The sequence below is a fragment of the Opisthorchis viverrini genome, assembly GCF_000715545.1.
Source record: "Opisthorchis viverrini unplaced genomic scaffold opera_v5_13, whole genome shotgun sequence".
Taxonomy (NCBI): Eukaryota; Metazoa; Platyhelminthes; class Trematoda; order Opisthorchiida; family Opisthorchiidae; genus Opisthorchis; species Opisthorchis viverrini.
In genome coordinates this window covers 3,170,484-3,311,228 of record NW_008751669.1, presented here as the reverse complement: position 1 = coordinate 3,311,228, position 140,745 = coordinate 3,170,484, and the positions used below count along the sequence as shown (strand labels likewise).

The following is a 140,745-nucleotide window of genomic DNA, read 5'->3' as shown; positions in this document are numbered from 1 at the left end:
TAGACAAAACTTTTTTTCATTTCGGTTAGTAGCTGCGTGGAATGACCTTCCTCCGACGGTTGTACACGCTCCTTCTCGAACCCAATTTAAAGCACTATTAGACATTTATTTATGCGAATCCTCGCGCTGGCGAGCATACTGCCCCTCGCTGAGAACATAAAGAGCAGTGCTACACCCTTTTTTCACTTGTGCCTTTCAGGTGAACGACAGCCACTGACCGACAAGAACAAAACCGACCCGGGAAACTTGGGCGAAGGCCTCGATCCTGTGTATCAACCCGTTAATCCGTGAATCCATGCAAGCAATGACGGACGGGTAACAAAACATTGACACCAGTTGCTGAAGAATTAGTAGACCTTGAGTAGGAACGAAGCAGTGTTAGACAAAACAAATCGGGCTGTTCCCCATTGAGTCCCAGGGGGAATCAAAATCCATCACCTCTTGACTCATGCCATAGAGTGCCATACCGATACGGGCCACATCGCCATCTAGCGTCCGCTTACCTAATTCTAAACTCCTTAGTCAGACCTACCAACCTTTTCACTGCGCCGGTGCGCGCTACCCACTTCTCAAACTTTGGTGCACTCGGACTCCCTTGGATACAAACTTCTTCCTCCAACTTAAGCAGCTTAACGATCCTTACATTCTTTCATATCTGTCATCCCTGTATATTCATTGAATTTTACGGGTTGAAGGACGTGTGGGAACATAACCTCCCCAAGATGACCCAGTCAATGGCAGCATGAATGACCTCGCGCTTTGACCACTCCTGAGGTCCCGCATTTCTTTCTCCTTTTGCAGAGTGCACTCTGATGCTTCCTAACCTAACCCCTCATTACTTAGTTCGAGCCTAAGATTTGGTGATGACATATGGTTTATCATAAACAACAGATGATAAGGAAACTTGCTCATTAGCCTCATCTACTGCTTTGTATTTCCGCTAGACGAGTATGACGTATTATTCCATCCTTCACAATCAGTACTGATTCTTGGGCTATCCCACATTTTGAATCTGGGGACTTAAACTGACTGTCGAGTAACTTGGTTACTGGTGGCTCCCGATATGGGCTTAGTCCCAGCATTTCTTGAGACATCTATATCACACGAACAGCTAAAAATCCTCCAAGACCCATCAGGTTCACCGAGAGGCCAGGGAGCAAGGAGTCGACCAAATTCTACAAATCCATGGACAAATACGGAATATATGTATCAGCTGTACAGCGCACAAAGCACGGTCCTCCGTTAGGACTTTCGTCCAGGAACTCTCACGGGTTATTCACAAACGATAAGTCATCTTTGACTTATTCCATTGTTCGCATTGTATTCATTCTATACATGGTGCAACTCACCACTGTAAACTACTGTCAATCATAGTAAAAACTATTATTAGTGCTTCTACCTTTTTAAGTATATTATGGCTATCGTAAACCGTGCACTAATAGTTGTCAAAGTATACGGTGAAGAGAATCGTTGCTTCTTGTATATCCACACAGTTCAGGAAAATAATGGTAATAAAACCTTTTACAGGGAGGCAAACGAAACACCAATCAAATCACAGAACAGATGACGGTACAACCTACATCGCTATTGGAACAGTTCGAACAAAAGTAGAGTGAACAACAGTATGGAGACTACCGGACCAGCCAAACACGAGAACGACAAACACTACGCAACACCAATCATGAATAAATCACGAATAAATACGATTGGTTAAAGAAGGGAGTGGTAAATAATCGGTAATTTTCTATTGGGCACATTTCAGTTTTGACACGAAGGCTTCATCAGGTCAAGTGAGTATATCACCAAGTTGGCCAGACTTTAAGGCAGACAGAGAACCAATCACTAAGACGTTTTCATATTAGCGCACTAGATCAGCGTCGAGTGTCTATTAGCGTCTTTTGTTGGTTTGTGTGGTTGTCACAATCTCGCATTGATTGGTTAGTAGAGTTTCAGTTTGGTTCCAATCGGGTTCGGTTCCCTAATCTTCCACTTAATGGTGCATCAACCGGTAATTCACCGCTGCTGCCACTGGCAGATTTTGTTGGTCTTTGTGGGCTTGTGAGTGTTGAGACAGTTTAATTGGAGGGAGGTTCACCCAGTAAGCACACGTCCGCTCCTTGGTGCAGAACCACGAGTTTCTTATCCACCTAGACCCCAATCCCAGTGAGCTTCCAATCACTCCTAAATTTTTCCTTCTATATAAGATGTCATGACCTAGTCCTTCAAGAGGAACTCCTTTTTATATTGTACCCACCAGCACTATTTTGTCTGGTCGAATTAAATCCCTTGATGATTGGCTACTCAGACAGAATTTGGAACAACTTTAACCGTGTAATTTTAAGCAACATGACGATAACCCATCAGTCTGATCGCAGCAACAACGGTTCATTTGCTCCTCATCCCCGTTGATCTACCTTACTGACATAAACAAGCCCTATCAAATCTGCCAGCTGTAAACCCCAAGCAATCCAATACCTTGAGGACGGTTACAGCTGCTAATATCCTATTTTATGCAAATCGTCCAAAAAACGCAATTTCATTGTTTTAGGTATGTGAGGGAAATCTACGGGAATTCGCTTCAGTGAAAAGGTGCACGATTTCCTCCACATATGTCCAATGTCAAACGCACAAGTCACTTTTATAGGCGGTTTGCGTGGGCAGTGTTTATCACAGTGCACAGGAAGCGTCCATAGGGACAGTTAATGGATTACATGCTACTTGAGAGACTGAATACGTATGGAACGTAGACTATGATCCATTTATGGGACTTTCTATGGATGTGTTCTAGAATACACCCATTTTGCCGGAAAGCAGTTGTGAAACTGAAAAATCAATAAAACATGGCGTCCTTGTGAAAATCCATAAATATCTGGCAACATACAGCTCATATTTCACGATTAGCCTTTTAGAATAATTTTCATCTTTCTGCCTTGGCTAAATCCTCCACTTGATCGAACCAGCCATGGCCACTGGTTCACATAAGTTGTTTTGGTATGCCTACCGATTTTCAACCCGCCAAGTGCACGTAATTACACCTCTCTGGCCTCTTATGACACATCGATAAACAATGCTGGCAGAAACTAATAAATGCATAAAGTAACCTATGAGGTTATCCGCGCTGATGGGTAGAACGGATAGGTCCGGTGCAATTCCATTTAGGGCCCGGTGAGGGAAACATTCTCTATCAACCGAAAAGAGCTAAATATATAGCATCGATGGCTGGAATAGAAAATTCTTGAACAAATTAAAAAAAACCCTGGTCGTCGATTTTCTAAGCGGGTAAACCGAGAATACTACCTTCTTAAGGTGACGATAGGACCCCAGAATGGATAATTTTTTCAAAGATGAGTGTTTTCTGATTCGTTCTATTCTTTGGTAGGTTTTTTGTGTAGTGAAGAAACCCTTCACTTTCATTTTAACACAAGATGAGAGTTTCGAGAATAAACGGTAGAATTTTCCTTGCCTCAGAACTACTCATTTTGATATTCCCTATAAAAATACTGCCATGCCACGAGGGATATCTGGTTTCATGGGCCCCGCGAAGTTGATGCACGGACTATCGACCTGAATTACCGACAAGGTGAGCCACTCAACGTGCAAGGTGATCGTAGAGGTTAATCCCAACCTCAGGATACCATCATTTTTAAACACACGTACACCCCTGTGACATTTTAGTGGGAGCTAGAGACGTCTGCTACAATCTAGATCCAACAGTCATTGAACATGTTCTGTCTAAGGAGACTTTTACACCGGTATTGAATACAACTGAATATGAAGCAAGGAAAGTTTGTTTAAATGCTGGTGAAGCGTAATTTCGAGGCTCTTCCAACGGTATCTAACAATTACTTGGGTGAATTATATACTACTTTGGACTTCTAGGTAGCATAATGAATGAATCGAATAAATCGGGAACGCCAGGCGTGACAGTGGTTAAACATTGTTCTAATTTTCAGATCCACGCCAATCTTTCCATAGCAACGTTAGTTATTCACGTCAAAGGTTTCAGTCAGATGATATCCGCCTGTTTTGGACAATTTTCCAACTGCATCGTCCAGAAATTGCATCTCCCGTAGATGACCTCCAGCTCTCTCCAGCGTTAGGAAACTGCTTTCGAATTTGGCTTGTTGGATGGGGTGAAGAACTGTTCACGTGTTCGCATGTCAAATATTATTCTTCTGATACCGTTACTGCGATCGCATTGTCACCTTTGGTGAACTGAATAGGTATGGTTGGTTGGTGAGTGCTAATCGGTACAAGACGAGTTTTCACCCTGAAACGAATTAATAAATGACGAACAGAAGATAAATCAGCACACGAGTAATGCGGTATCCAATGTTCCATACAGATCAGGTATTGCCTCAAACCATGGCATGACTCGTTCAGACATTGTAACGACGTTTTATCTGACATATCAGTAAGTAGATCACTGTCAGTGTCATGGTATTCATGTCTACATTTTGTAATAGGTAACTACATTACGCGACATGTGTACACCTTGTTCTACAAAAGCGACCAAGGAACGCACAATTAATGGGCACCTGAAGTATATTTGGTTCACCTAGACAACACTAATTTAATCAACATGTGCATATGAGATTTCCGCCTATGTTCTTAGTTCAGTTCACTGTATCCAGGGCAGTTTTTCCTGCTTGAAGTTGCCTTCCCAGGGTATTGTTGTGGCATAGGTTCTGGTAACCTGTGCAGGTCTGGGATATTTCACACCCATATTTCATGCTTCACTTCTGCATCAGCTGCAAAACCGGTGGGCAGACCACTGAAGAAAAAGTAACAATTATGGTCTAAGTTAAGCGCAATGCACAGGACTTTATAATGACAAAAAGCTTTTACAGTGAAGGCCATACTCAATCATAATAAATTATGGTAGACTCTATAGTATCGTGGATGATCCTGGAATGGCTAGTCGCCTGATCCACCTACCCGAATGGGAAATTTATTGTCCGATACGGACTTGCTAGTAAACACCTGTGGTGTTTTTGTATGTAATAGTAACAAAGATTTAGAGTTTATACCGCCCTACTAAGCATAAATAATAAAATATGAATTCTCTGTGTTGTTGATATGTGCCTTGTTTTTCTGAAGGGATGTCACACAAAACTCCGAAAAGTGTTTCCGACGTGAATATATTCCATCCCAAAATAAACACAATTAGATGAAATACATGGATGTGCAGAATAGATATATGGATTTCATGCTGGTTCATAAATGCTAGGCTGACAACACCGAGAAAACAAGTGCCATAGTCGATTACACCTATAGTTCGGAGACATGGGTGGTCAAAGATCTGAGGACGCTCAGACCCGCCGATCGAAGTAGCCATGCAACAGTACAGACAGCATTGTAGTCAGATACATGCGTCATTTGGAATTTACTGATATATATCGTTCGGCAAGTAAGTGGGTCATTCTTGAACCGGTCTGACTGAAGTCAAGCTTTCTGCAAACTCACTCTTTAACAACCATCCTGGACTCAAACAAGTAACGATGCAACACACTGCTTACCCGAATTGCGGTTAATTTGATTAGTGTTGTTTAGTGGTTCCGGTGAAGATTTCATCATCCCAGGCTTGATAACAAGTGTGAAGATCATTTTGGTAGTCCTGTGAAACCAAAAACTTTCTACCATTCAAGCTGCTGCTTGAAGTTTATCTTAATGGCTTCTATGCTTCTAGAGGGAAAAACGATACAGTTTCAGCCTTAATTGTTTAGTCTTGATGCAGTACGAAGTTGACTCGCGGACAGTAATTTCAACAAATATCTTAGAATAATAGTTATAGTCGGAAGCATTGTCTGGAGAGAACACTGACGGCTTACTAGAGAATAGGTACACTTACGGTTGCCTACAGCAAACACCCGAAGTGCCTATACCTCCAAGAATCAGTCAGACAATCTGGATGTAATCTGACAGCATGAAAGCTACTCATTTCGTCTAGCCAACACATTGCTTAGTGTCTACACACAAACACAAACAGACTTACACAAACCCCATCCTGAGAGACAAACGTCATATGCCGTGACCCATGGGGTTCAAGCTAGACATTACACACTGCTCATAAGTTTGCTGGAAACTATCCGGCAACGCACGAACGGTTAACCCTTCTTGGGGCTTATCAGGTAGATGCAGTCCTGGAGTTTTCGTTAGCCTTATGTCCTACTTGAACGCGAGTTGGACGGATTTCGACAACTAAACTCATTTGCATATAAATTTGTTTTTTGACGGGAGACTCACCAAAAACCCATCCGAATCTCTCGTTTATCTTGTTCTTAAGTATTTGAAGGGTGAAACCGGTCGTGGGCTGCCGAAGAGCTCTCAGCAACCTTATGAATAGTAAATTACGTCTGTGCAGTTTATCATGATATTTTGAATATCGTATAAATTGAAACATGCGGCGGCCTGTTGCAGCACATTCAGTTGCTTCAAAACATGATAAACGGGAGATTCAGCCAGGTCCCAGGTGAGTCATTCGTCAGAAACCAAATTGATATGCAAATGACTCTATTTGTCCTATTCAAAACTGGTTTGTTCCACTGACACAAACGAAGTTTATTTTGACGTCTTGCTGACACAGCAAGAAAAGCCGAAGTTCAATCGCCAGCTGGCATGCTTCATGAAGATGACTGTCCGGGCAAGTCCATCCCAAAACTTGACTGCTAAAACTAGGAAAATCAAACCGGTCACAGCCACACAGAAATCTATCTTCATCAGTCTTCCTTTCAAAGGGGATCTGACAGCTGACCATATAACTTCGTATCTACATCACACAATTCTGCAAACCTTTCCAGTCGCTTCACCCAAAATGTGACTCACAGCTACTCATCTAATACCCTAAATCTCAAAGATAAGCTGTCGGTCCAAGCTCAAAGCCACTGTTGTACAGCAGAATACCTAAGGTGCACAACACGGCAGTTGTACAACAGAATCCAAGAGTATAATCTTATGGCTGGTAACCGGAATGAGAAGTCTACTACTGGCACATTGGTCGACCATTTGACTGATACGATTCATGTGATTAATTCCAACACTGCTTTTTTGAATATCGTTAAATTGAAACATGCGGCGGCCTGTTGCAGCACATTCAGTTGCTTCAAAACATGATAAACGGGAGATTCAGCCAGGTCCCAGGTGAGTCATTCGTCAGAAACCAAATTGATATGCAAATGACTCTATTTGTCCTATTCAAAACTGGTTTGTTCCACTGACACAAACGAAGTTTATTTTGACGTCTTGCTGACACAGCAAGAAAAGCCGAAGTTCAATCGCCAGCTGGCATGCTTCATGAAGATGACTGTCCGGGCAAGTCCATCCCAAAACTTGACTGCTAAAACTAGGAAAATCAAACCGGTCACAGCCACACAGAAATCTATCTTCATCAGTCTTCCTTTCAAAGGGGATCTGACAGCTGACCATATAACTTCGTATCTACATCACACAATTCTGCAAACCTTTCCAGTCGCTTCACCCAAAATGTGACTCACAGCTACTCATCTAATACCCTAAATCTCAAAGATAAGCTGTCGGTCCAAGCTCAAAGCCACTGTTGTACAGCAGAATACCTAAGGTGCACAACACGGCAGTTGTACAACAGAATCCAAGAGTATAATCTTATGGCTGGTAACCGGAATGAGAAGTCTACTACTGGCACATTGGTCGACCATTTGACTGATACGATTCATGTGATTAATTCCAACACTGCTTTTTGACTACTTTTCGATGAGCCTATCTACCTACTAAGATCTGTTCAATATCACTGTCTGGCAACAGCTGAAGTAATCGTGATTCACTCACGCAAACAAAATCTGTCCACTCAAAATATGTGTGTACGCGCATCGGGTCTTCCATGATCTACTCGGATGACCACTGGCCGCTCAGGCCTATCGACAGTGACCTAAATAGTTTTTACACTTACCCATAGACTCCGTTTTATTGGCCACTGCCCGCTGAGTTTACTTGACTTCAGAGTTCACCATTCTGCTCGGCCATCTGAAATCATATGTTCGCAAATTCGTTGAGTGAGCTGCAATCATTGTGTGCCTAAAAGTAGCTCAATATAACACTTACATTAACTTGAACCGAACATGCGTGTCCTCTCTTTTCACTAACTGATCATTTTGCTAACCACACGACTACCCCGAACGTCGTAGAGACTATTAGGTTTTGTTTTTTTGCTGTTAGTAATCTGGTACTTACGGGCCAATATAGAGTTCATTCGGCCATCCTTCATCTTCTATGTTATGTGAATTACCAAACGTATGTTGCGAAACATAGTTGCGAAATTCTGCAGGAATATCCAAAGCCTATTGACGGTTGGGATTGTTTACTTGGTCATTATAAAGGAAGACGCTTGCAAAGCAAACCGACAAGCTGAATATCTGTCACAATATCGGTAAATGCGACTACTCATTTTTGCGAGACGTTGAGTGTAAGTAGTAATGACAATGCAATTCCGACGAACTAACTTGATCCGTCGGTAAGTTTAACGGTGCTGAGTTCTCCGTGAATTCATTCGACCACCTGGAATGATGCCCATAACCAGCATGAGCTTGCTATTTTAGCTCATCATCCTTAATCAATATGGCTACTAGAAGACGCGAACATATGAGCTTGGATCACACGTTGTGTGCAGTCGATGGCAATCTTATCCGGTGTGGGTTAGCTTAAAGTCATGACTTGATTAAGTGATTACGTAACCGAGATCGATGAAAAGAAACAGGAGATGAAGGCAGTCATGTCATTTGTCGTCTATTCATGTTTTTAGGAGTAGGTGCTTTTGTGAATGCTAGCCACAGGGTTAACACCCTTCGTCATGAACTCAGTGGCAGTTGTAGTTCGATCACAACCAAAATGTATTCAAATATAAAATCTCCTTTCTTCAGAGTTTCAGAATATTCGAACAGAATAGAATAACGAATGGCGATTTCTTTAGCCATAAAGCATAAGGACAAAAGAATTGGGTTTTCATGTGACCAAAAAACATTTGATTTTCAACTGCCTTTGAACTGTTGATGGTCAGACTACTTAATATCTTTATTGCTTTCAGTGACAGGTCCATATCACATGGCCACATTCCTTTCAAAAATCTGGTAGATTCTTTTCGTGTTCAGATGCTATTTCAAGAACTTTCGTTGCTCTTGGGGAACACTTTTTCTTAGGGTCGTTCGAGAAGCATATTGATTCCAGTTGCGCAAATTACCAGGTAAAAGATCCAGTTCGATTAATTGTAGTCGTTCTTTCCAAAACCACACTACGTCGGTGGATGCTCTATTTGAATAACTGTAAATAAGTTAACCACAGATATCTTGAGGGATGTGAAATTAACTAGCTGACTACTGAAGGATTTAAACTAGATATATTCTCACTTTCTCTCTCAGAAGTGTGCCGAAGTTTGCAGTCTTTCTGGTAGACTACAGGAAAACGCTTGTAGGTCTTCGTCTTCTCCGTCCTAGCATCCTTCAGAGCTTCATGTTTTCGATTGTGTGAATTCATTCCTTCGGCATATTTGAGATGCGACATTTATTGACTAGCAGCTGCCTTGCGTGGTTTTATTTTGGACGGCTTGCCATCTTGAAAGAGGATTTCAGTCATCGGTCCATTCGAATATTCGTGCTTGGGCACGCTAAAATTGATGCCACACTCCAGCCGAACTGCTGAGTGATCGCAGCCACAATTTCTGACGGCCCGACAACACTGAACTGAGACAAGGTGGATTGGTTTGCACTATGACCATATCTTCTTCACTTTAAGGCCTCCCAGACTCACATAAGGCGTTTCTTGGATTATTTTGAGGATGTCAGAGGACTTTAAGTCTTACTGAAACCATTAGTAGTGTCCGGATGGCAATTTCGTAGTCTTTCGAGTGGAAACTACCTTCTGAGAGGTGAAAACCTTGTGCATGCGCAAGCCGCTATCATTGTTCACAGAATCCGAGACATTGGCTCATCTACAAGCACACCCAATGGATGCGTTGCGTTTCAGTGCATACGTGACTCCAGGGTTTACTTTCCAATTAGTTGGTTCGTATGTGCACAGATGCTTGTGTGTGTGTGTGTGTGTGTGTGTGTGTGTGTGTGTGTGTGTGTGTGTGTGTGTGTGTGTGTGTGTGTGTGTGTGTGTGTGTGTGTGTGTGTGTGTGTGTGTGTGTGTGTGTGTGTGTGTGTGTGTGTGTGTGTGTGTGTGTCAGGTCGGCTGAAATTACGGTGCGATCAGTGTCCTGGTGCAAGCGAGGTGGATGACCGGAAAACGCGTGTGCATCTTGACGCAATGGTAAAGGGGTAACACTAAACTGCGTGCGACTTCCATAAGCGAGCTGTTTCGACGCTCAATTCTATTAGTAGGTATCTACGTGATCGACTAGCTGTGGCGAGGCCGAAGCGGAAGACCCATTCTATCTGGCAGCAATAAACAAGTGCGAATGATTCCATCCGTGTGGCTTATCACAACTGGACTTTGCGTTCGATCCTTATTGAAGAATTTGATTAGCAGAATATCCCATCTTACCATATACATTTGAAGCGTCCGCATGGTCCTAATTTTATGCTCTCTTGAGCAAGCAATTCATGACACATACTCATTTGCAAATCAAGCCAGTAAAAGGACTGATCAAAAAGTCTAACTGATAACCTTCTAGACTGACAAATCCGGTTATGGGCTATCGGAGCGTCACAGCAATCTTATAAGAGGTGTCGTATGAGAAGACTGTGCACGTTGATTTTGCGTTTTTTTTTGTGTGTGTGAAACATGCGCAATTTCGCCGATTCTAATTTCGAATGCAACTGATGAAATAGCTAGATAAAGAGTTTATTGATTGTCTGGTACAGCGAGACTCCTTGGTAATATCAGTTGATTAAACCACTCGGGACGAAATGATACTAGTTTCCTGTGATATTGTCGAAGCTCGGTTTTCGCTTGACTCTCGTCACAAGAAGTTCATGTGATTTCAACACCAATACTAACATAAACCCCACACCTAATGAATCGGAGCTTGAAGCGACGGCTTATCTCTTAACTGATCGTAAGCTCCTATCGTCCTTGCCACTTTATCGTTCCGTCCATGTAATTGCACCCTATCTCCCATTGATGATAAAGGCGAAGTAACGCTTGCCTTGTTGATAAAACTGAAGTCGTGTTCATTAATCCGGAAGCCAGACGCGGTAAGTGGTTAATTGAAGTTCACTTGGGAATGCAACATAGATAAGGAGCGTGGATGTGGGGGGGGGGGGGGGGGGGGACGACATCCGCATGGATCATGGTGCGCGGGTGCGTGTCCGCAGTTGTGTGCAATAAGAACAGTGAAGGCGAGGCCAATGACCAGCAGCACATTGTCGACGGAGGAAAAAGCCTGAGCCCGACATCCGCATGGATCATGGTGCGCGGGTGCGTGTCCGCAGTTGTGTGCAATAAGAACAGTGAAGGCGAGGCCAATGACCAGCAGCACATTGTCGACGGAGGAAAAAGCCTGATACAAACGGATCCATGCGGCAAATCACTCGGGTCGATGGAACCAGCAGGAAACCAGCCCACGCTGACAGCTGGTGAATTCGAAGTGCTCTGTCTGTTGCAGCGAGCTAATCTGTCGCAGTACTTCAAGGCCTTTATCGATCATGGTATGTTTGCGAAACCATTGACTATACTATGGAATTTTGCAGGAGGTGATGACCTTCGTCAGCTAGTTGATTCCTTGCGCGATCCTGAAGAATTCGCCGAACTCGTGAAAATCGTTGGTATGGACAAAAAGCCCCTTCATATTCGACGGCTAAAAAAAGCTCTTGAAGAGATGTCTGCCTTGCTAGGACTTAAGTCCATCAGCTGGTCGGGAAATTCTGTGGACTGTACTTCAGCTGCCGTACAGCAGCTTCTGTTGAAAAGTTCAGCCCATTACGGATGTTCCCTCTCACAACATGAAAGCAAAATATTGGGATCTTGCCATAAACCAACCCATGGTCAATTCGCAGGTGTTTGCGTCGCACCTACTAGTTCACATACGAACGGTTCTGTGATCTCCCCCACAATCCAGCATGCGAACCCCTTATCTCTGATTCAACTACTTAACCCATCAAACAGTCCGTCAGCATCCCTGAATGATAACAGTTCGGATATAAATCATGATGTGCAATCTAATAATGGTAAGTCGCGTCACTTGTTTGGTGGGCAACGGCTGTGTATTCTCTATAAATTCATCCAGCGATTTCATGTGGTATATTTTGGCGTTGTAGTAGATATCACGTTGACCTGCATTATGTCTAATATTGAATGCCCACATTCTATAAGGCTACATAGATCACTGTGAAGGTTTATCAATCTGAGCTCCACTCATTTCAACAAAATGGTTGACCACAATGTTTATGTCTGTATCCAGTTGGCAATTTCAGTTACATATATCTCCATGGAGGAAAATGTTGGTAGCTCAGGTAAGGCAGATGGCCGTTGGCTTGTTCGCTGAGCTGGGCAATTTGACTGCAAAACAAACCACAGCAATCGAGGTGACATCATCAGTGCGTTATTGGGGAGCTAACAAGCCAACGACCATTTTCTCCCTTCATGTTGTCCTTTCCATGGGAGGTTGCATATTCATCACACTGAATCATATTGACAAATTTTTTTAGGCGAGGTGATGGTTCTGTTTTATGCGATTTTTGTTGTGGAAAATCTTCTAGTCCTGTGACAAACCCCATCTTAACTGGTCTTCGAATCGGTTAGATTCATTTCAGAGTTTCGCATAGATGGAGTTTAATATAATACGTTGTGTGTGAAACGTGATAATAACCGTAAAAACAGGTATGCTAACTAAAAAATTAAAATCAAGAAGACAAACTAAGGTTCGATGTGTTCAAATTTTTTTACGCAATTTGTCCAAACTGACATCAGAAATCAGAGACGATACGGAGGGTTACATGTGAGGATAAGTTCAAGTTACATGATCTTCTGATGCACCATCGCGTACTCGAGTATATTTGCATCTTCACTCTACGAACATCGCTGCCAGACAATGCAGAGTATGGATCATAGTCAAGTAAGATTCTATTTGTCGGGTGGCTCTATGTGACTACGATGTGTATGTCACAAACTTAATCAGGCTTTGAGAAGTTTGTTCCTGGTTCCACTAGGCTGGTTAGTGTTTTCATGCATTGGCGGTCAAGAAAAGTTTTCAGCAAAATATAGGAAGAGTATCTGAGTCTTTGAACTCTGGGAAAAACGACATGGTCCGTTCTGATGCCTTACACACTTTTCTAGATTTATCATATCTGAAGTGCAATAAAAGAAAAAAATGCACGTGGTTACGTCAGCAAGGCACTCGGCCCGGATGACCGAGTAGATATGGTGGTCGATTAACAGTTCAACATCGCCCGTTCGTGTCCCAAAGTGATGCTTTCACATTAACCGCCGGTACGTACCATCCTAAGCTGTACACATTGTTTCAGAAACAAGGCTGCCTGGAACGCCGATCGAATGAACCGTAAGCTGGTACACAGAAGCGATGAGTAAGAAACGTAACAGTTTGCTTTGTCAGGACAGTACACATATCTGCCGTTTGTGAGTCAAGGATGTTGGTATGAGTATTTGGAGTCTCCTGGCCAGATAGAGTAGGACGTTGTACATCTTATTTATTACCCGTACAAACTACCATTCCACCGAGTTTGCTGGAATCCGTGAAATAGTTAGAAGAACGAAGATCAAAGCTTGTTCTCTGTGACAGGTGCTCATGGCTAATACACCATTAATTTATATGACACCAGAAATTACGTGAAAAAGGTTAAAATTGGGGGTATACACACCTTAGTGAAATAGAAGTGGATAGAAAGGGGGTTGAACGAAAAGCAGTTCAATGGGTCACAAAATCAAGTATGCGACCTCAATGCCAGACAGTCTTGTGGGGCCAGCTGAAGCACAATTTTGTGGACGCAACTTTGTGGGTCCAGCTGTCGAATTCCAATTGCCTCTGCGATCAATAATAGTCTGGATCGTACCCATCGTGATCGGTTTAGATGTGCCCCGTATATGGTGATATGATATCTGTATGACACCTGCGTAATTCCCATTCACATCACTCGTTTGAACACTCCTCATCATTCACTCCTGGCGCACATCTTCTGATGAGTCTACATCAAAGAGAAAGCATTTAACTCGAGCTCCATTCCCGTTATAGCTCAACAGTGAAGGAGCCATAGAGCTGAACTAGAGTCTACTTCTCCTCCTCTTCGGTGTGGACAGTTGAGGTAGAACGGTCGGAGGACTGTTCAAGCAAGGGTGATGTGCATATGAAGCCAAATGATTTTATTGAGTCAGAAGGTGGAGCTCGGTTGAATGCGCTAGGAACAATGTAATACTAATAATGGCATCATATTGTAAGAGACAAAATGCTACTAACAAAAAGGTGCACCAAGCTTCACAATATGAGTTACTTTTATATGGCATGTGCGAACAATTCCAACTGGTTGGGCGCTATGTATTTGCATTTCGGACTGAATGAAGTCAGTGCTAGGTAAGATTGTATGTGACTGTCAATACTAAGATAGATATTAATCACAAAAATTTATTAGTATGTTGTTCGCCAAAAAAGCCTTTCTTCCGCGCGTTTTTAGCCCAAACAGACTTAAGATCGTCGTTTCCGGTACAAAACCCCTTAATTTAAGTTTTCGGTTTTAAAAACCCTTAGACAAGGTCAAATCAAATCACGTGAGGTGTTGCAGCCCACCTCGACCGACCACAGGGCCGATCAAATGATTGACAGTTGGACACACGCGGTGGTGGTGCGTAAGAAGAACAAATATCTCACAGCCAATCCATGCATGAAAACTGTAGCCGATGTTGTGAGAACGATTGGTAGAATTTGGAAGCAGCGACCAACAAGGCGATTGAATAAACCGAGAAATACTGTATAACCTTGAATTTAAGGCGAACTTGCAGCTGGAACAGGAAGAAATAAGAAATAAGAAATAAGTATTGTAAAGACCATAGCACTCGGCCATCTGGAACTACTTCAACTTTCTTACCAGCCTTAGTATTTTTCCTGCATCCAAAATGACCTTCCTACGAGAAGGTCACATATCGCTGAAAGTCTAAAGCCAGTGTGACCCAGAATGCTACTCCCAACTTCAAAATTTCATACGAATTTTTGTGTCCAGACGTGAGATCACTGCTTCGTTTTGCCCAACTCTCATTCCATCTGTCCTGACTCCAGATAGCATCGATTATGTTGCCGTCTCACTATTCTTTTTTGAACTTATGACCCAGTCTACTGGGGCCAAAGTTGATGGGATCCATATTATCCCGGGATGGACGGACTGCTAGAGTTTCATACTGCTCCACCAAGCTAATGTGGGAGACAGACAATGTACTGGCCCACCTCCCGCCATCGTTACCATGCTCCTTTTTTCTCAAATGCAATTAACCCAGGAAGATTAAGCAGGCCGCGTACGCTCGAATGACCTACTTCTGCTGGAGGGATGCGCAGAAACTCATCCATTGTCCGTCCAACCTTATTTGCATAACTGATTTCCCAAATGCAGCAGATTATTAGTATAAGGCACATGGGAGACACTGAAACACATACTTGCTGCACTGGAAAATATCTGTCTCATTATGGGTTCAGAAGGGATATATTAGGGGTCACTTTGGCAGTAGCCTTAATCTGGCCAGGATTTGGAAATTAAATGACCCCCCCCGAGAATGAATCGAACAGACATTTGCCACAGTTATTCATGTTTTCTTTAGAGTCAAAAGGGTTACTGTTTTTACCAGCTGCCTTTATGAATTATAATGTTTCACAGTCTATCGCACTGGCTCCCTTTTGTGGCACTTTCTTGTGTCCACTTCTTCTGGATGCAGATTAAAAATCAACTGAACTTGTTCGTTACTAGTCCAGTCACAATAAAGACTGGAACCGACTTTTTTCAACAAATTGGGATGGAAAACCATGCTTTCTCCGGTCGATACACCACTGAGTCTCATTTTGTGAGACAGGCATATTAGCTGTGGAGATTTCGTTCTGTAGGTGAAGTCGATCTATGCCCAAAGGGCTTTGAACCAGTGTACAGTTATTCCATTCTTATTGGGGGGTCACCAGCAGTAAGTATTTAACAAAATATAAGGGAGACTCAAAACCATGATCTTACACTATTAAACAAAGCCTAAAAGTTGCTTGAGCAAAGTTTACCACATGTTCAACCACAGTGAAAACCGAGGCCGCTGTCCTCCAGTAAAATGAGGTGGAAGGCCAGGCATGCTTTGATCGGCACACTTTCCTGTTCCTTTTTACTTGACATTTAGGTGCTCAGATGACTTTATTTGAAATTCGCATCATCCAACAGTTTCAAGGTATGTGGTATGTGAACGGGGTAGGAACAGTATACAGGGAAATCACAACATGGCTGAATATTTCCCACTAACTCTCTGCTTTCTCCAGAGCTACATCATCGGACATGAGTAGCCATACTGTTTTATTCTGAATATTATTCTGAGGACTGGGCTCTGTCGGATAAATAACAGACAGGAGAGTTGCACGGAGAATGTTTCGGATTTTCCTCAAGAAATCTCACGTCGATTGGGTGAATAGGATAAGTGATTAAGTAGTTTTGTAGGCAGTATACGGATGCGAGCACAATATTTTGGAACAGAAACAAGAAGAAGCACGTTATTATGAGGTCTTACATTGGAAGAGACCTTACCCCAGAAGAGAAATGTTGAGTGTCCTGACCCACGCAGATGAAGCTGAGTGGAGTGAAAGCTAGAGATAAGTGGCTTTTACTCACACTGTACCATCATTATGGTCAGGTATGGATAAAAATCACACTTTGAAAGGCTATGACATGTTGTCTTTTCAGGCCAGATGGGTAAGGTAATCAGCTTCAACCATGTATAAATGTCAGCAGTGAAGGTGACAAAGCAGGCAAACGGGTACATGAGTCGCCCAAGTATGCAGCGTGATCTGGAATTGTACCTATACTACTGACCGCACAGTGCTCTCCTTGTGCATTCCATTTCACGTATAGGATGCCTTTGAAATCACCGTGACAGCCTACAAAAAGCTGCCCTCCGCGACCTTTATTCAATGAAGGAACGCAACTTAATAAGTTGAACAATATAGGAGCTATTCATTTCCTTGTTTGGTGATAAGAATTAGTCAACTTTCATGTTATTTCTTGGTAGATGAATCTTTTTTCCGCTTTGGGTAATGTATTGGTGCTTTCTTCAGACAAGTTTGACAAACAAGAAGACATTTGCTAGAATCGTTTTTTGAAAATAGTCCATCTTAACGTAAAAACCCTTTACACTTAAAATGAAATTCATGTATGGAGATTGATCCTGATATTACCAAATAGGATGAGTGCTATGTGAATCACTACATGGGAAATTATTTCACCAAAACTCGCATATGCTTGGATTACAGTGAACAGATTCTGTACTTTCGTCCACCGCAACGTGTCAACCGCAGGTTCTCAGCATTAACAATTTGAAAAACAAGCTATAATGCAGATCTCTGCCGCCAAAGAACTGACTCTGATGCAATTTGAATTCAACCACCCCAGCACCGCCTGTCGTGACTCCGGTCATTGAGCCAGAACATTCCAAACTCCCATCTGAAAAAAACTGATGCGGCCAGCTTGTAGATAAGCGACAGTGTAAGGAATCGGAGGCTTACTAGATTCACCCTCTCTAGGGGGGAGTTGGTGGCACTGAGATTTTGGAAAAAATCTATTTGTATTCAAACGGTAGACAAAGGTAAATTTACAGTATTATTATAAATATTATTACTATTTAACAAGATGACTGTACTGAAAGTATGAAGAGCAGAAAGAACTTCATATGTTCAACAAAGACGGGCTAAGTGTAGATAAATAGTTCCATAACCTGAAGCTAAAAGTAGACCAATTATTACAGTTCACCTGTGAGCCAAAGACAAATAGATCCAATCCGTTCTGTGGATTATCTAAAAGTAAAAAAGCGGGCACCCATATTTAGCGAATTGATGACCATTCCATCTGTGTCGTCAGCAACGTTTCGAAATACCTCGAGGATTTTATCATAGCTTACCGACGGATCGTGGAAGTTCAGTAAAATAGCTCTCTTGCGTTTGTCAGAATTTTACAATCTGCTTCGCTCACTGGAAATGAAGCGGTCATACAGTGCACCAGCATACAAATGGTCCCGGTTCCTATGTTCTTATAGCACATGAAAACAAGAGCATTGCAAGAATCTGCTTCCTTTCCCCCCATTCATATGGCTCAGTTACTTACGTGACACGGTTTTGGCCACACTAGGTCTCGGAATTTTCAAAGCTGATCGAACTAACGGTCCAGCAGCATCAATTTCGCCCTATACCTTAAAGGTGATCATAGTACCACCAATTTGTTGGACCATTACTTGCAACTAGGGCCTTCGCTCATCAGTACTTTGAATGAGAGTTTGTCGCAGCACCCATTGTAGATCGGATCAGTATAATGTGTTCAAGTGGTACTAAACGTAAAAGCGAATCTTTTTTGAATGGTACTGGACATCAGAAACTATTCACCGAAACATATCAGTGCATTTCACTGGAACAAAGCCACAAACAGATATCGAAGGGTATATCCCACAGCAGAGAAGAGGCTATCTGGAAATTAAAAAAAAACGAGAACCAACCCGTTCGAAAGGTTGCCCACTCTGACACTCAATTTTTCAACAAGGGATCAAAAACTGAACTTTTTTACGTGAATTTAGGGGCAATGAATGCCCGCACAGTACATCGGGTAAAACGTTTAGATAACTCCAGGTGAGGATCGCTGAATATAAACGCTATACACGATCCCCACTGCATATTGCATCCGAGACGAATAACTAAATGAAGACTCACATTTTGACGAAGAATCTCACAAATGACTTTAAGTACGCCCATCTCCTTCGTTCAGGTTTGAAGTCACACGTCAAACAGCTATGCGCTGCGATAATCGAGATCTATACTATTCCAACCTGTGTTAGCTGCAGAGGTTGAATTTGCCTTTCGTCCGTCAGGGTAGGACTGACCACATTTGTTACCGGGCCTACAGACCACACGTAAAGACCTAATCCTGACCGCCTTCGTTCACACTCACTCACTCTTACAGACAACGTCAGTCCGAAAAAAAATTGGCAAATCCCACACACTTACACACTAACATATCAAATCAGACACACAGGCACATGCTAGCACCATAATGACCGCCACTGTTCGAGGGATTTATTCGCCACTCAGGCTTTACGGTGATTCATTCCCATGTAATCCTTGTGAATGCACAAAGAAAAGTTTCCCGTAGTAAAGGGGTCGTTACGAATTTTTACACCATATCATGGCATTTTGACAAGAAACTTTGCCACATCAACATCGAAATTCTGGGATGGAAAAACTGACGTGCGTGATCGCATAATCGATATCTAAATGGACGTGGACAGTTGGACTTAGCCCAGCGTCATCGCTCTGCAGGAAACGGAACCTATTAACAATGGTGAACGTGTTATCTTGTCACAATAACGGTTGTTGATGCTGTAACTGCTCAGGGGCTGTTGCGCTATGTGACTGGTTCGAAAAGGTATAGACAACTGACTGCGAGACCGGTGCAAGCAACACCCAAGACTAAGCGCAACATGAACCAACAGTACGTAGTTGGTAAGGTCAAGCAGGAACAGGTGGACAAGTGGCCGGAGTTAACATAAACCAGACTCAGAGAGACAAAGGCATACAAAGATGGGAGCGCGTGAGAGCGTGCAATTTGCTGTCTGCTGCACTTGGGATAGACCTCTAGACAGCTCAGTGAGCTCGAGCTTACTGACTGGGAGGTTCCTGTTTCGAACCAAACATCTGCATCTTGACAGCCTCTGTCTAGGCTTCGGCAACCTGGCAGCATCACGGCCCTTGTGCTTTCTTCAGGTGGCATGATAGTCAAGCATCGAAAGGGTCGTTTTGTTTCATTATCGGATGTTTATGGTAAACTGAAAAATGGCAGGTGAGACAGCCCGTAGAGCCACCGTCGTACCCCCCTGAGTAGGTGCTGTTATCGTCAAAATATGAAGCAATTTGGGTTCATAACTGCTCTGCTGATAGGCCGTTTGGTTCTGGCGATTGGTTCAAAACTTACATAAACCGAGGAGTACTTAAACTGTGTAAGCTCCTGTCAATGCAGCACAAGTGTGCTTCGCTTCCGGTTTTGTTCCACGAAAGAACACTGATTTGTACTCTAGATAAACTCTCTGAGGAAGCTGAATCGATAACAAGTATGCTGCATCGGGCAAATGCCCTGACCCTGACATTGAAGAGTCCATCCGAAGGAGTGATAAAGGGGCGCAGATCACAGCAGCGTAAAGGTCTGTGCTCATAGAGGTCTGCTAAACTAGTAAACATGCGTTGGTCAGTTTAAACGGACCTTAAAGATGGCCGTGCACCGAAGCCACACCACATTACAACTGACCTTTAGGGCAGATACAAGACCTATGCCAATGGCGCCAATCACAACTCTAACGTCAGTCTTGTCGGTTAGCAGTTGTACTTATAAAGACATCTGCATTTGCTGGGATGCGTGCTTCGGTAGAACTGACCGAAAGCTAGAAATGTGAGCTTTAGGTTGATCTGGGAATGAGTCGAAAATCAAGTCATTGAATACCGAGACAGAAGACAGATTTGAACTGCACTCTTCTATGTAGGTGATGGCACGATGCAGGCAATATTGATTAGACAATTCGGGCCTTAAGATGCCTTCAAAAATACCTTAAGGTCACTCTGAGACTACCTTGGTTTTATTCGTCAGTCACCTTACAGTTTAGTCCCGTGTAAAGATGTATCTAGTCTTATATTATGTTTCATTATATACCGTTTTCCTTGCTTGTGGCAGACGACATTATATGAAATGATTTCAGTCCGTATGCACGTTACCGTCACTACCTTTGTGAGATTGATCTCGGTACCAGAGTGGTTTTAAAACTATCCTCAGAAGCCGAAATCCACCGAAGTCCTCCTTTCTTCCGTTGGCAGCCCACGAATCTCTGTGGGCTGTTTGATACCGGGACTCTGAGACTAGTAAGTGGACCTCATTGCGTTGAGCTACGAGTGATGTTTCGGCAAAGTGACTAGCTCTCACTCGGGCAGGATATGTTTCCACTCTTCTTTCGAGCGCGTTGCTCACATGTCATGGGTCACGTGTCCACATATCGATTGCCTACTTGAGTGACGGCTTCTCAGGAAGAAGGATTTATTCCACTAGTGGGACGTCATACTAGGTGAGGTCATACCTTGCCCAGTTACAAGCTGGTCACAATACTGATCAACCATTTTTGACGTGATTGCCGTTAACCTGACGGTCCCTTTGCAGTGTCGTTCAGAGGTTCGAATTTACCACCTTTCGGTTTCTGGCCCCCTGTTGATTTCGGCGTGCATTTTTTTCATTTTCATTTTCATTTCATTTTTTCCCCAAGTCATAGTTATACCTGCTTGGTTAAAGAGATAAGCGGAGCTAACCAACCTTAAGCAGAGTAATCTTCTAGTTGAGGACAGTGTGAAGCATACTTCTGCTATGGTTCCGTTAACACGTTATTCACCCACGAGCAAGTTCTGACATAAACGCTAACCCATGCTTATGATATCGATTTCTCCTGACATGATTAAGGGTGACCTATCACTACAGTAACGGTTTTCTCGGGAAAATAGAGTTATCAGGTTGGCTTAGTTGAAGGTCAAATCGAGACTGGTTTCTAAATGGCTGACCGCATATATTATTGAACGGACCAACTGATGGCACCAGTTTTCGTTCATTCGACTGTTCACCTTTTCTATATTGGATTTGGTTTCACCCAGTAATAAATGTGCAATTAGCGTCTTCTTACAGACATCAAGAAGCCTACTTTAACCTGTTTAAACCTGGCGTTACCATCATCAAAGCAGACACATTAACTCCACTGTAGCAGCACCTTTGAATAAGTAGGTGATGAGCTGGCTGTCAAACTACGATTTTGCACTATGAAAAAAAACCTGAGTTGTCACCGTGAGTAGGCATTCATGAAAAATACGGTATAATTCGTTTCGAGAGGCCTAGTTCAGCTCGCTGTTTGCTGTCTACAAATAATAGTTCTACATAGAATACCGCCTAAAATACCATAGAGGTTTCTTTCCCTATGCAGAATATATTGTGTTCATGTTAAATCGAATGGCTTCTCATACCGAATATACGATAACAGGCAGAAACTGCGTGCGAACACCTGTGACATACGCAACCGAGTGTGATGGGATAAATTGTCAGTATGTCACGCGGATTGGTATAGGCTTCGCCGTCGTTGATATCTGTGTTGAGCACTTCTATTCCCTTGAGGCTGGTTTATGTCACATTTGAGCAGTATCGAAAGTGTCACCAGGGTGTGATACCGCTCTTATTTAGTATCAGTGTTTTGAATGTGAGTATTCCATATGAGGTTGATTGTCTGTTTTTCTTGTCAAGAGGATAACTTTACATGAAATACCGTTTGACGCTTCGGCTACCCATCTCAATAAGGAAATATAGGTAACTGAGCCTTTACCAAGTATACTGTCATAATAATAGATATGTCAACCTGTTGCTAGGCCAGTTAATTCGTCCAGCTCAGTCTAGAAAATCGCGTGGCCAAAGACTAATATGTGTTTAAGAATTGTTTCAGTACCGGTGCTCCAGCTACACTATCACAGTGCAAGTATTCATTATCAAAGTTATAAAAAAGCACACATTTGACGTTTATTTGTGTACGTTCATGACACCCTACGAGCTCATCGTATCACGAAATTCAATGCAGTTTTTTAGACGGAGTAATGTGCGCGTAACGCGTTCCATTATTATGAATGTTGACAGCTACAACTCAGTGGCCAATGAGATTTAGTTAGAAAACTCGAAAACACTGCTTGGACCGTGAGATGTACTTCGGATAACCCTTGATTACGTGAAGTAAACAATTTGTGGCCAAAAATAACTTCTATTCATCAGGTAAGGCGCTGGTAGTGTGTTCGAATCCAGTCCAAGGACATCTTTTCGTCTATATTGTTCACTTAGGGTTCTTCTCCAGGTCCTGATTCTTATCAGTACTCATTTAATCTGACTGATTTTCATCTTTTAATGCAGTCGATATCGTCTTGGTTAAGCTTGATAACCCAGTTTATCAGGAAACTGATACGCATATCATTCAAACATCATCTAACCACATTAGCCAGGGGCTCCAGTACTCTGTTTCTAAAAGAGATATGAAACAATATATCGTGTGTCTCATGTTTCTAAACATTTGACATGCAGATGCCATACGCATTCAATTATGTGGACACCGTTTTTGATGATGACTTTGCGTGTGGAACATTTGTCGCCCCGCTCCAAAAAGTGCATCCTTCACTCTTGTTTGTTGAGCTGTTCTGTTCGACCTCCTAGAGCATCTCTTGATAGACTTGTTGCACATAATTCTTGATTTGTGACTTCACCATAATCCACATGCATACTCTAAACATTCATTTATGAACTTCTCAAAGCTTCTCACCTTTGTTATTATCGAGAGCCGATGAACAGCGTCCTGGGCGCATAACCATAGCAGATCTAATGCCCTCTCCTCCAGAAAATTCGTCCTGGCGAGCATGGCGTGCTGCATCATCACAAACAATGGCCGGTCCACTGATAGTCAGTGAATTCAACCCAGTCGGCAGGTCACACAGTCACGGATTGCAGAACTGACACCAATAGGATTCTCTTTTCACTGTGATCCCGATGTACTAATGGTTTGAGCACGTACGTACTGCTGACCACAGCGGTATGCGTTTGTGTTTCTTTGATTTATCGACTTCTTGTTCATCGGCCAAACGATCAGTGTGTCCTCGGCATCCAACTGTAAAATTCTCATAGCGTACCTATTTCTGAATTGTTTGGTGTCCTTGGGCCAATCGTATCACATGTGAAAAGTAAATTCCTCAATATGAGTGCTCTGCTATCGCATTAGATCGCTAGTGTTATCAAAAGTCAATGTCGAATTTAGCAGTGAGTCAGATTAACCAACACGTCTACTTCTGTGTGGTTCAAAGGACAATTTTGAAAACGGCTGCTCTGTGAGGTCAAATTTAGTATCTCAAACCCTCATTAATCTGTCGTCTGTTGTTTTGTACCAAGTGGAGCGTACTGTTAGCTCCCTTTATTTCATTTCCACATACCAGAAAAACCAGCCGTCGTGTTTCAACGGAACGTCGGCTATAGGGGCCGTATCGAATCACCTCAGGGCTTTTGTGTTACAGGCAGCGGAGTTGAGTTTGCGTGAGCCAACCGAGCGGGTGTTGCGTCTGGAATGTTGTGGTTCATTTGATGACATGATCGCGACTAAAAAACAAAGCTCCGTGTTTTGTCTGTCATTGGCCTTTCGAAAGTCACAATTAGTTCCAGGTCCTGATCTGTGCCACACCCAGATTATCGGCTAACTGAAATTCTTTAACAGGGGCCAGATTGCAATGAAACCTCCCAGTTGTCCAGCGGGAGCCCAGTTATGACTCCAGAAGAGGACTCTTTAGAAATAGCTAAGCGACTGCTACTAGCAGACGCCCAACTTTTAGAACGGACACAGCTTACGGTAGATGAAATATTGAAAGCATGCCTCAATCCCAACTACTTCGTTTTCGAATGCACTGGTTTGCATTCAGTAGCAAGGTCTAGCAATAGGATCTCTAATAATCCCGGTTTTGGAAAATATATTTGTGGAAGAACAGAAAGCTATAGCCAGATTCTCCTACCCACTCAAGATAGTGTGGCGTTAAGTAGATGACACTTTCGTGGTGGTGAATCGAGATTAGGTCAGTGAGTTTTAGAACTAGCTGAATGAACTGAGTCCATAGATCAAATTTATTATACAGTTAGTCAAACTCCGGTACACTGACGTTCTTAGATTGCATGGCACAAGGTCGAGGGGAAAACAAAAACTACAGTATACGATAATCAAACAGACACGAGTAATTTCGAACTACTCGTCTGCCCATCCGAAGTCTGTATTCACTAGTATTTCCTCATCAAACTTTTAGCCTGTAAGGGCCCTGTACACAAAGAAATTTGGTCGGACAGTAGCCCGAATCGAAGTGAAGTACACACTTCGGGTTAGTGGATGTACAACTAGTTTGATTAGGCGTCAATTACGAAGGGTGCTGGTACCGGTGTCGAGACCCAAAAGAGATTGGCTTGGGGCGGCTGTTATTCCCTATAAACTAGGGACATCGGAGATCACTCGAAGGATTCTAAATAGGGTCAACATAAAATTAGCTTTCCAGAGGGGAAACCCTCTGCGCTCTGTACTGGTGCAGTTGAAGGATCGTCTCCCGGCAAGCAAAACCAGGGACTGTGTCTACCAAATAAAGTGTAACGACTGCACTAAGATCTATATGGGACAGACGGCCAGAGGACTTCGCACCAGAATCGGAGAGCATAGGAGTGAATAAACAGGCCGCCAAGGAACCCGGATGAAAGACTCGGCAATTACAGAACATGCACTGGACACGGGACACAAAACATTTAGAAAATGTTGATGTTTTGAGACGAGGACTACGGTCCACATCACTGAGACTGATGAGCGAGGCGGTCGAAATCGCCAAGCATTTCAGTGTTAACAGAACGGAAGGCGTGAACTTCCACTCGTGTGGAGACTGGTCGTGGATCAGTCGACCTGACACGTGTTGGTGTGGGCTTATCAGAAGGATGAGTAATCGTCATCTGAATTCCACTTAACCTCGCCCAACTAACCCTTACTCCAACTAAACTCTCGCAACACTCACAAGCCCACAAAGACCAACAAAATCTACCAGTGGCAACCTCGGTGAACCATCAACTGAAGCACCTTGAAGTGGAAGATTAAGAAACCAACCCCCCAACCCATCAATGCAAGATTGTGGCAATCACACTAACCAACAAGAGTCGTTAATTGACACTCTATGCTGATCTAGCGACCTAATATGGAAACGTCTCAGTTGGAACGATATTCGAGATATTGCAGTATATTTTCATAAAGGAAACTACTCACAAGGTTGCTGAAAACCCTTCGACACAGCAACCTTGTGAGTAGTTTCCTTTATGAAAATATGCTGCAATATCTCGAATATCGTGTCAACTGAATCATGAGGCGGCCTGTGTGCAGTACATTCAGCTGGAGGACATCATAAACGAGAGATTCAATTGAATCTCCCGTGAAAACCAAATCAGTTAACGTGCTGTTTTTTGCTAGGGTATGGAAAGTGTGGTGGTGGTGGAACGACTGAAGGTGAGCTGAGGTTATATTTCGTTTTCACACCTCCGCGAATCTCAACCACCGGTAGGTCACCTGCACGGTGACCTTGACTTTAAAACATAGGACGTTCGGCCTTGGCACGTGCATGATCATGTCTGCCCAAGAATTTCACCACATGAAAGGTCGGTTCGCTCTTCGATGAACGAACCAAAACACCGTGTGTGCTAGAGATGTCCTGGAGGCGTGCAAACAAGCCGTTCTGACCAATGAACAGGTCATCCGACTTTTCAAGGATCTGTTGTCCGTGTCGCTTCGCCCATTTGTAGACAGAGCCTACACGATATTCAGTCACTGACACAGGAGATGATTTTTCGTATCTTTATTTCTTGTGGTTATAAGTGAAGTATACGTGCACACTTGGAGTCACGCTTGATTGCACTACGCTCAGTAATTCATAATGGTTTCTTAGACTGTTACCAGGAAATTTCATGGGAAAGTTCACGACATGCTACTCACTGATATTGGACGCAGTAATTGTCCGATTATGAGCTCGTAACAAACTGCTGGCATTCAGCCGTGATCAAGATTACGCAAAACTGCGCGCAGAGACGAAGGACCCTTTCAGCAGATGTTTTCAAAAGCAAGACTGAATCCAGATGTCACACATGAGGTGCAAGTGAAGGCGGTATAGACTAACGTCAATATAAAAGGTCCGCTACTAAACATGGCTTGATAATATGTCCACCTCCATAATCCATTAAACCATAGTGAAGCGTGTATGTGTTCCACTCACACAGCTTCTCATATCAAGTTGATTAGTGGATAGAGAACTGACGGGCACAATGTTCTGGTCCTTGGGTATGTGGTTGAACCACGTATGGCGACCTGTTTTTTATAGAAAAATTCAATGCAGTAGAGTGCAGATGCGTGTACGCTGCTTTTGCTGTCTGTTGATGTATGCTGTCCTTCTAAAACAAGGATTCGAGACCCAAGAACTGGTTTCGCATTGGTTTCCTTTCGCTTCCGGTTATGTGTCTTCGATGGTCTGCATCTGCGACTGGTTCTGCTGATGTTGGCATCATTTTAAGCCGCCGAGCTGAATGGTCTCGGAGTGAAAGGTAACCGGACAATAATTTCATAAAAGGCCTGTGGGGAGCTAGACAATCACTGATGAGAGCTGCTCGCTTACCTATAAAAAAAGACCCCAGAACCTTTAGGGTGGACACTTTGAACAACAATTCAACTGGCCACCTGCCGTTGTTTAGCCGGATTTCTGGCCATCAAGGCAATCACTGATGATGAAGTTGGAACCTCTGATAGCTTCGGAAGTAAACGAATCCATTTTCTTCCTCAGGCGTCACCGAGCCAACAGTCTCGACGAAATTCCCACCGGTATGCTTAAAGATTGGGGTAGCGTTCTCGTTCAGTGCTTCTCTACCTCGTATGCCTCTACCCGGGGGGAAGAAACAGTCCTAACCTTGCCTTGTAATGAATGTGACTTTCACAGAGGAACTAACTTGACCCCGTTTGTAACCAGATTCCTTGCATCGCTTATTCTACGTTTTATTACGAAGGCGCGTGAAGGGAGAGGCTGGGAACAGACAGCAAGTTTCCGGCCGGGAAGAGAGTGTGTGGACCACATCTCCATATTCCGTCAAGTGTTAGGACAGTGTTATGCGTAGGGGGGTCCTACAATCTTGGTTCTCCTTGACTTCAAGGTGAGCTCAGTTCTGTGACCAAAACGCTTGCGTAACAGAATATCCCTCCAGACGTTCGTGAAAACCATGCACATAAGAGTGTATGGAGAGCTCTCTGAAGTAATCCATAAGCAATTTCTGACAATGGTGTTCATCGTCTCTATTTTTGTTTAGTTTCATCATTGATTAGGTAAAGTGGTGAACTTTGGAATGTCTCAGAACCCAGGTGTTCGATTCCATCCGAGATAGAAACTTACCAATCTGTGGTATGCAGATGACATTATTCTTATTTTACAAAAAAGATCAGGAGAGGCAAAGATGATACTAGAAAAGCTTATCCAGGCCATCTAGTCCCTTGACATGTGCTTCACGCCCACAAAGTGAAAATTCCTGCTGCAGGAGGTACACTCTGAATTCAAGGGGTAACATAGGAAGTTGTGAAATACCATACGTATTACGAGAGTTACAGTAGCACTGACGGTAGTGTGACAGACGATTCAAATCTCAAAGCTCATGACTGCTTTTGCTATCTGGCACCATTTGTGGTATCAAACAGACATTATTGGGTTTCAAGGGATGCGTGTATCAGACTTTGATCTCAGCTGTATCGATGTACGGCTGCGATTCTCGACAACTCCCGGCGGAGAATCTGAGACATCTTCAGGTCTTTAACAGACGGTGCATCAGAGCAATACCTGGAGCCGGCGAACCAGCAATGAATTTATCAGGAACGGGGTCTTGGGTAAATCAGACGGTGGATCCCTTAGGAGTACATCAAGCGTTGCAAGATGAATTTGTTGGGTCATGTGTTATGTGTGCCAAGTGACCACCAGTCGAGTGGTATTGCTTTCAGTGCTTGCAGAAAAGTTGGTCAAGTCAGATAGGCTTCAGAGTGACCCACTTGCGGGCTGAACGAGGTCCTCGAAAATATACCAGAGACTCATGTGATTCCGGTAGTATGAGTCTGCAAACGAAAGTGTGTGGGAAACCGAAGAGCAAGAGGACAGTCCTGTTAATGGGAGTTTTGGATAAAAGTCTGTAATATGAAAATAGGGTACATGATAAATTACTGATGTACCTAATATATCTGGTGTTTAACACGAGCTGGCTTCCATTCGCACGATCCGTGGAAGGACAAACAGGGACGGAGTCTTCTGAGAAATTCAGGTTGGAAGTTCCTTTGGAACCAGCCTTATCATGTAAGAATAAAGATGATTAAGCGTTGTAGGATAGATGTAGCACATACTGATTTAAAAAGTCTTGTACTTATACGATTCCCCTTTTTTAGAAGTTTACTGCGAAACCATTCGTTTGCGTGGTTTGCAGTCAGATGCGACTAATAATTTTTGGGCCATTTCTAACCCAAACACGTTTTGGCTGAATGCTTTCCAGCTGGTCTTTGCAGGTGCGTTACTAAAAATAAACTGGTCTCGGTGGCTTAGTGGTCCCACATTATCCATCAATCTTAAGTGGTCAGTCCGTGAATCACTCCAATGTTAGTTATGAGGCAAGATTGTCTTTGCTTCAATATTCCCATGATTTCAACAATAACACAGTGACGATTAGTCAATTTTTCTTGATCTCCTCGTTAAAATAAAGGTGAATAATGAGATAAACAGCTGAGATTAAGTAATAAATTAGAAAACGCGAAGACAGATGATTAGTTGTCACCCTAACGCAAGTTGAACCAAATTGGATGTTGCGGTATGGTCTAGTGGACCGTTTGGTAACTGGGTTAATCGATTAGTGTCACATGACCATGACAGACTTGGCGCTGGCGAGAATCGTTTTTGATAGCATAGTATCCGGTTTCGCAATTGTGTTGTGACTGGTATCTTGTCATCATCTGATGCTGGTAAGTTTATTTGACTCATCTTTTTAAACCAACCCATTAACTGAGACCTAGAAAATAAACCATCTAGAAAAGGCAGGAAATCCTGGAGGTTTAAGAGGAAACGCAGTAAATCAGGGTTTGAACGGAACACAATCTATGCTGATATTACATCAGTGTTTACTTTTTTAGAATATGGATTACGTTCGTTTTTCATTTTCACCGAGTGCTATTGGAAAAATCCGAGCTCGCTACATTTGTTTCTGCTTGCTTTTTAGGCAATGAGCTGAATGAGAAGCAACTACGTGCTTCCTCTGTTTGTTCAGAATTTTCGACTTCATCGATTACGCCAGTCAAACTATCTCCAAGTGGCCTCACCGATGGGCTGGAGCAACAGGATAGCAAAAAACGTGCATACGCGCATCACGATGAACTACAACGTGAAAGTGGCCCTCCTTGTCATGTACGCATATGTGTGAAAGGTGTTAACGTAGAAGAAGAAACCGTTGCTGCTTTTCCACATTTGGAGACGGATCAGCTTTCACCCGTATGCAGCTCGGACATGAGAATGAGTCAAATAACGTACCCACTTCATGATCCTGTGGAGAAACTCCCCCATGTTCGTCCGAGTGCATCGCTTATGAAGACAGATTTAATGAAGTTGGATGGAGCCTTCCGCGCAATGTTTCCTCATTTGCCCAAATTCTCAATGAGGGCACTTAATACAAAAAACGCGTGTGACAAGGAGCTGCAGGTAACGTTCTCCAATATGATTACACAAATTAACTTAAGCAGATTGCATTAGCATCTTTATGCTTTTTTTCTTTGAAGTTTTTTACCGAACAAAGGGTGAAAATTCAGGCGGAAAGTAGTTGAACCTTGTCTCAGCAGCTACTGTCCGGGCCAGTCAGTTACGATCGGTTCAGAGTGGTAGTTGTTGTAACGAAAATTATTATCCGGTACATTCTAACTGTGCACTTCAGTCGAAATATAGAATTAACACAGGTTCTCAATGTGAGAATGGAATTCGTATGCCACTGTTGCTCTCAAGTTATGTTATCATAAATGTTAGAACTCTTTTCCACGGAGCCTACTGAGACCGGTAACCGTGAAGGGACGATCATTGAAGAAAAAAGCGCTACAAAACGGTTTCATCGTAATCAGGTGATCAAGTTTTGAAAATTCTCTTGAAAGGATCCGAAATTTGGATACTAAGTGATTATTACAGCAAACCTGCTGCAGTATTATTTCAGCACAAACATCACGGAGTATTTCTTGGAAAAAATCTGGCGGGACAACTGATTATGAAATCTGAGATTATCCAACTGAACAGCGAATGAAATTCATTATCCTCTTCTCACTTTCGAAGACTACTTCCAATTCCTCCGCGGAACGTTCATCACCTACCTCTTCAGAACCCTTTAGGATAAAAGTGTACCATGTGCTTAATACTTATTCCTTTAAGTGCTTCACCTCCTACTACGACCGTCTGATTGTACTTTGTACTCAAGATTATTCGAATTTCTGTTCCCCAGTTTTGCGTCTTTCAAGAACATCGTATTTGTGTGGTTTCCTGGAAGTCCTGATGGAGAAGGGACATTGTACGTTTTTTCATCACCATATGGGGATGAGCGAGCAAAGCATGAATATATTTGAAAGTGATGACCATTTACACTTCTTGAAATTCATGAGTAGCAGTTACCAGTAAAATGTACTTCAAGGAATGGGTATCTATATAAGTTCTATTTCTGGTAAAATACTTGGAGAAGACAGCCCAAAAGAGCCCTATTTTCGGCTACCACAAAACCAGTGGACTGGGAAATTATCACATGAATTGCCCATCATATGTTACTGGAATAAATGAATGTCTACTCATTGTGAATGGGCTACCCCCTTTCTGTTTCTTGCAATCGTGTAATGCACCATTACGAACCAACATGCAAAATAGTACTTGCCATAAGCCAATTGGGACGAATGAGTATTTAAACTGTGCTTAATTGTACCACCCACCTCATGTGCCTGGATTAAAACAGTAGAAATTTGTGAAAGACCATTCCTCGTGGCCGAACAACGGGGCGTCATTAAGTTACACACATTGAGAAATCACTGAGACAAATAATGCCGAAAACTAATAATAATGACAGATTTCACATCCAAGTGGAGAGTTATAGCAACAGCTCATTATGATTCGCCGGACAACTGATAAAGGAATGTGCATCCTTTTCCCCGTTGAAAAGTTCCTGCTACCTCAGTTCAGCTACCGCATTTTTGCTTTGAGGTCACTAACTGATTAATTCTCGTAAGCAGCTGCTGGGGAGCGGCCGTCTTCGAGGCCGGATAAAATAGTTTACACATTGGAGTTCCTCGCACAATGATCTGAGCATGTAGAACACAAATAGGGTACAAATGTCCATGTATGAATGTAAAGATTTAACCACTTTGTCTGTGACATCACCCTAAGCTGGTTTTGTGAAATATTCGAAGGGATAAATTGAATAGATAGATATTTTCACGAACGATTGTTGCAGTCAGCCAGATTGAAAGTGTACAAAACTTGCATCATTTAACTGATCTGAATTAGGTCTGCTAAAAACGAACTCCTCATGATATCGAGGCAAATTTAGTCTGTTAACCACGGACCAAAATCCAACAGTATTTAGTGATCTTCTTGCAGTGTCTCATCGCTCAAACTACCACCTGGTTTAGTTTGATGCTGTGAACAGTTAGAGCTGTCGTGTCCTTTCTAGATATTTCTCACCGTACCATCACTCCTGTAGACTAGTTTAATATGACTACTTGGAAATGAAAGAAACATAAATCTTCTACAAATAGAACTGCCGATATAAGTAGAAGAATTTTGCCCCAAATGGATGAACCCATTTCAGAACTTTCATATAAGTAAGTAACCTCATTCAAACAAGTGATGTCACTCGTTAATTTGAGAAAGTGGTTCCTTCCCTAGGGAAGATCTCGCCATCCCTGTTGAATCTAGGAGGGTGGGAATTCTTCCCTAATGGCGAAACTGAGCGGACTGGCCAAGCGCGGTGATCTCGGGGAAGAGAGCAGTATTGACAGGTACGACGTGGATGCCTCTTACTCTACTATATTGAGTAAAAATAGACTGGTATCCTAGTAATCAGGCGGAACACCCGTTTCATTGGTAACTTTACCCTACTGGTCCTTATATCTTGAAATAAAACCAAAGACAGGGCTATTGAAAATGGTGATTTAGTACGCTAGATTTTCAGCAGCTTATCACAGATAAAACCTAATTTTTAGTGGACAAACATTATAAATAAACCCTACAAATATCTACCTTTGTGTTTAGGAGTTACTTCAGCTACCGATTACCGATCCTAAACGAATTGATGGACTTCGACGGCACTCTACCATTTTTGGTCGCTTCGATTCACCGAAACGACTGAACAGGCCGCTTCGACATTTTGAAATTTGCATAAATGAGTTAACCAACCGGTTGGTGCAAATCATTCCCGAGTTGGTCACGCAGCGTGAGCATTTGTTTCATACAGCCCGTCAAATGGTCAACATCACCAACTACGGAATGACGATCACCGAAACAGGACAGGTGGGTTCCGAAAAGAAATATCGTTCTTGCACTTATGAGGAAGAATTGAATAAAAGTTTTTGGTGAATTGATAAGATTCAAATTACTGTAGCGAAGTTTGACATTTTCTTTACTAGTGTGTTATATCTGACAAGCATTTGGTGTGTATTATGGTCTAAAAGATTCAGAAGTTTCATTCGACCACACCCCCGGGGGCTTGTAAACCTACCATTCCTGAACGAGAAGGAAAAACACAGAGAGTCAGACATGTCATTGGAAGTTTTCCACATTGAAGGCAACTGCTGAATTATTGATTGGTAGAACGTTTTTCGACGGCCGAGCGGTAAATTCCTTGCTGGTGGTTTGTTTCTTAGTTGCAAGTGTTTGCGAGATTTGTGGGATTCATCTTCACATTACTGTCGTTCAAACAGTTGTTCTCCCATTCTGGCATAATTATTCTGGCGAGTGGAGGCATTGGATTCGAGTTACTCTCTTATGGGATAATTCATTCATTCATTCATTCATTCATTATTCATTCATTCATTCATTCATTCATTCATTCATTCATTCATTCATTCATTCATTCATTCATTCATTCATTCATTCATTCAATTCATTCATTCATTCATTCATTCATTCATTCATTCATTCATTCATTCATTCATTCATTCACTCATTCATTCATTCATTCATTCAGTTTTGGCCGTACGGCAGCGCCATTGACGCTTGAATCCTGATGGGAATTTTTTGATGTTTATTTGAGTTCTACAGATCCTGCAACCCACTAAAACAACTGAAAATTCCCAGCAGGTTTCAAGCGTACATTGGGCTACTTAACAGTAAGTCTATGGGCAGGCTAATCGAGTGACACAAGCAGGATGGTTACCGGGTCGTCGTTCGAGCAATCCGGCAAACTAATCACGTCGCTCAGGCGTGAACACGTTCGTGACAAGTCAGATGCCGTCAATATGTGCTGGCGAAGCAGTGATAACACAATGGCCTCGCACGTCAGATTTCGGGAGCCTAAACCCCAGCGTGACCAAGGTTATGTGCTGCCGATGCACATTAATACCACTGAAATTCGATTCCACTGCTTTCCCACTTTGGTGTGAACTCACCAGAATAACTGCCCCAGGACAGGAGGGAACTGTTCAAACGAGAGTGATGTGGACGTGAATTTGTCCTGACATTTCATGAATCCATGGACTTGAAATTGCGAAGCAGCTGTTTTGATGCTTTGTATTAACTGTCTGTCCAAGGTGGCTACTTCTGATGAAAACCTGTAAAACCGTCGGGGCCACTTGACATATTTGCGCTTTTTATTTGAGACACTAGACACTAGACACATACTAGACATACCAACCTTACCAATGTTATTGCAGTCAAATCCATCCATTTGGACACGACAATTTAAGTATCTGGTGTTCATTGCTGGAATGACGCTAACGTCTCGGGCTTGCATGTCACAGGCCAACAGTTTGAATCTCGGGACAAGCAAGGACACACATTACTGCTTACATCTGACCAGAACGAAACATCAGATCAGTGCCTCTCCATTTTTATGCAGAGTAACCATAAGAATCACACCAACACAAGTGGAAGACGTTCAAGCAGAATCGATGCCGAATTTATCGTCGATTTCAGCCGGAATCGGGTGGTTTCAACTGACGCGTACTTTTGGGAGACTTGCTTTGACTATACTTGTTGATCGCATATGAAAGAACGTTTGCTGGCAATTTTTTGACGAATACATGCCATTTGATAATGAAGTAAACCAGAGAGGTGTCCGTAAACTTCAGGGTGGAACGATTTAGCACTTTACTATTTTGAATTACATCCACCGTAAGTTTACTCTCTTGTAAAGAAGAAAAGATGTAAAAGGATGTTGGTTTTTACCGAAGTGCCAATTCCCACAAGACTTTTCGCTCTTTTGGGCCTTTCAGACAGGCAGCCAAATTAACTGGTCTGGGAAAAAAACTACGAGCACAGAATTTTACCGGCTATAAAGTGTTTTTTGCTGGAATAGTGGACTCAAGGGATGCTGTTTCACTGACTGTAGTTGTCATTCAGAGTCCTTTCACTGATCCTGTCATGACTCATCTGATGAAAATCGGTGGACAACCTAGGCAGGTTGGCGCTCACCACATGTTTGGCAAATGCATCCGACCAGACGGCAAGCCGATGGTTTGATATCTGAAGATGGACGACTGGTAAGGACAACCTGTTTTTGACGATCTGATCTCATGAGGTGTGGTACTGACTGACTTAGCCACTAGAAACACGTAACTGCGAGCATGGAAATCCTGCAGCAAGTGAATCTTATTCTGATGTCTAAGCAGACGGATGACATTGGGTCACTGGTGTTTTCTGTAGATGAGTTTCTGGTAGTAGACTACATGACATACACTTCAGTCGCAAGGTGCAGCAGGTAAGAGAGAGTGGTCAGATGACAAACTACCTTTAGCGAACCGCACATGCTCATACAAATGGCTGCAGAACGTAAACTGATTGGCTGAAAGATCACATCTGTATTCGTTCGAGTAGAATACCACCAAAATTCTAGTGTTCGTTAGTTTGATCGCTGAGCTGGGTAATTACCTGACTAACACTCTCCTCAGCCGCGAAACTTCCGAGTGTCGAATTTTTCTTCCTGATAGAGGACAACATAGAAACGTTGTGTTATATCTCGTAGGTTGGTCACACCTCTTTACTTACTTGTGTGGGCATTCTGTCTCCTCAGGTCAGAATGGTTTTATTATTTTCAATGTAAGAACCGCTTCGTACTCAGCGGAACATACATAGGATGGTTATGTGAAGCCAGCTAGTTTATGGGTGTAATCAGTTATTGTCGTAATTTCGTTGTTGGGATTGACATTACCGACCTTGTGAATGGTTTTAGGAAGCTCTTGTCTTTATTTCAGACTAAATGAAACGTCGCCTGATGCCCAGCCAATGTGGCGGCTGAACGAACAAATCGGTTAAATCTTATAAGTGATGTCCTACATATTCTACAAACAAAGACATTAGAAATTACACAAATCTAACTCTACTTCGGATTCAGATTTGCATTCCGTCTTTTGGAAAAAAACTTTAAACACCATTGGTTGAAAGATCACTCATGTCAAGTGACCAAGATTGAATAATAAAGGGTGTTGGGTTGCTGAATTCCTTTATGAATACTTAAAAAAATCTATAATAGATGTTGTAGAAGAAATATGATATAATACACTGAAATTCCAATTGGGAATCAATGGGTTTGTGAGACCAGTACAGAGTCACATCCTAAGGAAGATTCATTGTGCCTTCATGATAATTAGTCCTGAACCAGCGACTTGCGTTTTTGTGCTAAACTCTTCAGCATTCCATATTTTTGCACTAAAAACCACCGAAACCACCGGCAAAATTTTTGGTTAAATTATTGCGGTATTTTAAAAGTCACAGTAACTTTTTTCCAACTCCCGTGGCTCAGTTCACACCTACCACTGATAATGTACACTAGGTTTTGAGCATCTAATCACCAATTATACCACCGTGAAATTAATACAGGACGCCCGATGTGTGCTGAGTGGGCTCAGTTACAAGGGTTCGATGATCCATTTTTTATATGCAGCTTGAGATCCACTCACATAGGGAGATATTTTTTCCGGAGAGGATTCTGTAGTCAACCTAAACAGTTCCTTTCTGGTAACTGTTAATTTGTTGTACACAATGTTTGGAAACTCTGAAACAAGAGGATATTTATACAAATGTGGAATTCTTTCGTTATTTCGAGTATTCGTTAACTGGTGATTACAACATGCCACAAAATTTTCTTTCGCCTATTATGACTCCATGCTATTCCAAATTTCAAGAGTTAGACAAATGCACCTTTTGTATTCATCAACTGAAGCTATACAATCCAAACGAAAGCTCGGAAGGATACAGGGATGAAGTGTAATGGTGTGAAAAGTGGGCAGATGGTTTTTACGTTTACTTATAGTTAATGCAACGTAAAAATGCTTTGTGGTGCAGCAAACCTATTGCATGTTGTGCAAAGCAGCAGCACATGACCCTGCTTGTCCCGCATGAAGGCGTTTGGACAATTTATTGACCAAGGAAGAAGCACTGACACTGATTTTGCGGGCGATATGGATGCTCATGTAGGTTGTTTGAGCTTCTTGGAATCACATTTGGGCGCTTGATTCGGAGTCGATGCTCGTCGCACAAACAACGAAAGGTGGCTCTTCTGGTTATATGCTGATCACCAACAGTTTCTGACCAGTGTGAACTTTCAGGGTTAACGTTCAAATCGTTAACTTGGTGGCGACGAAGTGCAAGTCAACCGCAAACCCAGCTGGATCACGTGGCCATCAGCCACTGTTGGAGCGTCACAATTCAATATGGCCAATCTTTCTGGAGTACACTACTTGATTTCGATTACGCCATGGTGCTCGCATGCCTAAGAGTTATGTTCTTCTCAGACCCTCAGAAGTTAGCAGGAAGCATGTCAAGTCACATCTTTGAAAAACTACCATAGTTCAGCGGTATCGATCTTATTTTTTGCTCAACAACTCCCTACAGTAAAGTAATACTATACTGGTAGGGAGCACATGGAGTTCTCCCGGCAAAATTTGAAAGGATCTATGCTGGTGGCGTTTACTTCTGTCTGTCCGACTTCTCCGATTCGACTACAAGACCACTAGATACCGGCAATGTTGTGGAACTCAACCCCGAACTGAAGATGGCACATCGCTTGATGATGAAACGTTTGCAATCCAACTGCCAACCTCGGTGAACAGACCAACAACCAGCCACTAGATGCCGTCGATACCAGGAAATCCATTCCGGCAGGCACGATGGCGGAAGCAAATCCCTCAAAGCCAAATAGGGAACAGCCTGGGGAAAGACCGAGAGCTATGGTGGACATCGAAAGTTCGGAAGACGGAGAAGGCTTTTTCTACCGGAAACAGCCGCCCTGTATATCATTTGGTACGATCAACTGGTCACAGGAGAGCAAGGGACAGTGAACCGATAACAGAAAAAGATGACTAATTCAATCACAAAATCCTCCACTGGGAACATGGGCTGAACAGTTTGAAAAAACAGTTTAGCTGATGTCCTGGAACACGGTTTCTGTAGGAAGTGCACTAGGGCAAATGGAATGGAAGAAGAATTAAAGTATAAAATATCCATGCTGAAACATCGGAAGGCATTGAGGCCGGACGATCTGTATCCAGCCCCGTTCAAAGAAAGCGAAGAATTCCTGATGGCCTACCTATCATTGGTGCGATATCGAGTGAAGAGGAAGTGAGTTCGAGTTAGGGCGGGTTGACAGTTATTCCTAACTTCGAAACGGTTATGCGGACGCTGTGGGTTCAACCTGTCAACTGTGACATCGAGAATGCTCTCTGGTTGACAGACAGCACACGGGGAGATACAGATCCGTGAAAACTAAGCAGGGCTCCGTCCTGTAAGCGGACGTATCTATCAAATTTTCGCTCTCCGACAGATTTCGAAGCAGCGATACTGACAGCAGCATCCAGAAATGGTGGCTTTCCTTGGCTCGAAAGCTGCGTTTGACTCTGAACCGTCAGATACTACAGCAGAGTCTGCGGAGCAAGTTTGTAATACTGTGTTGCGCTCTATCTTATTATACGTGTCAGAAAACCGGCTACCCAGAACCTGGAAAGCTTTTAGTGTTGACCACCAATGCCTTCGAAACATTGGCCGAATGTGGTCGAGAAACCGCATCATGAGTGCTGAAGTACGTCGAATGGTTTTCGAAAAAATAACTCCTCTACGATAAATGAAGTGAACATACTACATAGGTTGGTCAAGTTCCACCATTTCATTGTTACTTATACCTAATTATGATGTCAAATAGGTGTTTTTAGTATTGTGGCTGAACAGATTGAAGCGGAATATCGTCATCCCACAACCTCTTTTCTTCTTGCTGCAAAATCCAAATAGGAAAAACCGACCCAATTTTTTGAAGGCTTCATAAGTGTTTGAAGCGCATCCTCAACCATACGCCGTCGCCCTCATCGTCCTAACGACCCTATCTCCTTTGTTCAAAAGCCATGGGATCCTTATATTAAGATAGGCCTGGGAGTTTGAGAGTGCATGGGGAGGTATCTGAAACGTTTCTTATAAAAGGTGGTGTCCAGCAACGATGTCGTCTGTCTCCACTTCTGTTCAGCTCTGTCGTTGACAAAATAGTTAAACGGACGCTCGATGATCTTTGAAACCCAGTTTCCAAAGTGTTTCTGATGGAAAGCTTGTCAATCTGGAGTACGCAAATGAAATCCTCTCAATCTTTGAAAACCCAAATACAGCCCAAGTGCTTTTGAAAAACGACTATCACAATACCAACTTTTGGAAAGTGTCTTGCACTTACAAAGTGCCAGTTCATACCTCACGGATTTCACTTTCTTGACGTGTACCTCTTTTGGTGCTTACCGGTAGTGTAGGGTGTATTTTAAAATCGGTGTTTAAAACTGAAAGGCGCGGATCAGGTTCTTCCATCGTTTTTGGCGTCAAAGATATCCGGAACTGGGTTAACACTCTACTCGGATACCGCAAGAACTGCGTTGTCGTATGATTGCGAGACATCGTCTCTGTGGTCAGGTAATCATAGGTATCTCAAGCGTTTTTACTACACATGTCTAACAAGCGTCATTGGCATTGGAAGCCGTCGAAGAATTCATAACTAAGTGATTAGAAACGAGTGTCTTCTGTGCAGCACGTAAAAAGGCAGCGGGGAACATCAGGTAGCACCAGCTGCGGTAGCTTGGTCATTTTGTATGCACACTGAAGCATGAGGATAATGTTGGTTTCCGGGCCTCCTTGAGAACGGCAGAATTTGCGGAGAGCTTATATTTTGGTGGCAGAGTCCGCCTTCTATGACGTGGTTCCCTTTTCCCCTTTGTGACTGCTTGTAGACGGTGTAACAGGTAAAGTCTTACCAACATCACTTGTTTTTATTTTCTTTGGCGTTTTGATATGTAGGAAGCCCATAATGCTTGTATTAGGCCATCACCAGACCCCTTCCTCATTCAGTCCCTTTTTTACTTTGAATCCTTACTTACCACTGAATAAACTTTATGATTGCAAGACATTATATAGCACTCATGTCAACAGTATTGTTGCTCCTCCTTATGTTAGGATGGTAAAATCCTCATGAGATACATCATATGAGTTTGGTAGTTGCGACATTTGGAAGCAACACAAGCGAGAAACGCATGGAAGAGTTTGCAAATAAGAAGATACGGTTACCGAAGTTGGAGTTTTACCAACTTTGAGGCGACTGCATGGAAACTGAACACAGTTTGGGACATCTCTTTCCTCATTTGGGCTAAACAGTCTGATAATATGAATCTGCTGAACCAAGTNGCTGAACCAATCATCTCCGAAATTTGGAAGAAAGGCCTGGTGTATGTTTCTAGAACTGATGCCTCACTGTGGCATGCAGAGCAACGGTGAACATGCCCTACCAAAAGGTAGGTTATAGACATTGGCTGAAGAAAGTATTACTTTGTACGAAAAGATGTATCAATACGGAAGGTGAATAACAATAACCCTGTTGAGCTGATTCACTCACAGAAGTATGAACAGAAGTTTGGGGGTGAGTTGGGACTAGTGACGTTTACTTATGCACACTTCGTCCACATTTTTACAACCTTTGTGTTTTTTTTTAGTGTTTGGGCTTTTAGTGCCACCAGCTTTGTTTTGAAGGTCCAGAATATAGTCATAATCTGCAGTTCCAGATTCTTGTGATGATGTGCTTTCAACGACAGCAATTCGTAAAATACATCTTCCCGTGGGTATTCGTTCATTTCGGCGCCCAGTTCACTCAGTGGCATGGGCAATCGCTTCACCACACCATGTTCAAAAGACACAAAGCAAGTCAGCAATAGTAGACAATAGGCGATTGCTTTCCTGATTATCGACAAACTGCTACCAGTCTGTTTGCTGTTTTGTTGCCTTTCCTCAACCAATAACCTCTGTTCAGATTTAGCTTCAAGTGTTACTGTATTTTACTGCATCTTTAATTTAATCTCTTTCCTCCTAACCATTATCGACAAACGTCAACTTTCAGATCGTCTGGCGGATGCTTGATGCAGCTCTTTTGTATAGCCCGAATGGGAAGAATACTGTCAGTGGAAGGTGAGTTGCAGGCGTACACAAAAGTCTGAGCATATTACCTAGTTCAAAAACAGATCATAACTAATATCGGCTGACAAGACCCAGTGTGACCTCACTTCCTTTTTCTGATAGGCGAGCATGTCACTCGTTAGCCAAAGCACGTCCTTACTGATTAACGATGTCGGTAGTAATAATAAATGCTTCAATGGACTTTCCCAGATTAGGGACAATTGTCAGTACTGATAACTTTCCGATAAGATAGCTGGACCCTGAATAATCTTATTCAGCAACTTTTGCTATACTGGTCCGAAAACAGCCATCTTTGTTTCCAAGAAATCTACAATGTTTAACAAGTTCCAGCATAAAATTTGATGCCTAATTAGTTATGGCGTTTCGGAATGTCCAGACAACAAATTTAGCTATATTTCTTATCTCGAGTAAATGTACAGAGTTTGCAACACATGGGAATGAGCAATGACCCGTGTATTTCACAGAAAGCCGGCTGGTATGCAATAAAGCGCGCGTTTCACGCCGGATGATTTAGTGTACTGGCCCCCAATCTGTTTGGCGTCCTTCATATTTTCAGTATATTGTTACTGGTCCTCCTCTTCAGTCCCAAAAAAAGCTTTTCAAATTACTTCATCACATTAATTACTCGTGATGTCAAAATGGAAAACACGTGTAGTGTTACAAAAGCAATTAAAGACATAGTAAAACTCCTTTTTGAATAGAAAAGACCATGAAAAAATGTGAAAGATGTTTTTTAACCAAGCAAATAAAAACGTTCCGTCTCTGCTTATGTGTGGCGGATCAGCTGTTTGCATTTATTCTTTCTGCATTGTTCTGAAAGCAGAACTTTGGATCTCCATCGCGTTGGCTGGAGATGGATGAAAGTCCGAACCAAATATATGAAAAAGCCTTCCGTTTTAACCCACTTCGGACCAGTGGATCCATTGACAAAGACTAACTTAATATTAATAAGACAGAAATGATATGGAAGCTAGGATTAATATATCAGTGTAGCTCACTGAATGGCATTGATTGCTCACACACTGTTGGAATCTGTCCGAATTCCACTTTACAATACTACTTGGGCACTTTCTTCAAAGTTTGCCATGGAAAATCCGTGAACTTGAACCTGCCAACAGTTCCTTCTGTTCATTAGTAACATCACTTTCAAATCCTCCTTTCAGTTTATTCCATGTTTTGTAAGAACAAGTCACTGATAAATATTTCCTGATTTGAACGTCTCTTCTGTGTTCCTTCAAAGCAACTCCATCAATCAATAGCTTTAATCCGAAAGCACCATTTATCTTTCTTGTGAATCGGCTGATAAATGCCTGGGCGAACGCTTCTTGGGGAAACGACACGTTCGCCATCACACCCGGCTCGGTTCTCCTGAAAAATCCTCATTTAGGCTGAGCTTAAGGAACTGCATCAGCGGCAGTTTAGCTGTTGATTTTCCCCTCACTCGTGTAAGATTTACGTCAGAGCTTGGACCAACCTCTCACTAATCACTTTGGTGTTTCTCAGTCAATTGCACAAATTTTTGTGTCGTGTGCTAACCTGGGCGTGTATCACTTGCAGGGCTTCAAGTCCGATCCAGTTTTCTTCCGCTCAAGTCTTTTACTTCACAAAGATGTCCAGCAACTGCTGATACATATTGGTATTTAGTTCCTTGCTGAGATAGTATGAATTCTGTGAAAAAATCAAGGACGTGTTTTTTTCTGTGACATTCTGCGGCAACTTGGGGGAACTAAATATGACAGAAGGCAGTGAACCACGAAGCTGTTTATTCATATACTCATTTGCAGTAGGTGAGACTTATAGCGCACTAAACAAATGGCGAGTGCACGGACCCTAATGTGAAGGAGGCTGCCTTAGGTTTTCTGCTAAATGATTAACGAGGCTTGGGTTTGGCGTAACTGAACAATGATCAGCTAAATCCATACAGTGAGCTTTGCTTGATCCAGGCACACAAAAATCTGGATTTGTTTCGCCTTTATGCACACGTTAGACGTAGAGCTAAAAGGACTGATTGTGGGATTTGAAAAGACTCAGCACATTCTTCTCTTCCCTGTGACAACTTAAAAAATCCGTGTTCTTTCGCAAAGCCCATGTTCCGCAAATGCAAATAGGAGATGTTGAGAGATTGGTTGCACTAGCCGCAGAGATGTTTAATGTTAAAGTAGAAAGTTGCACTGTTTCCAAATGGATACAATCCGCGTTCTTGAATTGCGTCAATAGAATATATTGGATTATTCATTTCTTAACCGTCCCAAAGATTACGCTTGCAACTACTATGGATGAACTTGCAAGAATCCCCTATCAGTCCATGATTGGTTGCGTCCGTCTCGTCGGTCAATGCTGAAGTACTCAGATCCTCTGCAAAAAGATAGAAATCGACGCTTCTTGCCTTTGGTGTGGGCCTAACAAGTACAACACATATTTTTGTTATTTCGATTACCCCATTTCAAATGTAAAACGGTTCGAGCAGTGAAGAAGTGTTCTTTAGTTTGTGGCTTGGAAAAGCTCGTAGGTGCATACATTCTCAAGAGGGAGTTTAACAGGATATTCAAGCATTGGCTTTTTAGATAGAAGTATAAATATGACATTGGATTAAGTTTCCCTAGAAGTGTGCAATTTAATATTGAGATACTGTACGGAAGTTGCTGGAAGGATTCAGCCTATTATTTGCGGTGCACGTTCACAGATCCCGGAAAAACCTGAACACAGTAACAGGAGTGGTAGTAGTTTTATGGTCATCTTATCTTTTCAGGTGAGCATAGATAAGGTGAAGCAGTCTCCACTCAGATTACAGCTCCACATACAATCAGTTACAGTAGTTAGATAAACCAGGAATGGAAGTAAAATATGTAGTTAGTTCTGTTGAAACATGTACATGATAAATCTATTTTCCACACTACTTCAAAACCAATGCTCATGCTACCGTCAACATCCATTAAGGATAAAAATTACGGAAACAAAAATAGTGCTCCCGAACGACCTTGTATGGCAACATGTTCGGCTGTCGGATTTGGCAGACTATCATGTTTTAATGAATCTTGCTGGGCTCAAATGTTTCAGAAATCCATTTCTCAGGAAAACCTTGTGACACGGAAGAAAGCCTTGTCACGTGTACTGAGAAACGATTGTGTGTCATGTGCTTCACTGTTTATCATGCGAAATTATTATAGAATCAGATGTTCTGTTTTTGCCTGTGAGGAAGTTTCCGAAAAAAATCCAAAGTTAATTTGCTACTTGCCTGGATCAACGGTATATATTTAAATGAACTAATATGGCGCTTTCCAACATTAGGCATCTCAAAGTGTCAGACCAAATCATCGGGTGAAATTTTGAATACTTTCATTAGGTTAGTCTTTACTGATCAGTGGTTGACACCTCGTAGGATATAGTGTCGCTTATCCGTCAAACGTCTAGTTCAAATCAGGCAATCTGGTACTGACTAAACTCTTGGACAACAGATTCTGTCTTATTGAGAGTCAATAAAGTGGGGGATGTCAACTCTTCGTAGCCAGTGATTTCCACATCCTACGTAGTATAAGTATCCCAAAGCACATACTCGATCTATGAAACTTCAAAACACACTCACGGCTAAAATAATTCCAAAATTTGGATATCCCTCGATTTCGAGAGTCAATCAACACCAATTCACGTGGTACTCACTACGTACATGATATGGATTGTCCACACTAGTGGTTAGCTATTTCAAACTGAACGACATAGTGTTGCACTACTACATGGGGTTTCGTCTTCATTGGGATTGGTGAGATACGCACAGCAAGCTAATAAGGGTGTAGTAGCTTCTTATAGTGTACTGGCTTTTTAGCACAGGTTTGCTTTTTTATAGTTAACTGTTGGTTTTCGTCATCCGTTAAAGTAACTTAGACATAGCGAATACTGTGTAGGCAATACTCGTATCTGAGCACGACAGAGTTTAAAAAATTCCGTAACCCCAGGTTAGTTTGTGGAACGTTAAATATTGCTTAGAAAAAGTAGTTCAAAATGACTGACACTGGCAGCGAAGTATTTTTAAAGCGTTTCAGCGTATCATGCATCTGTGCAAGACATTTTTAATAACAGTGAAGTGTTTGTTCCCATTTTGATTAATGCTCTATATTTTTGGACGCAGTCTTACTGTACATTTCACTATATATGATGTGTGCAGTATTATACATAGTTGCACACATTATATATTCATTGAGTTGACGACGAAAGTGTCTATTCTAAACAGTGCATCTATCAGAGATATTTGAAGCCAAGAATCTACTATAATATAGTTAACTTCGGTCCAGTATCAATTAGTCAGTCAACACAAACCATTGATTTGATGTCCATTGTATCCTTGTAAAGAGAAACACTAGGGGTAGGCCACAAATCTCAGAGGATGTTACTATATTAGATATAGCACAACAGCTTGAAAATAGTCAAATTTACTATTCCATGCAGATGCCCAAGAGAACTCACTTGAATTTCTCAACGGTTTTCACTCTAAACTTTCAGAAAATCTGTGGAGGAAGATTTGCCTGCAAGTGAACATACGGAGCTAGCAGCGACACCCATGTCCTGCATTCAGGTAAGTAAAGATAGATTTAAAGCCCAGATGTCTAACAAACTTTGACTGAAAACAATGATTAGACTGCTACTTGCAAAGGTATTTCCGGCAACCAATAAAACCATGCGCTGGTATCATTGCAGGAATTCTTCACCTGCGACACCTCTCAGAGCGAAACAGCTATGCCGCCCAAAGGAAGCACGAATACTGTGTCATGCCTTACGTAGCGAGCTCTCTTCAGCGCATCTGTTGGTTGCACACATTGTTCAGATCAACTTAATTTACAAAACAAATCTCCAAATTTTCAACTGTTTTTTTATTTTTACCCTCTGCTAATGAACAGAAACTGGATGAACTAAAGAAGGAGATGCAAGAACTCGTGGCCAAAGAAGATACACTAAGGAATCAACTGCGGTCATACAATAAGGACACGGCGGAACTGAGCCAAAGTCAACTGAAGCGTCAGGTCGAAAAAATCGTAAACGAGCTGCACGATCGGCTAAGTCAGACTGCAAAATATACCGTTATTCACAAAAGGTCAGTGAGTAATCCGTCGACAAACGTTGAAATGCAGGTCAACAAATCAACCCTTTTTTTATGGCAATTGGCATGCTCGGGTTATATGTGGCTATTGTTTGGGACAGCCAATAAAATACATCAGTATGCGGAGAGTGGCCATTCATCATCGGGAGGGCAGAAATTAGGGAGTAAACATTTTGTCCCTACTGTTCTTTCCGAAGCTCAAAATAAGATATCAGCAGTCGGTAAATTAACTTAACCAGAGCGAACTAAGAAAAATACGTCAGCCTTATTTACCGAATCCCGGTAAAAGACCGTGAGATCTAAATATTAAAAAGAACGGACAAGTCCATTAAATGCTATTAGTATGGGAATTTTGGGGAATTTTAATGTGGATTTTCCCTGTAATGAAGATCACCTATGTTGAAAGGCCGAGGAGCACTGTATAGCTATTTCATCCTTATTGGGGATCGTCAGAAGTAAGCGTCTCACGAAGTTTTGCGAAATTTTGTAAGCTGCGCACCGCTGAATCTTCTCAATGAGACTGAAAAATCTGTACAGGATTTTTTTTGGTATAGACAGGCTTCAGTTACAATACGAGATCTTCATTAGCAACTCCACAAATTTGCCTACAAAATATATACTTCAAAAGGTCATGTGGCCACCTTTTCGTTGCAACCAAACTCTCATTACTTTATGTTTTGATAAGGTAAGCCCTCTAACTCTTTTAAATGCAGATTGCACCTTATTCTCTGTTGCTTAATTCGGTTGTTTATAAGTGCGAAACCCATCACAGTCATGTTATCGACAATCGTGTTGGTGAACATTCATCGGGGTTTTGCTTCATCTTGTTGTCGAATCTGATAGAATTCTCCAGGTATCTGGTAGTGTGAAGTGTATGTTCACAAAACCGTTGTTTTCCGATAAGTTGAATCGAAGTCCAAACATCGCTGAATACCAGTATGTTTCTGCACTTTTGTTCTATACATTTGTGGAATCCGTCGCTTCAGCAGAATGAAAGCAGCTGCTTCTCCTAATCACGCAGTCTTCCTGACGACGTCATTTTTTATAGTCACATGTGAGATACTATGTGACTGTTTGTATAATAACTACACACGGAGCCTATCTCATCCTAATTTATTAAAGGGTGAAACGGAAAAATGAGCATAACTATTAAAGTATTGTTAACTGATTGTTAGTTTCACTCACACTTAAATGTCGCACTAGTGTAATATGCATGCTTTAAGGGAAGAAGAACGCCAAAGAAATCAAGAACCGGATGGCAAATTAAGACTATTCACATGTGACTGTTTCATACAGAAGTTTAATCTAAATCTAAAGCCACAACAGTCAGGTGTCCAACCATACATGCGGGTTTTCTAGACCCGCGAAATTTACCCCAGACCACCTAAAATGTGTCCTGCTGACAACCGATTGTTCTGTGTAAAAAATTGTAGTTGGCTCTCTTTGCAGGGCTTCGAATTCAGGTAGTGAAACAGCTCGCCAGATGAAGCGTGTACTGAAATATCAAGGAATGACATGCTTATATTTTGAAAGAAAGTGCTTGTGGGACACTCTATAGTTCACCTCGAAAATTTGAACTATACTATTCAGACGTTTAACAAAGAATTAGTGGTGGTCACTCAGTTGGAAAACACTTGATACTGTATGAGAGTGGTCCTTTTCAGCGAAGACTGGAAAATCCTTGATAGCAATAAACCTGCCAATTATTATATTCGCAAACTTTCCGATGAAAAACTGGTGACTTCTTGGGCCTTCTATTATGAGTTGAATTTGGTGAAACAGTAATAATTTTAAGTGCACAAGTAAGCAATTATAAAAGCATATGTGAATGCTATCAGTTTAGGCTTATGATGTGTTGAAAAATAGTCGTCAGTGCATCCTAAACCAAACCGATTAATATTTCAAGGTCACATTACTGGCTATGAATGGGAAGTTGTTTGCAACTGGTTTCTGTTCTATTGTTTATCAGTGTATATCCGGCCATCTGTTGTTCGTTGAAGCTGTGTTTTGGCTGCATGTCCATCCGCAAGTCACCGTTGGAGCTGAATCACCAGACAGATGGAACCTCAGGATGCCACTTAGCTCTCAAGTTTTAGGGACGTCATGTTGCAAATCAACCATATCAATTTTTGTCATCTTGGCAGACAGGTTGTAGACCTACTAACATTTCTTTCGGTTCACCGAAAAACTACGGTGGATTTCCTCAGGTAGCCGTCTGTGAACCGTGCGTTTCCTTCATTGAAGCTGTCTTTTCCCTAGCAAACTACGCACCAGGCTATTTTACGGGCCAATAGGCCAAATCAAGCAAATGAGTTTTTTTAATCGATTTAAATACCCATATTTGGTAGTTTCGAAAGCACCAACAAAACAGTCAACATTAGGAGACTGCCGCTGAAGGGCAGCGCAATATAAAAGTAGCCAGATTATGCAATAAAAATACAGAGGATAGTGCGTAAGTCGGATAAAAGCAACACTCCCATACCTAAGAAATGGGATTCAAAAATCCAGAAAAGGAAACTACTCTCATTTTTTTAGACTGTGTGGGATAGAGCTGAGCAATGACCATCTACAATGTCACTGTAGCCAGTATGGGATTCACGCTGCTTCCTGGATTTTAGGAGTAGAATAAATATACAACAGGCTGTTTGTGACATGGCCGGAACGTTTTGCAGATATGAACATGTGGTTTTCAAACTCTTGTTCAGTAATTAGGGGAAACTTTTGGCAAACTTGCTTCGTCCAACCTATCCTTTTTCATTTTGCACGACGGAGACAAGATCCAAATTTGAGATTCTCTGTTCTAACTGGACAGCCTTCATCACAAAGTGCTGCCAAAATAATTCTCCAATAACTGAGATAAATGAATCAGCAATTTGATAAGGATTGATAGTTGTATCTCGTTCACCCAAAGGGAGGCTGTTGACCGTAGCGCCTGATAAATATGTCATGACGAATCTTGAATCTTGCGGAAATTAATACCAAACCTCTTATATATTTGAGTTGAATGTCAGCTAGATATAATAAGCCGAAGTTTATGAACTTTATTTGAATACTTTATTGCCTTACACAAATCAGACCTGAGATTATGAAATCTAGCTTTCAAAATCAAAAATGTATGGATGGTCAGCAGTTTACAATAAATACGACGAAAACAAACTTCGTCATATATTCCTCAGAATAATGGCGGAAATCTTGATTGAGCCGTTTCGGGTTTAGTGCAGATCCCAGTCAATAAATTTGAACAGTACGTCATGGTATTATAACTGACGGTAAAAATATATGCAGCCTATCACTCCAAAAGCTTCTGTCATCGAGCAACTACTTTTCCTGCTGCCAGTACTTCCCCAACAGAATAGGGTGCACGTGCACGGAGACAAGAATGTCCAGTTGCCCAGTTGATTCTTATTGTGGATGACCTACAATATGAGTAATAATTCTGGACTTCTTTAAAGTAGCTGGATGGAGGACCAATAAGCTGTCGAAGGATTTTCAGCAATCTTATGAGTAGTGTATTACATATACAAGGGTATTTTTCTTCATTGGATCCGGATAACCCTGTGATTAGGACCAAGGACTTACGTTTCGATTATCAGACTTCTCTTGTGTCACGAAAACGCATAACTTTCATTATGTTTGACTTCAGTGGGATCGGAACTCATTTGGACGAATGTGAAAGAGTTACTACTGTTTGGGTGTTTCTATACGATTGATTAAAGCGATACACTGGCTTAAGTTACGATAGCGCCAAAAACCAGAATACCTTGCTTCCTCACTTTCTGGGTGGGGAAATTCAGCCGTTGATCCGTTTCGATTTGAACTGTTAGTTGGTGATGAAGGGTAGGGTTCTGGCTTGTCAAGTGCCTTAGCTCCAAATTATTTTTATATTGTTACTATCCTCCTATAAGCCTATTATAACAACAGTAGATATTTCGATAATACTTCTTTCTCTCAACAAGAAATTGGTTACTGACTACCATTTTACTGTTCATTACTGAGTCGCATGACGATTTCACAAAGGTTCTATTTAGGCTGGGCAAAGTGCTGTAAAGCTCATCAACAGTTCTTCTCAGATGTTCAGAATGCACACCTCATTCACCGTTCACTTGCACCTTTCATTCACACCATGTGTCTATGCTGAATAATTAGAAACAAATTAAACTGAGCCCCATTTTTCGAAAGTCCATCAAGACCAGATTTCAACTAAGCGCCTATTTGTTGTCCCGCAATCCTAGTAATGCCGCTCAGAACCTGTGTAACTGAATAGAAGCGAATAAACTATGCCAGACCGGGTATATTCTTTGTACGTAGGACAACCACGTCTAATTCGTGCACTTAGACTGTTTGTTAACACTCAGTATAAATTTATCTGATTCACAGCAATATGTTAACTATAACGAAGGTGAGTTAATGAGACCTGAGAATCAAACTGTTTTTGTTCATGCAGAATTTGTTGCCTTATATAAATTCAAGCAAAATATGGTTAGTGATCTATAAAAATTAGTCCAATTGGTGTGTATCATGGGGTAATTAAAGGTACCGTTTTGCGGAATATAGACTACTCGAACGAGCTGTTGCTCTGATATGCAACATAGCCGATTTCTTTTCGGTTGGGAAAGAAACTTTTGCAATGCTGCTATCAAGCTCGGTGAACGAACCAACAGCCATAAATGCACCACACTGAAAAAATGCTAAACAAAGTTTTACATCTTCCATAGAATGAGATCCGTGAATTTTGCATGCTTAACATTCTGAATGGTCAATTTCTTAATTTTAAGATGACATTTTCCTCACTGATGTGACCTTTAGACGACAAGGAGGACAATACTCAATAAACGAGTGGTACACCAGCAGAACTAGGATAATTTCAGAAAGGAATTCAATCGAAGTAGTTTACTAAGTATTTGGTATAACAATGCATGTCACTTATACACAGAATGAATTTATGCTTGGTAATGAACGTTGTCATTTATACTATTTTGGGTCTCATGACTAGCTTAATACATCCAGTCATTTGCATCAATAGAGGATCAGTAGCTTCGGGTGAAGTTTCATAACTGGTGAAAAAACACAGCGTCACAACCCAACTAAATGTCACGAACAGCTGCGGGCAAACGTGCGAACACTGGTCACGTACATGTAACTTAGATGGGCTTTCCTAATCAGCAACACGCGCCCCCGTTTAACAAGATCCCAGGTGATAGGAACTAGTGATGGGTATTATGATCTAAGCCTTTTAGTAGTAAGCTATTTATCCATTAGGTCAGTTGTTTTCGGCTATACACGATTTTTTCTGAGTCAGTCTTTGCTTTAATCAGTATTTCAGAGATCGCAACCGGCTCTATTTAGCTGGTTTTTGTTGGGCTACGTGGAAGTACAGTCTGTACTGGAAAGAGGTGAAGTGAGAGTGCACTTCGACAGTCACCTGAATGTATATTTGCCCAAGTTTTTACGTATATATATATACATGTACATATATATACATATAATCAGATGACATCAACTGTACCGTATGACCATCTTCCTCTATTGCCTGGTTCAAACCTACTTGATGGTGCTTACTTACGTCCAAAACTACCTCTGTTGTAACGGTTCCTTTCTAAGTATACCGTGTCCGTTCATAACTTACGCCAAGTCCTCACAGTGAATAACCTGAGTGCCTCAGACATTTCGTTTAGGTTTACAAAGTCGGATGAATAAAGTGTTTAGCACATGGAGGCTTAATTTGGCTTAATCTGTTCGGCCTCCAAGTAACAGATTGGCGGGTTTGTTAGGCGTAACCAAAGCGGTCCTAAATATAACATTTCCAATGTATCAAAGATATGAAGTGCACAAACTAAAGTTAGTACTCCTAAACTACTGCCCGTTAACCGCATCGAAACTTGGGCTTTTATATAAATTTCAAGGATTAACTTCAAGTGTTTATACGGGTTTTGTGAACCAATGTATTGATGACGGCCGTCGTTTTCTAAACAGGCCATCTCGAAGGGTTAACTAGAAGTGTTCTATTCTTGGTGAAGATTCACTGTCAAAATGGGCTTCACGTGTTCCAAGCGGAATACATTTTCATTATTAAAGCCCTTTTTTAACACGATTATGTTTTTGGTATTCAAGTCCTGTAAAACGTTACCCCTGATTCAAACAAATGACAGTTTAGTTTAAGCATCATGATCTCCATCGGTAATCTTTCCCATCGCCAGTCGTCAGCTTTTTCAGCTTTGATTCACAATTCTAAGAAGAAGCAGATGATTTTACTAACCTGCTGCTGGCGCGAATATATTCGTCGACAGTTCATCCATCTCTGTTGGTCCTACAAGTCGGTAGATTTTCTCCTTGGTTGTAATTCATCAGTCCATCTGAATTTTGCTTTTGCAGTCAAAGTTATTGTCAGTGCTATGGGCTTTCATTAATTGCACAGCGGTTACATTGGAAAAAAGTAGACATTTAAACATCTCCACGGTTGGCCTTCTTACAAAAACCAGTTTTTTGAAGTCAACGATTACGCCCAGTCTCTGCTAATTGCATGAGTCATTTCCTACTCTTCTGGCCGTCAAATGCATTTTGTCAGCAGTGCCTTCAATTTTTCTTCAAATACTCTGTCGTGATCGGAAGTCGGCCATATCTCATTAAAAACGCATTGGGAACTGTTTACCCAAGCTCAGTAATGTTGGAGACAGTATCCTGAAATATTATATTTTATGTAAAAATTTCTCTTCCTTCTGAAGAAAAAAGAAGGCGCTGAGACATTGGCGATAAGTATTGTCATTCCCGAACACGGGAATCATACGGCTTTCCAAAATATTACATCCAAAATTGAATTTGCAGACTAACCAATCGCCGTTGATGTCAGAGGTTGGAGATCCAGTCTTCTGACCAGACTTTGAGAAACTATTGATTTATTTTTACCGAGATAGTAGGCCATCCTTATAATAGCAGTTGCACAGTGGAAAAATAGAGAGAAACCCAACGATGACATGTTTAGCGCCGTGACTCTGAAACCAGCCAGGAGGGAGATGTTTATAGCATGAACACGACCGGATTATGAGGCAATGCTGAAATCGTTTGAAATCGGAGATTTTTCAGAGAAAGTAGCGAAATTTCGAGCTACCGGTAGGCACCAAGGTGAATAGCGGCTTTGAACGGCTCTGGCAGCCATGCCTCTTCCTTAGTCTAATGGTGAAATAAATCCTGCTGACGATACGAAGTCCTGCTGTGCGACGTTAACTGTGCAAAGTATGATCCGGGTGGTGATCGTCATCGTGGTTTGACACAAAGAATAACTCTGATACGTCCCTCGGGTTGGGGAGTAATACAGTGCTGGGTGCAGGAGCTCTCAAAACCTAACTACTTCTATACAGAAACAACTGCAGTAGGGATCCATCCATTGCTACCGTATCAAAAAATCCTCCCCATATGTGCCCTGTTCGGCTTGCAGTTTTTGTAGAACAACTATTTTTTGTATGCAGCACGCTAAAATGGATGGCTGAAGCTGTTCTTGAATGTCCGGTTAATCTTTGGTTTCTGTTTCCTTTGGTGTTAAGCAGGTGTTTTGTTGCAAGTGGGTCAGCTTTGAGAGTTAGAACGCGAACGTCCCCGAACGTCAGGATAATCTCATTCTTAATACGCAGCTTTGAACTAGGGTAATTGCAGAGGAATCACGTTAGAAAAAAGATGAACACGGTGGAAAACATCAACTAAACGGTTACAGACTATTGGACAGGGAGGAAAAATTTCATATTCATCTTGTTTATAAAAACAGAGTATCCTTCTCGAACGCGTCTTCCTGAACTTTCCAGGGCACTCATTAACTATCACTCAAATTCAAACAAGTGCTACAAAGCAATTGCACAAATTCCGTAATAAATTTCACTGTTCAATAGATGCGAAGCGAATTTACTAGAAAACCACATACTACTCGCATGCTTCATCAACAGCATACACCGTTACACCTGTAGTTTCAACACTTTTCTGACCATTAAATGGAAATAACCCAAGTAGTCAGAAACAATTGTATGGGATTTCTCGGTCGCAAGCTACTTTCAACTGAATGAGTTAAAACTATCTAACCAAAAATAAGTCTTTTCCGGTGCTCATGAAAAGAGGTCCAAAATTCTCTGTCTGATGACGTATAAACAGATTTTGCACGATGGCCTCATTTTGTTGCTGGCATGTTTCCAGATCACATTTCGATGACGATCTTATTCCTGATTATGTATTGTTAACCTTATTTTTTCAGCTTGTTGGATCGATAGTGAGTCCGGAAATCTGCTCAAGGTAGCACAGAATTTTGTAATCACTGGTATTGTTTTGGCTTCTGCCCGACATATGATCTCAAATACACCCATAGACCTATCACCTCTTTTTCTTTCCGAAAATCTAAGCCCAAATTAATAAGTGCCCTCAGTAGAGCACTGATATGAATTCACAGTCGTTCTGTTGGATTTTACACGCCGAATCGTGGTTCGTGCCTCGTCACCAGATATCACCCAGCATCACGATGACTACAAACAGTATGACGAAAACATCTACGGTAAAGATGTTTGCCAACAAAAAATCTCAAATTACCTTGTGTTGAAATTGGATTCATTTGTTTGTGTTCTGCATCCCTAGGGAGCCTTTGTCCTCCTCGGCAGGAGAATATGGTCGGACCCGACGATTTTTTGAAGAGACCTCCTGAATTCACATGCATGGATAAGGTAGGGGATCGCTTGATTTTTGAGTTCATTGTAAAGTCTGGACTCCACGCGTATAAATTTTTCCAGATCCGTCTTATAGGTCAAACTCAGTTGTACGAAACCAGCCATTTTATTCAAAAATAAACCACAGGATTCAAGCAAGGTATTTGGTTTGATCCCCGAGCTAGTTGTAGAGACCTCATCACCATCGGTCCATCGTTGGCTGGGACTGGATTTTGATTACATTTGTTTGCCCAGGTGAGCCCGCTTTCGGATTGAATGATGTCTACGTGACACTTGAGCTCAGCCTCCCCTCTTCCACCCAGTGCTTGAGTGAGCTTTTTACTTGATCCCTCTGGGTTCTGCAACTCGACTTTGACCTAGTGGACCCTATAAGCTTCCTGTTTCTTGGTCTGTAAACCAAACTGTCTGCCCGATCGGACTATTCAGTTGACCAAGTGGTCTTATCTATAATGGCGTGTAGAATGGACCCAATTTGGTGAGATAGTTGACCGAGATGTACGGTGAATTAACGTATCTCGAGAGATTCCATTTACTGTCTTATGCCTTTATACGCTGAGAATTTTACATCCCTGATTTCGAAGAAACTTTCGGAGCCCGCAACTCTGCTACCACCCAGACTCTGACTGAGAACTCCGAGCAGTTCGACCGTAGCTGTGATATAGTGAGCAGAAATTACCGGCTGTCCAAGCTTTTGTAGGCAGTTTATCTTAAATTGGTTACATATCAGTGAAAGAGCTGTGAAGCAAACCATATTGTAAATACTCCATCTGTTCATGGGAAGTCTACGGGTAATCTGTAGCCTGTAAGTATGCGTCTTGTTTCCATGGCGACTTACCGCAGGTGAGTCTACTGGATAAAGTTGAGTCAACAGGAATCTATCGTGACTTTCACAGAAGACCAGACGTCGATTCTTTCCAGGTAGTATCCACATGAACTAGTCTGGAACTAACTGATGAATAAGCATATATTTCTATGTGAAGAAAATGTAGACTTTTACAACAGCGTAGTCTAGCCAGTATTGTACACACTTTTACTTCTTTCCATATTTATATAAGTTTGATCTTTTGTTCACCAAAAATCATTTACAAAGTTTAAAGGAAAGTTTTATGCAACTACTGGTGTCAGCAGCAGTCAGCTATAAAAAACATTTGTGCGCTTAAGAAGATAGTGCGGTTAAGTCGTTTGTGTCCTCGTATATTGTTGGGTTGTGAGTAAATTGGATAGGCACAGAAACTTGCGCAAATTGCTGTTAGCATTTAGTACCTTGACCTTACTTTCTAAGCAAAAACATTCTAACTTCAAAGAGATTTCGTCAACATTTTTGAATCAGATGAATTGAAACACTGGAGAACGGTGAGAAAATATCCGTAAATAGGTGGAAAAATAGCGTGGTGTATAAAACCAGGCAGGATTGCTCAGTTTACAAAACAGCAAAGTTGGTATAGGCGGTTAATAGGAAATATGAGGCACTAAGTGCTAGTAACCGATCAGAAGCGTGCTGAAAAACTGTCAGTTAAATAGTACCGGGACGGTAAGAGGGTATCGTAGTGAGGACTGTCGGTTGGAGTGAGGAATGCCAGCCCTATGGTGCGCACTCACCCAGATGATTCGATTTTGTAGGAGTTCCCTGGAAGAGCAGTTTCACAAGTTGTAGGAATTTGATTGCAGCTCAGCTATAAATCCATTAGTCCATGCCATTTGTTTTCATTATAAAGGAAACATCTGCAGCTATTGGCGACGGCTCGATAACACGTGAACTAATAGGGCATAACAACAAACTAGGTTGCCGCTTTTTATAATGCACTTTTAAGCAAACTGCTTGCAGTTTAATAGTTGATTTATGTAAGGAAGCGTTCGAGTAACCAAATTTCCTTTAAATATTTTAGATTCAGCCTCATGTAGACCATTAGGGTCATCATTAAATGTCAATCGCATGACAGCGTACAGACAAGTAGTGTGACCATGCAACCAATGTGTTGATGGCTAAGCAGCTAACCAAGGAATAAAAACCATGAAGCAGTTACTTGTGACATTGCCTATCAAAAATATTTACCTGACATACAGTAGATGGAAAAGAACTGTTATGAGGCAGTCATTCATAATCATCAGATACCCGGGCAATTTCCTGATGGTGTTATCAACACCGAGGAAACAAGTCTATCTCCTGCTGACATTTATGGGTCTCCTCATTTATATTTAGCATTGCTTCAATCCAGCACTGACACATCTGCAATGACGTCAATTCACCGTGCGTTAAAGAAACTGCTGGTATGCCGATTTCGCCCACCATTTTAAGCAACTGTAATGAGCTCTGTCGCTCACCTCAACAGGTACATTCTATTCTCTTTCGTTTGACTGTGTTGTATTGTAGCGAATTCTTTATTGTCTTCTACTCAACAAATGTAGCACAATGAATATGTGTATTTGACTGGAAATTTTTATCGGCTTAAGAAAGTCATTACCAGCTGTTTTCAAACGATAGGGAATGCTTTGTCTTTGTACTTGAGAGTGAACAGCTACTGCAGCCTTTAATAACCTCTGACTGGAGCCCAGGGCGATCATAAATAAAAGACGTGTTTGTTCTCCGTCTGTTCATACTATCTGTGGCATTTATTGTTCATTTATTGTTGTTTTCTGACTATGTCGAAGCATGCTCCTACTGCATTTCATCCCCCTTATATCACTGCAGAATGTTTATGGCGCATACATTACAAACGAAGGCATTTTCGTCTAGTTAAGAATCTGTTCATATTTTATGTGCCTGACCTTTATAACTGGTTCAAGAAACAACAAACTGATCTCCAATAGTTCTTTGTACAAGAATGGGAGCAATGTATTCCCACGGGGCACGAGACCTACGGAACATTATTGTTTGACATACAATTCGGTGAGGTTAAATGGCAACAGCATAGCGTGTTCAGCTGCAAATGGTGGGAATGTGGCCTTAAGGACCTTTGTGACCTTTGTGACCATAAAAATGAATGACTGCGCTGCCTCACGTCGAGGTCCACCCGATCTACCAAAGCAATGAAAGTCAAGTGTCATCTTATAGCCATATATAGGGGTTTCAAGAGGACATGCTTTTTCGACATAGTGCGTGAACAGTTGGCAACACTTTAGGGAAGGAAACTTTAATACGCTACTCATTTCCTTCCGTTATCCCGCGATACCTTCAGGTCTCTCAGAAATCAGAGAAATAACCTTGATGGTTTAACTCAAGATTTCTCTCACCTACAATTTATCCCTAATGCTCGGGTCAGTGTGCTGAATTTAGACTGCCAAACTGAAAATTGTGTTTCCATAAATTAAAAAAAATTAGTCTTCATGCTCCTGTGAAGATATGCCCCAGGAGATAACAGTTTGAAATTCTGATGAATAATCTTCAAATGTCTCCTACTCAAGGCTCTTTTGGGAGGAAAACCAACAACAAGTAAAAGAGGTGTTCAACATCATTGTAACCAAGGTAGTCATGTGCAATAAATGTGACTGAAGATTGTCGTGATGGGGAAATTCTCTTGAGCTTCATTTGAGCCTCCAGTTCACGTGAGACAAATACGTATATCAGAGGAGTTTGAAAAGAGTTTGAATCTAAATACTAGGTTCAGACGGGTAAAAACCTTAAAAAAACCCTAAAAACCCTAAAAGGTTAAAACCCTAAAAACCCCAAGCACACATCAATCATCCAAGAATATCCACGCTATTCCAGCTTGACATTTCAGATGTTTACCCGGTACCTAGTTACATAGAGGCTGCAAGTCAATTTTTGCGCCAGATATGGCGAGTTCTAATAAAAATGCGGGATTAGTCGGGCTTCGGCGTGAACTAATCAGGATAAATGTGAAAATCAAGAAGACAACCGCTGAAATAAAAATGCTATGAGTTTGATGTCTCCCGCGATTTCTGAGATGCATGTATAAGTTGAATCCTAACAAGCTTAAAATGACTGTACGTAGCTGCCCAGCTGACCAGCTTTACTTGGAGGACAGAATTCCAGTTGAGGCTAACTGGGGCCGGTAAACAACTACTCAGTACCGTAATAGTTTACACTATCATCTTTTAGCCGATCACACAGGCGTAGATGGATACAAACATTTTGAAGAAGTAACTGAGGACGAAGTAAACGCATCGTAGCAATAGTTAATACAATAATCAGTATGCAAAGTGAATAAAGCTGCCGGTAATATACTGCATTCTGATGTACTTTCAGGATAATAAACCAGTTCACGCATCCGGAATATAAATCTCAATAGCAGGCGGAAAATCAATGCCAGTGCTTCAGCAAAACGGGAATAAAATGCAACTTTGGTAACGCACGTCGAAATTGGTTTTCAGAGATGACATACACGCAAACCACTAAACTGATCACGTAACAATAGGAGGGATTCTCTAATTGGCCGGCAGCAATATTTCATCTAAGCGAATGGTTTTATATTTGATCAAGTTCCTGGAGGAATAACACTGCGCCTGTTGAATGAAAAAATAAGAAAATTAATCCGATTAAAGAAACACTTGTTTTTGCATGCATTAAGCTATATATAACTGGAGAAGATGCAAACCCAAAGTCGTCTACTACTGAAGACATGAATGTTAGAAGTAATATAGTACAGCCTCCGAGCATCCTCCGGCAGGGAACACGCAAGTGAGCACCAACCAGCCATTGTTGGAAAAGGCGTAGCACAAAAAGATAATAGGTTCATAATCTCGCAGTTATTACGTACACCAAAACAGCTGATCGAAAACTTTGACCAAGTCCAATAAGTCTACTCTTTATGTCACTTAACTTAGATAACCCTAACAGCGATGCAAGAAGAAAAAATTATTACAGTATCCGCCCGAGACTTTCCAGGAAAGCAAGTATTTGATAAACATGAAAATTCCGAAAACATGTGCCAAAGAAGCTAATATTACATTCCCTAAAGAATAGAATTAAAGTCGCGCTTTGCGAGGAGACTTTTATGAGGAGAAACACGATCCAGAAAATGTTCAGTACGTACGTCCTGCCTCCAGTAGGAGATCCTCAAAAACACAATTAGTGCAATCTATTATTCAGAGGAATTATTTAACTGCATATCATATCTTTTGATGAATTATGCGAGAACAAATTACCGATTATGATAAACACTTCGACTAAGCTCACATTCCTGGTGCTCCACAAATATATTGATAAATTCAAGAAGCGTATTCTTGGAAGAACATGATGCGAATAACAGCAGTTAAACACGATTCTACAAGTTTATTCGCTTCAAGTGGTTCAACGGATAGGAAGATATTCACTTGAGGTCAATCTTCATTTTCTATGCCCTTTGTATTTTTCACGCGAGTACGTTCAGCCTACTGACAAATTAGTAAACTGTCGTATTTTGGCAAAAGTGTCTAAACGAAAATAAGGAAGACGGGCGAGTTCACTTTCACTTACTCTGCAACCTATTAGGTGGGTTATGCCAAGAAACTATAAAAAGACTCGCGATCACGTCCAACATCAGCCCAGCATGAAAACACCTGTGTCCGTGTGTATGTTTATAGGATTGAAATGGCATGGAGATTAAAGTAGTATTTCTCTTGCTGCAGCATCTCATTATAGCTGTCGTTTTCATTTATGACGGATGCGTTAAATGGGTCGATACCGTGAACCCAATGACTTTAAATAGTGTATCAGAAAACCAATCCCTGCCGCATCCATCAAAGATGGCATAAAAACGGAAGGAAGTCGTTCGGTAATGAATGAATTGCTGTGAACGAATGATATGCCCATTTTATTTCCAGATTTTCAAAATTTTTCCACAGTTGCAGTGGCGTATTGAAACAAAAGGACTTAAAAAACTATTTTTGTATGTGAAATATTCCAGTAACTTACTAAATGAATGAAACTGGGCTCGTGAGTTCAAAGTAGTTAAGTTCACTGAGTTCAGTTCCTATTTAGATAGAGTAACACCGCTTTCGTAGCGTTAAAGAAAGGGCGGCAAAAACTCAGGCCTTGATGTTGAAATCAAATGCGTCTAGTAATTCATCTGAAACATGTATCAGTGAGGGTGCTACTGTATTGCTAGTTATACTCGGTTCTCATCATATATGTCATAAAAAATTGCAATTAATTTGGAATGTTGTATAAACATAGGGAATCTATTCCGTAATAAGAAAAAGTCAAAAATTCAATTTGGCTCAATTTCAGTAGCGTACAACAAACACCAAATAGCGACGGTCCAACAAACAACAACCAAGTTTCGATAGATTACGACAAATGGACGTACAACCAGTAAGAAAAAACGGGTCGTATGTTTATTAAACAAATGATCGGGTTAATCTAGCCGATGATTCATGAGTCGCGCAAGGAAGAAGAAACCCGAAAAACTCTATCCACATATGGTTTGTTACCGAAACTTAAAGATTCGTCAGGCTTACATCAGGTGTATCAGTTTCATTGTTATTCATTTGGTGGGGAGTGAGCGAATTAGCCCCCAAATTAGTTTCTAAACTCGAGCTTGACTGAAGTGAAAGATCGATCACTGTACAGAAGACATCACCTCAGCTGTCCTGTCCAACAGTGGATAAAATTGTTAGACACCTTATGAGAAGTAAATTAGTCAGAAAAGGATATCCTCCTAGATTCATTGGTATGCATCTGAAATACGGGCGCCTTTGTTATATTGTCTCAAGTACACTTGGAAAAACATTCGAGCGCCGATAGCCATTCAAGGGTGAAAACGTTCAACTGAGCAGCTGTTTAGGAAGAAGAAGTGATAGTGTGGGCTTTTGAAGGGTCGTCCTTCTGACTATTGTTAGTTTAGCCATACCCTCACCCTTGACCTTAGCGTCTTCTTTTTTGAGTGATCCTACCGAAACATTTATTTCCCCTATGAATGCATCACAGAGTACATGTAACTGTTGAGTAATTTCATGCAACTCTGTCGCCCGTCGCACAAACGGAGTCACTATAAGGGCGCAGCAATGATCCTTTTGGGCGGATCTTATTTGTTTTGTATGCGTGAGATTATTTAGCTTGTTCACTGGCACGGAAATATGTGCTTTTTAAACGGCTGAAGGTACAATCGTCTAAAGTTCAAAAACGCTGCCTGTCTGATGAAGCTCAAGCCCGCTACTAAATTGGCGGAGAGTTTTGACCAGACTGACTACAATTTCTACATGATAAAGCAGGGTTATTTCTTAGACGAAACAAACTACTCACAATGTTGCAGAAGACTCTTGGACTCTCCGAAGAAGAACCTAATTGGAAGATTCAGCTGAATTCTGCTGACTCTACCGTGCAAATCAACTCACTTGGAAGTGCGTGTATTTTGCATAGATTGCTCCCATAGTGTATCTCAAATTTCAGAATTCTTAGCTAATATGGAAAGGTCAAATAATTTACAAGGCTGTAGAGTAAAGTAAAATAAAGCAAGGAGGTGTACCTTTATTCTCTGACTGCTTTATGCAAAGTTGCCATTCTAAGATCAGTCGTTTTATTGTAGTGAATAAGCCTTCATTTGAAATAGTGGGGAATGGGATGCATTTCCAGTTTTAAAACGACACTCGGCAATGACATCACAGTGAGTTCCAATTCATTTGCTTACTTACGAAGAAGCATCAAACAAAAACAGCTGTATGCTGGCCCTCAACTAAACAATGATGTTACAAAATCTACTGTTTAATCTGAAATTCACACACTCCTTAGGCAAAAAAACTATCTGCAGTACCAAATTTGACCGATTTCCACAAGTATATCTCCTGGAATTACGCAATGAATTTTCAAATATTTGATAGCGCCAACTGTGAGTACCAATTATCGGTGTGTAGCCATCTACTGTACTGTTCGTTTTCCAAAAATGAATTAGGAAAGTTTGGGCAATATCCTCATTTGTGGATGACCGTGGTGTTCTGAATTGTTGCGCAGCGTCCAGTTCAGTGCAGCGAATGCTTGATGTAAGCAGGCAAAGTGCTACTAGAGTTCTGAATTTTGCGCAGCGTCCATTTCAGTGCAGCGAATGCTTGAAGTAAGCAGGCAAAGTGCTACTAGAAGTACACAGAAACAATTTTAGTCATGTCCAGACATAACAGGCTTCATATAAAATTGCTTAAAACTCTTCGGCAGAACACGACCGGTTTCGCCCTTCCTAGGACTCATCATGTAGGTGCAGCCCCCCAGCTTTTGTTAAATTTATGTTCTAATTAAACCCAAATGGCACAACGTTTGACTTATGCACTCACCAGCATACCAGTTTGGCTTTGGCGTTAGACCAGCTTGGGACCCAAATAAATCTCTCGTTTATGATGTTCTTAGGCAACCGAATGTTCTACACCAGGCCGCCTCGTGTTCCAGTTAGTACGAGATATTGCAGTACGATGAAAAGAAGTACTGCACTACACATAAAGCTGTCGAATATCGCACCAATGGAAAAAATGAGTCGGTTTGGTGCAGCAAATTTCGTTGATTTAAAATATCATGAACAATAGTTTCAACTGCGTTCAACGTGAATCCCTCGTCGAATGTTATTCTTGGTTTTCGAGTACGCGGATATGGCATATGATCCGCGCCAACAGTAGAATTCATGCTCAGAAGCCTGATGCGGAACGTTTTTGAAGCCTCCACTTGACGTATATTCTTTAGGAGCTTCAGAATATTTGTAGTCAAGTGATAAAAAATAGTCATCTTTTAGCAAAATATCCAGACTTAAGTGATTCTTGTACCGTGGATACAAAACAAGACGTTTACGGGGTCTTGTTTACTCACTCTGAAACCCACAAAACGATGCAGTATGAGCTAGAGCACATCATGTTATTACAAATCTACGGAGTAGCACACTTGCATGTGCGTGAATTTTCTGCTTGTTAGAAGGGATTAAAATATTATGCAGCTGTTTTTGATAGAAAGTAACGTGCTAGATTTTGTTTCAAACTGATGTTTCTGAGGCTTCGGGACAAAACTTGCAAACAGTCCGGACAAACTGCCTTTGGCTCAATGAGTTATCGGAATTCATGACTTGTCAGAGTGATGTAACAAAATTGCCCAAACTGAATTCCAGCTCTACAGTTCACAGTACAAAGCGGACGTCAACGTCCCTCCTTAATCAAGATTGTGAGAAGTTGCAAAACAGTTTTCTCGCTACGGTGTCCAGGAGCTCTCATTTGTAGAACATTTATTCCACAAAGACCCTAAGAAATAGTAAAACACCTCGTTGTAATGTCAAAGTTGCTTACAGAGTATAGTACTTTGGGGAACGGTAAACGCGTCACTAACCAGTAGCCTCTCTGTACACGGAAGACATTAGAAAATTTGCACACACAGTGCGACGGCAAAGCTGATAGCTGCGGTTTACAAAATACACCCAAGTATCTCAAGAAATAAATGTTCCACAGAAAAAATGACGATCTCGTACACACGATAAATAGTGATGCTTTACTCACCATAACTTTAATAACAGTCGGCAAAAGAATGTATCTTACAGTTAATCAGACTGAGGTGATAAAGTCTTCACTGGTTGTGTCGATGTAGTAATAACCAACGAGTTTGTCACTAAACTTTTCATTATCTGGTTCGCACGGCCTTCCGCCGTTGAGGTCATCTTGATTTACGGGATGTAAGAGATCGCAACTCATGTATTCACATGCTTCAAATTTGTGCTGGTTTCGAAAATATGGTGGTAAAATGGAGTGTGTGAGCGGCTTCTGGTATTCGCACGGCTGATGGCCAAATAATGCAGTGGTACATTTGTATACAAGCTGGCCATTATTCGGACTTTCCAAGGGTTGCGAGAGAGGAACTTGCTGCTGATGTTTATAATGTGGAGGTTTATTGGTGGCCTCAAAATTCTGTGAAGTTTCCGGAACGCAGCTGCTGCGAAGCATGCTCTGTATGCCTCCATTTTGATTGGTTTGCCGGAGTGTACCAGGAAGCCGTGTGTTGACTGTACTCTCGACTGCCAGTGAGAAACGACGGTTATCGAGCACGGTTGGCAGTTCAGTCTGGTCATCGGGCAGAGGAACAGAATTATTTCCGCCTTCACAGAAACTAGTTATCAGTTGATTCCATTGAATCTGGCCTCCTGTGTAGTTGGATCTGCTTGAATCACGTGTATTCTGGTCTTCAACTAATTTGGAACAGTCACATGTGTCACGTGGTTGCAAAGATATGATCTCCAGTGGCATCGAACTGCTTCGAGTCCAACATCGATTCATTGTGTTAGTGAAACTATTCAAGGTCATCAACTTGATGCGTGCGAAAAGGTCAATCAATAGGACGGCTGCTAGGGCCACTGCAGAAAGATAAGCAGCGACACTAGCGAAAAACAAGAGAGTGTAACTCATATTTACAAGGTTTTGTGAGCGGTGCTGTGTAGGTTGTTGGTTCGTTAAGGTTTGTTTCGAAAAGTAAGGCATCTGTAGTGATACATAGCTGCTGATGGTAGATGGGATTACCAGAAATGTGAGAATCAATGCAAAAACATATAACGAGTGACTGAATTTAGGTTTGATCATGATTATATGTGGATCCTTGTACTGATCGATGAAGGTCTCCAGGGGAACCGAGCAGCACTGAACAGCCGTAACGCTAAACAGGCCGGCGGCAATGCAAGATATACCGGTTGTAAGGGATAAAACTTCATGAACTAATGCGAAATCATTGGAGTGCGAACTGTTGAACGTGATCAGTTGTAACAAGCGGCCCAAAATGATGAGTCCACCGGAAGAAATTAAAACGGACGAAAGGGACAGTAACATCCGCCCTAAACGCAAACAAATGCAAATTCGAGTGGCCAAACCGTCCGATAATTGGTCTGTATGCTTTAATAGGAACCTGTTTCCAATATCGACAGATGATATTCTCTTTTTTCGAAACAATGCTGGGACATTGGTTATCACCGTCAGTAGACACAGGTTGCATAAAAACATGAGGGTTGCGTTCAAGATCTCTCCGATGCGAATAATTCGACAAACCCCGAAGTCAGGTTCGCACGCTACCCCAGACGGACTATCGATGGCATCTGTCGTTCGTCCCTGGTAACGTAATGCAGTGGTGGTTATCAACATCAGAGATCCAAATGTCCCAGCAATACTCAGTAAGAAACATACAAACTCCAAATATGTAGCCATCAATTTGCGCCTTTCCATCGTTTGCTTCTGTGGAAACGGAATGCAGAAGTTCGCATTTGGCACTGCTGAATCATCTGACCATAGTAGACCGCAACAGTAAGACAATAGACTGAATGCTCCTGTCAGAAAACTTATAGCAACGCTAAAAAATTCGACAAAAAACACCATTATGCTCTGCGCTTGTGGTTTCGTACCATTCGGCTGGTCCTCATTAGGCTTTATCTGTTCAGTCGGTGAGCCTTCAGGCAGTGCGATTACGTAACGATTGGAGACCAGTGTTGCGAGATTGCGAAACGTGCCAATTATGGAGAGAACACATAGGGACAACAACAATACCGGTACCACTGTTCGGCACAAATTGATTTTAACGATGAATGTGGAATTCATCTCCATAGGCCGATTCCGTGTGTGTCAGCTCTGCCCGTGATAGTTTCTCGGTGAATTAAGTTTACCACGTGTGAAATTCCATAACTATGCTTTCCGAGGACTTTTGGCGGGAAGTAACACCTTCAAAATATCGGTCTTAACAGGGAGAATGAACCAACATATGCTGACTTCAGCAAGAGCTGATGTCTGATAGTCTGATTGGTGGACAGTTGGCGTATGCACGGACATACCAAGTTGATGTTGGCACAGGATGGGAGTTGATCGAATCCGCACCAGGCGCGGAAGTACGAACGCATAACAACCACGGCACAAAACACTAACCGGTAGTGCATCAGATTTATTCACTGCGGAAAAGGATTTGCATAGTGGTGCACCAGTAATGTGGCACAGTAGCCAGTGGACGCAACGGCAATTGTTCGACAGTGGTATGATGTATGGAGGGCTCTAATGTACGCAAACCAAAGTGAATCGCAAACTTATGGCAACCAAAGGTACCTAGGCATACATCTTTCTATGTTAACAGAATGAACAGTTGCTTCACCTCGCTGGAGTGCACTTCCTTTGTTTATTATTATATGGTTATGTAAGTTTGCTAGGAATGCACCCATATTGAATGGAACTGAATAAATAGGACGTGGAACGACAATTTTATTATTAAATGCTACTTCGAAACTCATGAAATGTGGGTTGCGCCGAGTGGTGAATTGCGGCACTTTTGGTGTCGCTAAATATGATGCATAAAGCAGTGGTAATTCAGGAGAGAGGGATATGGAGTATTGTTGCGTGCGCCCAATAACAACACCGATAATGTTACATCCCAGTTATGTAGTTGAGTCACAACAAGGAAAGGAGCAACAACATGCACTTTCCAACAAATAAGTCGCAAAAACACATTCTGAGATTCGGTGCCAAAGCACAACTTTTATTCCAGCTATTCCACTTGCGTAGAGTAGGGTTGCATTCGATAGTAAATAAGCAAACACCTAACAATTTAAAGAGTCAAGTCAGCAAAAGAGTTATGAATGCGCTAAATTGAACTTTTCCCTTGAATACAATGTCAGCAGCTACAAAAGGTTAAACAGAGAATGGCCTAGCATCAACCTAAGATATTCTGCCAATTAGAGTAGAAGGCACGTTTCAAACTTGGAATGTGTATGATCATGGTTAACTAGCAAGGACATAAACATGGGACAATGATATATTCTGTGGCAATATTTGAAAAATTACTGCAAGCCGTGAACAGCATGTACTTTCTACAGGACGCATTGGAATATTTCTTATATTCTGGCCAAAGGCATACAAAAAATAAGTTGAGTGACACCCAATTTCCGGAGTACTGAACGTGTCTACTGGTGGCAGTCGCTCCACCCAAAGACTTTTAGTTATTCGTTGGTTTGCTCACTGGGCTGGGCAATTTGATTGCAAACGTTTTATCACCGATTGAAGTTTCATCTTCAGTGAGTTGAAGGGTGCATAATGGTGCATAGTGATAGGTTGGTGGTTTTGCTGAGCTATCAGCACTTTATTTTATTTGACTAGGACCCAAGAGACTGCACGATTCAGGTCAGATCATCGAAACTTTTGCGGGTGTGGCAGTAGGAATCTGGAGGGGGGTGGACGTTGTTGCCTCAAACATTCTCACCCAGAAGGCCTTCCTCGTAAGGTTTGAGATTAGAAAGCAAAATCACGAGGATTAAACATGTCTGGACATTTCTGTCGAGTAAAATCATGCGTTAAAACCCCGTATTGATCGATTGCCTTCTCTGAGGACATGCATAAATTTGACGTGTCATTTAAGGGAGGGCAGAGGGTAAATATAAGACGAAGTATAGCATTTAGGAACCATATGTCATTTTAGGTGAAAGACAAACAGGCGGTCTTCGCATATTTATAGACGAGAAAAAGCTTGAATGACCCGATCGATCACTGAAATGCGACAGGAAAAAAGTTCGTTCAATGGCTTTACATAATCCTTTCGTTTCTCCATCATCATAGAAGCTGCGGTGCCTCAAGACGGTTGTAATAATAAATGTAATAAATGTTGAGACATCCGATTTCTGTATGGATAAAATATGAGTTACATTTCGTTCTATCTCGTAAATCATGCTGATTAACTTCCTGCTTTCGTCGCCAAAGAACTGTTTGCTAAGGCGGTAAGAATCCCAGGGTTTAAGTTGAAGTCGATCCATCTAGAGAGAAAAATTACAAGCAAATTTGAAGTAATCCGCTGGCCTTTCAAAAACAAGTGGGGATGAAGATTGTTGGAATATTGGGAACCAGTTGAAGCTATCACATCGATTAGGCTTGGTAAATTCTAGAATAAAAAAGTTCCAGTTATAATGAACATGCGAAAGCCTCCTGATAGTTTTCTTTCCCTTCAAGCAATAGGCCGAGGGGTCAAGCTAGCAGATCGAACATATGTTTCAGTCGGCAAGTGAGATACATTCACTGTGGATGGAAACAAGGAGAGTGTCTAAATGTTTGAATCCACGCGCGATGATATATTATGAAACAGTCCGAGTAAAAACAGTTTCGCGGGTAAGGTTATCAAAGAATAAGGAGTTGAGTGTAAGGTGATTGTTGACATAACCAACTCTGAATAACTAAACAGTGCATCTCTGCTCAACTAGACACGAGAAAACTTCCGTCGACTCTTAAAAGAACGAGTAAGTCAATTTCTTGTTTCATCTCAGTACTCTTCTTGCAGTGCATCATTTTCAGAGAGATCAATTCTTCCATTTGGTGGTTTAAGTGGAGAAAGTTCTGCTTGTTATCAAATCAAATGCAACCATACAATACAAGGAAAGTCCGGGCAATATTATAATGCGTAAAACGCGGGTAAGCAATTGAGCTGTGAAAGCAAAATCTATGGGTATGATCACGGTTAAATAGTATAGTTTTTCTGTTTAATTCCCTTAACGGTATCGAAAACGCACGGAGGTGGAAATACATGCAAATAATCCAAGCGGAGATAAATAGGTACCAAGCAGTATTTTCTTAGCATTAGATTGGTATCATTGGTGGGAAACATTTCTCTGGGCTAACGTCATCAAAATTAACGCAACATATTACGGAGGCCTTTTCTATTGCACTTATTTGCATATCGATATTATTTTCTAGACTAGGGATGCGCAAAACGGACGTAATAGGACCAAGAACCGGTCGAATCAGGAATTACTGTGACGGTCATAGTGCACGGGTACCTGATACTCTAATATTTTTTCTAATCCAGGTTCGAATCGCAATATGGGCCATCCAATTTGAGGACATTTCCGGATATTCTTTCTTATAACTGTGGTTCCGTAAGTTTTTTTTCCGCCGCAAATACAAGAAAAATTGTCCCTCCCCTGTGAATGGGCCACGTTTCTCGGCTGCAATCTTCCCATTTTCCGACCACGTTTGCCACGAAGTTACCACCGCACGACCGGCTTCTTTGGTTATATTGCTGCTGGACAACTTTATTCTACTTACTGTGCTGGAAAGATCAATGGAGGTCACAAACGGAATAAATTCTTGGGAAAAACGATCCAGGCTCTTAACTGGTGCCTAACTATGGAAATGGGTCAGCTTTGCATTTGACCGGATTATGTGAATAGACAGTGAACCTAATGGTGTCAGCTAGCTTGACTGATGCTGAACTCTTATTTCCTATCACACATGCACTATGTGTTACCGGTGTGATCACTCAGATATTCTATTCAATGTAATCCAGATTACTTCCGCTTCATTTGAATTAAAACTTATTGATTTAGTTTGTATACAAAACGAATATATTCTACCCATATCTGGTCGGGAATTCTAAGGCTGGTGAGGAAAATCTGGGTTTCGCTTGATTCGTCTACCAAGTTGTGTAAATGATTACCGACTACCTACTATTCAGAGAGTTTTGACATGTGAATAAGCACCTGTGTGCGTACAACAGTTATGTTTGGTGAATTCGTGACTAATACTTGTCAGTATAAATGTATCCCCTGTTGTTCTGCTTGCCGATCGGTGTTGTCCGTACTTTGGATGATCTAGACGGATGAAGGCTGAAGGCTTTCACGATTGTCTGTTAGGTGGGTTTGGCTGTAAACGCGGAGTCAGCCTGATATCGTGCTGTGTAGAAATATTAGACACTGAAAAACTGATAAGTTGTTTGCACATGCAAAAGTTGTGGTATACACTGCAAGACGTTCGTCTGTATGGTTTCCTAGGGTCATGAACCAAAACCTTTTGCCTAAACACCCGATCACAAATCAGCGGTGTTTGGCAGGAAAAGCAAGTGGATTACCATTTCTATAGAGAGAGTCGCTAAACGTGTTCCAACACCCAACCTGGAAGGCCAGGAGGCTGTGTTGGTCATACCTCTAACCACTGAGCATCCTGTTATGAGATACTCTGGGAGTGCCGCACAAACAACCCAGTGTAGCTCAATGGATAGCAGAGGTACATAAACCGTATTAACAAGGTAAGATCCGGCCTCTTCGTGATGGTGTCTTTGTAGGTCCATTGAACAACTGTGTGACCTTGCTGTTAGAGGACCGGGGATAGACTCCACCTGAACACCCAGGACTGGTATTCTGAACCAGTGATAGAGAACGTCGCTAAACGTGTTCCAACACCCAACCTGGAAGGCCAGGAGGCTGTGTTGGCCTCTTCGTGACGGTGTCTTTGTAGGTCCATTGAACAACTGTGTGACCTTGCTGTTAGAGGACCGGGGATAGACTCCACCTGAACACCCAGGACTGGTATTCTGAACCAGTGATAACAGTAAGTGCACCACAACAGCGTCGCACAGCAGTGTAGAACGGCACTTTGTGGATATATTTCATAGATGACACCCTCGGGCTTGTCCGCGAAACTGAGTGACCTCATGAGGCAAACGTTTATTATCATTACAAGGCACCTATTTGCGATGTGCTTGGAAACGCCTAGCACGGTCGCGCCAGCAGAAGCTCTCTCCAAGCAAAGCTGATGCCACAGAAGCGCTAACTACCTTATTATTTAACGGCAGGTGCTTAATCCGTTAAAACTCACAAGTATATGTGAAATTTCGTAAAAGCTAAAATCAGGTTTCAAACAACTGTCGAACCTCTGCCGGACTGCTAAGCAGGCGAGGTTCGTTGTTCTTAACAAACAATCTTCAAGTTCCTCCAGTGTGAACTCCTTAGCCGACCTGTACATACAAGCATGTTCTTCTGCAACCATTGAAGTTTTTCAACTGATTTTTACGTATAATTTTAAATAAATTATCATTTAGCATATAGTGGATATTGGATCTCAAATGTGACACTCTTCCGAACAGTATTTCAACTCTGTGGCCACAAGATAGAATTTATAACTCTGGTTCTAGTTTGGAAACAAATAACATGAAATGCCAAGCTAACATGGCACAGACAAATGGATCTCAATTTTTTTGTCTTGTAAATGAGATCAAACATTGAAAAAATATTTCGCTGTCCGTTTGTCCGGTTGCTAAGGCATGCACATATCAGACACCACGTTGTATGTATTAATTCTATCCAAATGCGCCTTCTTGCCTGACAGCTGGCATCAAACGCAACATCACTGGTCAGTGGCGCAGGTATCAAGTAATCAAATTGAGGAAACTAATCAACAGTTGCAATCATAGAGACTGATTTTCACTGGCCATAACCCACCTTGGTAAAATAAGAATAACCCAGCTGTATAAAGAATGAATGAATGTTTTCACCACTGGATTTAGTCATGAACATAGGCATTGCAGCATAAGTTAGAGTGAATATGATGATCAAGGGAACATCTGTAAAGTACACAAATGTTTTTCACAATACGTTCCACCTTAAATAATTTGTTCCATGGTGGAAATGATTAGGAATCAAATTTGGGTTACTCATGCTGGCACTTTATGATAGGATCTCATGCAACATTGGGTTGCCTGTTGTTTTCTTAAATGTGCCTCAGAAAGGCGGGTATTCATTGTACTGTAAAACGCCAACAAGTTTTGACCCAATGAGTCACATTCATCCTGCTTTCTGTTTGCACTTTCGAATTACGGAACGGATTGCTAGAGAAATACCGACTGAACATTCTCTGGTGAAATTCTTGCCACATCGAGACTGCAGTTCTTCAAAGACAAATCAAGCATGGAGGTAGCACACTACACATGAAGTTGCTAGAAATCCTTCAGCAGCCCCCAATGGGTTTAGCTCTCCTTGGTGCTCATCAAGTAGGCAGAATACCCAAGTTTCCGTCGACACTGTTTTACTTTTTACCCGAATTTCACGAAATTCGACGGATACACTCACTTGCTTGCACATCTGTTTTTCACGGGCGACTCATCTTAATTCTAGCTGAAACTCTGTTTCATGGTATTCTGCATATCAAGCATCCTACGAAAGTTTTTCTATGGTAAACTTCTGGAGCAAACCAACACCCAACACCTTACTGGTCGTAAGACCCGGTGCTTGTTGCAACACTCTGCTAAGCTTTCCCAGTAATTTTAACTACTCAGTCGAACAATGAAATGTTGTTCTCAATAATACATGATGCTAAATAACTGGTGCTTAGCAAGCTGTTTATGCTTTTACCTCGAACGGGGGAATACCGTCTTATTGTCAGCTAGTTAGAAAAAGCTGGACCATAATGTGCACAACTTCCTTGGCTTCATTTGATCTAACTGTTATTTAAGAACAGCAGGACATCCAAACAATATGGGTAGCTCAAGTTAGCAAATGAGTAAGATGAATGAGTATGAGAATAAATTGAATGAACTTCCAAAAAAGGAATCCACATACGCATTGCTTGTTGTAGGTAAGAGGTCTGGGCCACACCAGTTTGAAAATAGTGCGAGTGCACCAGACAGCTCGTAAGCCCACCCAGTTTATGCGCTGACACCTAGAAGCAAACCCAAATGGTTATCCCTCAAGGGGCGCGCGGTCGTATTTCTTTTTCACTGCCCAGGTAAGAAAAACTGTGCTAACTCCCACCAGTCGATTGATATGACGAAATCTACATGAAGGGCACCAAATATGCTTGCGCTGGTTACAAAGTACCAGCATGATTCGTAATCCGCAAATTAATGATCAGAAATTTCGACGTACCATAAATACGTCCATCAAAAACTCATCTCTAGCTATAGTTTGCTAGTTTCTCAGTGTTTTGACAGGATATGGAACAATGTTAAACGGATGCCTATTGCGAGTTAAAGTTGCGAGGCAAGGTCGAACGACCTCATATTGCTTACAAAAGAACATTTATGGCTGTGTTTTAGGAAGTCCATTCTGTGAGTTCCCTAGTGTATACACTAGGTGCAAACATCAACGGGTTGTTACATGCCTAATGCTGAATAAACGTATGATTGGGGAAAGCATCCGATTCTTTGGTTGCGTAATGAAGAATTACTAGGAAAGCTTAGAACAAAGATAACTTCTAAAGGTTTTTCTACAACCAGTAAGTTGCATCAAGGACTGAGGCGGAGGATCAACAAGGGCTTTTTTCTAGGAGCACTAATATGTTTCCAATAAACGTTATATTTCCGCTTGCCAAAGAAGGAATTTTTGTGGGAGGCTTGATTTGTCTATACTGTAATCCAGTCATGATGTAGCTATGCAATTGGACGCTTGCATGAGTGCTTTCTCGGTAGATCATTTCGAGCAAGCCAGTCCGTAATTCACGAACTGAAAGCAGAACGGATGTGGCTTATTGGGTTGGATGTTATTGATTAGTTCGCGGTACACATTACCCACGCTGAGGTACGTCTCAACAAAAATTAAGGTCATGCTGTAGCAAATTTCTTCAGAGGACCAATATCGCACAGTCAGTTTAGTTAGACTGTCATGTAACACTCAAGGAGTGTTTACAATGTTTTCTTTCTTTCTTCGTATTGTTGGTGTGCTTTTTCTGTTTGTTTAGAATAGAATGATTTTATGGATTATCCATTTTTTTGTCCTATCCAAATTAATTTCGCACAACTTCATTCCCACTCTTGTACATCCAGGTACGCTTCTTATTGTTTTTTTAATACTCAAAGTAACACTCATCAAAGGTTCACTGCTTTTTACAAAAAACAAAACAAGTTAGCTGACAAGTGTCGAACGTCAGAATGAGTCATTGGGCAGGTAGTAATGTCAAGCTAGTAAAATATTTCAGCCAATTTCACCAAAGATCAATGACAATGGGAGTGAAAAATGTCAAAAATTATTTTTCGCTTGCTGTTTAACACAAAACCTGTTGCCGAAGCTGTTTCAATTTTTGTAAACTATCTGCGACCAGAAATAGTTTTAAAGGGGTTTGAGTGATTAGTTGCCGGGTGGAAAAAATTGTAAAGTGGAGTAAAAAGCCTTGATTTAAAAAATCTGTGCTCAAACTATTGACTTGTGCATCCGGTATTTCGGTACTTGCGAAGCACTTTCGTGACAGAAAGGCAGTCTATGGACAAATCACTGATCGCGCGTTCACATAACAGTTTTCCTAATCACCTGGCTTAACTAAGTTGGTAGATTAAGTGAAGCTCAACCAAATTCTACATTGGTATGCGTATGCTCATAGTTGTTTTATTGTTTTTACTTCATTGCGGCATCAGAGCGTATACCAACTAAAGAGTGTGCGAAATCTGACCCCACACCTGAGGCCCGCTCCCCAGATTAAAGACATACTGTGCTGCTGTGTACGCATAACTTTTGATTATAGCCACAAGGTGTTTCTCCATTAAGATAAGGACAGCAGCGAAATCATCCATCCCAGTGCTATTAAATGTGGTCCATTCTGGACCATGTAATGGTTTAGATTTGTGGTATGTTATTAGGATTTGGAACCAAGTGAAATCTTGCTCCCTCATCCTGGCAACTAGGCACTTGCCACTTTTAGTTGCCGGTGGCTGCGAAGGTAGTAGACTTCACGTTCGCCTCCCTCTCTTTTGATTAGTAGTCCTTTTGTCCTGGTGCAATTTTCCACCAGGGTCAAAGCTCTCACGGCGCTACCTGAGTAGCCCCCTCTGAAGGGTATGGCAATCGACCGTTACGATAGTTACGAGGCAAACCAGTCACATCGCTCATACCTAATCACGTTCATGTTCAGACGTGAAAAGTTAGATGCGTCCAAAGTATGCTGGTGGCGTATTGGTAACACGATCTACTCGCACGTCACATGTCGAGTTCAAGTCACAGCATGAAAAAGAATATGCACTGCTGATGAACTCTAATAAGAGCAAAACTCGCGACCAAAAAGAATATGCTGATGAACTCTAATAAGAGCAAAACTCGCGACCAGTGCTTCCTCTTTGATGTGAACTTGCCAGAATAACTGTGGCAGGACAGTAAGACGACTGTTAGGACGGGTGGCTTCAACGTGAAACCAACCAATTTCGCTTATCTAAAATCACCAGAAATTAAGTCCTTTGCTTGGCACCAAAAGAACGATTGCTTGTCCGAGTCTCTAGGTCGGTCACACGCTTGGTTCACTGTGGAACGATTAGTCCGCATAGGATGTTCTTGACACTGAGAAAGTTAGCATCCAAAAGTTTCTTCATTAGTCTGTTAACTTCAGTCCTAAGCTTAGAAAAAACCGATTTCGCAAAATTCCTCAGTGTACAAACCAAACACTGCGGCCCGTGTCCAAAACTACCTGTCAAACTATAAGTTGATCCTATCGATGCTTTCGATGGCATGCTGGAGCTGTCACAGCCATTTATCTTATTTATGGGAATAACGAGGGTAGTTCGTCTGCTGTCGCATGGTGCATACAGCTTCTTTTTGCACAGGATAGCTATAGTCCGCAACAACCAGTGGCGCCCACATTGGCCTGGCATGAAGTAACTATTATCAAGAAAAGCAACTAGGCTGATAAGCAATGCTCCACGATCCACTGAATGTACGGTTTTCACTGTTCCACTAATATGCTTGCATAAGTTGTGTGTAATTTAACTGCAAAAACAGTAGACAGAAGACAGGATGATAAGATGCATGCAAGAAAATGACAGTAAGTATTCGGTGTACATGAAATCGATATCGCCGTATGAGCCTGAACTTTTTTACATGCTACAGCATGACAGGCACGTAGCTTTTTTCTCTGTCGACGGAAAAAGATTTTCTTGTGCCATTTGTAATCTTGAGTCTTGTGCCTGACACAACTTCCTAGAAAGTATAAAGAAAAGTCATTATACTCCGCAAATTTGGTGGTGAACAACAATAAGAAAGTGAAATGAACTTTATACGGCCACAGAGAAGAACACGATAATTTCTAATTTCTAATGTCATAAATCTTTCCAGATGTTGAAAAAATAAAGGTTACCAATGACATATGAAATTTTTGATTTTCTAAACATCAGTCTCAAGTCAATTGATCTGGTGGTAGGATCACTTCAGCGATAGAGTACACATCTAGTAGTTTTGGTTGCCAGACAAAAAATCAGCCAAGCCCTCAAAAAGTCAGACCATGCAAGAAGATGGGGACTTTCGATGGAGATGCATAATTCAATGAGCCATTACTTTAGATTTTCGTCAACTCATAGAGGTGAACTGAGGGAACGTCGCCAACTATATCCGATTTATACTAAGAGATGTACGGCGAGAGAGTAGATGCAGAGTTCTGCCGCGAAAAGTGAAAAGTGTGTTATTTTATGTCAGTAGCACACGTCTATGATCATAAGTTTCATGGAAGTCCTCCAGTCTACCGCCACTCGTATAAATAAGTTCCCTTGAGTTTTGGTTTGATTGCTCTGATTAGACATACGGTAGCTTGGAAACCAACATGATCATCAGTCGGTATTTTTGCTGATGAGTGGGAAAAGCGTTTTTTGTCTTCCGGTTCCTGATCAGGATGCTAATGATTCGTCCGCCGGAGAACAGATCCGCGGCGACTTAATCATCGACCTACCATTCTGCCAGATCGTTTGTTGTTCCCTTTCCAACGGATTTTGTGTTCTATGGATAATTGATCATATTTTTCTGTGGCATTTGGGGTAAATTTTTGCCCTAACGCTAGAAGCCCCACATTAATAAACTGTGAAAACTTGCACCCATGACCGATCGAAAATGTAAACCGTTTCCGTTCCATTATCTTTAGGATTCTATCATATACATGTTAATTTTCGGCCGGATCAAATTCTATGCACTATGGCCGTTTGTAAATGACCCGCCATTTAAAATACATAAGAGGAAACCACGATCACTGACTCACCCGACATTTTCTACTTAAAAATAACCCTTACACTACACTGGAACCGGAATGTGGTGCCAAGAAGACTGGTTTTTGCGGCGGCAGTTAAGCTGGCCCCATTGCACAACGTGTGACCTGAAAACCTCAGCAAGATATTTTAGCCGGAATAGTTTAAAGGAACAATACTTTAGCGACGCTTCATCGAGGAGGAAACTGACTACACCAAATACTCCATGTGTATCGTAACCTGATTTTGACGGGGGTTACGACTGAATCCAGTTGAATCTGTCGTTCATAATGGTCTTAAACTGGATGTGCTGTCATCAGCCTTATGATAGGTGTTTGGCCCTGAAACTGATTGCAATTTTACACAAAAGCTGATCAGAGTGCTTTTTCATCCGTCATCAACTTTACTGTCCTGAAAGTTTCGATCCTAAGACAACCAAATTTCGTCATCCACCGTTGAGAATTGTAGTCACCTCTTAGTTTGCTGTGTTTCCACCAGTACAGAAAGCCACTGATATTCCCAGAGAAACCCCTTGATTCTTGAATTTCCGTCCATTTTTATGCTTCTGGTGATTATTCCTGGTTCATCCGCACTTATCTACTGAGATATTTGCCAATTATAGCGCTTTATAATACACATTACAACAGAGCATCATTCGGCTTCAACTCATTATACCAGCCAGAGCAAAAGCTCTGCACCTGTTTCATTACGTTTGCTATTTTTGTGCTTTTATTTATTGCCTCTTGTGACATATAAGCAGTTCAGTTTTGGCTCTTCCAGTAGATACAGGACAACACCTGGGCCCTTAAATTCATGTTTGACGCCGACCTAAAAACTGCCAAGACTGGTAAGAACACGGATTTTCAATATGGATAAAATTACCGCCATCCGGACTCATAAGCCGGAACCTTACTTCTTGAAGCCTTGAAGACGAGTGTTTAACCTGGCATAACAATGGTACTGACATGATAACAAACGTAACCAGTTCAACCAGACACTCTAACACATCCGACGGCCATGTGACCCAAAACCTCCCATTAATCCATTCTTGGCGCACACACCTGACCTCTGTGTTCCGTTCCATCCATTTATTTGTTTATCATTTCTATCACTTATCTATCCCGCAAATGGTCATATAACTCATGCGCGTTTACTTAAATTCACAAATTTCGACTAATCGGCACTCATGAAACTAGACAGAACATAGCCATTAAATCAAATATGTTCCAATTCAAATTTCAAGCCTGAACTCTCACCTGACAAATGTTTCGATTGCTGAATCCATGTTGTGGCCAGTCTTTGCACTGACCTCATAATAATCGGCCTCCAGTGTCTGAAATCGAAAGTTTGTATTGTTTTAACATGGTGCACTACTGAGCATGGCTTTGGAAAGCACAGACCAGCAAACAAATGCCAACCGATTCTATCGTTGTTTAGGCTGGTCCAGCACATTTTAAGGCATATTTTCTATTACGCTTGGTGTAATCCTCCTGCCTTGCAAACCTACTATTGTTAGAGATCTGAGGCAAACCATACGCAGTTTAGATACACGTCATCCATGGAGTTAAATGCTCAGTAAACGAAAACATATGCATATGCTAAAAGCATTCTTGGTTTTAACTGTTAAACCCTCTTCTGCTTCTTCAAACCCATATACTGATAAGTTTCCCGACTTAAAGCTCCCAGCCCGATGTGGTGGTCAGCGTTGAATGCCAAAATGATCCTGCAGGCTATACTGGCCGAAAATTCCTCCCACATGGTGCAGTCATGTAAGGAAGACCAAAGAAGAGCATTCAGATCAAGAGCAGCAAAAATCCGTACTATAAGTAATCTTGTTACGAAGGAGTCTGGTGTCAGCAGCCTACTGTCTTCTCCGATAAGACTGTGGGGGAAATAAGATGCTTGCCCTTGGTGACCAGCATGTCCATATTCACAGGAGCTTCGTTGCTACATTTCGACAAGAGAGCGGTAGTAAAGGGTTGTCTTGTTGCTGACTTTGACTGCTGGTGCCCAATGCAGTGCAATCAAAATAGCTTTAATGCCAAGGGATTTAGTGCTGCTAAAAAGCACCTTCGGTATGTATTTGCATCAGGAGTAAGAAAGCAATGCCTTAATCCCTGTGCTCCCGAATTAGGCCACCTCCATGCAGCCCAGCAAGCCGGATAATCGTCTCCAAGCAGGGACCCCAAAGGGATCTCTACTGCCTGCTGCCCCACGGACCAGAATTTTCAATCAAAAGCTCGAAGTGGAGTACCTCAACCAAACCTCCGTTCTCGGCCTTGGTAACTGGGTCTTATTAGCTCTTTGTTGACGGACGTCTCTTCCACCACAAAAGCAAACGCTGCTAAATCGTTTAATTGTCAGTCGCCCGATCAAGATGCCTGCTAATGATAAATAAAAGCTCGCTGATAAGGCTAGAAGATGCTTCCTATGTTGGAGCTACCAACATGCGTACTCAATGTCAAATTGGTAAACCGAGACTTCGTACTCCATTGAAGTTGACGTATACTGTGTCTCCGAAACATGCATAAAAGAACCAAGCTTGGTCATGCATCTCAGAACGCCAAGAGCGAACTCAACTCTTTCAGATCTTACTCCTCGTGTGTCCAGTGATCCAGAAGCGATGGCTGGTGGAATATATAGCCTGAGGGTTGCACTCATCCCCAGGACTAAATGATCTTTGCTGAAGTGGACTTCAGTGAACGGTCGTCTTTGCGCCATCTGGTTATCCGGCCTAACCAACCACAATGCCTCCACTTAAAAAACGCTTGTTTACAGTGCTAGAATTTCCTGTAGACGACTTTATTTCTGATGCTGAGAGAGTTATCTGGGCTCAGTTGTTAAGGAATAAGCCCTGACGCTGTGATCTTTGCCATCGATATGAATACTCGAATTGGTCACCTGAGCTCCCTGGAATCACATCTAGGCGGTAGTCGATGCTCATTGGACGGACGGTGGAAAACGGCTCTTTGGGCTGCGTGCTGATTATCAGCTGCTTCTGGTCGGTACGAACTTTCAGAAAAAACATTCCAATAGGGCGACCTGGTGGTTTTCAACTGCGAATCAACCGTGAACCAAGCCAGGTCATGTGGCCGTCAGACACTGGTGGAGAGCCACAATTCAGGACTGCTGTTCCTTTTGAGGAACACAATTCGAATTGAGCGCGTCATTTTGCCCGCAAGCCTATCAGTTCGCTTTTATTCAAGTTCTCGAGAGTCCGGAAAATACATGCCACTTCATATCCTCCGAGAAATACCATAGTCTAGCAGTATCTCTCTGAGCTAGCTCAACTACTATTTACAGTAACCCAACAGTGACCGGGAAATGAGTTCTCTGATGTGTGTGCACGACTAGAAAATTTGTACGCAGTGAATCACTCAGTAGGATACGCGCCGTAACAAAAGATCCGCGGGCTCGAATTTCAACCAAAGGCTGTGTTTTTCGTTTCCCTTTTCCTTCTTCCCTTCCTAATCTTCTTCTTACCCTATTTATTTTCATTAAATTTTTCACACAAAGAATTTTCCACAAAGGCCTAGATTGCTAAAGCTTATTGAAGGAATGCCACGGGGCATTCGTTGTCCTATGCGCTCGACCGTCTTAATGGATTGTTGCTGTAAAACGTCGGCGAATTCAGATCAGATGACAATACCGCTCTACTGTCGTCTTTTATTCTGACGCCATCACTGAATTTCAAATCAAATCCAGAAGTAGTTCTATCAGATTTGTGCGGGCATTCCTTATGGCAAAAGAGCATTGACGCTCAGTTTACACTCGAAGAAATGGTTGGACACAGGATATTGATAGGGAGAAGACCTTTTGGCTAAAAATCTCCGTGAAACACTCAGTGCTTCCTACCACAGAGAAAAATAGTCATTTTGGGGCGGAAAATTAGAAAAAAATCACTCACTTTACCTGCGTTAATGGTTGGTTGGAGAACACAAACATATTGAACCCAGAAGTTGCTGATAAACCTAAACAAGCTAAAAACGCTAATTTCACCTAGCAGTCCTTGGTTTCGTAAGTGTAGCCGTCTCTTTGTACGATAATAAGATAATCGAGTCCTTCATCCTAAGTAGGTCATTGTCTGACCTTCACTTAAATACCTTCTACGCAAGCACCTCAGGGGTTTACGTGTCTTACATGATTTTTTGGTCTATTTGTTTATTTAAGATTAGGGGCTTGTTACGCAATACGTATTACATTTTGTACAAGGTCTCGTATCATTGTTGTCTTGTGTAATTTTTCGGGGAACAACTATACAGCGAGGATCACGTGAACAAATTTATCATTCGCAATTTTCTTTCCACGGCTGCTTAAATAGTGCGCCGAAGACTAGCTTGACAAGAGTATTACACTGTTCCCAGACGTTATTGTTGGAGGCAAGTTTTAAGCTTCAGTCTACTTGGGTTAAGTGCTGCTGTCTGACTAAACAATTTTACGTCTGACTATCTACTATCGGGAAGGATGGTTTTTTGAATAAAATTGCTCAACATTTAAAATGCTTCTTCTGGCTGGAGGTGAATGTTTTGCTTAAAACTTGGGTGACAAGGCTTTTCAAATCGCTCGACAGCTTATGTGGATGCAACCCTTGGCACGGCACAGACCACTGGAAATCTTTAATAATGGGAACCTATTTTTGATGCATTCTTCGGTGATGCACTATTCAGATTGTTCACACCTAGAAAACTGAAGTGTGAGATTCCAGGAAGTATTATCCACTTGGAATAAAAACATTGTGCAGACGAGGATCCTGGATGGATCTGACTCCCTCAAAATTTTCTTGTATTCTTACGAGGACTTGAGTTTCGGTATACGTCCTTCCCTTCGGAGAGATTAGTGTCAGAGGATAACAGTGATGGCTTGAATTGAAAGTCGAGATTTTGAAGGATCAGTCTCTACGCATAATCTAGAACTGCTTTGAAAAACAACTCACTCCTCTTGTCTAATTTTCTGTCTTTGAATGTCTCCGTTTGAACATTCCAAAGCTTATGCACTTAGCAAAAGCCAAACAGACTTACAGGTCCATTTAATCAACAGTCCAGTATGTATGTGGAAACGGAGGTGAACATTAGGTGAGTACTTAGTAGATGTAGTAATTTCCGTCTCTTTTTTGGAATATGGGATAACTTGTGGCATCAAGCGCTGCTGGTTAATAGGTGCAAACATGAATCGGTTGTTTTATGATCAGCCGCGAATGCTCAAAATTTACTCCTAGCAACACAAAGAAGGGTGCTGTGTGTGCCAGCCAGCAGTCATTTACTGTCACCGAAGATGAATTTTGCGTCACGACAGTTTGATGACGTATTCATTCATCAAGTCAAGCAAAAACCCCACCCCACAAACAATGCCATTATTACAGAATGGAATTATTGTGACATTGGTATTTCTAAATGTGGGGCGATGTTTCTTATTGAGGACCTTCAACTGAGAACACAACTGTCAAATACGAGAGAAATTTCTTGATCTTTTGAAGAAGTAAACACATGTCCCATTAAAAACGTTATATGTGGATTGACACCTTTTTTCTATTAAGCACCCAGTGGAAAAACGTCTCATTCAACAGAATAAATAAAACCACGGTAAGAGGGTGATAAACAGACCTTTTGTCACATGCAAACGCCAAACAAGAATTTTGTGAGTTTAGTTTCGTGCGTTATCCTACTAGGACTGTATCACATTCATTGAACTGCGTCGTGTGACCAACCATGGGTGACTACTTTGATATGGTCTTCTTTCAGAAGGAGATATATGGCGAAATTTTACTGCTGTCGTTTCCCACTACTGTTTGATATTTCAGGGGATACTTATCCTCAAGCCGGCAAAAACTTATTCGGCGATGTTTTCTTAGACTGGTACAACCGGTCGGGTAGAAAAAAAGTGGATAAGAAATGTTCACTCTAAGAAGTTAACCACACCGCTTCTGGTAATTTGATACTGGCGGGCGTGTTACCCACGCATCGATGTAATACATAACTGCGTCGACACAGCTGTTTTTCACATTCCTGTAGGCCGTTTAGTTTCAGCTTGTCACTGGGTCGTCCTGGGCCTCTGAAAGTAGATTTTTGACTCCGCCTTCTGGATTAATCATTTTCCTAAAATTGATGACTAAATGTCATAGTACGTTTCGTTGCTACGCACGCTAGAAACCTGGCGTGATAAGTTTTTTCTTGTATTAGGGTTGCTTGACGGTTCCAGCCTACAGGTCCATATCGGAAGTGGTGAATATAACACACGCAGAAAATTTGAAATATATCCTATGAAGAAATGAGATTGAGTAACCAAACGAAAAGGGGTGTTGTGATGCAAAACTGTAGCGTCTACTGCGGAAACAATGAGTTTTATTGGAATACGTTGGTGTGCACAAGTTAGAGTTCCTAAGCTTGTTACTCATACTTACTTTCGCAAGTCCCTCTGCGGAGGCTCTCGGAACCGGTAGAAAAGCTGGAGAAGAGTTGACTAAGTCCCATTTATTGGCCCACAGAACGTTCACTGTATCCTCCCAAGGTTTTTTTGCTGTTTTCAATCCCTTGAGTAGTTTCATAATTCTGTGATCCAGCTGATTGAAGTCGGACATTGAACATCCAGCATAAATAAATATCACTCCGTCAGCTTTTTCGCAGATATACTGATTAACCGGGAAATATCTAGAAATAGGCAAGAACCCAAAGTTACTCTTCTGCAAGCCTCCAAAAGTTCGGCGAAAATCGATGATGTTCTCAATAAACATAGTATATCTAAATGCGACTACCGTGCACTTGGACAATTCTTCACATTTTCTGTTTCATTTAGCACTTAACTAGCACAGAAAGAAAATGAGGTATAATTCAAACCTTGACCTGATTCATGCGTGATGGTGATGGTGACACAGTAAAAAATCTACAATCAACAAAATACGCCGCTGTCTTCTGGTCAGGATATCGATACATCCGCTCAGTAGTTTTCTGTTATCCGTTCTGTTATCCCTCCACTTCATTAACGTTATCAAATGAAGATACCGTCAATCTATCCTGGGTGTATTAAATAGACTTGAGTTACCGGAGTCTGGATCATAAGTATATAAGCTACATTTTTAGGCCTAATTGTTCATACACAGTTAATCTTGCTAGATCTGCTGATTGTGAAGTTTTATTCTTTCGGCAGGTTTCGGTCATATCTGTAAGCATGAAGGTTGGCAGATTTCGCGGCGCCTCAAGTAACAGAACAAGAGACGAAATGAGTTCTGACACCTTCTCATGACAACTGTTGTTTAATCCGCCTTAAATTTTTAGTTTATCCACACATCTGGTCTCAAGTAAGATAAAGTTCGATAGATTGCCTATCACCTCCTTCTTGAATCACTGTGAATTGGCAGCGTACGGCTGGAGCTTTTAAAATGAATTTTCCACCAAGCAACTGAAGGAGTCCAGCAGATTCGATGTAGCCTAAATTCAAGATGAGCAGCTTGAACAAGATGTACTTTACTGAACAGTGATGTCGTCGAGGCAGGCGAAGAATAATAAATTTACTACAAGTACGGTGAACGAATGGGTCAGTTACTGATTTTTTTACACACGAAACAGTGTACAAAAATATTATCACAATAATAAGACAATCAGGCGTACGCAACCAGTGTGATCGAAGTAAGCCAAGGTGTGACACGTGCTACATCAGTTCAAAGTACTATAAAAAATTCAAAGCCTGTTACAGGGTTATGACGAGTTGGCGCACTCAGAAGATGCTAAAGTCAGAAATATCCTTAAAATAAAAAAGTCTTCGGTTAAATTATTCCTATCTGAAGTAGATGCGGATGTACAGAAAGGTGTACGTTTTGCCTATAACACTCCTGTTGGGTTAAGCCGTGGCTTTTACCGAAAACTGTAGGCAAACTTCTATTTGTGGGTAATGGGCTAGTATACTGGGATAAAGTGATCGGTTTTATTTTTGTTCGAACCGAAGCAGCACATAGCCATACATTTTACGAGGTTGAAGCTTCTTACTTATCGTCCCCCTGGATATCCCAGAGCTGGAGAACAACTCGTTCACCGTCCACTTCTAAGTTACACATACGTAGTTCAATCTCCTCTCTCAGTTCTCCAGCTTTATCGATTTCTTCATCGCCACAAATTCGGCTGACGAGTGCAGTTCGTCCAGATCCGCTCTGGCCAACAACAGCGACTTTGAACATGCGCAAGCCCCGTCCCAATTCTCTTGGTTGGCCGCTAATCTGTAAAAGTACAGGCAAGTGATTTGATAAATAAAAAATAAGGGAAACATTGGTTCCAATCGCGAAATCGTTTTATGCACCAAACTACCGATCGCATAGGAAGCACAGTGACACATGCAGATATACAATAACATAATATGGTGTTAAAAGAAAGCTCCTAGCATTCCATGAACAAAATGTCATGACGTCAGCTGTAGCAAAAACAGGGCAACATTTAACCTTTGATACCAGTCAGATCTCACTGCTATCTGTCACTTGGTCCTGAATGGAAGGCGTTGCATAACTGACCAGTACTTTTAAAGCTGCTCGGAGAGTGAGAAATAGTTATTCACTGAAACCCAAATCCAGAAATAAATAAATGCAAATGCCAAGTCAAATGAGCTTTCTTTCAGTTAACATCGGAAAAGTATTCAGAGTCTGGGACATGTCTTTTCTCCATTAAAAAATTCCTGTAAACCCCAGGAAAACATACAAAAAGAGAATTTTGTAATTGCCTAACTCCACCCTCTCCTTGTGAGACTATGCTGAAAGCCTAGAAACTTATCATGAGTGACTCCAACTCCCTCACACAGGAATTCAAACAAACTAGTGTTTAGCTACAGTGCCTTGTTAACCATGCCAAAAACTTGAACCCAGTAAATATATACCTCCACCCTCTCCTTGTGGGACTATGCTGAAAGCCCAGATACTTATCATGAGTGACTCCAACTCCTTCACACGGGAATTCAAACAAGCTGGTGTTTGGCTACAGTGCCTTGTTAGCCATGCCAAAAACTTGAACCCAGTAAATATATAACGCCACTCCTTTAGTAGTGTAGTTAACGTCTACTGTAACAGTGTTGGCTGATTATTACAGTAATGATTTCCCACGAAAAACTTCGTCAACCTTGTAAAATGTTTCGTTTACGCGGACACTTGATGGACTTCCTTTAGACACTCTAAGGATATTTCGAAGTAGCGAGAGAACTCCACGTTCATAAAAAATTCTCTTAATGCAGCTAAACTGTGTGAAGTATCACTTTCTAGGGCAGAAATTTCTGAGTTTTAAACTGTGTTCACAGCAAGTTGACGCATGACAATGAATTCCGTTACCCGTTTACTGTCTGACCGCCAGACTAGAGCATCAGACTAGGGATGATTTCTAAGATGAATTCACTACAGGCTGATGATCAGATTGAACAGGACCGGTGAAAGCACGGAATGTCAACTTACAGTGCCTTTCATTGTGTTACTGATCTGAGCTCCTTTATCTCGGTCTCTACAAGAAGAACAGCGATACCATCAGCATAAATAAAGTAAGCGTATATTGGCGTTGCAGAGGTTTTTTCTAACGTCCTGAGTGAAACACAAGCACATTCTCGGACATTCAAAGTAATCTTAACGGTAGTCGCACTAATATGCTAGTACGCTGGACGGACGTGAATATGTACCATTTGGCGATGAAAACTGAGCATTCCATTTTCAAGTAAATAAAGTGATCCCAACCTATATCCGATATGCATCTGTGGGTGAAATATTGGTCTATATGAGACTATGAAACGATTATCAAAGCACTCTAACAGGTACCTTGGACTAAACCGTGTTCCAGGCATCAGGTACCATAAAGCGGTATGTAGTTTAAGGTATGTATTTGCTCGGAACTAAAAAAACCCAGACACTGGTGAATTCGTCTTTACCTAGACTTGGTGGGTTATAAGACATGCACACGTGACGCTTTAATAAACAGTCCCATACTTTCAACTCTGAACACTATATCCATTGTCAAAATTGTGTGGCGGGTGCATTGGATGTAAGGCGTACTTCAGTTTATGTCAGACGTCGACTACCTCAGACAGTCATCTGACTACTGACAGATAATCGGAAAGTTTTCAATTCGCTGTTGGTACTCTTGTAGTGCCATGTTATGATTCTTTACAAAATGCTTACAAAGAATGCTTCAGTGGAGCCTTTTAGCCCAATCAGCTTATAGTTATTACCCACTCCGTTCAATTGCAAGCACGTTCGAGCCTTTGGCTTTTCCGCAAGATAAGGTTAAGAATGTGTTTTTGATTCGATAGACTTGCCCCTTTGCTGTCTTCCTAAATTTGGTCTTTGATATTGTCTAGATATCACGTGAACATGTCAAACAAAGAATGGAGAAGCAAGGATAGAAACCTGAATATGACCAAATGGACTGGTGGGCTTTAGTATTATCATTGTTTCTATTACTATCTTTAGGGGGTTTCCAAACTTTTGTACTCATCGACTTTTTCAATACTTTCGGGTGTTAGTCGACGATGCGTAACAATATTTTGATGTCATATACATAGGATCTCTGGTTTCCTTGTTTACAAAAAAAACTAAAAAAAGCATATTATTTTTGTTGACCGTACCGAAGCATAGTTTCTTACGATAATTGGGTTTTGCTGAGGTGGATAGCAGACACTCATTGTTATATCGCACGATCACTCATTGAAAATGATTCCGTTGTCCTGTGTTTAGCGGCAATTTAATCCTTCATTACCGAACGGTATATTCGTGCATTATCACCGGCAATATCAGTGTTGATATTCATACGTCATTGCTGTATCGCTACGAAATGTGCCTAGCTGTATTGAACAACTAGGGGTGAAAAGCACAGAAAATATTGGTCGAGTGAGAGAACTTGGTGCTGGTATACAACAAGCATCGGCACAATTATCGACTGATTCCAGTTGTCTGGGATGGTCTACTGCTCCCAGAGAGACCCAAATAGGCTGGACAGACACTGGGTGAGGAGTCAATCGCCATCCACGAACAGACCAGGTGGGAGGCTGTCAGGATTGGGAGCACAGAGTCGCTTGATTAGAAGTATACACTCGGACACCCCTGAGGCTGAGGTGCTTTCATGTTCACAGTCAAGCATTCTGTTGGAGGCAGCAGCACGGACTGAAGGTAGCAGATAGCCTATTGAATAGTCGTTTAAGGTATTCTGCCCAACGGTTCAAAAGCTTTACTTTGTTGAATGCTGAAGAGCTAGTTTTTTCCCTGATAGATACTCTTGCAAGAGTTTTACAAGGACCCGTCGAACAAGCTAGATGGAACAGCATGCTGACGTTTCCAGCATTTTTCGAAACGTTCATTTCTTTGACCATTCGAATCCGCCCGAATTCACTATCCGAAGGGATATCCCGTTTCACCTGCCGTTGGATGATACATTTGTTTGAGTTGCAGTTGCGTCCATGAAGAATTTGCCCTACAAGGACAAGGTCGTAACACAGATTCAATGTTAGATGAATTTGGCTGCGTTGCACCGCAAACAGATCCGGCTTTCAGAAGCGCTTTGTGTATCCCTTCCAAACAACCGTTTGTATCCGATCTGGGACTCAGAAAGTGTTCATGGACCCGGTTCTGATATTTTTTGCTTTGTTTGTGGCCAATCAGGGAATACTAGTTTCGCGAAGAGGTGTACATTCGCAATGAAGAGCAGCAGCTGAGTCCACGTTGGCATTCCAGAAGCAGCAGGCAGGAAATGATGGCAGTGTGGCTTACTTAGATTCAAGATTGGTTCATTGATTGGCACCAAGTTGACCGACAATTTTTGCTTTTCGAAAACTGCTGCTGCAAAGGAACATTTTGTGACTGATGCACATCTGAAGCAGGCGATCTGTTTTTCAGCGTGTCTTGCGCCCAACCCTAGTCGGCCATCTAGCTGGGCACCAGCGGTGCAAACGCCTACCTAACTAGGCCTACCTACTTGAGCGTTCATGCCATCAGCAGCCACAACGATGTCTGAGTTTTTAATCCATTGTAAAAGAGCACCTAGAGCGTGCTAGAAAGTGTCCTTGGCAGATTCAGAGCTTCAGGCCGTTGAGGCGTAGACATAAACAGTAGACGGTGATGGGCCTCACTTTCCCAAGATTCCTTCACAGAGGCTTCTAAGCTAACTGCGCACAGGCGACTACTAAAGGATATGCAGTCAGGTAAAAAAAAACCTCCCTCACTTGCCTAATACGACATCACCCAGGCATATCTAGCTTCACCAGCCACGGCATCACCAGAAGTGAGCAGCCGGAATCTGGAAGAGAGCGAGGGGACAGTCAATTCAATTACAGTACTTGCGTCCTGCATTTTAGTTTCCGACCGACAACATATGTCAATGCATAGGGAATTTAGCGCACAAGCCGTAGCTGTTTGATTTCCTGCTTGCTTTGTTGCTCCAAAAGTCTTTCAAATGAAAATGCAATTGCAATTACAATTACCGGGGTTTATATAAAGTGTTTGAAATGCGAAGACCGTTGAGTTTAATAATTTTTACCCAGCTTCTTTAGGCAGTCGTTTCAAAGTAAAATAAATGTGTAAATGTCTAAAACAATTTTACTGTAAGCAATTTAAGAATCTTCAGGGTCACAAGCAAATCGGAATAGAAGACACGAAAAAATTTCGAACGATTTTTACATTAAACGGACTCACCCAAAAACTCCTTCATGGACCGCAACCTGCTGAGACTTTTGCAACTGGCCTATTCCCAGAGATGGTTCTGCCTCATGAATGGTTTTCTTCAAATTAAATGAGTCAACTGACTGACTCCATGAATCTTCAAATTCATAATCGTCATCGGAAAACACTTCTGTTGCTATCACCACGGCATCTTGGGGTGAGCTATGAAAGTAAAATTAGTACTGAAGAAATTCAATTTGCTAACATACGTTATCTCGCCCGATTGCAGCACTTGTGCAGTCGTTCTTTTGACCTCTGCGCCTTCATCTGGACACATTCTTTGTCTCCCAAAGACTTCGTTGACTTCATCCATAAGGCTACCGGTCGATACTAGATTGCGTGCACGATCATCATGTATTGCTTCATCGCGCTCGTCACGTAGTCGTCGATTTTGCTCCCTGGAAACCCGAACAAATTATGCAGTACCATGACAGAGAAAAAGTGGAATTCATCTGACCAATGACTTATTTTAACTAAATAACACAATTATCGATCAATTAGATTGGAGGAATAATTGACATCGAAAATCCTTCGCCATTGTAAAGCAGCCTTAACAAATCTAGGTTTGTAAGGGCTGGATTGCCTTAATGGCCTCTAAGCTTGTTTTGTTCACCGTAAAAGTTTTTCAGTCTTCAAAATTGATACAAAACGAGCCTCCTCTGTACCAGTGGAGTCGTCTAAAAGGTTTCCCCGTATAAATACAATTATTATGGAACGGGATGGTTAAATGGCTATATGGCTATAACAACGACGATCAAATAGCATAAAAAGATTGCCTCGCAGACGTGCACCTGAGGATTTCTGCCTACAGTGTTCTACAAAACCTTACACGGGATCGACTTCCGAAGAAATATTGGACATGAAGATCGTCATATTTGATTAGTACGAATTAAGTCCGACGATCAAATAGCATAAAAAGATTGTCTCGCAGACGTGCACCTTAGGATTTCTGCCTACAGTGTTCTATAAAGCCTTACACGGGATCGAATTCCGAAGAAATATTGGACATGAACATCGTCATATTTGATTAGTACGAATTAAGTGCCAGAAGAAATGCTACGTTTTCAGTTGTCTTTGTTAGTGCATCGCAGCTGAATGGCGGCCCACCAGATTGAACCTTGCATTATACAACCCGATTAATAGAGGTCATTTTTTCAACTGGAAGTTTCAAGCTTCATACTTACATGAACGGCTAAGGAAATTGCTTTAATCCACTGGCCTGTATAGTTTTATCAGAAAACAGACTTGGAGCGGAGCTACCTTTTTGAGTTGCTGGGTAGATGGCTTTTAAATGTACTGTCACAAAAGTCGGCATTTTGAATGAACTAAGCAAACGTGTCTACCGCATGATATTACATTTTTTATTTTGAAATTTGTGGTTATTGTGGTTCTCCATATAATATCGCATCTTCCGTAGACTACAATTTATTCTCAATAACTGCGCAGGCGATAATACACTTTTGCAATATGTGCTGAGAACACAAACAGCATGAAGGCATTTAGAAGCACTTGATGAAGTCACAGCACAGTAACTAAGCACACTTATAGCGGAGAAGTATATTTCCGATATGGAACACAGAGATGTTTCACTGATCTCAAAGTGAGTATCCAGAATGTTGTTCGCGAAAGACATGAATGAATCTGAAAGGTAAATTTAGTTGGCTCCTTCTTATAAACACTGTCATTTGTAATTAATCGTCCAGCTTCAAGCAAATTTGGGTCATCGTTCGCATGTGGAGTGCCAATGTTGGGAAAGTTTGCGATTACTCTTCTCTGAAGGGCTTTATAAATGGTGCCACTCTCAACCGACCTTCTCAGATATCTGACCAACTTTGTGGGTAGCTTCACGCCAAAGTAAATAAAATGGTCGTGGACGAGCTAAATAGTTCTTTTTCAAGTAATCACAAGATAACCGTTAAACCGTCATGCCATCTAGCAAACTTTAATTGTCAAAAAACCAGCAGTATATTGTTTATTAGAACTGGTCACGAAATGTTGGAGCCTGCATGATTCATGATCTGAAAGCGTTTCTACCGTAAAACAAGCTGGTTGTTGGGTGGGAATTCAAACAGCTAAATTTTCTGAAGATGCACATTTGCCTTGAACCTACTGATCAAACGGCATACTACAGATGATTGTCATTCTAAATTCCCCTAACTTTATTCAGTAGATTACTCACAAAAATCACAAACAGTTGAGTGATAGGGAAAAACGGAGAACAACATTCAACAAAAATTTACTGCGTGTTCGCGGGCAAAAAGAAAATTTGATTTACGCGGTCACGCTTAGAATGTTTTAAGTTTATAACAGCATCGTACAGTGCGATACAACAACAAGAATCTTAAGTGAACGCACAAGAATATTTTCGGCAACCTCGATACAACTAAAGCAATAAAGCCTTGCACAACCCCGGGCTACTGTCACGCACTTAACTGTAGAATATGTGCACATACCTCAGCTGGTCTAACTTCCGCATTAGTTCTTCGCATTCTACTTGGATCCGTTTACAGGTGAACGCATCTGCTTTTTCTCGCTTGGCCTGTTCCAATCTCGCTGTGGTCTGTAGATCTTCAATCGTGTGCTTGCTTTCCTCCACTGAAAACTATGTGCGTTGAAAATGAATTTGGTAAAAACCGAGTCAATTTACTCAGCGTTTGGCAATACGTTTTATTAAGCCTATCCATTGGAAAATCGACTTCTTTAAGATAAAAGTCGTTTTTAGATGAATTTGTCGGCAAAGAAACACGTACCTGTTGACCTTTAGGAACTAGTAGAACTAACTTCCTCTCTTGACTTTAGCGATTACTAGGCTCGATATTGTGCTGGAATAAGACGTTTCGTCCGGATTTGACTTCGTCTTGATTATACAACACTCACTGTTCAACCCAGTTGCTCAACATCTCTTTTCGGTGTTGAATGCTGGCCATTTAGAAGGGACTCGCTACAAACTAATGTTTCCCGGTTTAATGTAGTGACTAACCTTAGTCAGTAGTTAAATGCATTGTTTGCTGCCAATACAGCCGCTAGTTTGTGCCGATCTGTTTAGAGATCCCGAAAAAATCAGTGCTCGTCACTATGTTTCTACGGATACTGATTTTTCGGTTGACGGTGATAAATCATTTACCTGAACTCTTCCGGCAGGAATTTTAATTCTCTTGTCACAGCTTGCGTTCTAGCACCTGTTTTACTTCTTGGTTTGTTTGTCAATCGTTTGCATTTATAAAATCCACGAACACTAGATTAGTTACCTTGCAACCATATTGAACAACCGGGTTCTGAAAATCAGTCCAAGCAGTACAGCGTGCATCCTTAGTTTTTTTTAATCGGAAAAATCGTTGACGATTCGCAGTCGCGTTGCAGTTTAGGTTTGAATAAAGATATATACATTCATCAACTGCGGTGTCATTTGCCTAAATTTAAGTATTTTTAACCATCGCCAGTCTTTATTGTTGGCGTACACACTGTGAATGCATGAATCTGCAAGGTTCTGGTTGGGTTCATTAATTTGAGATACCTATGGCGTCAAAGTAGTGTATCCCTGAATCTCAAGGGAGGTGTTTATCAAGCTACAGTGCAGGCTGTTCTGTTGTATGGCTGTGGGACTTCGCCTGTTCGAGCAGCGGAGATGAGACGTCTTCAGGTAGTCGGCAATCGTTGCCTGAAAACCCTACCTTGCTTTGTTTGGTGTCGGCGAATGCGTAACAAGGCAATAAGAAAGCGGGGTTTTGGTTGTGCAACGGGTACTTATATTAAAGAATGTGTCCAGAACCAGAAGCTGCGTTGGTTAGGACATGTGTTGCCTGTGTCTAGCCATCTTTTGTCGAAGAAAGCGCTGTTTTCAATGCCCAACTCAGAGTGGTGGGAGCAGAGAGGTGGCCAACTATTGACCTGGCAGAGGGGTATGAAAGAAATCGCGGAACGTTTGGGTGCTGTCGGTGCTACTCACCTCCCAGGATGAGGATCACGTGATTCCCACTGCCCCTAGTTGGAGACACTGCAAGATTTGGCTGTCAACCGGTGTCAATGGCGTTCTTGTTGTCAGTTTTTATCCAGATTGCCTGAATGAGTGTCTGTAGGTGTAGACTACTCTGAATGATTGTAGTAAGCTAGCACCAAGTCCCTTCCCCATCGACCTTTATTCTTTTTTCACAATAAGACTTTCAAATAAACCATGGTTTTACGGCAGTGAAGCGTCGGTTTTGAACATTGACGTTATGTTGTGGATGATGATGATGATAACAAACTTCTCGGCAAATTAGTAGCTTGTAACGTACAGGTGGGTATAAGTAAAACTAGTCTTGATTTTAAAGCATGGGAAGTTCAACGCTGGGCTGCATAAAGGCCATATATTTAGGAGCAACTCCACTTACACCACTCAAGATTCGATACTTGAAAGCAGATGATGCGTTCGTAGGCCACTGTGGACGGGCGTACCAACATCATCACCGATAAAATTATGGGCTGCACAACTCGTATTTAGGAGCAACTCCACTTACACCACTGAAGATTCGATACTTGAAAGCAGGTGATGCGTTCGTAGGCTACTGTGGACGGGCGTACCAACATCACCACCGATAAAATTATGGGCTGCACAACTCGTGGATGCATCCCAACTTGTGGGACACAGGCGCAAATTGTGGTAGGCCAGTCGCAGTGCGTCGACTGGTAAGTTTCACTCTATCTTCTGATAGACAAAATATGTTCACTGCTGCACCTGTGCCATCTGTCTAATAATGACAAACGAAGCGGTTCGTCCTAAGTAATTCCCAGTATATAGGGTATTGTGGGGTAGGGGATTGTGGTACTATACCGACACACTAAGGAATTGGTGAATGACCCTAGCACCTCACTGCTCGTTGCGGCGCTAGGTCTTACTGTGGAGTCGTTGTGCTTAGACCGGTGGGTGGCCGTCAAAAGGCCTTCGCGAGATTGTCTGCCTATTTTCTTAACGAGATTTTAAGTAGGATTAACAGGCTCACTCACAGATGCACTAAGTTTGATTCCCGAAACAGCAGAAACAGATATACAGTGGTCGCTGGGCCTTCAGCACATGATGACTTCACGTAGAGGATTATGGTTCTGTTGAAACTTCCCAAATCGACTCCATACTGCTGGAAATAAACTTTGTTAAACCTGATAAAACTTCACCCTTTTTGAATTAATGCCCTCAGATTGTCTGTTCAGCAGTGCTGCTGAATGCATTTAAACATTTTTCAGTAATATGCTCCGATTTTTCAACAATGGCTGAAGAACAATGGTTCCGCAATTTAAGTAGTGGAACCTACATGAACGTGTGTGTATTGCAGAAGGCTGATATAATGCTGTCGTATTTACTGGAGTGCTAGAAGATGAGCGGATGTTGAAAAAATTAGCATGGATCCCTGAGGAGCTCATCCTGAAATATCAAAGTTTACAGTTGGTATTCTAAGGCATCTGTAACCATGCATCTGGTAACCATGCAAAGTCATGCAAGTTTCAATGATCTGTTCCTTCTAACAAAGTTTATTGGGAAAATCAATGTTGAGAATGATACTTGCAATTCAACTGGTCGAAATTCACAACAATTTCGGCCATTTTGGAGTTGTGTAAAAAGGCCGTTTGTCTTGAGAGCGGAGAGAACACCAAGTTGGTGTGAAACTTAACACCAGCGAACCAAGTTAGGGTCTTGATTAGATGTGTGGAGAAAGGACACAAGAGTTGAATTGTTTTCCCTTTCCGGGATTGTAGGTCTAGACTCCCTCATAATCTTAACGTATATCCATACGTTATTTTTGCTTCCAATTAGATGAACGAAACAGAATGCAGACGAAGATTAGAAAGGTAGGTTCAAGTGGAACTTTACCGGGTGTTGGGCACTTGACGTTATTTTATCGATGCTGAGGATCTTCCGCATGTTGCAGCTATCAAGGTTCACTTATAATTCTAAGGCTTTTGTTATACTAAGACCTATTAGACAGCCGTTCATTTGCTTTTCAATCAAGTACAGTGTCCATCCTCTTGTTCTTTCCCTGATAATAGTTTCTGTCAAAGGTCAAATCACAGGAGCGTTGCAAGCCGTATCGTGGAGCTAAAAACACGTTTTTGTTGATCGCCCAGTAAGTTATTTGAAATCAGCCAGATATCAAGAAACTGATAACCTCTGATGTTAACGTTGACAGATGAGTAATTTAATAATGAAAGCAATCAGTCCTAGAAGGCCAAATGAGTTAATTGTATCGATCAACTTTTCGTCCCCCAACTGGCCGGTTGTCAGCTCACAGTCGACTCGCAGTTGCCTTCTTAACAAGAGACCCTTTTGACCATCTACTTCCATGCATCTTTGTACTCCTAACAACAGTCTGCTTAAAATCCATGTAGGAGTACCCACTTTTGCGCATTTGTGGCGGTACTACTGTGTGTGTGAATTTGAGGTGTTACTAGGTTACGTACCTTACGTCACCTCCTCACTGAAGGTCGGACATATATTACCTGGAAATACTTTTCTTGGCTTACCTTATCAAATAACCCAATATTCTGAACCAAAATTATTTTACGCTTTCTCATCTCGTCTCCATACCGAAAAGTCTCATTGCAAGTCATCAAACACTTGCGGTATAGGCGCAAGGGTAGCAAATATTCTCCAACGTCTATTCTTCTTACGAAGTAGACCACCTCGTTTTAGAGGTTTGCAATCACCCGCATTCGTATGTGAGGTTCTTTGGGAGGGGCAAGCATTGTACACCCACGGAACGTCAAGTATCACTAGCATTCTTTTCAGCGTGAGACATTTAAACACACAATATTAAAGGTCAACTTGACCTGTTCACTCGGACGCGATACGCACCAATGTTTTATGTGGCTATTCCTTCCAAGAAACAGCATAGACATGGTGGAAAATTCCTAACGATTCAGAAAAGAGTAGCATTCTCCGTTGGAAAAGGATATCCTTATCCGACAAAATAAAGTAGGGGTTGTAAACAATCATTCAACTTCAACATACCTCCACTTCCTCCAGCGCTTCGGTAAGTTTGTCATTCTCTTTTCTCAAGATCTCGATTTGTTCTGTTTCTTGTGCTTGTGTTTGCCTGAGTTGTTCGGTTTTTCGGTTAGCCTATAGTAGAATATTTAATAATACAGTGCTCAACAGAAACGTGTTTCTTGCAACGTTTTGTTAGTTGCAAGCAGAATAAAAATTGAGGATATTTCATTCGATTTGAGAGAATTTTCACTTTGATTTAGTCCTATACTCTGACATTCAGCAATGAAACGGAGTCCCAAATTAGGAATTCCCCATTATTTCATATTTTACGATGGGCCTCTTGTTTTTGGAAAGACTGAAGCGTCTACCTCACACATTTTAAATCACATAAGATTGTCATTTTGATCAAGTCCTGCTTTTTGGAGCACTGATAGTATTGAATTAGATGTGAATCAAATTTTTTGACATTTTCATTTGTTCCATCTCGACAGTGTGATCACAGCAGGGCTTCCGCAAGTAGGCGTACGTTTCATTATGTTTAGTCCTCCTTCCTAAATTTGTTAGCTACCTGCAAATCTGCTACACTAGCGATCCGCGTTAGCCAAGGTTGGTGTCTTTTTCAGAAGACAAAGGACAGTTTGTTTCAGATTTTCACTGTAAGTGAGAGAACGTTAAAATATCTCGGATACCTTTCCAAGGACTGTCCAAAGACACCTTCACTGAGTTCACAATTCATTGCTGATAACGACTGAATGGAGGATAATGACTTACATTACCAGAACTATTGTCCAGCTTGATTGAGTTCTCATTGAAATTTTCCAGTAATAAATATCGATTTTAGAAGTTGAGCTGATCCATCTTCGGAGTCTACAACCTCTATACTAAGGACCAGTCACTACAGTAAGTTTTGCTATGGAAGCGCCACCTTCATATGAGGGAAAAACGGGTAGACATTTCATGAATGATAGCATCTCAAATATTGCGCGGATCTTCAAATATATTTTTTCTCCAGGATACACTTAGCACCGGATCGCGGGACGCGACGTGTTTATCTAAAGGATAGCGGCACCCTGTCTTTCCTAGTGCGGGCTACCCAGACTTGTAGCCGGAGAGCATAGTATCAAAATGTCAACCGAGGCGTGACCGACTCGGACTGCTCAACTGGGCTATGGGTTGTGCAATGCAAAGCAAGAAAGGACGCGCCCTGCAAGAGTTATCTATTTTTCAGCATAGAATTACACTAATAGCAGGATGAAATGCTGATTCAACCTGGTATGGCTTATAGGCAAGGACGACGTTAGTGAGTTTAAACTTAGTAGAATGTGGTTTATAGATTTCGGTCAGAAGGTCAATAAACTATGGGAATAGTTTATGAAAATTATCCGTTTATTTAGTGGTCTCAAACAATAATGATTTGGAGCTGTAAAGTTGCCTTAGCTGCAAGCGCTTCGGCATACAGGTACTACTAACGACACTTCCGGTTTGTCATAAAAAACGTGGATATAATAGTTTTCCAAGCACAAAATTGGCTTGTGGCGGTGGTTGAAGTAACTTCGTATAAAACGACAAAAATTCAGTATCCAAAGAAAAATTTGAACAAAATGCGTTTACTGGTGAGAATCAGAAATATACTTTTGAAATCCGGAGGACGTCAAAACAGACCAACCGGTGGTCGAGAGTACACGAAAAGACCAACAGAAAAGCACAGGTGGGTACGCGAAACCTAAACTTCGTTGACATGCACAAGGACCTATATCCGACAAGACACACCCGGTTGTCGGACCGCGGTGCCGCTCCTGGAGATGGTTTTTTCCAGGTGCAAGCCGCTGTCATTTACAGAATAGGTGATGGTTCGGCTTGTCTGGATTCATTGAAAAGAAAATATTCTTGCACCTTAGGACGTTTAAGGATAAAATTTACCGCTGAAAGCACCGTACAAGTTTTTCTAGTCCTTTTTGTAATTTCCACCATGCTTCGAGACAGCGACTTGCTAAACCAACCAAAAAATAATCGGCATACTTATATTACGTCACGGATATACATACATACACATACGTCCTTAACTGTTGAAGCCTGGATTCTGCATTTGCCAATCTCATCCTGAAAGAAGGCTTGCACGTTCAGACAAAACGACTACTATACTACTGTATACCTACCTTTTAAGGCTATTAGCAAGACTGGAAATACTCATTTATTGCTAAATGTTTGGTCGGTAAGATGTATGACAATAAGAGACGCCTGGATTTCTCTTAAGATGACCAAGTTTTTCCGACAGTTGTTTTCACCAGTATCTAGTCTCAGAATGATGAATCTGCTGTAAATTTGGGTAAATATTAGTCCGAATATAATACTGAAGCTTTTCACCTTACTGCTTCATACTGTTGATGAAAAAATATACCCATCATTTCATCCCTCATAAATCAAGATGCACTGTTCTTTTTCAACAGTTCACCAGAGCGGATAAGCTACAGGTCCCTGTTTTCATTCTCGAAGATTCCATTTATGCTATGGTGAGCGACAAATGTGAATTCAAGACCTATATTGTGAATGCCTCAAAATCAACATTCATCTCCACACAAGCAAGCCAACCAGAAAATGCTTTCGATCAATCGATTGATCAATACGAACAATGTTTATATATAACTGGAAACCGCACAAGACCCTAATCAGCGCGTTTTCCATTTCAAATGTCAGTGACTAGTTGTCATACTTGTCAGGGTAAATTCGGTAAACAACAATGTCAGTGGGACAGTAGGATTTAAAGTTTCGATGTCGGGAAAGGACGAGAAAACAAATGGGGTGTGACAAGCCGGTAAATGCCATATACTTCTGAAATCCTCTGCTTCAATTCATTAACGTGTTCGACTTTCTCGGCCAGAATTTGATCCCACTCAGTGTTGATCTGTCTTGTTCGCTGTTCAAGCTTTTCAGAAGGAAAGGAATGGGAAATGGTGATCAAAACAAAGATCATTGGCTAGTGTTAAACAACATGCAACAGTAGTGCAATAGGAAAGCGTTTCGTGCAGGGCATATAAAGTGGGAGTGCAGAGGAATTACTCTCTACGATACTTTTGTTCTACCTGCTTAGTTCCCATTTACCGAGAAATCTTAGTGCTAATCGAAATGTACTTGCTTCTCCAAAACGTTAAAAAAATACAACTTCTGATCGGTTTTTATCCAGAGATCGAAACGGATTTGGAGCACGATGACAGCTTATGTGTGCGTGTGTGTGTGGAAGACATGCTACAAAGGAAGTTGCGTGACGGCAGAATAGTTTTGCGGGGATCCAAAAGATATCGTTCCTTCATTATGACTGCGGCAATTGTCATCAGGATAACTTTTCGCACTATTGCGAACTTTTTGATCTCCAACTCGCCCAGTCACCTGAAGCAGAATGACATGCAACTTTTACAATTGTTGACCGATATTTTGACCTCGAATCTGTGAAGGTCACTTCGTGAAGGGGCAGGCCTGTATTACAAACATAACCTTGCTAGTACTGTGACATCAGTTCTCCATGTCTAAGATGTTCTATCATAAGACAGCTGTCTAAGAAATGTTCTAGCATAGTAGGTTTGGCTTCTGCTTAAAAGAATTCCGTCCGCATAATTCATGGACTGTTGCTCAACTTTTTTGCAGTAGGGAAAGAACTTCGGAAGTCGAAAATCGACGCGTAAGCATTGTTGTCGGTCAAATCGTTTTCCAAGCCAGACAAACCGGTCACCAACTAAAATACCTGGACTAGCAAAATTCTTATCAAATCCAGACAGCTCGTTCTATACTATGTTAGCTGTTGTGTCCTTGCCCAATGAAGTTTGTACACAATTGCCTCACTGGGTGGGTGAATGCAGTGAAAAAGTCAATTGTTCAACATCGATAGATCACGTCTGCCCTCATAGATCGATTCTGGTAACTTTCAAAAATAGTGTGGGGTTAAGAATCTCTGGCGTTCGGACAAATTATCTGACCATCAGATGACAGGCCTTTGTTGGTATGAAATCGAGCTGGACGAATGGCATTTGTCATAAGTTATTTCGACAAATTCCAAATAGAGCAATCTGTGTGCCAACTTTAGAAACTTTACCTAAACAACCAAAGAAGGTGAGCTAGATAGAACAATGCATTTTAGATAAATGGTGAGTGGAGAAACATTCCAACCACAGACAACGCATGGCTCAAAACAAACTACCTATCAAAGTTAAAAATTTCCCACGAGCACTTCCCTACTATGGATAAAAACTTCAGGAAAATTGTGACACCCTCATTCTCTGATTGATTACGATAGCACAGCATCATATGAATGTTGAAATTTTGAGGACACTTACTCTTGCTTTTGACATTTCCTCTGCCTGCCGTATTTTGCTCTCCAGTTCCGAGTATGCTTGATCCAGTGATTGGTGGTACGCACTGGTGTTGCTGAGTTACGAAGAAAGGTATATCAGTTACAATAGATAATCTAAGTTTGCCACCAGAATCGCCCATCTAATGCCTTACTTCATGATGACAGAAGTCTGCTAATTTGAATGCACGAACTCATCATGAAAACTGAACTTGAAGAAATTAGATAAGGTTTTACTCTCATTCATTGTAGCTGGAGATTTTCAGACAAAAACGTTTGCCAGAGATGAGACAAACCACGTAACAACGCTGTCATGAGCTGGAATAGTGTATATGCACTATAAGAATACAAGATACAAACTCCGAATTACCAACTGGACAAGGAGCTTTAAGGAAGCAGAATAAATAATATGCACAATGGGCAAACGATCCATTCTCAAGACTGATTGTTTTTACTTGCATACTAGGCAGCTCTCCCAGGTAGTTAAACGGAGATCTGTCAGTAGCTAAAACAACCAATTGTGTCATTTTATGAGTATTCTGTTTTCTCAGTAAGGCAGTATAAAATGGTAAATGTACAGTTTAGTGCAAAACGTCTATAAAATGATGGTCGCAAACTTCGGGGCCTCTAAAGAAGGCTCTGCTAACTTCCTAAATCATGTGCCCTGGCACTATTTAGAGTGGCAGCAAAAAACACCACTGAACTTTTGACGTGTCCAAATACGATGGTGACCTGAGTGCATCTGAGTGAATTTGAAGGGAATGCGATGTTTTCCATCCATGAGTTTGTAGCACTTTCACGGGTACATAGTGCTCTGCAAACAATAAGCTCAATTATTTGGCGTGCACTGATATTCACTTTTTAAGAATCTGCATAAAAACATTTCCAGTGGAGCAGTGGGGTAGCTTCCTCAGTATTTCGCCAACAGTTAAATGCAACAATATCGTGTATGGGATTCCCACGAATCACCCGATGGACAGGATATGAGTATTCGGTTTTCTGAATTACTATTTAGACAAAGGTGGAGTGTACAGCGAAACGATACTTTAACACCTCGTCAGGGTGTTGTTGTTTACTTACTGTGTCGCCACAGCGAGGAGTCATACGACTTCATGGATATCACCTACCGCAGGAACGTATGCTTGAGAGTGTGCGGCAAGATCTGCGAAATGGTTATTTGGTCTCGTTTCGAACGTCCAGCACGTAACAAAGATCCGATTTGAGGCCTGTCAAACAAGTTTTTAGTCCCCAAGTACTCCCTTGATCAGCCAGCTTCGGTGTTGTCCGGACTGACTAGCCTATTAACAACCCCACTGAGAGTACGTTTGAACCATTTCGGTGGACATCCCTCAATGCTTTGGAGCACTTCCGCTCTACAACGAACATTTTTGTCCGGCTACTTAGTTGAGACCTTGTCTAATCAACTATCTCTCTTTCAGCAGGTCTGCTGTCTGGACCGTACCTAATCTCTGTGTCTCCCACGTTGTTTGCTACTTCGCGTGCGCCCGAGTTAAAAAGTAGATTGTCAGGAAAGATTGGAGCAAATGCGAGCGAGTCCCAGAACACTTGCTTTTTTCTTGGTCAGGACCACTTCCATGGTAGCTGAGACCTGAATACCTAATTCTTTGATCGCCAGATATATTATATTCACTGGATGCATAGTTGATGTTAAAACAGCATTTAGAATTTTATGTGCAATATCAACACGAAATCAGCGGCTTCCGCTGAGGCCGTGCTGATCGATCACACTGACCCTGACTCAAGCTGTCACCTTGCCTTAGAATCAAGAAGCGGGCCAGATAACCTCACCGTAAAGTTGACTCCGCCGCACTATTTTATTGGTACCTATTCTTCAATAAGATCTAAACCTGCTGTATTTTAGTTTCGCAGCTAATAAGGTAGAAGCAAAATCTATATATTTCGCAGTCTTTTTCTTCTTGCCGTGGTAATAAACTTTAGTGTTTTGTAACTAAATAATCGCGTTCTCCGACACAGGTTCTCTCCAACTCCGTTCATCTCTGAGTCATATCACATATTTCGGGGGCCCTCCGTCGACGAAATCCCATCCCTCTACCACATGAACTATTGATGGTTTTCATTCAACAGTGGCGTTTTCTGATACTACATTTTATTCGGTTTCGGCCGTTACAGGGGCACTCCAGAATCAAAGCAACATGTGCCAAACTTTTTCTGCTAAGTGCACTTATGGGAAGGACGTGCGGTATGAATTGCCTAGAATGCAAGAGCTCCAACTAACTTGAAGTGAACCATCTTTTCAGGTCGTTATTCAAGGGCGATCCCCAGCGACAGCTCTACATTGTTCTGAGGAATACAAATCCGGTACAAAATCTATGGACAGTTGAACAAAGTGTATGCATCGCAATTTTTACCATCCCTGGTTTTCCAAATCGTCAAAAGAAAATAACAAATATGGTTACAAGAAATGTCACTTCAGCATATTTATTGCTGGTTATTCCTCAGGTCTCAAGTTTTGGAAGTAAAATTTTTCAACCTCCAAAACTAATCTTCCCTTGTTTATCAGCTACTCAGTTTCCGCTGACTCTGCTAATCGCTTACCTTTCTAATTTGCACTCCATCTGATGCATGGACTTTTGCATATCATCTATTTCTTTTGATGCTTGTTGTATCATTGATTCGAATTCGGTTACCAGTTTTGGCATGGTTGTTTTGATAGTGTTGTAAAGGGTGCTGAAAATAGAAACGATGCAGTTTGTCACAGCGCTGTCTTCAATGCGGCTTAAATTTGCTCAAGCTTCTCGTTGTTGAAAACAACATGAAATGTGCATGGGAATTTGCAATATTTTTTGCAGAAAGAAACGAGAACGGATTTTATGTCATTTTTGTATTTCCACTTATACTCTTCTAACTTATTGAACCCATCGAGATTAGTTCTATAACAGAGTGCAGTGTTCCCTACCAGGAATTACTGTTCCGGATAAAAAAACAACAAACGATGTTACTTTATTTGCAAAGACGGTAAATGCTTCTCTTTCACTGCACTCATATTGCTTGGTCTTAAAAATGCACTAAATTTTAGTAAATCGGTTAGTTCCCCGTTGTTCAATCAGAAATGCACCAAAAGTGCCCAGGATTAATCCTATATACACATGCTTTCAGACTTTTTCAAATAAACGTTTCGTCGGGCCAAACTGGCACCGTTATCCGAAAAAATGACAAGCTGGACAGTGAAAGTTCCTCACACTCTCGTTGTCTGGACCTTCCGTTGATTTGTAGTATGCAGACAAACGGAAAGAACAAAATGGCACATGACATTAGACCAAACAATCCTCACCACCATCTCCTTTGCCAGTGATCTGTATACACAAGACTGCTAAATTTTGCTGTCAGTCTCACTTTGCTGAAAATGAATTCAAGAAGGGGTAGTGGGGGTTGTTGAGAGATTTGCTTAGCTTACTGTTGGTAAAAATTGTTTTATGGAAGTACGACTGACAAAGTCATCGTACCGGTCTCAGGGATCACTTGTTGTTATTGGTAGTGTGAGGAGATTTGGGATTTTCGTGGGATTTCGTCCTGTAAGTGAAGCTAATCTATGTTTCTCGGCTTTTCAGCATAGATTGGCTTCACTTACAGGACGAAATCACTTATTGTGTCATAAGGTGTCTGTTTTTACACATACGAAGCTCCAGTGGTGCTTATATATCAGAGGCTTGTACAGCTTGGACAAAGAATGAGAGGTGACTCTAGGTATCCGGTAACTAATATGGCTTGCCCATTGACTATGTGTGTTTGACTGCGCGTATGGTTTCGCGTAATATTCAGCGGTTTACCTTTTCCCAATCCGGACATGAATATAGTCTCTCGAGAGACCACCGAGACTGATACAGCTGCCCAGGTAAAAAAATTTGTCGACTACCTCAATCGGCTCATCCGCACGCATGAGGCGAGGGCTCGAGTCCATCCACTCTTGCAGTAGCACTTTACTGTCTGCAGGTATGAACGCATGCCAAACCGTGAGCCAGAATTAATTAGATTATTTAATATTGATTGTATCCCCACGGTATCAGACCCAAGAAGACTTATGTCGTCTGTGTACTCGATATCTATGGGTGAACACTCCGGGGGCATTTCAACCACACAGGCATCAGAGGCTGATGGTGAGTCTTCCATGATCGTAACATTGACAAAGTTGAAGAGAAAAGTTATGGGAAACAGCTCTGTCTGATACCCCTTGATGTTGTCAACTCCAAAGAGAGCTTTCCGTTGACAGTTACACGGTCCCCGCAGTCAGCGTACAGCGCCGTGAGAAGGGTCAAGAATTTATGGAAGACACCTTTGCTCCACATACATTGTCACAGTCCCTGACGGTCCACAGAGGCAGAGATAGCTCTTAAGTCAAGGAACATAACCACTTTTGTTTGCTGCATTCCCGAGCTTTTTTCGTTTCCGAGCCGTCTACACCGTGCCCAACTACGAAATGTCCAAACTGTTGTTCAGGCACGTGTTTCTGGAAGGCATTTTTCGAAACTGCAGTCGAATAGTTTCGGTTCCGAATTAACTTGGATACTCACGAATTGCTAGCTGTTTGAAACAGGATAAGATATACAAGATAAGTGTGCGGCGGTAACGAAGCGGAAAACCCGGCAACCCAAACCAGGTGCACTCAGCGGTGCTTCATGTAAGTCTCAGATGCGCTTGAAAAATGGACGAGAACTAAGGTTCTCCAGGACATATATCCTTCCAAAGCTTTTATTTCTATTCATTGTCTACAAAAATGACAGTAACCGGCTCAGACTTAAGTACCATAAATCAATTGGGCGTCCCACTGAAATCATTTATTGTTCAAGAATAAGTTCGTTACCAACGTAACTGGATCAAATGGGTGCAGTCGCGGGATATTTAGCACGAATTCCTAGTTGTCTACTAGCAATGCAAAATAATCACCCTTGGATGAGAAACGGAATGTCGTGCCAGAATGACAGCAAATCAAAGATGTGCCCTTAACAGAAAAATGCGCATTAAATTTCACCTAAAATGTCCACCAACCTGGAGAACAACTGTTGAATAATAGCGAGCGACGCGACACTGTTTTCGCGGGCTCGTGTAACCTCGCCTTTCAATTCCTGATTTTTTATCATCTCTTCTTCAGCCCGCCTTTTCTGGATGATTCGCGCGGTTTCGGTACTCTGAGCGGCCATGAGGAATTGACCTAGATAGGGGCCATAGAGAAAATAATGGTAGTTATTTTTGTGAAGCAAGAAATCAATATTCACCTACATTCAGCTGTTCGTAGGCACCTGTTCAACACTAAGCAATCTGTTGATCGCAGGTGGTTGGAGGGAAAATCCTCATTTCTGAGCGATCGAAATCTATTGATCCTAGTGCAGAACAGCTGAGATATTTTACGGAAGACTGCCTATGAACTACAATGTTGATTGTATGATGGATTTCGTCTATCACACTGGCCGTTGTCCACCAAATGCCCACAGTGGACAAGAATCCACAAACAGGTGCACTTGATTAGTAGACACACTAAGGGTATGTCTATCGTGTTGATGGATGTTGTAGAAATTACCTGTTCCTTGCATCCGTTTACCATATACAACGGCCTAAAATTTCGTCCCAAACACAACTTGTAGCATCCATTATAATTTTCTTCTTTACGTTTATATAAGCAAAATTACTTGGGCTGCAAATCTCTGCGGGTTTTGGAGCTAAAAACTTACATGCGTACGGGCTAACGGAGCACCCGCAGTGGAAACTTGCACTGCATTTCACTAGCCTCCTTTTGGATTTCGCACTCCAAAGGAGTTTTGCGACCTCTCAGCAGGTTATGGATGAGCGTCACGTGAAGCAAATTGCTAAGCGCAGCAGTAGAAAGAGATGAAAGTCCTAAAAAACGGTGAGCTCAAGAAGAGCTAGTCTTTTAGCTACCCAGGTGCGAAATACATTGCAAAGTAACGACTTCATGTGCACCTGCGCCGATCGGTTAACCTCAGTACAATGGATTAACTGTTAGTCGGCAAGGTTACTGAACTTTCCGAAATACGTTTCACCGAACTTTAGGTTCTGTGGGCTGATGGGTGTACCTTCCGTTGGTATTGACCAATAAAGGAGGTATAATGATTATCATTCTGCAGGAGTAAAGATTTGGCAATAAACTCGGTCCGAAAAATATCTGATAATATGCACGGAGAAAAAGACCAGTAGCACAGAAACGAAGGCATTTCTTGATTCGAAATGGCTTGCTGATGCTAACGCATCCAAATCAAGTTATTCTGGAAACTTGTTTTGGATAAGGAAACATTCTGCTTTTCTTGAAGTATTTGTTAGCAACAAAAACAATGGGTTTCGGGAGCTGGCTCATAACAGGAGACCTTAAAGTTTCCTGTTCCGTAGCCTTAGTCCTTTCAGTGCATTTGGTGATCGATCCCGAGAAAAAGTTTATACCATTGAGATTTTGGGGGTGTTGTTTCTGGAAGTGCAGCCCACCGGGAGAAAAAGCGTTAACCTGTTTGCCAAGTTGTTTAACATCGACCTTCAAGACCAAATTTCCAAAGGGTAGGACTAGACATACATCCTATACGTATGTATGACAATACCCATGACATTCTGTATTTGCTTTGCGTTCGCCTAAGAACTCCAGTCTAAGACCTAAGGCCAGGATTAAACTCTAAACATTAATCATGTAAAGGTTTGTTTCCTCTATGACATTAGGCATGTTGCATCAAAATGTGCTATCAATTCTTAAAAAAACCGTTTGTGAATTTTTAACTGGATTAGCCTTTTCAACGCCCGTGCGTAGAGGAACTGACTGAACTCATCTTGTGAGGGCTTTTTGGCTCAAAATGATAAACTCTGAGTAATAATCATTCTTTTCGTGCACGCAGACATTAAAGCGATTTGTTCCCTATTTGAGGCTCCAAAACAGGATTCAGGCTCTAAAAATCATTGGGCACAATAGATTCAGGCCACCAAGCATATTTTTATTCTCTCATGGTTGGGTGAATGGATCAGAAACCACCCATCTGTGCTGCGACGGAGGATCATGAATTCACTCTTCTTCAGCTCTGACTTATAATCCATTTAACGTGAACAAGGTACAGTCCACTTGATAAAAATGTCTGACTGAAGCCAATTTTCTAACTACATAAATGTAGGAAGCACACTTGGATTTCGGTGTTTCGGGCCAAATTCGGTTCGGTTAGTACTAAAAGACTAAGCGCTATGCGGTGAAAAATTTAAAGTCAAAACACAGCGTAGTGGAATACTATGTTATAATCCGATTTTCCCGGTTGCCGTGAGCAAACTTTTTCAAGGAATTCTACACTCTGTCGAATACCGGCGTGCGCTGATGTTTTAGAAATAAACGCAAAACTGAATTGCATCAGCCGTAGCGATGCCACCAGCGCCCCGTCTACCTGACTTGGACTTACTGCATTCCTTAGTAGGCATGAGGAGCCAGATGTCCAGCTGGGAGCTCAACAACCAACACAAAAGACGGAGGCATTATAATCAAACTACACATTATAACGCGTATACGCACACAGAGCTCATACATCCACACATATTGGTCGCCAACTGGTATCAGAAACACGCCAAACAGAAGGCATGATAGCGGACCCAAAAGACGCTATATTTTATCCGCATTCAGTTGCTTGTAGAAATCTTTGGAAAAGGTCGCCCAGGGCAACCGAAAAGTATCTTATTGCACTAAGCTGTGCGACTCCGCACTCAAACCTACAACACAGCGGAGCGAGCGGTTGTGAACATATGATTTTTAGCAAGTGAAGTGCAACAGCAGTATAAGTTGCAAAATAGCTTATGGGATCAAGGGCCATGATTGCCCTGTGGTGGATTAAAAATCAAGGTTCCCCTAACCACCTGGTTTGACGAACAGGGATCTTCCACTCCACGAATAGTGCCATTCTGTAGCATTTACATCAACAGTGGCAATTTGAATGGATGTTCTTTGGTTAAATTCGTCCGTGATTTATTTGTAGCTAACATACAAATCACGAACATTACGTGTTATTCCTGTGTTATTTCTGCTTAATAAATCTTACTTTAAATATTGCCTCTGACCACCGTCCAGATAAGGCATGTAAACAACTTGCACGTCAAATTTACTAACAAGTTTTGATATTCTCATGAAATCTGCTGCCGCACTCACTTTCTTATTGCGTTCTAAAGTGAATATCCTCGTTCAACAGCACGGCACAAACGATGACGTAAAGCAGTAATTTCACCATAACCGTTTCAAACGTGCAAAAAACAGCTGTTTGCTTCCGCTAGTTTACACAAATTACCGTTTAATTTGACTTTTAAAAAGTAATCCGTGAGTTGAAGCTTGGAATGTCTAAACTGTTAGAGCTTGCGAGGTTTTCCACATCAGTAGACCAGTCTCACAACTGAACAATGTTTTCCGGAACCAATTAGCAGCGATCCGAGTCAGCAGCTGTTCTTATTGTCAATTACAAACCGCCCAATGGGTTGTGCATGCCGACTGATTTTGTAGTGGGTGTTTTCGTCTTCCGCCATGCAAATTCAAATTATGATGACATACCTAACACAGTTTAGCCGGAACCCCGCATATTAATTTACCAATTGTGTTCTATTGTTTACAAACTGCCTGAGGTCCAGAAGTTGCTTACTGATGTTTCAATCAGTTGGTATAATCTGTATGCACTGTGATAATATGCTACATGGTGTATGAGAATACGGCCGCAATAACATTTTGCTTCGTCCTGGGGACGAAAAACAGTGGTTTGCTTTTTGGTACGAGTATCCTCCAGGCAAACCTCGGGTGCTGTAAACATTTCCATGTATCTTGACAGGTAAACGTATACAGAAGAATTTCCATTTGTATTGCAATGGAAAAACTATGCATATTTTGTTGAAAGGGAAACTGTATCATACTTTCGAGGGTCTGGCACTTACCACGCTGTGCACAACATGCACAATCATATGGTGTAGCGCATTTAGGGTTTGGTAAAGCGACAGTCTTTTGACGAATGGGAAGACGGAGAGGCAATCCGTTTTGTTGAGGCAGCTAAATTTTAACCGAGGTACCATGAGAATGTAGTACGATCGAAGTAAATGTCGGCATAGTGCGATGATGGCAAAGGGTGACCAGAAAGTGAACACGCCGCCGGGAAAAAGATTCGTTGGGAAATTGGATAACTGACAATCTTATGGTTAATTTGAGGTTTCACACTTGCTGAACGTTGAACAAAAGCATGGAGTTATTTTCATTTGTGCTTATTTCGGAACCAGCACCAGCCCACAAAGTACTGCCTGGTGGATTGCGTCAGCAAGTTTCAGGCACCCCGGTTAGTCTAAGTTCTATCACTCTTGTTAAATGCTCGCTTCAGCATGATAAGTTTAGTCGGCTGCACAAAATGGTTTTTGATGGTCGCGAAATGGTGGAAAAAAGCCAAAATTACAAACATTGTCCATTCATGAATTTCGGATGAAAGAACTGAAGAGACGAATCACGCCCAGGCAGTATGGATTCGGTTAATATCCCAGCAGGAGCGCTCAGAAAAATTCGTAGCGTAAGTGGTGTAAACTGAACCTAATTCCATTAGTCGACAAGTTTATTAATTGGTGTAGCACTGGTCTTCACCCTGGGGGATTTTGAGCCCATTTTGGCCAAGAGTATCTTGTGGCACTACCTAAGCTTTTCAAGAGTATAAAGTGTCACCTACGTGAAATTACGAGCGGATGAACATGGGAACTGTGCTCAAATGCTGAATCACAAATGGGGTAAAACCGGCTAGATGTGGAATAAATTTCGCCAAAAATTATACATAGTTTTTGGTCCTGAAGAACGCTGGATATACTGAATATCTTTCCAAGTCGAAAATAAGCGATATATTCAGCTAGGGGACGTAGATTCGTCTGGACTCCGTGAATTTTTCCGTTATTACCATATTGATAAACGGAAAAGTCTTTGGCTTGCTGTCCATAGTTAGCTTTGTGTTAATGTATGAGGCAGTAAATGAGTGGAGTTTGGTGTGTTGTGACTCATCCACTTAGTATGATGTTTGTTGGGGTATGTTCAAGAGCTGCTAATCAGGTGACCTTTGATCCGTTCATCCAGCCTGAAAATCACTCCAGTTTAATTGGATGCTCGGTGTAAGCGATCGATCGAATGCAGCAAAGGCAGACCACAGAATAATTCAGGTCACGAACAGACCACTGAAACGAGTAGCATTTCTTTAAAACAATCGAAGATATAACTTATAGACAAATGTCCTTAACCACACGACGAGAAAATATTCGACCTCCCGTACGCTGATGATGTTCCATCGAATGTTGATGGAACGTTTTTAGGCTGATCGCTGAGTTTACCTGGGAGATCAGCAGTCAGGCGACTAACAACCAAATGCGCACCGGTCTCCTAAAACGCCAATGCAGAGTGAACTCATTCGATTTTTAGGCTGATCGCCGAGTTTAACTAGGAGATCAGCAGTCAGGCAACTAACAACCAAATGCGCACCAGTCTCATAAAACGCCAATGCAGAGTGAACTCATTCGGGTTTGTATCTTGGGACATTCTTTGAACGCAGCTGAAAACAAGCTGGCTCAAGACAAATTTCATGGTAGCAACAGAAAGTAAACTCTTTCTTCTTCTTTCTTCTTGCAAACCGAACCCAAGCCGAATCTCCCCCTTAATCGTAGTCTTCAAATGAATATACTGCATCAGTGCTTTTGAAAGTTTTTTGGAAGTAAGGTGAATCGACAAAGTGATTCCTTTCCAGCAGGAATCCGCGCCTCTTGTAGAGAATTGTCCCAGATTGGATAAGAAATAACTGTGGATAAAAAGTGAACATTCAATAATGCATCTTCGTTATGCGTAAACACCAACAATTAGATCCAACTAATCAAATTTGGCACAGACTTTCACATCAAAAGTGTGAGCTTCTGGTTCGGTCAGTACGATTCACCTATGATGCTGAGCTGTTCATGCCCAAGCTGAACTGAGGGATATATGGTAACATACAAAGTACAGAACTCAGAACATTTTCCCACTTTACCTTAGATTGTGCAAATAGCCCTAGAAGGGGCCGTTAATGGATATTTTACTCATCGGATTTTGGTGCATGCTCAGCATTAGGTGCGTTTCCATCATTTTTTGTTTGACCGACTGTAAGCCACCAACACGGAACTATGTTGTCTTTGAGGGCATCATTGAATATTGACACCTCAGAAAAGGAACACCAAAGTTCGCCACGAGTTTCTTTGGTATTTTCATGAGAGCGACACGTGTCGCATTCACAAAACTCACGTTTAGCCGGTAGCATTCTGTTTTGAGCCGGTGAAAACAGGTCATTCACGAGTAGTCATTCAGTGCTGCTTGCAGATCGTAATCAGTCGCAGGTTATGGAGCTCACTTGGGTTCTGGTGAGATGCAAACAGTTTGCACGCCTCAAACAAACTATAAGAAGCACCATTTACCAAGTTGACTTCTGGTCCAACATTTCTCTGAAGTGTACTTAACAGTCCGTAAATGAGACAGAACTTCGTTTAGTCATGAGAGGACTGCTCTCCAAAGAAACTACTATAATTCCATTAAGATTCTTTGAATTGTAACACCCAGTAAAAGTACCCTGCAGCACTTGGAAAATCCAGTGGCTGTATTCCTCACATTGTCCTCACATTTCCGTAACGGGACTGCAAGTCATGTAAAGTTATTTATATATCTGGGCTGAAACAAGGGTCTCCTTGCCATCCGCTTCCAGAATTCAGCATACCTACCTGATTAAAATGTTGGATACCATGTACTTGTGCTAACCTGTCCAGTACGTGGCCGTTGTTCATTTGAACTATCTACTAAGATGAGGAATTTTGCGATCCAGTAAGAAAATCAAAGGCTCTCGAACATCTGTTTACCACATCTGGGTAACGCCTCTTTAAGTACACGCCAACAGAAGCTCTGCGCTCGAACTCAGATTACTAAATGAAGAGATTTCTCCGAAGAAGTTTCGGACATTGTGTCATGTTGGGTGACTGAGCAGTTTTAAACTAGGAATACAAACTGGGATGAAAACTAGTCTCATCGCAAATGCTCCTTCCATTGACTGCTTTGAATTGCAACTGTGCAATAAGAAATCGAGAAGTGACAATTGATACTGAGTTTGGTGAAGTTCAATTTCTGTTGGTGGCCAGGGCTTTTGTCATCCACGTGTCCAAACACATCAAACGTGCACAAATTCCAATGGAGCTTTCCCGTTCCACACTATCTGCTTCAACAGTGATAAACCATTGTTTTAGGTTCACAGGTTTGAGACCCTGTAGTTGGGCTGGTCTGAGATGAGAATTTTCAATGAAGAATACAAATTGAGCTAGCATATCTCTCTCTACGCTAATGATGTACCATCTTTCCATTCAGGTATTATCAGGCAATTACCTCGTTGTAACGTACGTATGGTGCGTACAATTAAAAATTTAATTAAGCCGACTTCTGTAACACAGAGTATCACACAGGCACAAGGTGGAATGTCTCATCAAAGGTTAGTGAAAAGTTCGTTCAAACGGTTATGACTTCGATGACATTTTTGGGTTCTCATTTTTTCCGGCCGCCTGAGCGCGCATTTATTACGGCAAACTCTTTTCGATAAAACTGTTACTAACGAAATGAAATATTCTAAGCCTTACTTATCACTTACCTGAATGGTTGCTATTCATCAGTTTGCCGAACTACTCATATGTGCTCATAGTTATCTACGAAATAATAGGCATCACCTTGGCAAATCATACGTTCAGTTTAGAAGTTCGGAAATTATGAGCAAGTTAGTGGCATTAAACGGTCCCGGTGCAGTGAAGTGATCTTTTGAAATTTTGTGATAGCTCAACTCTTCTGTTCCACAGGCATATGAACATGTTCAAAAAAGACTTCCAAAAGGTTTTTAGGTAATGAATCCCTGTGTTGCTATACGGTGACACTGTAACACGAATTTTTAATGCATTTTCACACGACGGACGTTGTGAATGCATTAGCCACCACACGATTGTTTTGGATTTCAGCTGATTATTCCAAACCGAAAACACAAGGGAGTATTTATCAAACTTACGGCAAAAGAAAAAATTAAAAGTACAAAGAAACCAAAATACTGCTTAAATGTGGTCAACTCTAGAGCTGATGACTTACTAAACCCATCGATAAATTCTTCAAGTGTAAGTTTACCATCCCCATTTACATCCAACAACCGAAACGTGGTTTCCAGTTCTTTCAGATTCAGGTTGGCCAGAACGCTTGACCTGGAGGTCTGCATTTTAGCAATGTCGGAAATCGGCAAATAAAGTGTTCCATCTTGCTTGTCCACCACCGGTTCGCAAGAATAAAACAGGTCTGTTGCCTGTTTGACTGTCTCTCTTGGAATTTCTTTCCTCATTAGTGTGTCTGTTGAAAGAATGAAAGAATACCGGTGAGCACTCTGGTACTTGTGTTGTCATGTTGACAAATTCATGCAAGCACAAGAAGTTCACACAAAAACATATTCGAACGGACGAACGAAATGACTGTCAATAGTTGGCGAACATTAGCTTAATGGAATTATTTCCTATATATATTTCGTTGTTAAGTTGCCTTAAAACATTCTTGTTTTGGTGCTTTCCATGAGTGAACGTTGCAACAAAATCCTCTGTTAGTATTATTGTCAGAGTTAGTATTTCTCTTCGTTAACACATGACGTCAGAGAGAGCGCAGATGTAGGTTGAGAAGAAAACTTGACGGTTCGGACACATATTAAATATAACATATACTACACACGACATTATACATATATTGTATATATTATATATTATGTTTAATACACAACACTTCGGGTATTCAGCCTTTCTGTTTGTTTGTAGTACTTATTTCAGGCGGTTAACGAACGATCTAACCAACCTGGGCACAAATCATTCTTTTCGTACTTTTTTTATGAAAGAGAGAGACGTATAAACTTATAGCTAGTCACTCACTCAGTAAAACTGACTGGTGTCACAAGTATTTGTGCTGCCACATATGGATAGAGCATATGGTACGGAGCAACAAAATGTCATACCTGCGTTAGGCAAGTAGTTTATGATGGGATGATGCTGATCAGGATTTTATAACAGTCAACGGAAGAACCACGCATTTGCCGAATAAAGATCAGTATTTCAGGCGGGTTTTGGTGGTGGAGCGACAAGTTACAAGCTGCTGGTCACACAAGCTGAACGTAAAGTGATGAAAACTCCGAAAGAATCACATTAGTCAATCAGGTGAATATCAGTGATATCAGTGTGCCTATAACTATGTACAACGTTCCAGGATCCATCGTAGGCACACAAAGGTCGCACACATGCAAAATAAATTAAAAGGGTTTGCACATTTTGTTAGCTAACAATGGTTATCAACCTAACCGCCCCCTCTCTTCAATGACGCACAGACTCAACACAAGACTGATCATAATTCGCGACTCAAAAAGCCATTCAACAGAGTGTGAAAACTAATCGGACAGCTTAAATTTTTCTATATCTCAGGCCGTTTCTAGAGGAAACGAGGGTTTTTGAATCACTGGTCAACTCTTCTAAAGGATATACAGTTTTCATTTCCTACTTTCCTTTATTCGTCGATTACACTGGAATGCATGCATACGTTGGATAAACCTTTTGGTGTTTTTTTTAAATACGTATGGTTGCGTACCCTCACATTAAACAGCAGCTGCAGTTTTGCCATAAGATGCGGCCTGCACCTCTGGAGAGTACCCTCTTAGATGCACCAAAACAGGTCCAGTAATGGCTTCAATCAATCGTTCCTAATCTGGCCACTGTGTATTTTCTCACAACTGTTCTATTCACTGCAGAGTCATCCGGTGAATGGATACTGAAATAGTGTGGTTTGAAGTCAAGTACGGCAGCACGATCGCCCAACCCCAAGAAAACGGTGTAAAATGGGTTTCTTTATGTTGAAAAGACCTTCAGTAATCTCTACCTTTGATAATAATCTGTAGGTCTGAAGAAGCCTTATACATAAAACCAACCTTCAAGTGGAAGACCAAGGAAAGAACATATTCGTCCGAGTCCTAGGTATACGTCATCCGCAGAGTTAACAAAAGGCTCGACACTTCAACCAAGATCGTGTCGTCATTATTGGAATCAAGTTAAATTTCATTTGCGCTGGATAATGCAAGTAGATAATTTTTTCTTTACAACGAATTGGTTTGTCCTCTTTCTACGACGTAACGTTAGGCTCAAATTCTTATCAGGTTGGGATTACGACGAGTCTCATAGTAATGTGAGCTGAACAGATAAAACTAAGTACAGACTAGACTAGATCTGGGACGCGAAAAGACCAACTTCAGGTGTGTTTCGGTCGTAATTAAAAGTCAGTGTTGTATTTATATTAAGTGCGCAAGGATGTGGTATCCAGCTATACGTAAATAAGAGGGAATGTGCTATCTCCTAAAAACGGTGTTTGTCGTTTGAACTAGAGACTGATCGCTTTCAATTGTTCGGCAGGGTGCTTCTATGTCAAACAATTTCGAACAGATGGTCCACAGATTTAAACACATCATTTTTTCAGCATTCACCTCCAAACAGGAATCTTCTCTCAAATTGTTTACTTCCTCCTGACCTCGAGAAATAAGCCACCGGATTGACCGTTTGAATGCCAAAGTACCGAAAGGGTTTGGAAATTTAGACAGCTTTTCTCCACACTATTTTTCCAAAGTAGATAGCTTTTTTCTCAAATTCTAGGAGCATAGAGAATGCGTGATGTGACGTCTTGCAGAGTGACAATGGGCGCGAAAAAGCATATGATTGCAAATTGTTAAAATCATTTCTAAGTATCTCAACTGCGATGAGCTTGTTCCTCAAAATTACATGCGAAATTTGGCGTTTAAAACAGCTAACCGTTTTTATAGTTCAACGAGACAAATAATCACTTCCACTGGTAATCAGACACACTGAAGCGCGTGGCTTCAGGTTTCTATCTCAATAGATACCACGATATATATGTAGATTACTGGGGAGATATTAAATTTACTGTTAAAGTAGCTTGACTGACTTATCTGGATTGACCATAGAACGAGTGTCCTTTGACCAACTATAGACGTAGCCACACATGAATCTTAAAACCAAAAGTAAAATAGTCATTCTTCTTCGCGTACCACTTAAAGCTGCATGATACCTGGAAAGCATGGTTTGTTTCGGAAAATCTTATTTCTTTCCTCTATGTTTGTGTGGCAGTGTGGGCATGTAACTTTATTTCAGACCGACGACGACAAATACAACTGGATTAATCCACAAATTCTAATTTGAGAAATTCAAAGGTTCTCAAAATTTGGACCAGCATGAGACAGGTTGAGATTCTGCTTTTGTAGGCCATTGGTAATCACTGCCCCAAAAAGGAACTATAATCCTCATCCTTTTGGGGCGACTTCGACCGCAAGGTTTAGACCCGACTACATACAATCGTTCGATGAAATTTTCGCGACCTCGATTCACACGTCATATTAACGCCCAAATGCTGTTTACTGACCGCCGCCCTGCTAATCCGTGTATAATTTGTTTAGGGATTTATTTCTTAGATAATTTAGCGATTATTCTCACCCCCAGTTTTTCATTACATGAGGGAAAGCCAGAGATAAACTGGTCAGACAGCTCTAGCAAACATAGAAGCATCCCGATTTATAAGCAGCTCAGAGGCTCACATTAGCTGCTTCATTTATTGGGCTTTTGTAGAGAGGCCGAGTATTGAGCGTACTTAGCTTCTAATGGACTTTTCCATTATGTGGGGATTATTCTTTAGCTGAGCTTACTACAGAATGCTTTAATTTCACAGATATGATACGCAATTCTTTGATAATTAATTACAGGACTTAAAGAATGTCGAGCTGCTACAGCACTCACACTGTGGTCAGCCTGTTTGGAGTGGGAACTTTCCACAAAGGACAATTTAACGGAGTTTCACTAGAGGATGTTATTTGATGAAGACCAGCACATACTTTAAAGTCCGCCTGTGTAGCTGTGCTAATGGACATCGCTCATTATTTCAGTGTAAAATGGACTTCCACAAGATTTTCGGTACCAAGCAGCACTTACCCATGACAGGCCTTGCTTGCTCTTTTGAACTGAACGCAATGGTATTATCGTGATCTACTTTATCTGCTTTCTCTTGGGTGAGTGTGCAGGGCTACAATCCATGGGACCATTTACCAACAGAGAAATATCCTATCTGATTCCGCAGTTAGCTAAATGAAATGGACTTTGGAGTACTATACGGGAATCATTCTGTTCGCAATCCCGGAGGCTTTCATGGTGGCAGCGTTACAGGTCGACGTATGACATACAGTTCTAATCAACCGGCAGAAAAGATCATTTTCAATAATGCCTTTAAACACCTCTCCCGGAAAGGTCACGCTGTAGCTTGGGAAACTCAGCATGTTCCCCCTGCTAGTCTTGGTCGAAACCCTTCTTAGAACAAAATCAATATCTGATTCGTCCGTCCGAAGCGTGAAACGATTTTCAAATGTTCATAAAGAACAATTGTCTGAACTTGTACTTTTAAGGCACGGTCATTCAGCATCTTGTTGTTCCCATTTAGTTTGACGAGAGAAAGAGAGAGAGGAACACGTCTCACTTTCCGCAAATCTGTCTATGAAGCTTATGTTTGTAGAAGCTGTCACTATTATGTAGGTTACACTGAGTTTTGTGACTAAAGAATAAGTGGTATTATTTTCCTCCCTATGGCTACTTGTGCGTTAGAATCACCGTCCTCATCGTTGGCATTACCGTCCGTGCTTCAGTGTCGTCTGGCTATGTCAATTTATTTGAATAAAGTTTTGTAGTTGAAAGAAGAAAAATGGGGCAGGGGAAGGATCTAAAGCTGACCTACCACAAGCATCCCAAGTGCCTACTCTTTCAACGCTCACCCAGACAGCCTATACAGAAAATGACGGCGTAAACGCTACCAAAATCGGTTACCTGCCTCATCCTCGGTTATGTCGATTCCATTCTGGACTATACCAGCAGCACCCAAACTTTTTGTAACACCCTTCATCCCTTTATACCATGTACGACTGTTCACCAAAACATTAAGAGTTTTTTTGGACTTGAACCCAGTGGACTAACGAGTGAAATATGATGGCAGGCCATGAGAAGGATAAACAGCTGAGATTTATATCATGTAGGCCTGATGCTAAAATCTTTCTCAAAATCTCCTGATTTTTCTTGATTGGAGTCTTACTCAAAGTCCGTCTTGCCGTAATGGGAAAGGAACACACCTGTGGTTTTCACTTGTAAAACCGAATCCCTTGTTGCGACTACAAAGACATTTTAGAACAGTCTCTATTACAGTAGCCTATAAATCAAACTAATTTATTCCCTTTCACAGATCAATTGGCTTCTTTGTGGTGGGAAACGCAACCATATCTTGAGTGGAGTAGATCCATGTGAACCACGTGCGGAACACCTCTTTCTCCGTCAAAAACATGGCGCCGCTCAAGGGCTAAAAGAGAGTGGTCCGTTCAAGTTTATCTACGTCTTAGTATTCTTTAGAGGCTTGAACGAATGGTTTGGTTTTATCTGTAACTCTTAATTCTAGCAACGGTTGCTAAGATGACACGAGTTGTTATCGTCACACGTTTGTAGCGGGAGAATTTAGTGATGTTTTGCGCATGGTTGATTTAGAACTTTCCAGCGAGTTGTTTCGGTTAGACTGAAACAATTTATGATTGGGCTCTGTGTTTCACGGTTTCACATGAATTTTGTTTGGTGTCGTTTCCCGTTGCATAAACTTAAGTGTGCGATAGATCAGTACAGCTGATTTTATGGTCGCTTCGTAATGCGAACAGGAATCCTGGGTTTCTCAGATGGCGAAAATTAACCTGCATTTCTGTCTATTCTTATTGTTAGGCGCCAAGATGACATTTTGAAGCTCCCAGTGAACCGCAAGCCCACATGGAATTGGTCGAATATACAGTTTTCTAGGTTTACTCCTTTAGCTCATAAGAGAAACCTGGTGCGGAATTTGCTCGAGCGCATCAGGCGTATTGGCATTCCTGACTCTCGGAGAGAAGGAGAGTTCCTAAAATTTATGCTGAAGTCTGACGGCTACACTTTACAATCTGTCAACCTCCAAAGCATGCTACGGTTTGTATAGGAGCCCTACCATTTAATAAAATGAAGTTGTTTATCAGATTGCAGTTTAAGAGAAACACCTACCCACAGTCAAATGTCACAACTGATGTGCTGTAGTCTGCCATACGTGCAGCCACTTAACGAAACATGCTCCCATAAGCTTGGCAAGTCAATCTCCAATGTTTGCGCATACTGCACCCTATCTCCATCCCTCACATGTTGTATGCCATCCCCAGTGCATTTGTGGTGAAACATGCATCAGCGGAACCGATTGGAGCACATGCGAGCGCGTCTCAGAACATCTGCTTGCTTGAGTTAAGTGACCAACCGATAAACGGCTGACTTGTAAGCTGAAACGCGAAAGCCTGCCTCATCTCTCACGAAAACTCGTTCGGTTCACACAGAGTTGGCCCCAGTACAGCGCTCATAATTTTACTGCACAAGGTCAACTTGAGATTGTTCGCTCTTATTGAAGCCATGTTGAACAATCAATGCCTACGCAGCTTGTCTACACCAAAAACCCTACCACAAGCTATTAACTTGCCTTAGACTAATGAACCGAGTTCGATTAGTCCCCTATGCAATTGGTTCAGTTGCACCGCTTCATTCTTAATTATGACGTATACTTGGTTGTTTCTAGTACTGCGGCTGAAAACTTCACAAAGGTCACAAACTTCTTTTCACTTAACAAGTGTCTCAAATACAAACCACGCAAAGTTGTGACATCACATACCCGAAAATATCTCAGCAACGAAAGACAGGTAACATCACATCAAGAAGACAGGCGTAGTATGAATGAGACCTGGACATATGCCAGGCTAGTGAGGAATGCATCTGTCTGTTACATAACCAACAGCACTATTTCAAGTTTATTTTTCATATAGTCACCGTACCCCGCATTATCCACAATCAAGTTTCAGGATGAGAGACCTGATGTCCCACAACAAATTACGCCAGTCGAGCGGACTAACGATCGTATGAGTGGGATGATTGTTGCTTAGGTACTTAATTCATAATGGTCTGCAGTTATGTAGACCAGACAGATTTGGTCACTAGCCGAAAGCCATGAACTAGCTACACTGGTGGAAAAACTATATGACTAAGTATGCATGCTTGTACGCATGTGTGCTTGTATGGGAAAGATTACTCTGGAGCGTGGGTAAGGTCAGAAGTGTTACTTTATTCCCTGACGGAGTTGGATTGTCTCCAGTTTAGTTTGCACTGTTACAGAGTGATATTTGGAGCCTCCAGCCCTATTGGACTAAAACAGTGGTTCTTAAACACTTTCACTCCAGAAGTTTCCACACCCCTTAATAATCTGGTGGGGAAATTAGGTACCAGCGTGATTATCAGCAAATTTTCAGCACAGATGCATTTCGGATTCATTGTGGTCTCCTTTTTAAGTATATGAATAAGGTGTACCTCATCAAGCCAAAACATGCAACACGGTAATTAACGAACGACGAGCAGTCAGCTACGCACTGCACTGTGTACATACATAATCTGACATACTTCCTTTGACGTCGGTAGATTTATTGCACTATTATATTTACGGAGTGACCTATCTGATTGGGCTTCAACCAGTACCTCAATAACCGTTTTTGTACCGTCGAACCATCTATGTCAACTGTTCTTGTGCATCTATATATCCGGCGTTGAATCGCAATGCGTAGTTGATCGAATTCACTCACCTATTGTCACCTGTTTTTCCGCCCGTTTGCTTTTAGTGCAGCATTGATCCATCGCGGTAATAGGACTCTAATTTCCTGGGCTATTGCTACTGATGCCACGTATTACACTTAGCTTGACGGACAGGATATCCAGGCGAAGTAGCAAATTAGTGACGATACGACTCAGCGTTCACTACTGTGGACGTAATACCCCTGTTCACTTCTGGCCGAGCTGGCAATTCCACTTTTTTCCACTTCAACATACTGCGGACGCAAAGTGTCTAGAATTGATTTTCTTAGCACTGTTCGAACAACCAGCTAGTTGTTCTGACAACAGATTTCGTCCAGCTAGATGGGCGGTTCGTTTCAAAGCTGAACAACCATATGATAATCCTTCAGCGCAGGTCATCAGCCGTTAGAAAGTGCCAGGAAAAAACCACTCCATAGCATCTGCATTTCGAACGAAACGAATTTGATTTGGAAATGGGAAATGAGTCCAAAACACTGAGATACTCTCTGTGCAAAATTTGAAAATCCGGACGAAAATCAGCTTGTGCTACCTCTTTGTCATGCCGGTATATAAAATTATAGTTGTGGACAGCAAACCCTAAATCCCGTCGCCGGATCATTGCTGAGGTTGGGTTTGAGGCAGCCTTGCGGTGCTCAAGCATAAACTCCGATGCATGATGCTTCGTAATATTTACAACTCGCAAATTATGGGATTGGTCTAGTGTGCATGTCACAACAGGCACTTCTTTCTGTGTTCTGTACTACTCTGTTCCAGTATGACTCAGTAATGTTTGACTTCCTTCCCCTGGACCTGAAAAGCCATTGTCAGTGGCTTCACAGACTGATTTATCTGACTCGTGTTCACCCTGTATCTCAGCCCTGTTTTCGTACTAGTTAATTGTTGTACGTAACCATATCTGTGTACCCATGTAATTAACATCGCTTCTTGACAAGTGATCTTTCCTTCTCTTCCATCTATCCCGCCCTTGTTCTTCTGAATTCTCCCTCTCCGAGTGTTTTTAGTACTAGCTATTACTGTTAGCAGAAAGTCTTGTGGTCAACCACGTAGCGCGTTTTACTTCAATAAACGCTTCTTTCCTCTGACATTAATTCACGCAAAACACTGCCTTGAATACTAAATCTGCTAATTCATTCGCTACAGCTTATTATTCGTTGTGCTCTAATGAAGAACGCACAGTATACCAGGAAACACTTTTAAGCTAAATTTTCAAAACTCAAGCAGTAATTCGGTTAAGTGGAATATTAAACCCATCCAATCAAGTCTGGCATAGTCGCCACCATCTGGATAGTGTAGTTTTTTTAACTATGAAACTATGAAGCGTCCAGCGTCCAGATGTTTGGCTTGCCAAAAAAATGCTAAATCGTGGGATGAGCCAAAAAACTTAGGTTCACGCATATCATGCCGAAAGGTCATGGGCAAACATGTAAAAGTGAGGTTCAGTATGAAATCTGAGCCTAAACGACAGGAGAACGGATCATTTCGACAATCCCATCCAGGATGAAACGCGTGGTAGATTGCTTTTCCATTAGTATCAGAATAAAATCCCTTTAGCTTCGGTCCTTCAGGATTGCAAACAATGATACCTTTAATGTACTGAGAATACTTCCGAGTTTGTTCATTATCACAGTAGCAAATAAATGTCATAAGAATGAGGACGCTGTAACTCCAACTTGAAGCAGTTTCGAACTGGTGGCTGTTCTACCAGCATGAATTGTCGGTGTAAACCACACAGATAAATCAGTTGTATCAACTGCGACGAGATTAGGTAATTTTCAACCATCTAGACAGGTTTAGCAGCCATATTCGACCTTTTGGTTGTTGGTTGTGAATGTCTAAAGCCTCTAAGCATGACATGTATAAGTAACAGCTGTTTTGGTCACAAATTCATCCTATTTCATCTCTCGGTCAATCTAAACGCTCTGAGCTGACCGAATAAAAGCGTTACTTGATTCCTTACCATGGTAAAGATGGCACTTGGTAACTGGAAGGTTGGACTATACTCTTAAACGGCTCGAAATAACGGACAACAAGGACGCGATTCACAAGTTCACTGACTAAATGTAGTTAAGTTATGCGAAATCGTATATCCAACCTATAGTTGACAAAGATTCTATACCAGTGAACAAAATTCATCTTTGAAAGAAAACAAATTTTGTTCGCATGTAAAAACTTTTGGCGTGTACTGGCCTCAAGTCTGTTAGAAGCGTGATTAAACTAGCCATACCGACATTTCTGCACTGCAGTACATAAGACCGTGCAAAGCTAAAATAGGTCTCAAGAAAGTTGGGTTCATAAACTCTAGGTAAACCAAGAAGATTGAGTATGGTAAAACCAGTAGGTATAAGGTACCAACAGTAATATTCTGAGGTTTCGAATATTTTAAGCAAATGCGCAATCTATTTTATGAAGCTTATACTTCATATTTGCTAATGTGGTAATTTTGCTACCTTATGTGTAGTCAATTCACTTAGGTTGGTTTGAGGTTGATAACCTAGAGCACTGCTTAGCCTTAGGGTTATGACACTACTTTTTGCAAGTGAAAATATTAGGGAAACAAAAGTTGCTTCTACAAAGCTACGCGATGCCATTCACTGTTGGAGAAACAACTCTCCAAACTACGGGTTAATGTATCAGGGGTAACAGAAGGTTATCCATTCATATGTTGGATTAATAGGTCCAGAATGGTAAAGTGTACGACTACCAAAACGCCTGTAAAGGAAATTAGGTTGCCTTACTCAAATGATACTTCCTCGTCATGGCAAAAAAGCTTATTCCGGTCCGCCGAATAGCTCCATTTTGGATGAAGACAGTAGAACACAAACATTTGGAATTAGTGTCACCTCGGGGATTCAAAATTACAAATAAGATACAGGTTAAATGACTATGCAAAAGAGATTTTACGATTGCTATTGCCTGTGCTATTCGTTCATGTTCCAAGAGTTGTTCATCACATCTATCTATCAAGCGAATTGTCAAATATTTTGTCGCTGACATAAAAACTAAAATCGTCGTCAATTCGAATGCCAAGAAAGTGAAAAAAGAGCGCCAAACACACGATCGTATCTTACCCAGAAATTCACTCATCATTGTGTTCGTTACTTACTTTGTGATTAGACAAAAATAGTTGAACGTCCCGGTTAACTCCCAATAACTTCGTTCCACTTGAAGGAGTAATCTCCGCCACTATTACTACTAATGTGCGCTCTACTCACTGGGAAAAACATGCGATTCCGTGATCGATCACCTGTTTGCACAAAACCCGCGTCACTGCTAACCTAGGATTGGTAAAACCTTGCAAGGCCAATAAGGACATATCGCTACCAGCAAGTTGATTTCAGTAATTGTCTGTGTTTTGGTCGATGGACGAAATCACTATAGAAATGTCTGAACCCCGATTAAACCTCTATGTTGGTCTGGGTATGGAAATATGATTGTGTCCTCATTTTATGCCGGGAATTCTTCGGTAGTTTTTACACGACAAACCTTCCGGTGCCCCTCCTTCCAGACACGACTTTGAAAATATTACGAATTTAAGCAAGAAAAACAACCATCGATGAAGCAACTAGCGGAGATTCACTAGCGCTAATTTCTCCCAAACGTACTATGGGATGAACTTGAAAAAGTATACTATTGCTCTGTGTAGACAAGCGATTTTCGTGCATATAAGGGCGTATTCTGGAGAGCCGCTCACTTGAGGGAATGAAGATGGCAAGTGTTCGTGTGTGGTGCTCCTATCTATATATATATATATATGAATTAAAGAAAACCATTTTACTACCTGACCCATGCTTGCTACGGTGATTGTTACAAAAGTAGAGTACAATATTCCGCAGGAGGAAACATCGCAATCAGGGAAAATATTTTGGCTGTTGTGAATGGTTTCCTTTGTGCGTGTGGATATCATTTAGGACACATCGTATTTCGAATATGGCTTTGTTCATCTCAAACACCGTCTGGACTTACTTATGTAACATACAAAACACTTGGCAGTTAAGGGTTGCTCAACAGTAGATATATTGGGCATTTATAAACCTTATTGTGCTTTTTGAAGAGGTGATATCAATAAAAAAGTCACTTTGGGTCAACAGTTATTGAGCCATTTGCGTCTGTTGAGATAGATCCACACTGTATTTCAAGAAATTTCAAAAATTCGCCGTGTCATAAGTATCCGGAAGAAAAAGCAGTACCCTCTGCGTGACACATCTGTGCTCCCCAGAATTAATTAGACACGCCTATGTCTCCGAGCGTCAAAACAGCTTGCCGGTTACCTACATCTTTTATACATGTGGTGAGGTTGGAAAAAATCAACCGTCTTTTACACGTGGGCATGAACAGTTGTCTGGCATCGGGGATACGTGCCAAGAAGAAAACCTTACCTCTTTCTTTTGATTGCAAGGAAAACTCAAAAATTATGAATAGGTTTAAATGACCAAGGCGTGATGTATAGCATTGAACAGACAATTAGTATCAACTAGTGTAGGAACCATAAGTTACAACAGTTTGGTAAGCGATATGCGACATACCATGACCCGGATATGGCCTAATATGTAGTCAGAAGTTTACTCGGATCCTGAATAAATGCGCTAGTGGTAGGGTCCATTTTGTTTATTCTTCATCAATAGTTGAAACTTTTGTCTATGAGTGCTTTATAGGAAGTATAAAACTCTCAAGTTTGAAGCCGTTTACCCCTAGAATTTTGTAGGAAATCTCAACGGTAATATCAATGGCTGATGTCAATCTAGATGATTAGCCTCTTCGGGAGATCGCCCCCTTTCTTAGGTGATCACCGTGAAAATGCCTACATAACTGCTTCTTTTATGGTTCAAAACGTTTAAAATATCTTAGTGTAGTAGTGAAATATAAACCCTTGTTTATTCATCACACCTTTTGCAGGCTCTAAAAGTTGTATGCTGTAGTCCTCTCTAGAAAAGACCAATATTTCGTGATACATATATATTAATATATATATATATATAGTTATAGCTCACATTCCACCACTTTCCCAAACCAAATATTGTGCATGAGCTCACAGAGCCGCCAACGTTTGGCGGAAATGATACAGTTCTGCGACCATAAACTTGCCAAAAAGCATGTACTGTGGAATTTCGCACGTGATAAATGCTACAGCTAGGCAAGTAAGCTACCATAAATCTTTCGGGGAGAAATATCAGAGATGGTCAGGCCCAATACACACATATGAACTGGGTGAAGGTAAGACAGAGATTTCAAATAAATGTTCAAGAAAATGTTTACCGGCAGTGAAGCATCAGTGCCAACACTGATGTTGCTGAATTGATGATGACGATGATGATGATTGCCGCCGTAAAAGCAGCTGATCACCGGGCACATAACCAATAGCCACAAGGCGAAATTTTGGTGCTTCTAACGTCTCCAGTTAGAGTTGATTTGCATTCGTTCGTGTGTACAGTCTTTACTTATATCTGTCTGCCTATTTCATCGTTAAGTTTGTGGAAAATGGAATGTTTCCAGTACATATTTATTGCACATACGCAGGTGAATCCCCTAATGAGATAAATTATTGCTGAGTGTATTGGGTTCTTGCAGTATACCTTCATTGGTTTAGAATATTACTTCTGCAAAGACAAAACACCAAGGAACAGCACTCTGACCTTGCATGGAGCTTGTCTTTTTTTGGGTGAATTTTTTATCGAATCGTTCGGTAAACATTGCACATCCAAATACTGTCGCCTCAATCATGATTTCTACAACAGATTTTGGTTCGCATTAGCTGTATCTATGCTCACGAGGATTAGGTTAATGGTAAACAGTAACAGTGTAGTATAACAAAAACCCTTGTTGGTTCTCTGTTGCCACTACACAGGTTGACTTTGGTCGTGGTCACCAGAACCACCTATGGTGGTAACTCAACCAATGCCTTCAGGCTGAAAGTGTTGTTTCTCACTGCATCTTGTTGATGAATTCAATCTTTGTGTTGCTTGAAATAGAGGACTTCGTTTATGAGTCATATCGAAAAACTTTCGAGGAAGCGCGCACATGTCCAGCTTTTTTCCGAAAACTAACATCAGTGTGCTTCTTCCGTGGATTTTTCTGAGTGGTAACTTGAAGGTTCTCCCAGCGAGATTCTTCTGTGTGCCGTCAACAACAGCTGGAACACCGTCTTGATGGAAATGCCATTCAAAGAGGTAGATTTCAAGGCACCGCTTGAAAATGTTCGACGATACCTATACCTCATCTGAAACAAGGATTGTTTGCCCCGTCCTCCAAAAACCTGTCTTCTCAGATCACCCAACAAGGCTTGTTCACCAATTACCACTTAAAAACACAAGCCATTCATCTCTAGGAAAAGGATTTCCGGGTGAGAAAGCTCAACGAGCCACTTTTAAAGACTGGGCTAAAGTGGCCCCAAGCCTTCTGAAACAAAGGAAATCTCAACCGGAGAGGTAAAAGTATATTGCAGCTCCTAAATTTCAGTGAAGCAAAGCACAATGAGAAATTGACATTTTTGGCTCGGAAGCCAAAAAGAACTTCTGTCGTTCCAATTTACAGTTTGAAAACATCAATCAACAGATTGCAACATAATTTAGCCAAACGACCAAACCAAATGTGCGAGGAGTCCCACAATTTGCTGTGAAAAACAGTTTTCAGTTGGCACACAAAATAAGGCTCACCGTATGTAACTAATAAAGCTCTATTTTTGCCCGTTTTTTCATATTTAATCTAACAGTAGATGTGCGTTGGGACGTAATCATTCCTCGTTCCTGCTGTCCTTGGGCAGCTGGCAGTGTCGCTTTTTGCGATGAAGCTAGGATTGCAGAAAATGTGGTTCCTCAGTAGTACACTCTACATCATTATAGCGGAATCACAATATACACTTAGCTGCTTTCCTAACCGTGCTAGCCTGTAGAAAGACAGATATCTTTTGATGGTTAATCATGAATCCGAAACAGTTAAATACATACAGTCTAAGAGCATTGCCCCTCCAGAATCCTCCCATATTTGTGAACAGTACTTACTCCGCTTGCGTAAGTGAGGCCAAATATGTACCAGAGCAACTTTGTGAACTAACCAACCCAAACACCCGTAACAATACATCTCTTTGGAACCATTTACATGGACCTAGGATGTGTTGGGAATCAACGTTCATCGGAAAAGTCCCGCCAACATTTGACTTGGTTAAAGTCAGAAATGTGCTTGGAAATATTTAGAGGCCAACAGACACTTGTGTACCTGTGCTCTCCGTCCACTGTCTCCATTAGGTGTACTATTTTTCAGGGTTTGCCAGCGCTGGCGTTATGATTCTTATAAATTGAGCCATACCAATTTCACACTCTATAATAACGCTGGACTAAGACGTATTTCATCAACAGTTTAGCATGACTACTTCCACAAGAGATAGCTGTTTATAAACTTTCTTCGGTATACCTGGTTTGATAACCGCGCGACTGATAGCCCCTCATGGATCTAATACACCTGTCTGGCAGTATGTGGAACCATCACTTTTCGAAGCCATCCTGTCCGGACTTTTCAGGATCCACCATTACTACACAAACCAATCAGTGTATCCCAAATTGCAGTGTACTTCAATGTAAAGCCCGCACTGTGTGAGACTATGTGACCGGCCATATGAAAATGCTGGCCGCATCTAATACCGCCGTATATCAGCTCCAAGTTTTGGCCAGTGTTCAAACTTTCCTTTCTATAGGACAGAAACTAAGATAGTATATTATGTCAGTTATTCGTAGTGATGTCTGTCCCCATCTCTGAAAACCTACATTAATCAATATGCCTAGGAAGCAGTTTTCATCAAAACTGTGACCTGACTGATAGAGAACAGATGGTACAAAAGTAAAGCCATGATGTCTGCATCTGTTGGGCAACAAAAGGTCTATTTACTTGACTCCGAATGCCCTTTTATGAGTATTTGTACAGTACTGCCTTATTTCACGTTAAATGCAACGCTGTCAGTTTTTTTAAATTTTTGTTGCTCATCCTTCATCATTAAACTGCGGTTGCATTTCTGGGTCTTGTGTCAAACGTAAACCTATTCTTTACAACTACTGTATGCAGCAACGTCAGTTGTAGACTATACATTGATTTAGTTACCGTATGGTGCATACAAATGCAAGCTTACAACTTCTTAGCCCTCCTTCAGAAACAAAGAAGGGAAAAACTTAATGACCACGACGAAGCTACCTTGCTAACGAAAACAAGGCTATGTGCGCAAAATGGATCAGGTTATGGGGTGCTGTTGAGGGTTTTCACCTCAAAGCCCACTCGTTAGTTGAAGGTATGTAAAGATACAAGTTTCATTTTTTAAGTGTTGATGATATTAAAAACATCTAGTGCCGCTTTGAATGCACGTAACCATGTAATGTATAATAATGTAAAACAGAGAAGAGTTTCACTAGCATAAGTGAGCACTTACGAAAGTGAATTTTCTATTGAATTGAATTGTATTGAATCGTTTCTACACTGCATACCTCTGTGAAGAGACCGGTGAAAGAAAACATATATATTGAACGATAACTGAGCTGTTATTTTGTTCGTAGTTCTGTTTATATCCTGTAGAAAGCTTTGTGTTTACGGGATATGGTTCACCCTTAAAAGACTTGCAAGAAAATTGACGATATGTAAACAAAGGCCAACACATTTTGCCCGAAATCTGTCTCTGTATCGTTTTCATTCTTCAATCTCCTACAACGTGACCGCTTCCCTTCATTCACTTGAATGCCCGAAGTGCACCGACAATCACGGTGATTTATCGTCCGGCTTTCCATTACTTCTGTGTCAATAAATTACGACTCTGAAGCAAATCGAAGCGACTCCGTTTCCATCACACACACCACAAACAACAATTAGTATTTCTCTTTTCACATTACTCTATCGTATAAACAAGGGAAAAACAACGCTGCTATAAAAAATAACGCTTATTATTAACCCAGGAGTGTCATAACAGACGTTGTTTTTGCGCGTATTTGATCTATTTATTTGATTCTATGCATAATTTCCTGTATTGAAGACACGCACGACATCGCGTGCCACACCACTAGGTCAGGACAACCAAGCTGCTGAAGTGTCCTAATCAGTGAGTATAACTTAGCTTGAAGAGGAGAATGTAACTTACAATAATAGTTGTAGTTAGCATGTGTTTGGTTAATGAATAATAGACTTGCCCGTTGGAAAACGGTCAGATGTCTTTGGTGGACCTAATCTGCAACCAAGCCTGGCCATGCATACCAGAACGTGGTTACCACAATAAAGATTTCTGCACTTGGATATAGTTTAGTTCGACTGATGCAAGGTTGTAAATATACTTCTTGAATGAAAATTAGCTGGTCGGATTTGTATCGGATCTAGTATGAGGATCCAAAAAGACAGAAGTACTCAGCATACTAAACTCATGAGTTCCATTCACCAAGAAACGCACCTTATATATATATATATATATATATATATATATATATATATACTCACTTCAATGTGACGCCATTAAATGTGGCCCAGTCGAACATCGTCAGTACTCTTTTTCAACAGTTGCGTACACTTTTTGGCATATGACCCCGCCTATAAATTTAACTGACAATTAAACAACATCTAAAATTGGTACGTAAAGCCGATATACGAAAAACGCCACCTGGACTTGTTTAAGTGACACTGAACATGTTACTCACACACCAGCAGTAAACGAATGTGATAGTCTGGCGGTCAATTCAGGATTACACACGATGGTGACGGGGACGGGAGTACCAAACACCAAGATATCGTTCGTGTGCACCCCAGCTGTGGTGTCCAGCCTAAACGTAGGTGTAGCAGCAAAATCAATATTCATCCGAGATTATAACTGACAGTAACATTGGGATACTCTCAAACCTCGAGTTAGTAAAAGCGCCAAGCTGGAAGTTCAGCGTACTGCTGTGCCGAATGAAGACGACCAACAAACAGTTCGTCGATAACCTGGCAATGAAGCGTGAAAGCCCCTAACAGTCAACTCGGTCGCGTTGGTAAATCCCGTCTCGACCACGGGACACAACAAACGAACCTGACGGATAAGGCTGTGGCACGTAGCTAATAGCCGTCTTGCATCAAAACTATAATCTTCACTGAGTAGCTTTCTCTCCTTGCCACACTGGGTAAATAAAACTTTCGGCATCGGTGAACTGACTGGATGCGAAACTCTTATTCCATCGTTCTTCTTACCTTTGTGATCGAAGCTGTACCAGCCAAAACCAATGCATTCCTGTTTGAGCTGAAAAACTGAAATGAAATCCCTCCCACTTTAGGCATTATCCTAACCACGGCGCAAGCCATGGACCCAGACGGATGCAGCCATAGCAGTGGTCCAAGAAACAGCGGTAACGATAGGCATTACACTACTGTGGCTGGTAATGGAACCGATGCACTTCCAATGTAATGTCACAAAACCCTAACTATCAGTAGCCTTCAAACTCACATAACGGCAATAGATGCTTCTTGCAAATACATTACAGCACTGTATGGCATTTTTAACCCGCGCTAACATTTACCAGAATCGAATAATCAGGGGAAGTTAGACGGAGTGGAATTTCCAGTTCAGTACCCATCGGGCACACTAAGTTGTTGAAGGCTTTTCCAAACTTGTGTTTTTAATTTCGAATTGTAACTCTTGATATGGAACCCCACAGGGGCTAATGCCTAAATGCTCTCGATCTAGCCATTGGGATGACATCGTGGGTTAGGGCGTTCCGCGATGATACGCTGCGTCTCTGGTCTAAGTGACTGTACTGATGCATAATCAGTAATTGGCCAACTTAGCTTTTTTCGAATTTCTGTGAAGAATTTGTAAATTAAAAGTCGATTCGCCTCCAAGCATCCAATATAAAAAAGCGCTTGGAGGAAATATCGTTATTCGTTCGGTTCACGGTCTCATTGCTATTCTTTTTGACTTCTTCGGAAGTCCGCAAGCCTTCTGAGTTCTGAGACTGAAACGCACATGAACTAGTTATCCCAATTATATATCCACCACTTACTTCCATTAGCTGCAATATGCGCCGCGGAAGACTAAGATGGTTTGGCACTGACCTTTTATCACTAGAACCAAAAAGTCCTGTTAGAGAAGGATCCTTAGGTTTCTTTTGAGAATGGGGCTATGTGGAACCTCAGAACCCAAAAAGTACAAGTGGGAATTGAATCTATGGAAGAAATGCACAAGAAAACCCCCATACTGATTGAAACAGGACTGTTCACAGGTCACTTACAATCGACAATCATTTTGGCACATTGTGTAACTCTCCCTAGCCTTGGGCCTTGACAGAGAGAACTCAGAGTTGTCGGTAGATTGTTGGAGTAGGCAAGAGACATCAGGGATACCAGCGCGGACCACCATGGTACTCCGGATTATATCAGTAGGTCTTCTGATATGACTTCGTTTTCCTTGGTAAACAGCGAATTTAGTGAAGTACACGGCCTTTAATATTCGAGTCGGCTGGCTTCTTCAGCAGAATGTTGTACCACGCCTGGTAAAAAGCTTTTGAAAGGTGAACTCAGGTTGGGCAAATTTTGACCTTCCCGTCTACGTACCAAATTCAGCTGTCCTTCATTAGCAAGATGTTTGTGGGGCGGTGTCGTTTCTACTGGACCCCGTGCTAATTAATTCTAGCTTTGTAAATATGTTTTGAGTCTGTCTGACTTAATGGGACCCACCATTTGGGACAGTTATATAAAGCGAGCGATTAGTAAGCATTTTGACTACATTGTCAACTGGATTGACAAGCTTTTTTCTCACCGCTCACTATTGCTTGTCATGTTAAATAGCCTTGGGAAGACTCCACATATTAGGAATGTCAAATTACTCGTCAGGTATGAGAAAGGTGGAAGATTTTTTGGTTGCTCGATAATAAACACTTCTCACTACGAATTTTTAATTATTTGAGAATAAGGTCTACGCAAGAGGTCTGCAATTTTATCGTTGTTTGCGGGTTGGCTGCTCCGTCCGATTAAAAAGTGATTTTTTGTTCCGAACTTAAGTTTCCGAAATTGTAACTACCTGCGAAATTTGTCATAGGGAAATAGGAGTCAGAATCTCATTTTGTGCGTAAATGTCTCTACTTTGAAGTAAACCATGGAGTTGCTAACAGTTCACCGTCGTCCTTGGTTAGCCCGTCTTGATGGTGGTTGACGAATGCCAGGATTTACTCGTCTGTATGGTCCAATGAAAAACTGAAGAGTGACTTAGACAACGCAAAGGTTGCAGGTTTTACAGAGTTCTACTACGGCAGAAAGGATTATCTCTTGTCTGTCTCTCTTGTTCGGTGACAGACGATAAATTCGCGTCCAGCCGTCGAAAGTGGGCAACGCGTTCACGAGAGGTATGATGTCTTATGGGATGGGAGTCACGGTGAGTCACTCAGGATTCTTGCAATAGAGTGCTAGAACACTCGTGCAGGAGAATACCAGGTATCTACAGTAAGCGGTTGAATATACCCGTTGTAGTCATGAGAACGAAGAAGGTAGCGAACAAAGCTTGTTTTCTGTGATTGTTCATCTTGGCTAATACATCACAAATTTATATGTTAGCAGAAATCACGTGGAAAAGGTTAAGATCGGGGCTACATATATTTTAGAGAAATAGAAGTCGAAGGAAGGGGGGTTGGATGAGGGGTAGGTCAATGGGTCACGGAGTCAAGTAAGTGACGTCAATGTCAGACAGACTTGTGGGACCAGATGTTTCGTGGGCCAGTTCAAGTTCAGAGGTCGCACAAGTTTCTTTTGGATGCAAAGTTGTGGATCCAGCAGTCGGATTCCTATCGCCTCTGCGATCGATAGTAGTTTGGATCGTACCAGTCGTGATCCGTTCAGAGGTACCCGGTATATGATGGTGAAGGCTTGCTCCTTGTCTATGATATGACAGGTTTCGGCCAAGTGTGCTGCAATCGCGCTTGAGCCTGGTTTCTTTCCACTATCACTCAGAGATACGGGATTGTGTTCTCGTATTCTGTCCGACAAATGCCTTTCCGTACGACCAACGTATGATGCTCGGCACGAGCATACGAATGAGTACACACAAAAGCTGGTGGTAGAACGTGGCAATTTGTCTTTCAAGCAGAATCTGATAGTGGGGCTGGAGTTGAAGCTCAAACATAGATTAGCGGCCAAGTTTGTCGTATCAACGGAGCTTCTAAGCCTTCTGGTGATTAGTTCAGCCACCGAGTCACCTTTGAATGGAAGCCTCATGTATACGGGCTTCTTCCTAACAGAAAATTCGGTAGATTTGGGTTTAACGGCCTCCATAGTCTTCAGTACGAACCTTTCAGGATATCCGTTCTGCAGGAACGTGCGTCCCAAGAACTTCAGTTCCTCTTCTAAGCATTCGGGTGAGCATATCTTCATTGCTCTCTCGGTCAGTCATCTAATTAGGTTGCAACGGAACGAAGCTATCAAAGTGAGTATACTGACCTTTCCACGTTTGCTTTATGTGGACCTTGCGTTCTATGGTCCCGTCGGTCTCCTTTTTAACATTGACATCGAGTTGGTGTTTTATTTGGTTTCGCTGTTTGGCTGGTTATTTTCACTTCTGCCATGGCCTGACATTGCTTGCACTGGAATTCCAGTGTGTAGGTGATTGCTTCGTCAGCCAAAAAAAAACAACATTCAGGGTGCACGGATATTTCCAACGATAGCTGGTTTCCCCTGGTTTCTCCAGTAACTAGCAAGTTGAGAATGAAATACAGGAATTTCTACTTGCTGTTATTGGGCTCATAGTTTATCGAGAATCTCGGTTCATTTAGCTTGGAAACGCTATAATTAAAAGTAATGAGTTCATTCCCTGAGGTTCTGGCCATAACAAGATTTAAATATTCATATTCATATGTTCATATATTTTTGTCCAGGTAGTTTAGTCCTAGGTGTAGATCTGAGCGGTGAACCATTCTGCGAGGAAACGTGCTGTTACAGTATTTATGAATCTTTAGGAATTTCCGGTGAACCCGGTTAACTTGTATCGCATGCTTTGACGTATCAGACTGCACAGCAGTTTTTTTCTTACCTTACGGTCTAAAAATTGTGGCGCATGTGGCTTTCAGAGTAGCTGAATTTAGAGGTCTACAAAGGTCTGAATTGTCCGCGTTTTGAGAACGTGGGTAGAGGTAGTTTTGGATGACGTGCGATCAAACTGTCGAGTCGTAGTCCAGCCGGAATACGTTTGGAGTTTCAGAGAAGTAGCGCTCATCTCACGGAATGTAGGATGAGCTGATCAACTTGTTGGGTGAAACCACCGATCAGTGCAAGTGGTTCAAAAGTGGTTTGGACAATTAGGTATGTGATTACAAAAAATGGCCGGTCACGTTTTATCTATACATTCGCTGGGTGTATTTGGAGCATATTGAATTTAACTGTAATCTACTACATTTCTTCGTAGTGGCTTGGTTTATTGGTGGACGGGATTAACTTTTTATCTAGTTGCTCCCATGGGCGACTTAGCCTATCAGTTGATTGCTGCAACCTAGTAATCAGAGAAACACATTCTCACCCTATTTGCGTAGTTTTTTATTTGAACCGAACCGCAAATAATTTATAATCCTCTGGGAAATTAGTGAAGGTTACGAAACGGTCAGAGCGCAGATCTTTTGGCGTCACGTACCCACCGATCTGCCTATCCTCATCTCGTGGACAGACAAATGAGGAATATTAATTAATGCATGTTACTGTCAACAAGACGCTGTTCGATTGCCCGCTGAATTCAGTACGAAGGACTCTCCAGCTACCCTGCAGAGAAACATGCTCACGTGTTACAAACGCATCTCAGTGACAGAACGGCGGTGTGTTGTGTTTCTTTGTCTCCGACCAGAATGTGAGCGACAGCGTTGTGCGCCACAGCAAACATGGGTACTAGTATAGCTAAGAACATTAGGTCTGAGTATTCACTTTGTGTCTTACTCGAAGCGTATAAGTAAGCCACTTACGTCAATGGATCTCCCACCATCATATGGAAATGACAGCCGTGAATCAGCTGTTTTCATTGGAGACACCGCTGCGTAGACATTGTAAGGTTTGTCCCCTCAGACCTTACCGCATGTTTAATTGAAACCAAAAATCGACCCACCCTTGTGCTATTATGCCGGCTTTCGGTCACAGTAACTGCTTAAAAAAGTGTCTTTCAAAAAATGCAGGTTTACCAGTAAGTTTGTGCGTGACTACATCAAAGTGGTTCAAGACAGTTCCTTTGTTCTACATGGTGGATAAGGTCCATTTTGGGACGCGCTACAGTTCCAGGAAAGTCCACTCCATTCCTGATATTTTAAATTCAAACTTTTCAAAATTTGCCTGACTATTTACAAGTTAATGTAAAGACTTAGGAAAATGGACAAATATGAACAATTTTTCAGTGATCAAACTTAAGAGAAATGTGGTACCCGCATTCGATTGGTGTACCGACCGCTGCTTACCCCACTTGCGAACAAATTATCTTCCTGGGTGTTATGTGTGAAACACCTTGATCATTTGCCGAATGAGATGAACACTTTGGATGTGGTAGCTGCGATACTTATACTGACCACAAAGAACCTTTGCTCTTGACTAATCGCTCCATATGACACATTATTTCGGGTCAGATAAGCCACAATTTTCCGTTCTCCCAAAACCTTGTTATATTTTGTACATGTTTGTGGACTGCAGAATTTCATGTATGTTAGAGTTGTGTCAAATAATCGTTCTTTGTTGATAGGCTCGGTTTTTATGAAATACCGGCTAGTGTGGTCAATTTTGAGCATTCACACTTAATTCTCTAAGAATTCAAAAGCTCTTGTACGCCAAATTTCCATAGAGAATCTCAGCCCCTAGATGAATATTCGCTTAGAAACAACGAGGGGTAGGAGTGCAAATTTTGAGAGCGTAGAATTAATGCACCCACACCCCCCCCCCAATAAAATAGGTGGCTACGCTTTGGAAATATCAACAGACGCATTGCTGACGTTAGAAACAATTGCTGAAGAGTGACAAAGCAGGGCGTGTAACATCGTAGCAGATTACAAAAAATCGCCCTGAGGTAGAAATGCACAGAGAGGTGAGAACGGTTGCCACTCACGGCCTCAATAGGCAGAAAGCACCTTATGAAAAAATTAACCTAGAACGATCTCATTTAGTCTGATGAATTTTGATTTCGGACATTTTGAACTAGAATTGTACGAGCACGACACAAATTTGGCGGTGAACCACCCTGATAATAAGTTAAAAAATCCAGCGAGGGCTTTGGCATTCACCCGACGGAGCATCTCCAAGAAGAGTTCTTCTAGACATGAGGACGAACTGCTCTTTAACCTGATTGTACGCTCAGCTTCCTGGTCCATAACTAACTCCACCATACTATGATCGAATAGTAGCTCTGCACAAATTGACCGGCCATCCGCGTGTTTTGGTGCAGAGAGAACCTGTTTCTAATACTGCACGGTGTCTATGGGTGCAACGGTGGATACCACTGATGGGACCATGCGAGTAGTATGTTTTCTCGCAAATCCAATCCGCTTCGCTTGAAAAGTGAGATCTATTGCGGAATTTATGGAGTCGCATTTGCTTGCATTTGAGCAACAGTCAATCAATATCCAGGGAAGTTCAGGAAGACGCGTTCAAGGAGAAGGTGCATGTTCAGTTTTTGTAGACACGATGCATATGAAATATTTGCTCCCCTGTCCATTAATCTGTAACTATTCAGTTAGCGTCTTCTAATAAATAACTCCGCAGCAAAGGCCTTTTTCCTATAATGAGTAGTACGTATTTACCTTCGTACAAAACTCCCCACGACCCTTGGAGCACAGCACACGCCGCATCTTTCAGGCTTTGTTGATACGGGACCCGGATGTAGTCGGCTTGGCGGATCTACTTTCGTTTGACCTGCATGTGAAAAGCAAATACAGTCAACACAGGCCATTTTCATGACCACGTTTGCACCAGTACTTTCATGTACCAAACTCGAACGTGGGCTGACAAGCAACCTTCGATTTGCAACACTTGCTACATTCCTCCCACGTCAGCCCGACAAGCATCACCTATCCACTGGTTGGAACTGGGGCGGGGGTGCAAGATGATTAGCATCGTACACTGTCGAAGGTAATTAACAAGTTGAAACCAATTAGAATTATAAGCCCCAGCTGGCATTACTTGACGCTTCACTACCAAAGACTGACGTCCAGGCTATTCAGCTGGTTCCTCGAGGAGGTGGTTAAATGGGCCCAATTCCATCACAGCAACTTGCATCAAGATCCCGTAGCTGCACTACATTATATGTGTACAAGTCAGCACACTTTAGCCTCGATTATTCCAGCATCTCAGCATTGATTGTATTACCTGCATTAACGTTTGGGCCAGCGAAGATAATCTGTTGCGAGTACGGCAGCTGCATCAGTTCCGTTAACAAGAGAGGTGGTGAATTTTGGATCACCACTCGCTTCCCATCAAATTTTGTATCCGTGTCACCGTTCCGGACTGCCTCGGATATATACTGATTGAAATCGATAACCTCTCGATTTACACAGAACTTGGATCAGACATCTGCCGCAAAAGTTGTGAAGGTGTATGAACAAAATGCATTGTCTCGATATCGATCTCCATTCTTGGTTTTCGCTTCTCAAAAGTTGGCACACTATGGCTTCTGAAAAAATCTGGCAAGCCCAACAAAGAAGAAGTAGGTGTCACTTGTAATTCATTTACTACTTTAAACGAAGATGTCCTCGAGTTTAATTTCCTAGGACGCTTTTGAGCCTCCGACTAGCACACACAGTTGTGGATGTCTTCAATGCTCCACAAACTAGAACAGGCGACTTATCCGATCCACAATTTCTTCTTCAGTACTTTTAAGCGTTGGCCCTCTACTGAGTTGGTTTAGACATAGCTGTTTGTTTTTGAGGTTCATTTCTAACCTACTTTTGACCTCAACAATATATTGAACTCAGCTCTGGTTACCACTGGCGGACGTCGAACGCTCCAGCCTACTTGTCGACCTCAATCCTAACGGTCCTCTCCAAGGAGGCTTTCAGCTTTCCTCCAGCTGCTTTCTATCGCGGAGATTATAAAGGCATCCGAAGCTGTCTGTTTGTTCTGCTTGTTGTTCCGACTTATTGGCTATCGTTCCTAAGTTGAACAACACGAAGCCCCCAGAACATTTCAAAATAAATCGTTCATTTTAATAATAATAATAATAATAATA

At 41.7% G+C, this 140,745-nt stretch overlaps 4 protein-coding genes across 4 annotated transcripts; 3 read left to right on the top strand and 1 right to left on the bottom strand.

Annotated features, from left to right (window-relative positions):
• Positions 1 to 30,019: 30,019 nt before the first annotated feature.
• On the top strand, positions 30,020 to 38,075 carry T265_12758 (hypothetical protein; the record flags this gene model as incomplete). Its single annotated transcript, XM_009165281.1, is given in 7 exon segments — positions 30,020 to 30,493; positions 33,068 to 33,347; positions 34,236 to 34,476; positions 37,448 to 37,520; positions 37,566 to 37,774; positions 37,826 to 37,868; positions 37,887 to 38,075. Coding segments are annotated over 7 exon segments (1,509 nt in total), but the record flags the coding sequence as incomplete, so codon positions are not given.
• Positions 38,076 to 38,444: 369 nt separating this feature from the next.
• T265_12757 (hypothetical protein) lies at positions 38,445 to 46,545 on the top strand (the record flags this gene model as incomplete). Its single annotated transcript, XM_009165280.1, has 4 exons — positions 38,445 to 38,567; positions 41,382 to 41,449; positions 45,953 to 46,025; positions 46,348 to 46,545. Coding segments are annotated over 4 exons (462 nt in total), but the record flags the coding sequence as incomplete, so codon positions are not given.
• Positions 46,546 to 64,687: 18,142 nt separating this feature from the next.
• On the bottom strand, positions 64,688 to 115,177 carry T265_01271 (hypothetical protein; the record flags this gene model as incomplete). Its single annotated transcript, XM_009165256.1, has 12 exons — positions 64,688 to 66,470; positions 79,097 to 79,173; positions 84,238 to 84,484; positions 85,817 to 86,043; positions 87,256 to 87,301; positions 90,475 to 90,663; positions 90,711 to 90,899; positions 92,955 to 93,061; positions 97,481 to 97,565; positions 104,376 to 104,507; positions 106,824 to 106,986; positions 114,934 to 115,177. The coding sequence occupies 12 exons, from the start codon at positions 115,175 to 115,177 to the stop codon at positions 64,688 to 64,690; spliced, it is 3,489 nt and encodes a 1,162-aa protein (XP_009163520.1).
• Positions 86,738 to 106,990, top strand: T265_01270 (hypothetical protein; the record flags this gene model as incomplete). The annotated part of the gene is made up of 3 exons (XM_009165255.1): positions 86,738 to 86,827; positions 96,520 to 96,596; positions 106,927 to 106,990. The coding sequence occupies 3 exons, from the start codon at positions 86,738 to 86,740 to the stop codon at positions 106,988 to 106,990; spliced, it is 231 nt and encodes a 76-aa protein (XP_009163519.1).
• Positions 115,178 to 140,745: the final 25,568 nt, after the last annotated feature.